The sequence below is a fragment of the Chenopodium album genome, chromosome 13 (assembly GCF_948465745.1).
Source record: "Chenopodium album chromosome 13, dcCheAlbu1.1, whole genome shotgun sequence".
NCBI lineage: Eukaryota > Viridiplantae > Streptophyta > Magnoliopsida > Caryophyllales > Amaranthaceae > Chenopodium > Chenopodium album.
The window spans coordinates 50,448,750-50,592,928 of record NC_137846.1 but is presented as its reverse complement, the minus strand read 5'-3'; the positions used below and the strand labels follow the sequence as shown (position 1 = coordinate 50,592,928).

Here is a 144,179-nt window from a genome sequence, read left to right as displayed (position 1 = left end):
TAAAATAATAGAATGCCAACAGTATATAAGAACGGTGGAAGCTAAGTTTCTAACACAAAACAACTGAATACCAAAAGAAAAAAAAAAAAAAAAAAGAAAAGAAAAGAATGGAGCAAATTATTACAAATTGTTCAAGCAATGGACATCAACAAGATGAAAAACTGAAAACACGTCCACTGGCACACTATCATCCAAAGCTTTGGGGTGACCATTTTATCAATTACACTCCCCCAGACGAGGTAAATTTTACCTCGTAGTATCTTTACATTACTGTCTTTTATATCTTCCTAATAAACGTATAAAATAATACGGGGTAATTTTTTACTTGTACCATACATAGAGTATTATTGTTGTTTATAATACCTATATTCTATTTGGGATATTAAAACAACTACGGAGTAATTTATAATTCAAGTTGGAAAATTCTTATTCAAGAATGTACGTCTCAAAATATTGTTATAGACGACTTGTTATTTTTTATCGTGTCATGTTTCATAATCACTTAGTGTGAGACGATCTGTTGTACAACTTGCTTAACTAATTATGTACTTGGGCTAAAAATGGATGTTGTAGATGACTCAACGGCGAAGAGAGGAAGAAACGAAGAAGCTGAAAGAGGAAGTGAGGAGAAAGCTTTTTGGCGTCGCAGTAGATCCAAAGGAAAGGCTAGTACTAATTGATGTTGTGGAGCAACTTGGGATTGCATACCACTTTGAAGATGAAATTGAAGCCAACTTACAACATTTTAACAAGACTTATTCACAAAATGATGTTTCTTTTGAGGATGACCTTCACTATGTTTCTCTTAGATTTCGTCTCTTAAGGCAACATGGCTTTTATGTTTCTTCTGGTATGTACGATTTTCTACTTTTGCATGAATTATTACAATTACATACATTTTGTTTGATATTCCCATTGTTATTATAATTTATGTTTGTTCCATTAAAATCTTTAATCAGAGTATTGTTCGATGATATAAGAAAGAACATAGTACGAGTTATATAATTATACACAGTACATTAGAAACAAAAAGAAATGGAGTAAACAGTACATACAATATTTTTATGATCAAAACTTATTTATTAATTCTAAATTAAATTTTCTCTTTAAAGTTATTGATTTTTACGGATTAAAACTTACTTTTATTTAACTTATTTTACTAAATCATATTTTAAATAAGTGAAGAAAACATGTATGAATATGTGTTGTCATATTATCATTATTTTGTACGTAGTTACCACTTACAGGTCCAATAATATGTTTAATGATAAAATAGATCTCTTCAACAAGTTCAAGACCGAGGATGGAAACTTCAACGACTCCTTGACAACGGATGTAGCGGGCATACTTAACTTGTATGAAGCCTCATATCTTAGGGTCCATGGAGAAAAGATCCTCGACGAGGCGATTGAATTTACAACAACTAAGCTTAAATCAATGGTTGATCAACTAAGTGATCCCTTAGCAACTCAAGTTACTCAAGCCCTCAAGTTGCCTTTCCACAAAGGCGTCACTAGGCTATTGTCTCGATACTATATATCCACATATGAAGCTGATCCTTTACACGATGAAATTCTACTCAAATTTGCGAAATTAGATTTCAATCTGCTCCAAACGTTACACTTGAAAGAACTACGTGACCTCTCCAGGTACGTAACAAATAGTGATACAGAGTGGGACTCTGTTTTATATTGTTATAAAGCTCGACATGATATGACACAAAACAACTAAATTCAAACCCTTACACAATATTTAATTTCTTTTTCGTTGTAAGTCACCATATACTAATAAGTTTTCTTTCATATACACCTAATTAGGTGGTGGAGAGATCTCAACTTTGGAACAAAATTACCCTTTGCAAGAGATAGAATTGCGGAAGTATACTTTTGGATGTTGGGAACTTTCTATGAACCTCAATATGCAATAGGTAGAGAAATATTTACGAAATTGTATAAGATGACATCGGTTATGGATGATACGTATGATGCTTATGGGTTCTTTGAAGAACTAAAAGTGTACACTGAGGCTGTCCAAAGGTTTGTACATAAGTATAATGCATCTTTTTATTCGTATAATTTTTTCACTTGATTAAAAAATCTTGTATGTTATATCAATAAGAAATTTATACGTACATTATTAGGTGGGACAAAAGCAGCATGGACCAACTTCCTGACTACATGAAGCTTACTTATGAGGCTCTCCTTGATACTTTTAATGGATTTGAACAAGCTTTAGCCGAAGAAGGAAGATCGGAGCTCGTTCCTTATGTTCGAGAATTGGTATGAAAAACATTGCTTTAGTTATGATGCGTACAATCACTTTAGTTACATTTAATCAATTACATGGTTCATATTATACGCTTTTGTTTATCATGGTGATAAAGTAGTAATTTCTCTTTCATATTACTATTTTATAGATGAAAGCTCAATGTCAAGGGTACTTTCAAGAGGCCAAGTGGTGCCATGAAAAATATGTTCCAACATACGACGAATATCTCAATGATGCTGCCATTAGAACGGCTGGCTACACCCTTATGTCTGGGACAACTTTCTTAGGGATGGGAGAATTGGCAACGAAAGCAGCCTTCGAATGGGTAAGCCAAACCCCGAAACCTGTCAAGGCTTCATGTATGATTGGAAGGCTCATAGGTGACATGGCTAGTTATAAGGTAATAAGGTTATGAGTATGTACACTTTCTTGCTTTAATCCAACAGTTATACTACAGTTTTAAGAGAAGACTGTCTTAACTTTGTTTACCTTTCTTCTATAAAAAAATCAACAATTATATGTCCTTGTTGAGCTAACTTATATTCTTTTGGGGGTTTACATCAACAGATTGAGCGAAAAAGAGATCATGTAGCATCCGTTGTAGAATGTTACATGAAGCAATTTAGAGTCACTGAGGAAATCGCCTTGGAAGAGCTTCATAATGTAGTGGAGGATGCATGGAAGGACCTAAATGAAGAGATGCTTAGGCCAACAACATTTCCGAGGCCATTAATGAATCGAATCCTCAACCTCTCAAGAGTCATTGAGGTTTTCTACCGGCTTGGTGAGGATGATTACTCGATTGTAAGCAAAAATATGCAAGAAAAAGTTCAATTGGTTCTCATTGATCCTGTCAATGTTTAATTAAGCTTGTAGTAGCATTGGTTTATGTAAAAGGTCGGGTTATGTATGCCAATATGACCTTTCAAGTTGTTTTCGTTGTTAGCTTCTCTAGAGAAAATGTTGTTTTTATTAGTTTTCATTTGAATGTGTTAATTAAATTTTTGTACTGTAATTTTTAATAAGTCGGTGATGCATATTATTGTTTATATAAGATTTTTAGAACATTTTATCTTTTATTAGGCATTTTTCTCACAATTATTTTTTTATTAGATACTTCGTAGTTTCTTACAAAATTTGAATTTTATTAGGTAGTTAAATCCAAAGATAAATCATAAACACAATTTTTGGCTTATTAGCTAAATTTGAAATGACCTTGCTTTTATACTTGTATTTGGTAATGAATTTAAAGGGAGGCCAATTTATTTCCTTAATAGAGAAATTTATTTGTCAGTAGTTAAAATTGTCATGTTCTTTCATATGTTGTTGGCTAGGGTTATTTATTCAATGGTTACTCGGTTGGTCAGGTATTACTCGATCGGTCAAAAGTTACTCTCACACAAAAAACGCGCTAACCAATTGAGTAACTCTAGAATAAGTAACCCTTGATCAACTGAGTAACCCTTAAATAGATAGCCCTTTAATAAGTATCGTGACCACATGGTGCATTGATGGATCTACATAGTAACATTACAAGGGGTAGCGGGTAGCATGTGCTACCCCTTTAAATTAGTATAAAAATTTTAAAACTGCATAATGATGCTGAAAGACAACCTTTGCTGCAGTGGCAAAGGAGAATTTTAAAAACTTTGCGGCAGCAATCAGGGTTCAAATCCTGCCTTCTCCTTTTTCATTAACTTTTTTCTTTCAAAGTAATTTAACCTGTCCTTGCTGTTTGTTCCAAATCAAATTTCGCATGCACTTTATTTATTTAAGAAAAGCATTAATAAAATTAAGAGTAATTTAAATTTCTCCATTACTCTTAATAATAATTTTTTTTTCTTACAAACTATTTATGGAAAATGGAATATTTTATTAACCGTAATGATGATTTAGATATGAATTGGAGTACAAAATACTAGTATTAATTAAAATAAAATAGTTTGATATTTCATATTATTATGGCAGGTTTTATTTTATTGTAATTATTTTATATACTACGTATTATGTATAATATATCTTAGTATTGTTTTTTGAATAAGTTATCCGTCAAATATATGCATGTCCAAAATCAAACTGTCAATTAATAAGAAACACAACAGTGTACTAAACATTGCATGCATCAAAAAAATCATTTGGTTTGTTATTTTGCTAATCGTTTTTGGGGGAAATTTTTAATATGAATTGAATCCTTAAAATAAAATTGGGTTTTAATTTTAGTTCTAAATATTCTTAAACAACTATGCGCTCTACACTATCCCTGACTGAAAATCCTGGATCCGCCACTGACATGATGTGGTCGATCCGCCACTGACATGATGTGGCCAACCACATACTCTCATCTTCCCTATTTCTACGAAACAAAAAATATCATGAAACCTAAAAAAGAAACCAAAAAAAAAAAAAAAAAGGATCGTTGCAATCTACAAACCTCCATTTCACGCGTTTACCGCGAAACCATTCACCGCCATATAAAGTACGATTATACTACTCCTTCGCGCTGAAAGTTCCGCAAAATTCACTACTTCAACCTTTCTCTCTCTTCTCAATCTTCCCTTAAATTCAACATTTCCGATCGAAACACTAACCTTAACCCTAGATTATCTTTCTTCATTTTAACTCTTAAATTTGTCTCCGATTTCATAATAAATCTTTCATTTTTGGGGAGAATGTTTCCATTTTCTGCAATTTCACTTGTTTTTGCAACTACATAGTGTCAATTACTGTTTTAGATCGGAGTATGCCGGTTTAATCGGAGGTGATTTTGGTAAATTTGTAGATTTTTTGGGGAAAGTTTCAAATTGTCACTTGTTTAGGTAACTAAACAGTATTAATTAGTCTTAAATCAGTGGCAATTTGTCCTTGAGATGGAGTCGATTCCGGTTCATTAACCGGGTTTTATGGCGTTGATGGAGATGATAGAACTAGTACGAGGTAAAAATCCATTTTTTTTTTTTAATTTGATTGTTTTGTTTTTTAATTTGAGATTTAGTGTTTAGATTTATTGCCTTTTTTGTAAATTTTTTCTGTTTGGTTGGTTGATAAAGCTGTTGAGAAATGCAACAGTTATATACAAGTACTTAATTGCTTTTATGATATGAGATTTATGAGTTGTGATTGTCTTGTGTTTTTGGGTGAAAACGAAGAAGATATTGTGGGGGTTATGTAATTGGAATATTTTGAAATAGGAAGGCTAAATTTGTTGGTTCTGTTTTAGTTAGTATTTACTGTAGTACTTGTGGGAGTTAAAAGATGCTGTTGTTACGGGTTATAGTCGAACTCATAGTGTTGTTAAATTGACCTCTTGCATAGTAGTTGCATACAAAGCGGGAGTTGTTATTCTTAGAAAAATTCTGGAGTTTCCACTCTTATAGAGTTAGAAGTGGATTTTGGTGATTTAGATTGCTTCATCGTTTTGATGTTTTTAGATTGCATTGGTATACAAGTGGGAGTTGTTATTCTTAGAAAAAATCTGGAATTTTCCACTCTTATAGAGTTAGAAGTAGATTTTGGTGATTTAGATTGCTTTGTGGTTTTGATATTTTGGATTGCATTGGTTATTTTTGGCTACGAGTTTTTATAGGTTTTGGAAGTGATAGTTGTTGTGCATAGCCTTTGTTATCTTTGGTATGGGCTAGTATGGCTATTTTCAACTTGTGGATTTGGGAATTGCTGTGATATTTTATAAAGTATCTTAGTTTTGAGGTGAGTATGGGATGTCGAGTATTGACTATTTTGGTCGTTGTTGTACATTTGATTTGTGGGTTATGGGTATAATTTGCAAGAGGCAAGAGCTGCTGATTTGAGGATTAGAAATTGTATTAAGTACAAAAGAGACTAAGGGAGTATGATGATACCTCATCTGAATAAAGAAACTCTATTATGGATTATTAGATCCTTGTGTTTGTTCTAGAGAGAGAAAATAAACGTTTTTCCCTATTTTATAGGCTTATGGCAGAAAACAGTTGTGAAATTACCTTCAATTTCAATTTTGATGTTATTGTAAACGTAGTGATTTTTAGCTATTTTTGTAAGAAAATATTTTGAAATGTCCTATTACTACTATAAATAAGCTTTTAAAGTGATAATCCTATAAGGTTTCAGATATGTGAGGTGATGTGTACATTTAAATATGATTGCACCTTTTTTTTTCTTGATATTGGATCTAAATTTTTCAAAACTTTTGTACTATATTTTATTGATGGCCAAATCATTTGAAAATTTTGAATTCTTTCAAATTTGCCTTTGTAAAAAAGGTGACCTGAAACAGCTTTTTTAGAACTAATTCGTCTTTTTTTTTTTTTTTCTTTTTCTTTTCTATTCTTATTAGTTTTTAAATAAGCTCTAAGAATCAGACATGGTGTCTTAAGGTTTTCCTCCTCTCATGTGGATAGAGTTTTTGCATGTAATACTGGAATTCTAGAAAAGGATTAGGAATTGGCTGACTATCGTCTTGCTGGTCATGAAGATTTTTCTCTCTGGAAGAATTTCGAAATGGTCAATTGTTGAAGTCATTTTAGTATCTCTTTTGATGGTATATAATATTCTGGGGACTAACGTTATGCAAAGTGCTATTGTCAAATGTCAAGTGGTAAGGGTCCTTCTAGATGATTTTATTTTGAAGGGGGATGTTGGATGCAACTAAATGGGTTTTTCTCTTTTTGTCGTTGAAAAAAATTATAATTGTTGTGTTTGCGTATTGTTTTAGGATTGATTGACAAGGGGTGTTGTTGTGAAGATAGAAAGTTGTGCAAAGATTTATAGTTTGATTTAGAAGAATGATGAAGCTTCATTCAGTGAGTAGCTTTTTTGGTAAAGATTCTGGTAGACATTATTATGATGAACTTAAGTTTTTAACGAATACTACAAGAAGGGGGAGTTGAATTGTAGTATGACAGATTTGTCAAACTTTTTGCTGAAATAAAAACAAGTAAGCTAAAGGAACTGAAAGTGCAAGAGAGATTTTACGTGGAAAACTCCTTGGCCCTAAACAAGGAGAAAAACCACGACCACTTGGGATTTTAGGAAAAGAATCTTCACTAGAATACAGCAAAAGGACCTATTACAAACTAAAGACTCTAACTTTGAGTCTCAAAGAACCCAAAGCCCCAAGGAACAAGTCACCGAACTTGTTACTCTTCTCTTTCTCTTTTCTTTTTCTCTTTTCTTTCTCACTTCTCTTTTTCTTATAAACAGAAGTTCACTCAAACTTCTCAATTTCCCAAATTACAACTCGAAAGAATAAACTCTAGTATAAAGACATTAAAACACTCTATTTCACTAATGTGGAATTGGACTCTTGGCTCAATTTAAAGAAAACAAAAACTTAAATCTATGAGCACGGGTAAGTTTTTCCAAGTGAAATCATCTGACTATTTATAGACCAAAATTCGTTTTGGAAAAACTTCTCTATGCAGCTTGTCCATGATGCCACTACTCCAACCTACTAACAAGAACACGTCCTAAAATCAAGGGAATGAACTCGTTAATGTGCAAGATCATGATATGGGAAAGATCATGGGGAGTAGGCTGCAAGTTTTGGAAAACTAAAAACCAGATTTTATTTGTCCAACTGATTTTCGATAATGAATAAAATAAAATCCTTTTTATAAAATAAAGAGATAAAATTTTAAACTCTAACAGTTTTCCTAAAACTAAGCATGCACAATTTAATCTTTTTGGACCAATTCCACATAGCTATTTCAAATGCAATATTATCCTTATACTTACATAAATCATAAGATATAAAAATTTATTAGTTTTCATGTTTCTATGATGAAGCTTCTACTCCGAGGCTTTTGTTCCTTGGAAGGAACTTCTTTTCTGTGGTGGAGCTTCAGTTTCATGAGGGGAAACTTCTCTTCTCAAATCTTCATTTCCGAAGCACCAGTTGTGCGAGGGAACTCTTCTCTTTTTGGATTGCTTTGTTCCTGGTTGTGTTGTTCCTCATGGTATCTTCGCAAGACAGTCAATTCTCCTAGTCATTGCAACTGATCACACACTCAAACGATCAAGCTCTTATTAATTTTTAAATAAGTTAGGTTGTGTCATCATCAAAATCATAAAGTCCTACAGGAGCTTGGGATACCGAGTTCTGAGTATTATGATGGTTAACTTTTAAATGTGTATATATGTAGTATATGTTTTGAGGAGGGTATGGGTTGCTGATGTCTGAGTATTTTGATGATTTTTGTGTATTTGGTTTCTAGGTATATTGGCTAAAGGTGAGGGTTGGTGATTTGAGGATGGGAAGTTGTGTTAAGGACAAAGGATTACTAGAGAAATATGACTGTAGCTAATCTAGCAAAAGTAACTCTCTTTTGGTTGGTTTATCAACTCGTGAACCTCAAAGAAAGCGCTTTTTGTAAGATTTTATAGGCTGATAGGGAAAAACAATTGCAAAATTGCTTACATGTTTAAGTCCATTGGAATTGTTACCATAGTAATTTTATGCTTTTTATACCTTTTTTTTCTTTTTTTTTTTAATTTTTTTTTAACTTAAATCATTTACTGAAGTGTTGTACTTACAAGTTATGACTGATTCTGGAACTCGATTTTCCCCATTTTTTGTTCCAAAAATTTCAAAATTTTGATGGGTTTCAAATCTGATATTTGAAGTAATTTTTATTCTTTGTTGTCCTACTTTACCCTTTTCTTCTTCTCATATCATCACATCTGATCTGTCATAAAACTAGCTTGTAATTTAGTATCGGTGATCTTAATTTGGCTCAAGTTTTTTCTATTCTTAAGAGGATGGAGTTTTTGCAAGTAGTATTAGAAGATTAGGAATTATCTGGGTGACGTACTAGCTACTAATTTAACGCTTTGAAGTCCTTTTCCTCCTTTGATTTGGAGTGATGCAATGATTGAAGTCATTTTTAGCATCTGTTTATAAATTGACTAATGTCGTGCAAAGTGCTAGTCGTGTTCAGGTTTGTCCTAAGCAATTTGATTTAAAAGGGAGATTAAAATGCTGTTTACAAAGTTTTTTTTACTATGGACTTAAGTGGTTTTGTTTGTACATTATGTTGGGTTTGAATGCATATGGTTTTGGTTTTTAGAAGGAAAGTTGTGCCGAGAATAAAGGTTTGTTCTAGATATCTGGTAACACTTCATTTGGTGAATAGAATTTCTTAGTAAATTGAGATAGATGAAGTTATGTAAACTAAGGTTTCTAAGGGTTTGGAGATATTGAGTGGTACACTCGGCCATTGTATTTTAATTTGTCTTTTAACATTGTGAGAGGGTTTCGGAGTTATTATATGTTAGTTTGTAGATTTTAAGTTCATATACGCCTTCAATGATGTTGTCGAGGAATTGGAAGTGACAAAAACATTGAGGTACTGGTTATGCATGTTTTTGAAATCATGTTGTAAGGTAAATAAAGTGCTACTTTTTAAAGGTATGTACTCGCAGACTTCATCATTTTTGGAAGAAAACTCAAGGTGTTGACGTATGTGCACTTGGTGGTGGTTGTGTTTGTGAAAATTATGGATGAATCTAATTTTGTGAGGTGTCGGCCCTTTTTATTTGGCTTCTTCTAAATGCAAGATCTGGTTGAAGTAATAGTTTTGAGGAATATTTAGGATGCTGAGCTGAATATTTGATGGTTTTTGTTTATTAATACATTTGGGTATATATGGCCAGAGGCTAGACTTGCTTATTAAAGGATGAGAAATTTTGTTAGCTGCAGCTGAATAATAGGGGAGCATGACAATACCTTTTGAGGTTAAAGAAACTCTTGTTTGGTTTATCAGTTCCCTAATCTTTATATCATTTGTGAAATCTTGTACCAGGTTATAGAGAAAGCAGTTCATAGGCTTACAGCCGAATATGATTGTTATAATACTTGCTTGTTAAAGCCCATGTTTTTTTAAATTGTGTTTTCACATTTATATGCTCTTCTTTTAGGTGGGAAAGTGTTTAAAAGTGTGCTACAGTAATAGGGTGCTAATTGAGTTGAGCAGCTCGCGAGCAACTCGAACTCGATTCGGTCAACAGTCAGTCAAAACTCGACTCGAATTCGAGTCGAGCTAACTCGAGTCGAATTCGACTTGACTCCAGATGTTAACAAGCTAGAATTGAGCAATCTCTAACTCGACTCGATAAGCCCGCGAGCAACTCAATAATATATTTTATTAATATAGAATTTACAAACAAAGTTACCATGTTTTAACAAGTTTGACACTTAATATGTGTTAATTTATATTATCAAAAGAATATATAAAAAAGAAAACAATATAAAGTGAACAAAAATAAATAAAGGCATATAATTATATGTAGCAGGGGCCAAAACATTAACGAGCTGATCGTGAGCTACTCGACTTGGCTTGACTTTTGAAACTTTAACGAGCACAAGTCGAGCAGGTTTTATTAGCTCGAAACTTTAGCAAGTATAAGTTGAGCACATGTAAAAAGTTTTTGTGTCGAGTTGAGTACCCCTCATCTCGTGATCGACTTGCTCGATAAGCATTCCTATGCAGTATAAAGAAAAATCATTTAAAAGTTACACTAGGTTCCATATATTTGTGTTTATATGTATACCATTTTGGATTTTTGTCACTTTATCTATTTTTTTTCAGACGTGATCGGATCTCAAATTTTTAAATTTTTGTATGGTTTCAAATTCTCTTTGTAAAATAAGGTGATCTGTTATTTCTTTTTCTTTCCTGTTGATTTGATATTATCTAATCTATACAATGCAGTGAGATCTAGACGTGAGTAAATTAGGTTAAGGTTCCCCTTTTTACATGGATGATGTTTGGAATTTAGGACTAGGAAATGATTATGAATTGGTTGGATGACTGTTGACTTGTTTATGACATTGAGTTTACTTTTCTCCGGAAAGGTTTTTACCTTTTCTGTGAATGATGTTTTGGGATTTAGGACTTGAAATAAAAGATTATTGAATTGGAGTATATTTCTCTCCCTGAAGGATTTTCTAGTGCTTTAAGTTATTAAAGAATAATCAAGAAGAATAGTGACAAGCTTTTCATAGTAAATATTGGTTAGTGATGTTATTGTTTCACATGAAGTCTACTTATCATAGTAAATATGAAGGGATTTTTTTTTTTAAAATTTAAACTTTTTATTTTAATTTGAAGAGTTTGTTTTTTTTTTTTTTTAAAATTTTTTTTTTATTATTTTTTGTAATAATAATAAAATTAAAACCATTATTATTTAAAAAAATGTAAAAATCTTAACAGGTGACAACTTAACACGTGGCTAATGTTAATTGCTAAACATGTTAATGGTTTTTTGTTCCATTTAGAGTAATGCGTGTCAAAAATCGTTTCATTTTGAAATAATTCAAAGGTTGTTCCATTTCGGAAAGACCGTTAAAAGCCGGTGTTACTCTAGACAAATTATCCTGCGGTATTTTGCTCATGGAAAGATTGTATGTGTTTAAGAGTGAAAATTTTGAAGCTCTTACTGGAGTTAAATAAGTATGATTTGTCACACTCGCCAAGCATTTAATTAATTATTACCTTTATTTTATATTAGGAATAGTACACTCTAATAATTCTAACTATAGGCGATTTACTTTTAATAATTCCAAATAAGGTTTATTATCTAATAATCCTAAGTGTAGGATATGTTTGCGTAGAGTAGTCTCGATTACCGATAACTTGCTAAAAGAGTTTTTTTTTTTAATGGCCACGTGTCAACACATGATTGATACAAAAATTTTTTTAAAAAAAAACAAAACAAAATAAAAAACCCAAACTTTTCTAGGCCAACCTCCCACCACCGCCAAACCCTAACCGCTCCCCCTACCTCGCCGGAAAACGGCAAACGGCAAATGCCCAAAACCCTACCTGACCCACCACCGACCCCCAAAACCACCAACCGGTCTCTCGAAATCAATCGCCCTCTCTTTCCTCCGCCGCAAAAATCGCCCTTCCTCCCTATTTCCACCCTTGAAATCGGTCGTTTCGACGATGGGGGAAGGGAGGAGGGGCGTTTATGGCTGCAGATTCAAGTTGTAGATATGGTTTTGAGGGTTTTGGCGCGGATTCAAGTTGTAGGTTGGTGGTTTTAGGGTCGAAGTGGGTTGTGTTGTGGTTTCAGAGGTCGGAAATGGTTTAATGGGTGGTAGAGTGCTAGAGTGCTGGATGACCGATTTTGATGGTTAATGGGGGTGGCTGGTCGTTTTTCGATGGGGATTAGGGTTTGCTGCAGTGGATGTAACTGTGGCTCTCGCTGTGTAGTGATTTGGGGGGATTTTTTTTTTTTTTTTTTAAATATGGACCAATCACGTGTTGACACGTGTCATGGTCACCTGTTATAACAGGGCATTGACCAGTTGGGACTATTGGAAGCAAACATACCCCATAGTTAGGATTATTAGCTAATAAACCTTAGTTGAGATTATTAAAAGTAAATCACCCATAGTTAGGATTATTGATGTGTATTTTTCCTTTATATTTTTCGTAATAGTTTGACTTTTACATTATATATATGCTTACTTTGGCTGCTTTTTTATACCAAAATATAAAATTAAATAATGTCATGTAAAATGTTTTGGAAAAATTACCACAATTAATCCCAACTTTGCTCCATTCGTTGTTATTTATCCCAACTTCCATTTATTTACCATCACTCCCAACTTTGTACCCTATTAATTTTTATCACCCCTAATCGGTCATCCAACTTGATATTGTAAGTTACTGAACACGTGTAAATAGGTCTAAAAAATAAAAACAAAAAACAAAACAAAAATACCAACCTTAACAATAACAGGTGGCAGGCCTTCTACCTCCGACAAGTGGCAAACAACAAATGGTAGCCCATGTCGTTTTCGGCAGGAGACAACCTTTGTTGTTTGGGCAGGCGGCAACCCTTGCTGTTTCGGTAGGAGAAAGCAAAACACGGAGAAAGCTCTTTCCGAAACGGCAAGGTATCTCCGGCCTTAATTTTCGCATCCTTCCCCAGCCTTCATTTTCGCCCCCTTCCCCCTTCGTTTCTGTCACTTCACCCTTCGTTTCCGCCCCATTCCCCTCCCCGTTGAATTCCAACCCTTCGCTGCCTTTTCCGGTGAATTTCGACCTACCGGTTGCCTTATCAGTTAAATTCCAACCGGCCCCTTGGTGGTTCCGAGGGTGAGGCTAATGGAGGTAGTTGGGGCTAAGGGAAGGGGAGGTGGTGGTGGTGGAAGAGGCTTAGGAGATAGGGATTTTTTTCTCTTTTTTAATCTATCATGTTGCAACACGTGTGCAAATAAGTCAGCTAAGTTTACCTCTTCAACCGGTTTCAAGTCACTTGGGGGTGATAAAAATTAATAAGGTACAAAGTTGGGAGTGATAGAAAATGAATGGAAGTTTAACAGAGGGCGGAGCAAAGTTGGAATTAATGGTGGCAAGTTTTCCAAATGTTTTTGATTAATTTTATGTATATTTCTAGTTTTTTTAACCTTTTATATTTTTAGAGTATACACATTAACAAATAATAATGTTTAAAACTTTAAAGTTGTTTGTTCACATGTGAGTCGGTCAAAATATTAATGCAATTATTCTAAAACTTAAAGAGTATAATAAGACTCACAACCATAGAAAGTCAGATATCTAGGTCTCTCTCTTTCCATCTTTTATGACTCCAATGGCCATGATAACCACCATTACAACTGTGGCCTCTACACCAGGACGATAGTAATAACAATAATAATATTAACAATAACAATAAACATCTTGTTAAATTTGATGTGTTTAGATTTGTTTCATGTATACTTTTCATTTATATTGTAGGCAACTATTATAATTTTTTTTATTAATATGAAATTAAAGACATTTAGCAATTAGTAAACAAGAATTAACAATTATAAACTTATCCAAACTGAATATCATTGGTGTAATAATAATATGGTCTAATTCGATTTTCACAAAACAATTAAAATATAAAAGAACAAATATATATATATATATATATATATATATATATATTCTCAAATATCTTTATATGCGGAAAAGAACAATTCTTGTGTATAGTACTCCTTCTGTCCTTTTATTATATGCATGTATTCCTTTTTTGAGTGATGAAAATTATGTTTGTGTTTCCATTTATAGGTTGTACTTTTTAACAATATTATTCTCTTTTAGAAGTTTGTAAGTAAAAAACTTTTTTTTTACGCAAACTAGAAATATATTATATCAGAGTGAAATTAAATGCTCGAGCAAAAGCAAAGCAGAATGGCGCATGTGTAGCAACCAAATCCTGCCTTGAAACATAAGAACATAATAACTGATAGTAGTGTAAATAAGTTGATATAAGTTTCTACATACATAGACGAAAGACATCCTGCATATTGCATTTTGTGTACAGGGGATTACAAGATAGCAACACTTCGATGAGATTAAGGTGTAGCATGGTGTGTTGGGATTTCATTGGCATAGGCTTCAAAGACTTCAGGGGGATAATAGTAAGTCTTTAGTGAAATAAAGAGAAGAAACGGGGTAGAGTTTCTTCACCTTAGTTCGATCAAGCATTGCAAGTCTATCAACAGCATGGTTGACGGTACGGTTGGCATGGAGAATGGTGACAGTCCAGTCACGTTCCAAAAGGGATGCCACATCTCTGATAACATTCCCAAGATCAGAATCTTTGTAAGTGTCGGGACTCTTGAGCATTTTGGTTAATGCATCAGCATCAGTTTCCAGAATAAGTAGTTGGATCTTCCTCTTCCAAGAAGTGAGGAGCCCTTCTCTGATAACAAGTAATTCAGAAGAGGCAGCATACAAAGCATTGAAGTTTATGGCAAAACCCTCCTGCCATAGCCCTTTAGAGCATCTAATAACTCCTCCCCCACCCGCATTATCAAAACTCATCCATGTTCTATCCGTATTGAGCTTGAAATAACGAGCCTGAGGTGGAGCCCAAATTCTGCTAGTTAGGGCAGTAGAAGAAGGCAAATCCAAATGTCCTTGCTTTAGTTTACGACAGAAAAGATAGTCCACTAGGAATTTGTTAAAAGTTGATTGAATAAATAACATTTCTGCTAAAAAATAGGCATATTCCTAGTTTTCCAAAGGTGCCAAATGGCAACCAAAAAAGTAGTTTTCCAATCAAAATTTCCATTGAGATTAAAAGCTAACCAATCCTGAAGATTTGAATTGTAAAACTTTTGGAGATCAATGGCAAAGGAAGTGAATTTTTCAAAAACCAAGGACCAAAAGGCTGTAGAGTTGGGGCAATCTCTAAAGATGTGTATGTCCTCTAATGGATTTTCACATCGAATGCAAATAGGGTCAAAGCATAAATTGTTTTTTCTTTAGGGTACTACCAGTTGGTAATATATCTCTAACCAAATTCCAAGCAAGCATTTTGTATTTATAGGGGACTTATTTTCCAGAGATTTTTCCAAGAGAAAGTGGAAAGAAAGGTGGTGTTTAAATGGAAGGTAGGAAGAGTAGAGTTATAAGCAATCTTTATAGTGATGTTTATCTAGAGATCATTTTAATCTATCCTTAACCTGAATAAGTTGAGGAAGAGGATCGGCCAAAATAAGGGAACATATATGGGGAGGGATAAGGTGTAAAACATCATTTAAATACCAAGAGTTGTTCCTAATAATGTTAGAAACACGCCAATGTCCTTTAGAGTTAGGAATTTTGATATTAGGGAGAAGATAAAGAGGATAGTCACCAATCTAGTGGTGAAACTAAAGAAATGTGTCCTCTCCATCCCCAATATTAATAATAATTCCAGATTTGAGGATTTCTCTACCAGCAAGAATATCTTTTCAAATAACGGAGTTTTTTTTTCTTTTTTTTTCCAGATTATAGTCTAGAAAATCACTTTATTTAAGATATTTACCGGTTAAAATTTGGATCCATAATTTTGAGGGCTGAGTTAAAATCTCCCATCCTAATTTATCCATAAAAGAAAGGGTCCATCTTTTTAAATCTTTTATGCCTAGACCACCTTTAGCCATTGGGTCACAAACCACATTCAAATTAGTTCTAGAAATATACTTACATCTATTAACCCGAGTCTAAAGAAATTGTTTACAACTCTTTTGAATATCATTGAGGACACTAGTATGCAACATATTAGTTTGCATGGCATAAACGGGGTAAGAACTAAGCACAAACTTAATAAGGGTACATCGACCTGGCATATTTAGAAGTTAAGCTTGTCAAGCCCTAATTCTAGCACAAGTTTTGGACAGAAGAGGAAAATAATCAAGGTGAGACAAATGTTTATGACTAATAATAATACCTAGATATTTTCCAAAGTTAGTAGTATTAAAAATTTGCCAAATATCACAAATAGACTTTCTCACATTATAATTCATTTTTCTAGGAAAAATGGCCGATGACTTCTGAATATTGATGGATAAACCTGATATGCTCTTAAAATGTTGAAGAACTTCCATCATAACATCAATATTAGAGGAAGTAGCTTTCCCAAAAAGGAAGACATTATCAGCATATAATAAGTGAGAAATGTTAATATCTTTAGCAATTTTCATAGGTTTCCAAGAACCATCATTAACCTTGGCTTGAATCATAGAAGAAAGCCGATCTAAACAAAGGACAAAAATATAAGGGGAAAGAGGATCACCTTGACGGATACCTCTCGAGGGAGAGAAGGAATTAGTTATTTCACCATTCCATAAAAGAGATATAGAAGGGGAGCAAATACAACTTAAAATAAGGTTAGCAAGGTTAGGAGGGATGTTAATACCAAGAAGAGTATCCTTGATAAAACTCCATTCCAAACTGTCAAAAGCTTTAGTTAGATTTATTTTGAGAGCTATTAAATTAGTTTTCTTAGAAGCTTTATTAAAGTGGTGAGCAACCTCTTTAATAATTATACTGTTTTCCTTAATAGATCTATTAGGGATAAAACTAGATAAAAAAAGGGCTAATCAAATCATTCATAAAAGGTTTCAATCGGTTAGAAATACACTTGGTAATAATTTTGTAGATAGTATTACATAGACCAATGGGTCTAAAATCTTTCATAGTAGTAAGGCTATCTCATTTAGGGATTAAGGAGATGTAGGAGTCATTGATACTATGAGGAATAACAGCCTTAGAAAAGCAATCAGCAACAAAGGTGGTTATAGAGGTACTAAGGGAATTCCAGTTTCTTTGGAAAAAAATTGGTTGAATTCCATAACTGGATCCATTTGAAAAAGGACATGCTTAATTTCATCTATTGAAGGGGGTAAATCAAGACCAAGGAAAAAAGATTGATCTTCAGCCTTTGGAAAATGATAAATTTTTTGAAGAGATTGATTTATGGGAACACTTTTGAAAACATTAATGAAATAATCCCTTGCAATTTGTCGAAGCAAAACATTATCATTAATCCAAATCCCATCATTATCTTGTAAAGGTAAAACTTTACTTCTTGGTTTTTTAATATTAGCTAAAAGATGGAAATACTTTGTGTTATAATCAGCATTTTTTCGCCAATTCAAACCAGATTTTTGAGCCCATATAATCCTTTCAATTTTATACATATGATTGAGCTCAAAAAGCAAATCTTTTTCTAAGTTAACAAGAAAAGTAGAATAATAATTAGAAAGAGCTATTTGGATTCCATTTATTCTAGCCACCAATCTTTTCCTTTGGTTAGTAATATTGCTAAAAATATCATGATTCTAATGTTTTATATTATTTAAAAATTCATGTCTTCCTTTTAAAAAATTGAATTGATGAACATGCCAATTATTGACAAAAAATCTTTAAAATTAGGATGCTCTAACCAAGCAGTCTTACATCTAAAAGGGGAAGGGACCGCCACTACGTTAATCAAACAAATAGATAATAACAGGACAATGATCGGAATGGGTTTACCTGAGTATTAGGGTAGGTGTTCAGCCAACTTGGATTCCCCAAAGCCCTGTCCAAACGTTCCTGAATAAGGTTTAAGCCATCCCTTGCATTATGCCTCAGCTAGGCGATTGAGATCAGCACATTGTGACTGTCTAAATCGAAGAACACCCTCATGATAATCTATTAATTCAACAAAGCTTTTATACATAAGCCCAATTCCCCCACGAAGGCCATTAGGTTTGACAAACTCAAAGCAATCAAAACCTAGTAAACTAGCAACCTAACTAGCACGAGTACCATCACTTTTGGTTTCAAGGATAATAAAGATGCTAGGCTTATGAGCAGTAATAACTTCCCATGCATGTGGGATGAATTCATTCCTATTAGCCCACCTTACATTCAATAAGACAATATTCATATCAAGATTAGGATAAGAAGGTACACCCATAGAGAATAAAGGATCGAATTTATCCTATTCTTTCCATTGTTCGCCCCGATTCATCAGAACCACATTGCGCATCTGTAGGGGAATTACCATCGAATTCAGCTCCCTTATGGTGTTCGTCGTTTCCTAAAAATCCACCTTGATTTGGAGTCCCACTACCCCTCTTTTGATTTTGAAGATTTTTATAAGGTGATCTGGGCTTTCGAGGTCGTGTTCACTGTTTGTCGACGAGAGATTGATGATTTGGGGGTTTAAAGGTGGAGGGACAAGGCTGTGAGGTTGATAGCTCAGCCATGGGACCTGCTGCTGGTACCACGGCCGTAGGGTTGTCTTGGTTGTAGTGGATGGTAGAGAAGTCGCAGGGGTTGGTGGCGGAAGGTTGTTGGACATGAATTTTGTGATTTGCATCAAAGTATTTTACATCATTGCTATTTTTTCCGGGGTCGGGGGGGTTTTTATCGATGACCATAAAAGTGGTGTCGATATTGGTGCTGGTGTAGGTGGAGTTTGAACTAGAGTTCGAATTTGTGTTGGTGTCATGGTTGGAGTGAGAAGAGTGTTGAAAGGGAAAGGAGGAGGTGGAGGTGGTGGATTCGGGAATGAATTGAAGGGGTGCCTCATTAAGCGTGGCTGAGCAGGGGTTATTCGTGAAATCGGGGTCCCCTGAATCGATCGAGAGTGATTCAGGGATAGGCTGGGTGAAGGTGGTTGTATCGGCGGCGACGGTGCTGCTCGCCGGTAAGTTCTGATCGACCTCCGTGGAGGGCAAATTGGGGTGAGTTTTCCTTTGTTTTTCTCCATTGTTAAGATTTTCCAAGCTTAGGGTTTCTTTGTGTTTAATATTCTGTGAGGTTTGAAGCTGAGAAGGGGAGTTTAAAAGGCAAGAATTGGTGGGAGAAGCTTCATTTGCCATGGTTGAGGCCGAGTCCATGTTTGCCAGGTGGCGAATTGGTTCTGAAGGAAGGGGAAAGGTAGAAGAAGAGGAAGCGTGTGAAGGAATAGAAGAGTGTTTTAGGGGATTTTCTTTTCCATTTTCAATGTAAAGCTCATCATTGTTGTTTAATATTTTAATAGTATTTTTTATTATAGTGGTTTCTTTGATGGGGTCTAGTAATGAGAAAGAGTTGGAAGTAGTAGGAGAGGATGAAGTAATAGAAGCTGAGTTAATTTTGTTAGAAGAAAAAGGTGGGATGGGCTTGGGCTTTGTTTGGAATTTAGACTTTAGGTTGATACTAGTCTTAGGTGAAGGAGTAGAAGTTTGTTTCTTGGAAGAATTAGGTGGACTGTTTTTTCTTTTGTTGGGCACCATTGTCCAAGGACCATAGTTTGAAGTTGGGTGGGGAGCCAAGACCCTTGAATCAAGGGAAGTGGTGGAGTGAGTTGAAAAAACTTGTTGAGTAGTGGGTTCCTTTGACAAAACTTGCTTAACTTTTGATAAAGTTGTAAGAGATTGTAGAAGATCCAATTTGGATCTTCAGCTTTGAGTGAACAATTTTCCTTAGTATGATCAATTTTACCACATGAGAAACATAAACATTGAATATTCTCATATTCAATAATTTGCCAACTATTGCCAACCCAAACCTTGGAGATTAAAGGCATGGTAAGATCAATAACAAGACAAACTCTAGCATATCTAGCACGAGTGAGTTGATCAGTTGCATAGTCTACTCTGAGAGGTTTTTCAGCTAATTTAGCAATATCAAAGAGGGCTTCTTTTTCATAATATTCGACTGGTAATTCAGGAAATCTAATCTAAACTGTCATACTGTCAAAAGGATTTATTGATGGCCTAAAATTAGGTTTCCATTTGGTGATTATTAAATAATAATCAAGAATGAACCATGGACCCCCTAAGAGAGCTATTTCATAGTCATCATGTATAGAAAATCGAAAAAGGTAAATGTCTTTCCCTAAATCAATGATCTCGAGAGATCCTTTTAGCCTCCACATAGCCCTAACTCTCTAAGTGATAAAGGAAGGTCAAACAAATATGCCTAAGCACTTTCCCATCAATGTTAACTTCCAAGGTTGGCTTAACTTTTGTTAGGTATCTTTGCCCAAAAAAAAAAATGGCCTTGGCCGCATCAGGTGGTGTGAAGTCTTCATCATCCCATTTAGTTGATGAAACTACAATTTTCCTTGCTTTTGAAAACCATTGAAAAGAAGAGTTAACCGCTTCCCTAAAAGACTGGGTGAAACAGTAGTAGTAGTAGACACAGTAAGGGGTATCCTTGTAGGAACGATTTCATGACTTAGAGATAGAACTATCTCACTATCCAACATGGAAGTATCCACGAGAAGAGTGGTATCTAAAGGGTTGGAAGTAATCCCTGTATGAACTTGAACTTGTTGAGTTCCATGATCTGAATTGGTCATGTTTATATCAGGAGGTGCATGACTTGCAGTAACAGGTTCAACAGAAGTTGAAGTAACCATTTAGGAGAAAATGAAAAACAAAAGAAAGGGATTAAAGAACAGAAAGAACAGGACAGGACTAAGGGCAAAACACGAAGACTGAAACTTGTAAAAGAAAACAATTTGAGAAGAAATCTATCTAGACCTCTAACAAGTGCTCCCAAGGCCACTTTGCCTAAGCAAAGTGGTAGTTCCTTGATGGCCCTCGAGAGAGAAAAAGAAAGCTAGAGAGAGAAGTCATAGGAGATTTTATCAATAAGTAAAAAAAAACTTTTTAAAAGGATCTTTGTTAAAAAAAAACCACCACGATCACTTTTTTTGTTAGATGAAACCTCTTCTTCCTTTTCCGACACTAACTTAGTATTTCCGACATTGGCCCCTTATTTTCTTTACTTGTAGCCAAGTCTAAGGTAATTTTCCCTCTTTTTTTTGGCTTCCCAATTTTCCCTCTATTTTTTAGGGTATATATACTATATTGAAAAGTGAATTAAGGCAAAACTACCCAACTCATTCAATTGAAAGGTAATTTAGAGTTTCAATTCTCTTTCTTCCACCATTGTAGTCGTCAATTCTCTTTCTTCCACCATTGTAGTCGTCAATTCTCTTTCTTCCACCATTCTACTGGTTAATTCTCTTTCTTTTACCATTGTAGCGGTCTATTATCTTTCTTCATATCTTTAACAATTCCTTATTTTTGTCCAATTTTGTAGAATCAATGGTGAATTGCAGATATGTTAAAAAAAATCCTAATTTTGATACCATTTACAGCTATAATTGTTGCTCAATTAATGTTGTGGTTTGGAGCTTTTATGGAAGCATAAGAGAGAGAGAGAGAAGACATGACATTTACTCATTTACTCTGGAGGGAAAATAAGAGAAAAAATAAAGAGGAGGAAGGAGTGCAAATATTAATTTAATTGGGTGTAAGTAGAGAAAATAAGGGGTCAATGCCAGAAAAGCTAAGTCAATGTCGGAAAAGAGAGGAGAGGTTTCATCTAACAAAAAAAGTGATCATGATGGTATTTTTTTTAATAAAAATCCTTTTATAAGGTTTTTTTTCTTTTCAAAATGAGGCATTCAAAAGGTTTTTCTTATAAGTTCTCTTTTTGATGATTTGTCATCCTTTTCCTTTTTCTTTTTTGTACTTTGACATCAATTTCTAATACTTTCTCTCTCCTAATTCCTAATCACTTTTTCTTCCTCCCTCCCTCTCTCTACATATTTATACTCCCAATTATTAGTTTTAAATAATCTTTAACTTTCTTAATGCCCGTGCAAAATGAGAAATAAGCATATAATAAAAGGACGAAGGGAGTGCTAGATTAAGCAAACGGGTCATTTAGGTGAGTCTGGGTGGTTGGGCAGCTGACATTCGAGTTAAGTACCGGTCGTGTCAGGTCAATTCGAGTATGACTTGGGCAGGTATCGGGTCCAGTTCAAGTTGGTCAATTCCAAGTCGGGTTTGTTCGGGTCATATTGGGTTGGGTCATGTTTGGGTTGTTCCATTTGTAGATCAAGCTCAAATAGATAATTTTATATTATTATTATTATTATAACTATCAATTCAGTTTATGAGCTTGTTTATGGTTGAAGATGAACAATTTGAGTCATTTTAGACACCAGATATATTTACTTTAGTTATAAGATGATATTAGTTTAGAACATTTCGGGTATAGGGTAGGGTTGAGTAAAACCATCCAAAAAATCAAAATCCCAAAAACTCGATCTGTAACTGATTCGAAAATCTAGGTATTTGATCTGATAACCATAACGGTTTGGGTACCTGATCTAATAATTTGTTATTAGGTATTGTTATTGGGTATTATTTTAAAATTAATGGTTACTCGATCCAATATGATAACCATTTTTTTTTTTTTGTATTTAAATATATTTTTCCAAAATCTAAAATTTTAATTTACTTCATAATCACTTTATAATATGAATGATTAGTAATATTATTAATAATTTGGTCAAGAGCATGTAGTATTATTGTTAATTAGTTTTGAATGATATCTAATATAACTATATTATTAAGTTTAATTTTATCATTATTAGATATCATATTGGGTGATCGATAATTAATCCGAGTACCCGAACCTATCGGTTTGATCTCCCTCGTGTTTTTATAAGTGTTACAATTTATTTGACTTTTTTTAACAATTCACATAATGGTTTTTACTTGATTAATTTACTAATATGTAAAAAATAAATGTTATTGTATAATATATCGTTACATTCGTTATAATGTATACTTTAATAATATCAATTTTTCTATAGTTTTATTAATATGTAATTAGATAAATTAATGTTCAAAGTCATGTCTCAGCATGCGTGTTTAGTCAAACCATAACACTTATTAATTAAAACACGAAGGGTGTATCATTTTTAGTGATATTGATTATCGATTACCCAAATCCGTTAGTGCCAACAGTTCGGGTGCCTGACCTATGCTCGTCCCTATCGGGTCTGTTACTTTTGGCCAGGTCAATTTCAGGTATCGGGTTAATTGCGGGTCGAGTACAATTGAGTCGGGTCAATTCGGGTCTCTAGTCAATATTTGGGTTAACTCAATTTTTGAGTTGGATGTGGATGGGTCGATATTTTTTATTCGATTTCGGGTCATGGGTCAAGTTATTCGAAGCGGGTTATTGGATTTAGATTAGGATTGCCAGGTCTATTAATAGTAGTAGTATTCACAAAAAGAAGGTGATAACATGTATATAAATAATTATATTCACCGACAATCAAACACACTAAAAAGAATATTTGGACTCTTATTAGCTTATAAACGAGTCATCACTTTCTAGTAATTAGATACAGGAGACACTTAAAACTTGAATGTGCTTGTAATTATTTCTAGTTAGTTCTGAATCTATATATAATAGACTTATGCTGACTCATAAAAATTTAATACGGAGTAATTTTTAGGGTCCCATGTGTATTTAATTCTAAATACCGTATTTTGTTGTCTTGTTTCCTAAACTAGTTATCCCTAATGGATTGTACCTATTTTTTATGTGGTGTTGATAGGAGGGTAGTTATGAAATAAAGTGAATGGGGTTGTAATAGTACAATGTACGGAGTAACTAATTATCCGGTTCGTCCCTAATAGACTGACATCTGTACCTATTTTTTATGTGGTGTTGATAGGAGGGTAGTTATGAAATAAAGTGAATGCGGGTCGTAATAGTACAATGGAGAAACACTGACAAATTTTAAATATGAATTCTCAATTTAATACTCTCTCCCTTTTTAAATGCTTATTTTACTTTTTTTTCCGTTCGTTTTTAAATACTTGCTCCATTTTTTTATTTGAAAAGCTTTTATAATACTTAATTTATTTCTTTCACCCATGGACCCAAGATAAATCATATTTTATTAACTTCATATTCTCTCTACTCCAAATCTCTCTATTACTTTTGCTTTTTATAATTTTTTATTCTTCCACCTACCCCATTATCTCCATATTTTATTATTTCTTCTAATTTCTCCTAAAACTCCGTTTATGGAGAAATGGAACAGGTATTTAAAAATGGAGGGTGTATATTAGATCTATTTTCTTTGTACGGATTAAGATTATTAGGGCTTGGATACTTCATTTGTATCAAATATTTCTCTAATTGTTGTTAGCAGGTGAGTCACCATTGGTTATTGGTGTAGTGGTGATTAGGATTGCACGGGGTTGAGAGGATTACATATTCGATCCCCCTTAACAATAATTGGAAAGGAAATGAAATCTAACTACCTAAAACTAATTTTCAAATCCGAAATAGTCTAAAGGGTAAATCGGATGGAATACCAAAGCATACACCAAAAATAAAAAGCAAGTAGGTGATTGATAGTAATATAGTAATATTTATTTGTTGTAATTTTCCTCTTACATAGAAGTAATATAGTACTCAGTAGCTTGTCAAATACTCAAATACAAGTATCAATCTAGTTACCTAATTCATAACGAACTTATTGATGACTGTATACTTTTTACTAATATAATAAAAACATATAATGTCATGTAAAGTGTTTTTGGATTAATTTTTATGTATATTGTTATTATACATATAACAACTATCTATAATTCTTATTTATATAAAATTACAATATTAATGTTCAAAATTTTACATTCGCTTATGTGTTAGTCGATCTCTTGCAATTAATGTAAAACAAGAGAGTGACTTAGATAATAAACAAATAAAAGCCCACGTGTTTTTTGCTCCCCCTCTTCCGTCATTTGTGAATTGTGACTCCTAGTCTCCTATGACCATGAGTCTATGACATGTTAATAGGGGTGTCAATTCGAGTAAACGGTTTGATTTTTGAAACTTTAGAGTTATAACGGGTCAGTTTATTACAAGTTGAAAGGATTAGCGGTCAATTGGGTCGGTTTTAAAATTATTAGATAAAGTCCCGTGGCATGCACGGTTTTTACAAAATTTTATAAACAAATTATAATGTTAATTCAAAATCTACCAAAAAATAATCCTCATATTTTTAAATGAAATTGAAAAAGTTTGAATCTTAATTTATATCCAAAATTGAGTTCTGAATCCAAAAGTAAAAAATATAAAATAATATTTTACAAAATAAAAATTATGAAAAATATGTGAATATTTTTTTAGGAAGTGAATATTACAATTATATTATTTGGTGAACATTTTTTTAAGGAAGTGAATCACAATTATATAAAAAGTGAATTTTTTTAAGGAAGTGAATTAAAAGAAAATAAAGAAAAAAAGTTTTGGAGGGAAAATATAGCACCAAGAAGTGACACATCTCATCCTTGGTGTCAGTTTTAGTATTATGTTATTGATTGTGACAATTCAGTTTATTTTTTTATTTTATTTTTTATTTTTTAAATGCGGTCTATTCAGGCTGGGTCCTAATCAATTTGGTTTGAATCGAATCGGTTTAATTTCAAAACAAGTTTAGCCAATTTAAAATTGATTTCGGTTTGGGGGGTCATAATCAGTTTGGGAGCAGCTGATTCAGTTTGAAAACAAGTTTCAGTTCAAAACAAATTTGGTAAAATCAGACCAGGTTGGGCTAATATCAGTTTAGGTCATAATCGATTTGGACTGAATTGGGTCAGTTTGAAAATGGGTTTGCCTAATTTGAAGTGGATTACAGTTCAAATCATATCGTGGTAAAATCGAGTAGGATCGTTATCGAGTCGGGTTGATTAGATAATGGGTAGGAACCTGTCAAGTTATAATTAAGTTAAGTCTTAAATAAGTTAGGTTTATGGAGTAATAAGTTGAAACGGATCTGAACAAAAATATATGGGGTTGTAGGTAGAGCTGTCAATTCAGGTAAACGAGACGGATTTGGGTCGAGTAAGAGTCAACTCGGGTCGGGTCAATTCGGGTTAACGCCGTAACCTATGCGGGTCGGGTTCGGGTTGGGGTTGGGTCATGCTTGAGTCGGGTCACATTGGGTCATACATCTTATCGGGTTTGGGTCGGATTTAGGCCGGGTTAATAACAAGTCGGGTTATATTAAGGTCGGGTGAACAATAGGTCGGGTTTAATTCAGATTTTCACGGGTTAAAACGGGTTAGGGTAATTCTCGGGTTCGAGACGGGTTCGGTTCAAGTCAATAATTTGCGAGTTAGAATCAGGTCGGGTCATTCTCGGGTTTGAGTCGGGTTCGGTTCAAGTTAATAATTTGCGGGTTAAAATCGGGTCGGGTCATTTCCAAGTCGGGTCATTCTCGGGTTGAAGTCGGGTTTGGTTCAAGTCAATAATTTGCGGGTTATAATCAGGTTGGGTCATTTCCAAGTCGGGTTATTCTCGAGTTCAAATCGAGTTATGTTCAAGTCTATAATTTGCGAGTTACAATCAGGTCGAGTCATATTTGCACGGGTTCAACTAAGTATAAATAGATAATTATCATTTTTATCAAGCTAATTATTTCCTTTGACTATAATATATATGACAACATACTAGGGAACTATAGCTTATAATTTAGGAAGATAATTATCTCCTTTGACCATACAACAAATATATACTATATTTAACACTTAAATTTGGGGATGATGCTCCTTTCTTTTGCTGGCCTTGACCAACTTGGTCTCCCTGGACAAAATGCTTTGATCAACAATAATAAGGTAGTCTAAATTGAATTTAAGGTGATTTGAATCGGATTAGGAACAATTTGGGTTGAATTCATGTCGGGTCAATAACAAGTTGTGTTGATTTTGGGTTGGGTTAGTAATAACGGGTTGAATTTTTGGGTCGGGTTAGTAATAAGTCGGGTAAAACTCGAGTCGGATCAATAACAAGTTGGGTTAAATTTGGGTCGGGTTAATAACAAGTCGGGTAGATTTCGAGTCGGGTTTGTAACAGGTCAGGTTGAATTTTGAGTCGGGTTAGGAATAGATCGGGTTGAATTCAGGTCGGGTTAGTAACAAGTCGGGTAAAATTCAGGTTTTGACGGGTTAAAATGGGTTTAGGTCAATTTCGCTTCAAGTCGGGTTCGGTTCAGGTCAATAATTTACGGGTTACAGTCAGGTAAGGTCAATAATTTACGGGTTACAGTCGGGTTACAGTCAGTTAATAATCGGGTTCAGGTCGGTATTTTGGGTTGGGTCAGCTTTTGGCAGCTCTAGTTGTAGGTTGTAAAAGACTCAACTATACTCAATTCATTTTTAAATACTTGCTCCACTTTTCTTTTGCGACCGTTTTTAAATACTTGCTTCATTTCCTTATTTGGAAAACTTTTATAATTTTTAATTCATTTCTCTCAATTAGTGGGACTTAATTTTATTACTTTTTCCAATTTTTCCTGAAACTCCGCGCATGGAGAAATGGAGTAAGTTTTTAAAAACGGAGGGAGTAATAGGTTACGGGTTGTAAATGGTTTAGTCTAAACGGGTTACGGGTTGTAAATGGTTCGATCTCAACGAGTTACGAGTTGAAAATGGTTTGGTCACAACAGGTTATGAGTTATAAAGGGTTCAATCACAACGGGTTATGGGTTGGAACGGTTCAGGTTTATAAAACGATTTTTTGGTTAAAAGTAGGTCGGGTTACTATCGGATTCAGACGAAATCGACTCGGGTTGTTTTTAGTTTCGGGTTGTAACAGTTTGGCGTAATAACAGGTCTGGTCATTAACGGTTTGCACAAATTTGGTTCAGTTTAGTTTCGTGTTGGAAAAATTGGGTCGAGTCGTTTTCAATTTTCAAAAATTGGGTTTTTAACAGTACGGTTCCTTTTTGAATCGATTCGAAACAGTCAGATTTAACAATTCGGGCTAGAAACTGGCAATTCAACAAGTTTACAACCACCATTACACAATTCTATCATGTGGCCTCCTCCTTTATCCATGACATCATCATAAATGACCATTGCTAGCCACTGTACGTACTTTCTCTAATAATTTATAAATTAAAATATATTAAGGATGATTTTACGACGCTCCAAAAGCCTATTATACATCATATAACTAATATATAAAGCTAAACTTTTAGTCAGGCTACGAGATAGTGACACTTAGCATTTCAATTTTTCGCCAAGTATCACACCACGTTGGATAAATTTAGACAGATTTCATAGGATAAAAAAATCTAGAATTCTATTTTCAATGAAATTTGGATAGAATTTTAGGATAAAATTATTAGTTTAGAGTTTTATTTTCGATGAAATACCAATATTTCACATGTACAAATTGAATTATAATTTTATTCAAAACAAATTATAGATTATAATTCTAAAAAATTATCATATAAATTTATTTTTTTATATCATAATATTTTTTTGGAGCGGAGGAAGTAGTTCAAAACGTAAAACATCCAATTTTAATATATACTAATCGGTTAAAATATTATACTTCACAATCTAATATAACTTTATTACTATGTAGACCTCTCAATTAGGGTCAAGTCAGGTCATGAATCATCTCGGATCCGGTTACTTCAACTTACGGGCTAAAAAGTGCTCAACCCTTGCCAAAGTTTTGGGTTCGGGTCAAACCAACGGGCTTTGAACATTTTTTTTATTTAATTTATTTTTTGCTAATTTTTTTTAATGTATTTAATCGAACATTTTCACCAATATTATTATTAGTCATTACATACCTACTAGATAGCAAATCGTCACAAAAGAACATCAATTGCTAACTAATTTTGTATTAATGATATATTTTAAAATTTGACATATAGATAAAAAAAATTTAATAAACAACGTACCTGGGCATCGCACGGGTCACAAAACTAGTCAAACTATATGGCACAATGTGATTTGATGAGATTTTACACGGCTTCATTATTTTTAATTAATTTATTTAATGTCCAAATTAATTAAAAATTAGTTTTTTATAAATAATTTCTTAATTTTTGAAAATGATAATTTGATTAAAATTAAAACTCAAAAACATTTTTTAATTTTAATTTTAATATTTAAATTTTAATCAAATTATAATTTTTGGGAATTAATGATGAAAATAAAAAATAATTTAAAAAAATTCCAATATTTATTTTTCAAAAATATAAAATGCTTGTAAATTACTCCCTCCGTTTTTTTTTTAAATGCATCACTTTGATTTTTGCACTATTCACATACCATGGTTGACTTGATTTTTTCACCTCTATAAAATAAATAAATGTTATTATATAATATATCATTAGATTCGTCATAATATTTAGTTTCATAATATAATTTTGTTATAATTTTTACTAATTAACAATTAAACATATTAATGGTCAAAGTTGCGTCTCGACAAATGTGCCGATCAAACTAATGCAAATAAAAGAAAACAGAGGGAGTACTACGTATGTTATATATATACATATTCTTATGGATATTTGTTGAAATCGTCTTGATGTATTGATTCTTAATATTTAATTGTTTTAATTTAAAGTTATTAAATTAAAAATATTATTTTTTTTGAAAAAAAATTAAAAATATTATTGATTAAAGTTTTGCATAGACATCTGTGTCTCTTCAGCTTAATTCAGTTCAGTTTAGCTCCAATCAGTTCACTTAATTAGTTCAGCTCGGTTCCTAATTTTCTTCTCTTATAAACAATTCAGTTCAGCTCCAATCAGTTCAGTTCAGTTTGGTAAAAGTACATTTGTTCTTATATAAAGATGTACAGCTGAGCTAAATTGTTCACCTTCTTTGATCACTCTAACATCGAAACACAATGCAAATCAATAAAATTTCATTTGATCTTGCAAACACTACAGAGAAACTCGCTTTCCTGGTACCTTTTTCATTAATCTTAATATCAATTTACAAATGGTTGTCGAACAACATTACAAGCCACAGAAATTTGCCACCCTCGCCACCAAAGCTACCTATCATAGGGAACCTCCATCAACTCGGCAAGTTCCCTCACCGCTCTCTACGATCCTTATCCCATAAGCACGGCGAGCTCATGTTGCTCTACTTAGGCAACCGTCCTACCCTTGTCGTGTCCTCAACTGATGCCGCAAAAGAGGTCATGAAAACACATGATGTAATCTTCTCCAATAGGCCTCAACTTCGGTTCATTGAGAGAATTTTCAATAAAGACACTACCGTAACTTTTACTCCTTACGGAGAAAAATGGAGGTACATGAAGAGTGTATGTATGATGCAACTATTGTCGAATAAAAATGTTCAATCTTTTCGACGAATTAGAGAAGAAGAGGTTGAATTGTTGATTGAAGAGATTAAGCCCTACGATGGTTTAGTCTTAAATTTGAGTGAGACTTTTCTTACACTCTTTAAAGGTATTATTTGTAGGACGGCGTTAGGGAGAAAGTATACCGCTGAAGGCGGTATTGGTACCGACTTTCATCAACTATTCAAGGGGCTTATAAGGGTGATAGGAGAACCAAGTATAGGAGATATCATTCCAATATTAGGTTGGATTGATAAATTGAGTGGTTTGGAAAGTCGAGTTGAAATTGTGCGGAAGAAGTTCAATGACTTTAGCGAAGAAGTGATTCAAGAGCATCAAATTCGTCGAAATAATCAACAAAACCTTGATAAGGAAGATGATATCAAAGATTTTGTAGAGGTTTTGCTTGATGTTCAAAGAGAAAACCCAGAGAAACTTTCAAGAGATGACATCAAAGGCCTTATACTAGTAAGTATTATATTAGATATTTGGTACATAAACACTGAACTTTTATAAAATCATAACATTAAGAGAAATGGTATATAGTATGCAACTTTTTTTAAAGTCAAATGGTGCAATCACAAAAATTAGTATATTTCATATAAAGTACATTTGTTATAAGAACACGTTTCTTACCATTTTAGTCAATAGTAATACTATATAAATAAATATATCCTTAAGTAAGACTAAAAATAGATAAAAGAATAGTTATGTAGCCTATAGAAATAAGAAAAAAGAGAAAAGCTTCAACAAATCAAAGACAAGGAAAATTATTCTATCTAAATAATCCTCCTTTATTTATTTATTTATTTATTTATTTATTTATTTTTTTTTTTTTTTTGTGCATTACCAGTAGTCATCTTCATTTGAAATTAAAGGGATTTATTTGATAAAAGGGGTTTGGGCCACACCCGTCACAACCGTCCACTATACAAGTTCAACGAGATTTCACCTCAAAACCATATGGCAATGAGGGGAGTAGCCCCTTAGACTTATAAAGTGGAAATAACTTGTTTATTTCTTCAATGTGGGATACACATTCCAATACAAACTCTCACTTATATACTCAACCAATGTGGGACAATACACCACTCACATGTGGGTTTTCTCATGGGCTCAACATTATTTCTTTTACCAAAAGTAATAATGGTGTTTCAAAAATTTATTGATCCTATAACAAGTAAGATATCATTCACATGCCTTTCGTAAGATCTACTCCGCACAAATAAATGATATTCAAGTCATTACACATATTTTAATTAATGTGATCCAGGATATGTTTGTTGCGGGGACAGAGACAGCTTCTACGACATTAGAGTGGACAATGACAGAGTTGATAAGGCATCCCGAGGTTATGAAAAAACTACAAGAAGAGGTAAAGCACATCACCAAAACAAAAACAAGAGTAAGTGAGGATGACTTAGAAAATATGAAGTACCTAAAGGCCGTGATCAAGGAGACACTTAGGTTACATCCTCCGGTTTCCATAATATTTCGAGAGTCCTCCCAAGATATCGAAATCAATAATTATTACATTTGTGCAAGGACTCAAGTTTTCATCAATGTATGGGCAATTCAACGAGACCCTAAAATTTGGCAAGATCCAGAGGTTTTTTATCCAAAGCGATTCTTAAAAGGTACATCCTCTATCGATTTTAGGGGCCAACATTTGCATCTCATTCCTTTTGGAGCTGGTAGAAGAAGTTTTCCCGGACTACCGTTTGGCATGGTCAATGTGGAACTTGTATTAGCAAGCCTTGTTCGAGAGTTCAATTGGGCGTTACCTAATGGAAGAGAAGGTGATACTTTGGACGTTGCGGAAAGTGTTGGTATCACGGTTGGGCGACAAAACCCTCTTATGCTTATTGCAACGCCAACATGTTGATTAGCAATAAGTACCATGTCAAAGTAGTTACGGTTAGTTCCTGTTTGTTAGTAACAGTAGCTAAGTAGTTGTTTACTAAGTCCAGTGAATAAATTAATTAGCATATTCTAGATACATTTGTTAAGGAATAATGGTGTATCCCACTTCTTGTTAGTGCTCCTAATTTTGTGTTCAGTTTATTTTTTCCCTAAGTCTATTTAAGGACCATAATATCTAAAATTCAGAATTTTAGACCTTAGATACCAATTTTTATCAACATAATGTGCAGTTAAATTGAGATAACCTCGATTAGTGCATGTTGTCCACAAGTCACAAGTGAAGCTAACTCTACCTTCGATTCCAGAAAAAGATTGCAACAACAAGGACTTAAACTTATCATGCTCAGCAATACAATATTTCAAAATAGTGTTTCTACACACATGCTTCACATTAGGATTCAGATTCGTAAAAACTTCCTTAAGGCCATGATGCTCCACAATACTTAAAGGATATGAATGCAAAATTATAGCTCTAGCAAGAAATTGTAAATGACGAGTTTGATTAAACGAAGGATCAACACCTCTTTCAAGATTTGCAGGATGGTGTGGATTTTTACCCATGCATGCCTTAGTATGAGCTTTACAAGTGGAAGTACCAGCCTTACCTGGTGCTTTATATTCATTACCGCAAACATTGCATCGCGCATATCTTATCATAGCAAGACCAACCATCTTATCAAAAAAGGTGTAATGCCTCCAAACATCTGATGTTCGTCCATGCTTACTACCACTAGTGGTAGTGACTTGCTGCTGAGAAGAATCTTGATTCTGAACAGTGTTTTGAGAATCTGAGGTTTCAAAATAATCTTGTCTGTCCTCATCATAATTTTCATACTCTTGATCCATTGCTGAAAAAACAGAAACAAAACAACAGATTTCAGCCTTATAACAAATGTTTTTCCCTGTCAATGCTAACACATTTAGGTACTTTTTACACTCTAGTTAAGAGTCGAAAAGCCATTACATTGAGATGTACACTTAATAGTGAAACCAACAAACAGAATAGAGAGTGAAAAGTCATTAATCCCATATTATTTTTCTATGAACGCTAATTAAACTCATATAATCAAATTTCAGTAGCAACCCATTAATTTTTAACTACTAGAAAATTAAATAAGATGAACCCATATTATTTTTCATTTTATTTTATACTCTTTTTTCAGCAATTTCCGAAACCCCCAAATTGTAAAATCGCTAATCAGAATAAAAACAAACAATAGGAATAGCAAAAGGTTGCAAAAAATCATCACCAACAACAAATTGTGATAAATATGATACACTTAATTCATGATACACTTAATTCACATTAATTCATTTAAATCGTCATCATTAGCAAGTTGAGTAATAAATATTCCAATTAATGATAAATCATCACCACGCTTACTACAACAAAAAGTTGCTCCAATTTATGAGACACTTAATTCATTGAAATTGTGATCATTAGCAAGTTGAGTAATAAATATTCCAATTAATGATAAATTAGTTTTCATATAAGTGATTAATTCATACTCAATGATAAATAAATAGGAAGTTAATAAAAAGCACAACTAAAAATAAAAGAAAAGTGAATGCTTATTAGTCAAGTAATGGACTGGTGTACTTACCGAAGTATCATCCTCATGTTAGTCAGTGACAATTAGAGATACCACTAAGACAATTTTATCCTATAAGAGCTTGCTAATTCGCAATCCCAAAAATCAAGTCAATCCTTTTTAACCACAATGTCCACTAAAGAGCAAATCATGCCCTATGCGGCTATGCCACAACATGTAAATATGTAACAGCTCTATCCAGATTAAATCAAATTCTACAACTTTAATTCTTCTACTTCATAAATCAGATTAAATCAGTCGCAAGAAGTACGAGGAAGATAGAGATCATACCTGGATGAAAAAAGAGAGGTTTAGAGCAGTTAGATTCTGGGCAGCAACAACACCGATGAGAGAGATCTGCAAAGTTCAGTATTCTGGGAAGCTTCAAAGTTCGACCAAAGTTCGGTATTCTGGGCAACTTCAAACAATTGCAAGAATTGAGATGAGAGAGAGGGAGAACGAACGAGGAGGCGCCGTGAATGAATGAGTAAGATCTGAGAATGAGATGAGAGAGAGAAAGAACAAGGAGGCGCCGTGACTACAGAGTACAGACTAGAGAATAGAGAGTGAAAGTGGAATTAGGGTTTCAAAATGGTTGAGATGTAATTCTAACCATTGATTTTTTTAATCTATGGTTAAGAGTGGTGATCCGTGTGTGTTGTGGGAGAAAGAAGTTAACCGTAGATTGTTTTTAATCTATGGTTGAGAGTGGTGATCCGTGTGTGTTGTGGGAGAAAGATGTTAACCGTAGATTGTTTTTTATCTACGGTTGAGACTGAGTAGATGATGTTTTGTGTGTTGTGTGTTCATTTGATCGGGATCAGTCTCCAAAACGCGTATTAAAACATCTATATCTTTATTTTCATACACGTAGAAATTATAAAAACGTTAAATTAATAAAATATATAATGAGAAAAATTTAAAAAGATCACTCATGAGTCATGACTCATGAGTCTCATGACTAAATTAAGTTTTACTGTTTTATAGATTAGTGGTAATTTATGGTCAATGTTTTCAAAGTTTGACCCCAAAAATGACAAAGGGACGGAGGGAGTATTAAAATAATAGTTAGAGATGGTGTAGATCATTATACTTAAACTACACGAACAATGATATTTTCCTAATTTTAAAACTACTGCTCAAATTATTGATCCAATCAAAATAATGTTTACTAATCTATAACTTTGTACTAATACATACGAAATATTTAACTATGAGATGGTTAGATGCTATGTGTTAATGTGTACATACGATCGATTGAACTAATCAATATTACCTTGTTAATTAATCATTAATGTTTTCTTTCATTAAACAAATCAAACTAATTTGTAATATCTTCGTAATTTCATGAAAATATATAATGATAAACGAGTCATAATTATCAGTCTTGTTGACTAATCAAGTATCGAATTACCAAATTGTAAATTTCCATTTCACAAGAACTCATCAAATCATGACTATGGCACTAGTATTTAAATGATTAAATAAGAAGCATATAACAACCTAGTTGTAAAACAATTAAACAATAATACATTAATACACTAACTTTTATAATCTACTTCGTAATAAACTAGTAAGATCAGTATGACTAAACTTGAAACAAAACATGATATATATTTATAAACTCAATGAGAATTTGTTTATAATATGATGTCTAAATATGAAATGATGAAGTCTCGAATTTATATAAAACTTGTTAACCAGCAAAAGGTTAGCAAGTACTATCAAATTTCAAACCAAAACTATTTAACTGCCCAAATCCAAACGACTCGATAAACAATCGATTTTTTGAAACCGAAAACCGACCCTAACCGTAATTTAGTAAACTCGAAATGGAACCGATCCGAATAACGTTAAAACGCAGATGTAACACCCCCAAATCTCCCTCTACGGAAATACCAGTATAATACATATAATTATATCGTAGAGATAGACTTGGGCGTATTACCGCCGCGTGATTACGCAAGGCTACTCAAAACTTACTAAATAAAAACCAATACTTTGCAGCGGAAACTTCAATACTCTTTTATTAATTAAACCATAATAATAACCATTGTCATGAGTACTCAAAATAAAACATAAAGACCAACATTCCTAAACTAGGTGAAACCATTCCCGGGACTCCATATGCTCAATTATTGACTCCACCTGAAATTAGTCAACACTGCTTACCATTACGGTAAACCAAAACAAATAAGAAATACGGATTAGCAAATTATGCTAAGTACGATAAGTGCAAGATAATGTAAACTCAATTTATTTGCAAACATGCTTTAAAAATCAATTTCAATAATTAATCCTATAAATTCCAAATTCATTATTCCAAAACCGATTCCAATGATTCAATATTCAAAATAATAGTTAATAAAACCAATTTCTTTATTAAGAACCAATTTCTTTTAATCCAATTCCTCACTCAAGTGTGCACACCCCCCAAGCTAGTCTCCTTATATCACAAGGCTATTCTTGAGGGAAGACCCGGTCATACAAAGTCCAAGGCCTTATCAATAAACCAAATCTGCATAGTGGGATTACCGACATGCTTATAAAGCATTAATAATAATAAAAATTAATGGTTCAATAAGTCCTTTTAATATCCAATAAATTCCAATATAATTCAAACTCCTTTTTGAATAATTCCACATACTTTCAAAATCAAAACCTTTTAAATAAATACTTGAGAATAAATTCTCATATTAATAACTTTTCAAAATCAATAACCCTTCCTTGAAAAACCTTTTATTTAATTCAACAAACCTTTTAAAATCAAATCCTTTATTTAAACATGATAAGTAATTCAAACCATTCAAAACATGATTTAAAAATCAATCATTTAAAATACTTTTATTAAAATCAATACCTTCAAACATAATTTATTTCAAAATCATAATTCAAATCAATTTAATTCAATCACCAATCAAATCATGTAAAACATGTTACTCAAACCAATCACTTTCAAAGGTATCTAGCCACCTAAACGTACCTTGATTCTTGATAGAAAAACCACACAAAAAGAACCTCAAGAACCTTGATTCCGAATATCAATCAACACTTCACACTTTCAAAGTTCAATCACGAATACACTTTGCAAGTAACATAACCATAAGGTCACAACATAAACTCAAATCTAATGTGCATGGGCTATCATACTCTTTTAAAATAATACTTTAATATAAAATTTGTAGCTTTGAAATAGGTATTTGTATTTGTATTTGTATTATTATTATTAACTAAATGTGTTACAGGTTATGTTATTTAGTGACTTGTGGTGCATGCTTGTTGTATTATATTGGCCTTGTTTTGGAGTTTCCTATGATGGTAATTGTCACGTTGTGGATCACTGGACAGAGATATGAAAGAAACATCGGATGGCTTTTGCGCCAGTGGAATTGGCAAAATTTATTCGAATCTAATTAATGGAAAATTTGTCATGAGATTTTTGTGAGAAAACATCTTTTTCAAACCTGTAAAAAGAGACATAATTCATAATTTTTCTGAGTGTGGCTTTTGAACTCAAATTTTACTAATATTGATTTCAATTCGACCACATATTTTCTTAAGTACTTTATCTTTGCTCCACAAGCGCTATTACCCTTTTCCCAGCCTCTGTTGCTATCAGATCTCTCTCTCTCTCTCTCTCTCTCTCTCTCTCTCTCTCTCTCTAAGTAGGAACGAGGGAGTCTGGGTGTCTATTGAGGTGTTTGGTGATTTCCAAGGTAGCTATGTGATTTTGAGGAGTTTCGGTGGGTTTACAAAGGTGTAAACTCTAAATTTATATTGAAGATATGCATTGTCTTAAATTAGCATTACAAATTAAATAAATTAAAAAAAAATTAAAAAAAAATAAAAAAAATAAACTATTAAGATTCCTAAAAGATAAGAAAACAAATACTCCATGTGTCCCTTAATAAGTTTGTCATTTTTTCACGTGAATGATTAACAACACATTTTTGAAATGATAACTTGGCCTATTTTCCTTGCATAAATAATTGTTCCCCATATTTGAAAAAATGTTCTACATCAAAAAAAAAAAAAAAAAAAAAAAAAAGGAAAATAATGAGCTCTTAGGGTTAGCTAAAAAAGAAATTGAAATATTGAGGATAAATAAACATTAATTACACCAATTTGCGATTGATTTTGTCATGAATTTCCATCTTAATTCCATTTTAATAAGTAGATTTAATGTTTATATACACAAACAATTATGTCAGTCCAGCCTGACCAAACATTTCATCAGTCCAACTATTGTTTGTACGGCAATACAAACTTCGTTCTCACACCCTCATTTCCACTCACCACCACCAATTGTCCTCCCACTCAATCCTACTTCACTTTCTCTCTCCTTCCTCACCTTTAACCCACCACTATTTTCTCTCTCCTCAACTTTCTACTAAATTTCTCCATTTTATTTGTCCATAATTTATGCTTGAAATGAAATAGAGAATGGAGCTGATAGAGAAAATAAAGATTGTTGATAATATTTGTCCATAATTTCTGCTTGAATTGGCTTGATAATTGCTTGAGATTCTCGGATTTTTCGAAAAATGCCCAAAAAAATCAATTTGGGGATTTCTTGTGTGGTGTATAATTGTTGAATTGACTGTTCTATGTTATTGTATGTTAAATTGTGAGCGTTTTGATAACAAATGCACGTATTTTGGTTGAGAAATGAGCATGTTATGTATACCCATGAGCTTAGTACGGGACGTTCAATGGTGGTTCCTCCATTGTTGACCTTTTAATTATTTTTATAAAATAAATTCTATTGTCTAGATTATATCATATATAATAAGCTGGATGATATCATATATAAGTTGGATGATATTCTCTATGAATTAAGGTCGATGATATCATCCATTGTCTAGATGATATCCCGTATTAGTTCCATGATATATATTCTCTATTATTTCAATGATATCCTTTATTATATAGGTTTCATGATAGTATCTACAGGCTAGATGATATATTTCATTGATTCTATGATATCATCTATAAGCTAGATAATGTCATCTACTACCTAGATGCATGATATAGGTTGGATGATATATATCCTCTAATGGTTATATGATATCATTTGTAGGTTGCATGATATCCTCTATTAGTTTGTTGGATTATATCCTCTATAGAAAATATGATGTCATCTATTGTGTTTATGATAATCTTGTATTGATTTTATGATATCCTCTATTAGTTCCATGATATCATCTATCTACTGTGGATGTATATGACATCATCTCACCTATATATGATATCATCTGTTTGTTCAATGATATCCTCTATTGGTTCCATGATATCATGTATATGCTTGATGATATCTTCTATTGATTACATGATATCATTGTTGTAACACATACCCTTCAACAAGTTGTACATATCCTCTATTAAACATTACATATCCTCCATCAAATACTATATATCCTTTAATAAACTGTATGTATCTTCTATCAACTAAAACATATCCTCCACCAAATACTACATCATATCCTCTAACAAGCTGTACGTATCTTCTATCAAAGATAAATTGTACATATCCTCTATCAAATACTACTATCATATAACAAACAATATATATTCCTACTAACAAACTGTACGTATCCTATATCAAATAATACATATCCTCCAACAAGTTGTAAATATCCTCTATCAAATAATACATATCCTATATTAAATATTGCATAACATATATACATGATGCACGAATTGTTTGGTGCGGCTTGCCGCATCCAATACCTTCTCGTTTATATATAGCCCTAAGGGCTAAATATATCATTACAAAAAAAAAAAAAAAAAAAAATCCTCATGAATTATTATTTTTTTTATTTAATGTGAGCATAGTTTTTAGGAAAATTTTGTGACAATAATGTTTTTATACTCCGTATTATTTATCAGGGTATTGTGGGAATAAATATAGCTATAAATAAAAATAGGAAATACATTTTTGGACATTAATAAAGATAATGGGAAAAATAATGAGGGACTAGGAGACTTAACATTCTTGAAATTATTAAACTTTATCCTAAAAACAAATCTTAAAAGTTAAGAGTCTTAATGTGCTTAAAACGTGAAAACCCACTCAAATTGTAAAAAATATAATCCTCTATTTTTATTTGTTTGTCCTATTTACTTTTTGTACAATTTTCAATGTAATATCTTAACTTAAGTATACTACGTATCAATTTACAATTTTACATACTACAAAATATTATAAAGAATACATTTTTGAAAACTAAAAATCAAGATGAATGTAACAAAACTACACATGACTATGTTTTGAAGTATGGAAAAGTAATTAAATCATAAAATTTCATTTCAAGACTCTAAATAGAACAAATAGAGAGTTCAAAAGGGCTAATGATGCCTCCACACCAAGGCCCTGTTCACTTTACCTTAAAAGATAATATTAAGTAAAAATTATTTCAGTTCAGTAAAATTAATTTCAATTCAGTAAAAATAATTTCAGTTTAGTAAAATTCAGTTATCTTAAAGAAGAATTATAATAGAAAATCAGTAAAAATAATTTCATTTCAGCAAAAATAATTTAAGTTCTGTAAAATTAATTTAAGTTCAGTAAAATAATTTAAGTTCAGCAACTATTAATTTTGTTTCATAAAAATAATTTCAGTTCAGCAAAAATAAGGTGAAGTGAACGGGGCCTAAGTCTATAAATGAAAAAAAATTAAAAAAAAAAAACATTGTCAAATTCAATATTTAATTTTTAGATTTGTCTCATCGTGTACTTTCCAAGTATATTTATACTCCATCCGTCCCTTATTGATAGTCCCTTACTTTTCACGTGAATTAATAAGCATAAATAAGTAGTAAAATACATTGGAAAGATAAATTTGCATTGGGTATGCAAAAAATTAGAGAGAAAAAGTAATAAAAGTACATGGAAAAACCAAATTCACATGGAAAAGTTAAATTTGCACAAATATTCACTACAAGAAAACTAATTTTTAACAACGATGATAGTCGTTGCTAGAAACATATTGTCGTTGCGAAAAACATTTTTTGCAAGGAAAATTGTCGTTGCAAGGTCGTTGCGGGTATGGGCGTTACAAAAAATGGGAGCAACGACTTTTGCCGTTACTAAAGATACATTTTTCACAACAATAATTCTCATTACCATAATTTTGTCATTGCCATACACAGTGTTATTGACCATATGGGACATATTTATAGTAACAACAATTGTCGTTGTCTAAGATTTGTTTTGCAACGATATATGTCGTTGCAAAAAAAAATATGTATTTGACTACGATAAAAGTCGTTGCAAAAAAAGTTTAAAAATGGTTGATTTGCTTGCATATTTATTACATTCGAAATAACTATCGTTATTAAGATAGAAATTGTAATAGTCTCAAGTGCTCTTTATATCTATGTCTCCTACATTAGAGCAGTCAGTTGTTATCGAACACAAGTCCTCCTACCACGTGTAGTCCCAATCATCACTACACCAATATCCAATTGGTTAAAATCTTCTATTGTAATTGTATTGCAGAGTTCTCTTGAAGGCCACGAGAAGTAGTGTACTAGTGTGTAGATTTTTTTACATACTATGTAAAATGGTGTAAACCTGCTTGATTGAAAGTGAAGCTTCTAGTATATGTAGTGGTCCACTAAGGCGACTACAGACGACTATCTTCAACTACGCTAAGAGATTAAATCTAAATCGAAATTTACATATCATTTAAGTCATAATCAGTCCACAAAGTGGTGTTTGTTTGCTTACGTTTAGGGGGTAATTTTTTTTTTTCCAAATTAAAATATTATAAACAACCATACAAAAAAATTATAAAATTGATAGCAATATTTTTTAGAGGAAAGCTCATATTAATAGTTTCAACCTTGGTGTACTTCATCTTCAACTTTTAACCTTTATTTTTCATCCAAAACTCATTCTTAAATTACCAATGTATATATGATATCAATAAGTTTAATATATAATCATCATTTTTTTGCGTCAATATTAATTTATGAGATTGAAATCAATATAATTATATGTATACGCAATTTGATTAAAAAGATTGTGTAATATGACTAATATCGTATGATATTGTACTTAATTTTATTTGTCATATATAATTTCGTGTTAAATTTTGATTAGTTATATGATTTTTTGAGTATCCGCCATTGTTAAAGTTTGAATCTGCAATGCCATTGTTTAAGTTGGACGTTTGTTTACGTTTAAGATAAATTTATTATATTTAAATTTTTAAAAAATAAAAAAAATGAATTTAAAGACGATTTTAGCCTTTTTGTTTGAACGTTTGATTTAGAAGGCATTATTTGGGAGAGGGAATATATGAAAAAATCATTTTTCATATTTTAGAGATTATAACCAATCTAAATATTTTAGCTATAAAAATAAAACCATAATTTTTTTTTTGAAAGATATATAGCCATAAATTAGGAAAAAGAAAAAATGTTGATATTTTTAAAAAATTGTTTTAAAAATTAATATGCCTTTGTTAAAAAAAATTGAAAATTTAGTTCTTTACTACATAATTTTTTTAATTAGCCTTCGTTTAAAAAAAAAAATTGAAAATTCAGTTATTTACCATATTATGTTATAAAAAAAAATGAAAATTAGACTCATGCTCCTCCTTGGGTATTGGGTAGAAAAATATGGGTTGAAAATTTTCCACATTATTTTTTCAGTGGTGGAGACATTGCATAATTTTTACAAAAGTGTTAAAAAAGACTTTTTATCTGTGAAAACTACCTATTATAACACTTTTTTTTGCGAGAAAGTACTTATTAAATTACCCAACACTCGGGGGGAGGGGATGAGATTTGAATCTGTGACCTTTATTTCGTGTTGGCTCTTGATATCATGTTAAATGACAAACTCAACCAAAAGTTAAAACTGATGGTTGAAGTCCGGGATCGATTAATAGAATCTATCACAAACAAATTACGTTGATTCATTAGCAAATGAATGATATACATCAATATTCTTTCGTGTAATCCTGCTTTCTTTACTTATTAGTTTAGGTTGTAATTATGCTTTTTATTTTTAGAACTCTTTGTAAAAAAATAAATAAATAAATAAGTAAATGAATAATATACACGCTACACGTGCTTATTATATATGTGGGGTTAAATAAAAGTCAGGAATTACTCGGTACCATTTATATATATTTAAGCAGACGGTGATTACATTTACAGCCATTTAAAACGTGGTTTCTTGTACTCGTACTAGGATACTAATACGTACTACATAAGAATACAAAAACCATCCTCACAAAAAGTTGTCAAATTGCAGATGAATGGGTCCATATAGCTGCTTTCAGCCCATGTCTAACGGCCCCATGAGTACATTGCATGTCTGTCTCATCAACCAAGATATTTTTTTTTTTTTTTTATCAATTGGCTCAAAATTTATCACCTGTCAACATAAACATTTTTTTTAAACACGTTTTTAGTGATTAATATATCAAAGAGAATAAGTCGTTAATTCTTTCTTTGTCTTCAAATTATTGTTAAAGCTTACTACTTGCTTACTTGGCATAAATAATGGTGAATATTACAAACAATATTATTAAAAAATGTGTTACAAACTTACAGTATAGTACTTAGTGATTCGTAGTGCACACTAGTTGCATCCAAATTTTACAACATTGACTTCATTTCGACTACATAGTTTTAGATCATATATATTTGAAGGTTGTTGAAAGATTTGAAAGCTAAAAAATCAAGATGAATACAATAAAATTACAAAATTATAAAGATTACACATTATTTGAAAATTGAAAAATCAAGATGAATACAACAAAATTACACCTGACTTATGTTTTGAAGTATGGAAAAGTAATTAAATCATGAAATTCCGTTTGAAACTTATGAATACAACAAGATTTAAATCTTTTTGTCCTATTGTATATTTAAAAAGTAAATGATGGGACAAATCTGTTTTTAGTGCAAAGAGTAAGGTGTTGGTACGGAGGCCTCATTGGCCTTTTTAAACTTAGTTTAATTAATTATTGTCTAGATCATTGAGCTTACTCTTTGCACCAAAAAAAGATCCAACTTACTCTTTGCACCAAAATTACACATGACTTATATTTTGAAGTATGGAAAAGTAATTAAATCATAAAAATCAAGATGAAGACAACAAGATTTGTCTCATCATTTAGTTTTCAAATATATTTATAATTTTCATAATATTTAAATACGTAATTTTAGATATTTAGCAATAAGTAAACATGAATTAAAAGTTTTGATATGGTCTAATCTTACTTTTTTGATTTTGAAAGAAAAAAAGGTACGGAGTTACAAATATCTTAATTATGTTGAAAATTAATAACAATTTCTAAATGTAGTACTCCTTTCGTTTCGTAATAATCGAAACACTTTCCTTTAATATCCGTTTCATAAAAATTGCAACAATTTCTATTTTAGTAAGTACTCACTACAAGCTATTCAAAAAAAAAAAAAAAAAAAGGTACTCACTACTGTTTTATTATTTCTCTCTCCCACATACCCTACTTGCATAAATATATAATTATTTCTCTCTCTTATAAAACTGACTTATACTCTTTTTTTTTATTATTTATCTTTCCTACTATATTTTCACTAACTATACTTTATATTATAAAATTCACCCTATGATCCCTACCCTATAAATTTCCTAAAACTTTGTGCAAAGCCTACTATTGCGATTAATACGAAACGGCGGGATTACTATTTTTCATAAAGAATGTGACCAACATGTATATAAATAACTGTATACACCTAAAGTCTTAAATTATTGCACATTTGCACCTTTCATGTCATAAAGATTTTCTTGTTTAATTTTATTCACGTAACTTTTTATTGCAAAAATTTTTAATATCACATTAGCAATAAATTATAAAAATTAGATATTAATAATAATATATGGATATACCTTTTGAGACTAATCAAACTAGGGTTTGTATGACTATATTTGATCTTATATGTGGAAAGGAATTTGAATATTTCCGCTCATTTTTAAAACCTAAAGTTTTCAAATGAAAAGATCAATAAAAAAAATAAAGAAACAGATAGCTAGAAGACAAATTTGTTCCCTTATAAATAAGCTTTATTGGACTTCATTAATTCTTCATAAAACCAAACAACACTCTATTTATCCTAAATACTTCAGATTTCAACATTGAATAAACTCTTATTGAGTAAATATGCAGTGCCTGATTGTAGAAACAAATGTTGTTCGTCCGCTTGCAAATTATCAACCAGACCTTTGGGGCGATCGCTTCTTCAACTATACTCCTCCAGATACGGTATGATTTACATTTACTCCTCCAAATTATTGCTCCTAAATATTAAGTTTGGTTAGATCTAACTTGATTATTTATGTAAAAATAAGCAAATTTCTTTGCATCAATTTACATAAGTTGAATTGAACATAGCCTTAAAAGGTGAAAGGATACGGTCTGAAGAAATCGTCCATAAGTTAAAATATGTTGTACCTTTTTCTCTTTGACTATTGGCTTAGGTTACCCAAGGACAAATGGAGCAAGAGGCTGTAGCACTTAAAGAGCTAGTGCGTCAAGAACTTTTGGTCATTGACAAGGACCCAAAAGAAAGGCTTGTATTTATAGATGACATAATTCGACTTGGAGTAGCATATCACTTTGAAGATGAAATTGAAGACATCTTTCAAAAATTCTATGAGAGGTTTTATGCTGATGGTTGCTATGAGGATGATCTTCACTATGTTTCACTACGCTTTCGTCTTTTACGACAACATGGCTTCTATGTTTCATGTGGTATGACACCATCTTCATCACCATTAGATTGTGCTTGCATAGTTTTATGTGTTAAATTTATTTACGTTTGAAGATTATTAATTCATTATTTTTATGTAATAAACCAGATGTATTTGAAAACTTCAAATGTGAGGACAAAAGCTTTAAGGATTGTCTAGCAAGTGATGTTCAAGGCTTATTGAGCTTGTATGAAGCATCATATCTAGAAGTACATGGAGAGAAAACACTCGACGAAGCTCGTGCATTTGCTACTACTCATCTAACCTCATTTGCTACACAATTAGGCTCTCCCATGGCCGAACAAGTAGCCCATGCCTTGAAACTACCCCTCCATCGACGTACTACAAGACTAGAATCACGGAATCAAATCTCATTTCATGAGTCAAAGTATTGCAAAAATGAAACTTTGCTTAAATTTGCAAAGTTAGATTTTAACTTGCTTCAAATATTGCACAACACGGAACTTAGAGAGCTTACCAGGTAATTAATTATTTGAGATAACTTAATTAATTTAGATACATACTTTGAATGTTCTAAACTATGGTTTATGATTAAAACGTACAGATGGTGGAGAAGGCTGGATTTGGAAAAAAAATTACCTTTTGTACGACATCGATTGGTAGAGGTTCACTTCTGGATTTTGGGCGTGTACTACGAACCTAAGTACTCGTATGCGAGGATGTTGTTAACCAAATTGTTCAAGATTATATCTATTGTAGATGACATCTATGACTCTTATGGAACTATTGAAGAGTTAAAACCCTTCACAGAAGCAATTCAAAGGTTCGTTACACATGAATATATGTACTAAATGAACCTAAATATTTTTTAAACCTAATTATTGAACTAATTAGAAATTTTGACTTCCTAAAATATTAGGTGGGACAAAACTTGCATCGACCAATTTCCGAGCTACTTGAGAGTATTTTATCAAGTTATCTTAGACATGTTTGAAGAAATTGAGCAAAATTTAGCTTTGGAGCAACGATCATATGGTGTTTATCATCTCCAAAAACAAGTACATACTAAAGCTTATCTATAATATATACTTTGTTTTGAGAAATTATTATAAGAATATTGATCAATAATGGCTATGTCTACTTGATAGATGGGCTTTACATGTCAAGCTTACTTGAATGAAGCTATGTGGCGTCATCAAAATGTTGTTCCTACGTTAGACGAATACATGAAAAATGCCATTGGAAGTGCCGGCTATTTGTATGTAATAGTTGCCGCTTTTCTAGGCATGGGGGAAATAGCAACTAAGGATGCCTTTGAATGGATCGACCAACCAACAAAGGCTCAAAAAGGTTCATGCATACTCGCCAGGCTCTTGAATGACATTGCTAGCTATGAGGTATGTACGGACCTATGAAGGACTCTAACCTGACATGACACATTCTCCTTACCTAGTGAGGAAAAAAAAAAAAAAGAAGTCATCATGTGACTATATATATATTCTAAATTTCTAATTAAATTTCTAATTAGTGGAGTATATTGTAGTGATTCACCTAAACTTATTATTATCTTGCTTGCCAAAATAAAATTAGTATTATCACCTTTCCTGAGTATAATATGTATTGTTAGAATTTAGAAATATCGATCTTTCCTTCCTAAAAAGAATTATTTACCCTAGAATTATCTTTCCTTTCAATAATCATAGGTGTTATAATAAAATGTTGATGTTTTACAGTTCGAGAAGAAAAGAAACCATGTTGCGTCTTCAATAGATTGCTACATGGATCAATTTGGAACCTCCATCGAGGAAGCTACGAGGGGGCTCCAAGCATACATAGAGGGAGCATGGAAGAACATTAACGATGAAATACTTGGGCCAAAAATCGTGCCAAAGACTTTGCTTTTGCGAGTCACCAACTTATCAAGGGTATTATATGACGTTTATCACAATGATGAAGATGGTTATACTACTAGCGCGTTTACGCAAGAAAAAATTGGCACAATTCTTATTCATCCTATTGCATTATCATAAATTATATATATGAATTTTATGTGCGTCTTTTATTACCTTAGATTTTACTTTTGTGTTGAGAAATTTCCCATTGGTCATGAATAAATGATTTGTATTGAAATAGCATTAATCTATGTATAATATTATTAATTTTTATTTACCTGAGTTGTATGATATTATTATTTACCATCAGTTTTTGCAATGTTTTATTGTATTGCTTCTTAGCTTAAGCTTATCTCAATTTTTGGGGTCTCGATTAAAGATTTCATCTTGTTTATATGAATAAAATATCGAATCCTTTTTTAAAGCAATCACTATTCACAGGTGTATTCTTAAAATCTTCTATTGTGATTGTATCGCAGAGTTCTCTTGAAGGCCACGAGAAGTAGTGTACTAGTGTGTAGACTTTTTTATATACTATGTAAAATGATGGTGTAAACCTGCTTGATTGAAAGTGAAGCTTCTAGTATATATAGTGGTCGACTTACAGACGACTATCTTCGACTACGCTAAGAGATTAATAGTTTCAACCTTGGTGTACTTCATCTTCAACTTTTAACCTTTATTTTTCATTCAAAACTCATTCTTAAATTACCAATGTATATATGACATCAATAAGATTAATATATAATCATCATATTTTTGCATCAATATTAATTTATGATATTGAAATCAATATAATAATATGTATACACAATTTGATTAAAAAGATTACGTAATATGACTAATATCGTATGATATTGTGCTTAATTTTATTTGTCATATATAATTTCGTGTTAAATTTTGATTAGTGATATGATTTTTTGTGTATCGCCATCGTTAAAGTTTAAATCTGCAATGCCATTGTTTAAGTTGGGCGTTTGTTTATGTTGAAGATGAATTTATTTTATTTTATATTTGTAAAAAAAAAAAATGAATTTAAAGACGATTTTAGCCTCTTTGTTTGAACGTTTGATTTAGAAGGCATTATTTAGGAGAGGGAATATATGAAAAAATCTTTTTCATATTTTAGAGATTATAACCAATCTAAATATTTTAGCTATAAAAATATAACCATAATTTTTTTTTTTTTTGAAAGATTTATAACCATAAATTAGGAAAAAGAAAAAAATGATGTTATTTAAAAAAAAATTGTTTTAAAAATTAATATGCATTTGTTAAAAAAAAAAATTGAAAATTCAGTTCTTTACTACATAATTTTTTTTTTTTTTTTGAAAAGAACAGAACTACATAATTTTTTTAGTTAGCCTTCGTTTAAAAAAAAAAAAATTGAAAATTCAGTTATTTACCTTATTATGTTATTAAAAAAAAAAATGAAAATTAGACTCATGCTCCTCCTTGGGTGCTGGGTAGAAAAATATGGGTTGAAAATTTTCCACTTTTTTTTTTTTTTGCAGTACGTGGTGGAGTTCAGAATTTCAAACCAGGGGAAAAATGGACATTGCATAATTTTTACAAAAGTGTTAAAAAAAGACATTTTTTTTTTGTCAAAACTACCTATTATAACACTTTTTTTTTTTTTTTTTTTTTTTTTTTTTTTTTGCGAGAAAGTACTTATTAAATTACCCAACACCCGGGGAGAGGGGATGAGATTTGAATCTGTGACCTTTATTTCGTGTTGGCTGTTGATATCATATTAAATGACAAACTCAATCAAAAGTTAAAACTGATGGTTGAAGTCCGGGATCGATTGATAGAATCTATCACAAACAAATTACGTTGATTCATTAGCAAATGAATGATATACATCAATATTCTTTCGTATAATCTTGCTTTCTTAACTTATTAGTTTAGGTTGTAATTATGCTTTTTAATTTTTAGAACTCTTTGTAAAAAAATAAATAAATAAATAAGTAAATGAATGATATACACGCTACACGTGCTTATTATATATGTGGGGTTAAATAAAAGTCAGGAATTACTCGGTACCATTTATATATATTTAAGCAGACGGTGATTACATTTACAGCCATTTAAAACGTGGTTTCTTGTACTCGTACTAGGATACTAATACGTACTACATAAGAATACAAAAACCATCCTCACAAAAAGTTGTCAAATTGCAGATGAATGGGTCCATATAGCTGCTTTCAGCCCATGTCTAGCGGCCCCATGAGTACATTGCATGTCTGTCTCATCAACCAAGATATTTTTTTTTTTTTTATCAATTGGCTCAAAATTTATCACCTGTCAACATAAATATTTTTTTTTAAACACGTTTTTAGTGATTAATATATCAAAGAGAATAAGTCGTTAATTCTTTCTTTGTCTTCAAATTATGTTAAAGCTTACTACTTGCCTACTTGGCATAAATAATGGTGAATATTACAAACATTATTATTAAAAAATGTGTTACAAACTTACAGTATAGTACTTAGTGATTCGTAGTGCACACTAGTTGCATTGTACTGACCTTTAATTTTGGAGTTTCCTATGATGGTGAGTGTCACGTTGTGGTTCACTGGACGGAGATATGGAACAAAACATCGTACGTGTCTTAGGCCAGTGAAATTGGCAAAGTTCATTCGAATCTAAGCTAATTTGGAAATTTTGTCAGCAGTCACTTTTTTATGAGATTTTATTTATTTATTTATTTATTTTTTTTTTTTTTTTTTTTGTGAGAAAACATATTTTAAAAACTTGTAAAAAGAGAGCTAATTCATAATTTGCCTGATTCTGGCTTTTGCATCCAATTTTACAACATTGACTTCATTTCGACCACATTTTTAGATCATATTTATTTGAAGGTTGTTGAAAGATTTGGAAACTAAAAATCAAGATGAATACAACAAAATTACAAAACTATAAAGATTACACATTATTTGAAAACTAAAAAATCAAGATGAATATAACAAAATTACATCTGGCTTATGTTTTGAAGTATGGAAAAGTAATTAAATCATGAAATTCCATTTGAAACTTATGAATACAACAAGATTTGAATCTTTTTGTCCTCTTTGTATATTTAAAAAGTAAATGATGAGACAAATCTCTTTTTTTAATGCAAAGTGTAAGCCGAATGATGTAGACTAGAATTAATTATAAGTATATTCAAAAAGTAAATGATCTGACAAATCTAAAATGATTCAATTTTGCATTTTTTTTCGGGTGGGTTGGGGGGGGGGGGGGGGCTCATTGGCTCTTTTGAACTTAGCTTAATCAATTATTGTCTTGAGCTTATACTCTTTGCCCCAAAAAAAGATCCAGTGTACTCTTTGCACCAAATTTACACATGACTTATGTTTTGAAGTATGGAAAAGTAATTAAATAATAAAAATCAAGATGAATACAACAAGATTTGTCTCATTATTTACTTTTCAAATATACTTATAATATTTATAATATTTAAATACGCAATTTTAGACATTTAGCAATAAGTAAACATGAATTAAGAGTTTTGATGTTGTCTAGTCCAAATATCTTTTGTCTAATCTGACTAATTTGATTTTGAAAGAAAAAGAGGTACGAAGTAACAAATATCTTAATTATTTGAAAATTAATAACAATTCCTAAATGTAGTACTCCCTCCGTTTAGTAATAATCGTAACACTTTTCTTTTATATCCGTTTCATAAAAGTTGCAACACTTTTTATTTTAGTAAGTACTCACTACTATTTTATTATTTCTTTCTCCCATATACCCTACTTGCATAAATATATAATTATTTCTCTCTCTTATAAACCCGACTTATACTCTTTTTTTATTATTTATCTTTCCTACTATTATCACTAGCTATACTTTATATTATAAAATTCACCATATGATCCCTACCCTGGCCCAGAAATTTCCTAAAACTTTGTGCAAAGCCTACTATTGCAATTAATACGAAACGGCGGGATTACTATTTTTTCATAAAGGGTGTGACCAACATGTATATATATAACTGTATACACCTAAAGTCTTAAATTATTGCACATTTGCACCTTTCATTTCATAAAGATTTTCTTGTTTAATTTTATCGACATAAATTTTTATTGCAAAAATCTTTAATATCACATTAGCAATAAATTATAAAAATTAGATATTAATAATATACGGATATACCTTTTGAGACTAATCAAACTAGGCTTTGTATGACTATATTTGATCTTATATATGGAGAGGAATTTAGGATATTTCCGCTCATTTTTAAAACCTAAAGTTTTCAAATGAAAAGATCAATAAAAAAAACAGATAGCTAGAAGACAAATTTGTTCCCTTATAAATAAGCTTTTTTGGACTTCCATAATTCTTTATAAAACCAAGCAACACTCTATTTATCCTAAATACTTCAGATTTCAATATTGAATAAACTCTTATTGAGTAAATATGCAGTGCCTGATTGTAGAAACAAACGTTGTTCGTCCGCTTGCAAATTATCAACCAGACCTTTGGGGCGATCGCTTCTTCAACTATACTCCTCCAGATACGGTATGATTTACATTTACTCCGTACGTAACATAATTATTGCTCCTAAATATTAAGTTTGGGATGTACTTATTATCGATTGAGAGATTCTACTTTATAAATCCAAAAGAGGCTTCATATTAAAAACATATGACAAATTTGGTAATTAAGGGAGTAATATTTTATTATTTTTTCGGTTTGTTGTCTTTATTTTAGGGTATGTTTAGTTTGGTTTGATAAGATTTTAAGATTTAATTGAATTTTTACTTTCCTCAAAAAAAAAAAAAAAAAAAAAAACTAAAAAATTGAATTTTTACTTTATTTGAATACAAAATTGTAAGGACAAAGATTATTAAAAACTTTCCAAATATAAAAAATTCATATAAAACTCGATCTAATCAAGTTTGGTTAGATCTAACTTGATTATTTATGTAAAAATAAGCAAATACTTTGTATCAACTATTCAGCTTACATTAGTTGAATTGAACATGGCTATATGACGTTTATTACAATGATGAAGATGGCTATACTACTAGCACGTTTACGCAAGAAAAAATTGGCACAATTCTTATTCATCCTATTGCGTTATCATAAATTATGAATTTTATGCGTCTCTTTTACTACCATAGATTTTACTTTTGTGTCGGAAATTTCCCTTTGGTTATTAAAAAATGATTTGTATTGAAATAACATCATAAATCTATGTATAATACTTAATTTATGAGTTAAATTAAAATACGGTCCCTTAACTTTGTCACTATTAGCACATTTGGTCCCTTATCTTTGAAATGAGGCAAAAAAGTCCCTCAACCACCCTAGCCTCATTATTCTTATTTAGCAAAGTTTAGGGATGTCAATATGCCAACTAAACCAAATTTCAGGGACTTCCAGCGATGAGTCAACAAAAGTTTAAGGACTACACTTGTTTTTTTCAAGTAAAAGTTTAGGGACTTGTTAGATCATAAGTCAATTAATTAAATTAAATATAAACAAAAGCTTAGAAATTTATAAAGTGAGTTTTTTTAACCAAATATTTATTAAGTGAGTTGGCAAGAATAAAAATTGCTAATAAAAATTGATAATCATGATATATTTTATATTTTTTTTATCATTCCTTTACTTCCTACCTTTATTTCGTAATCAAATTTTTTACAATATATTCCAACTAAACTCATTAACCACACATCCTCAAATCCTAACTCCTAACCCCTTATAAATTTCACACACCAAAATAAATTTAAATAAAAATAAATAAACCAAAAAATATAATGTGTTTTCAAAGTGAGAGAGCAAGAAAAACCCAAACTTTGTTATATAAAACTAAATAAATTTATGAAACTAGAATAAAAATAATACCACCACACTTTTCTCATTAATTGACAATTTATTTTTTCATGAGTTTATGTTCTAAAAGGTTTTCAATTTTTGGGTTTTTGTGTGTCAATTTCAAGGTTTTTTTCTATGTGTTTTGTGTTCTAAATGATTTTCAATTTTTTTTAGGTTTTATGTGAGACAATTTTAAGGGTTTTCTTTTTTATTCTTCTTTTTTCTTGTGTTAATTTCTAGAAGAAAATAATAATTGCCTTACATTATTAACTAAACGTGTTTAACTGAAGTAAATGGTGGCGACCATAAATTCACACTTAAATTATCTCACCTTGTATATTTTTATAAAGTAAATAATTTTTACTAAAATTAAATTGGTTTAGTTGAAATTTAATAAGTTTAATTGAACTAAATTACACTTATTGGTTAAAAACTTATAATCACTCTTGTGTGGGAGCACCATGTGTCCCTGTAGGTTCCTAAACTTTGGCCTATAATTACATTAGTCACCTCACCCTATAAATCCCTGAACTTTCATTTCTAATTTAATTAGGGGTGTGCTAAACGCAACCTAGGTTTAATTAACGCAACTCTTTTTCCCTTATTTTTACAACCCTAATAGAAATATAAAGTTTATTTTTTTCTCCTCCTCTTTCAACTTGGTAAAATATATCAATAAATTTAAAATTTTCATCACAAGAGTACAAAATTCGATTTAAAATACTAATTAGGATTGCAATGGATGACAATTTTCACCTAGAAGATCTCAGAATTGATGTAAGCTTTTTGTTTTTTTGTTATTATTTTCAAGTAGACTTCTTGCTAAACGAGTGAAACAGACTGGTCTATTTCGGCCAAATTGAACAAAACTAATGCCTATATTTCGCACATATTGAACATAATAGTATACTCTATTTCGTACATATTGAACAACATAGTATATTCTATTTTGTACATATTGAACAGAATAGTATACTCTATTTCGTATATATTGAACAAAATAATATACTAAATTTCATAAATAATGAACAAAGCTTGTTGTACGTGCACTAGTAGGAAGATAGCTACTTGATATGATTATGCATGCTAATAATCAAACTTACATAAATTAATGCACTATGGTGGAAAGGATCATAGGATTATATTCTTTGTAAAACAAGGCATATCCCTTCCAGGGACCCAAGACTTCAGAGCCAAAAGCGAGAATCAAGGTTAGTTATATATATATATATATATATATATATATATATATATATATATATATATATATATATAATCAAGTTGTATGGTTCTTCAAGTTTCATTAATTCAAGCAGTTGATTTACTAGTATATATGTATACAGATTCATGCTAATAATCAAACTTTACAGGGTCCACAGGGGATTGCGGCCTCTCGAGGTCAGCTGCAGGATGGTTGTGGGGCACTCTGCTCCATGACCAAGTGAGCAGCAGCAGGCCACAAGCAGGTTGCGACAACACTCACCTAGTCGCGGGCAGCTTGCGGTGTAGGTTGTTTCCCCCCTCCCCTCCCAAGTGGAGCAACCAATCAACTTCAATTTCATGATGTAAGTGTAGGCTACATGACTTTGTTAGCAAAAGGAACAAGAAGCAGAGGATGCATTAAACAATTTCAGGGGATTCAAAACACCTAAAATTGGGAACTCAATGCAATAGTATAACAATTTCGAATGACCCATATGAACTAACAACACTTGTTTCATATCTACTACAAGAAATAGTGAACAGATTACAACCACGTTATACAAAGCAGCTACTATTATTACATCACATTTATACGAATTAAATTACTCTGTTTTAGCCCAACCATACAAAACAGTCAAATCCATTTCATACCAGTTACACAAAATAGTTGAAATTGTATTACCCAATTCATCTAATACTACCCAATCCCAATAAAGATTAAACACCCACAAATATAAAGAGTATACAAAAACCCCAAAATTCATCATCTTCAAGCGAAAAAAAATCGAAATTAAACACTAAATTAATTTGTAAAATGGAGCAACAAAAATATGAGAGATTGCGAAGATTACTTACAACAACAACAACAAACAATTTATAGGGAAGATCAAGCGACAAATTTCGTTTAAATAATAGTATCACAAGTTATTAAATTGATTTAATTGGGTATTGAATGAATTTTTTGATTGAAAATTTTGGGTTTTTTGGTTGAAAGAGAGGAGAACGAAAGAAATGAGAGTGAGTTTGAGAGTGAGGGTAAATTTGGGTTTTTAGGGGGGTGTGCTAAGTAGATGAAGGTTGTATTTAGCAACCATGAATTAATGCCAACTCATCAGCTGAAAGTCCCTAAACTTTGCATTTAAAATCATTAAATTTGTTGTCACATGTGTGCCAAGGTCCCTAAACTATGCTTAGTCAACTAATTTGTACCTGAAAAGTGAGTCATTGGTGGTTGAGGGACCATTTTGCCTCATTTGAAAGTTGAGGGACTAAAATGCTACAAATACCAAAGTTTAAGGATCGTATTTTAGCTTAACTCCTTAATTTATATTTACCTTTGTGTTGTATAATATATTTACCATCAATTTTTGCAATGTTTTATAATATTGCTTCTTAGGTTTAGCTTGTATCGCAGAGTTCTCTTGAAGGTCACGAGAAGTAGTGTGTAGACTTTTTTACGTACTATGTGAAATGGTGTAAACCTATTTGATTGAAAGCAAAGCTTTTAGTATGGTTGTCCACTATGGGCGACTACGCTAAGAGATTAAATCTAAACCGTTTATTATGTATTATGTTTGTTGTTTAATCTTAGTCTTTGAGTATTACATTTTTAAAAAATTAAAACATCTAATTTACATGTCATTTATGTCATGACCAATTAACGACCAGTTAGCAAAGTGCTCTTTGTTTTCTTAATTTTATAAGGCATTTGGTAAAGTAATTTTTAATGTAGGAAACGGATTCAATTAAGTGTTTTCATTTGTAATTGTTTGATATGGGTTAAAATTAACAAATATCGTTTTCGGAAGGTAATAAAAAAAACCCCTAATTTGTTACCCTTGACAAACTAGTGGAAACAAAATACATTTCCTTAATCACAATCTACTCAAATTGTTTCCATTCCACTAAAATACCAAACATATAGTATAGGTAATATTTATCAATACCCTTTCCCTTACCTATTTAAATCCTGTATGTTTCATTTACTAGGTTTATACCAAACACTCCCTTAAAGGGTAAACTTTTTTTTTTTTTTTTTTTTCCAAATTACAATATTATAAACAACCATTCAAATAAATTATAAAATTGATAGTAATTTTTTTAGAGGAAAACTCATATTAATAGTTTCAACCTTTTTTTAATAGAGTACTTCATCTTCAACTTTTAACCTTTATTTTTCATCCAAAACTCTTTTTTTTTTTTTTTTTTTGAATCCAAAACTCATTCTTAAATTACTAAAGTATGCATATGATATCAATAAGATTAATATATAATCATCATATTTATGCGTCAATATAAAATTAATTTATGAGATTGAAATCAATGTAATTATATGTATATACAATTTGATTAACAAGATCGCGTAATGAAAGGTTCGTTGTTCATCATTGGGTTTGGTTTTAGGGAGAATTTTTTTTGATGTCGACAAAACCCTTACCGTATTTTACAACCTAATTCAATATTGCCCTAAAACTTTTCCAATATAGAATCAAATTAAACCTGAATTTCGAAATTATATGGCCTTAATTGAACTCGATCCAAATGTCTTACATTTAATAGTTACTCCAACTTAAATCCATTATGCTGAACAACTCAACAACTCTATTGTCATTTCTACTCATTGATTATTGTTGTAACAAATCAAGAAATTACATTAATGCACAATTTTAGAGGAGGACATTAGAGGGATTGCGATTCCTCGACTTGTCCCTCCTAACTAGTTGCGGTTTTTACTTGTTTTGTTTTTTGTTTTTTTCGTTGCTGCTTTGTTCCTTTTCTTGTTGGAATTTTCTTCCTCATTTGAAAAAAAAAAAATAAAAATGTACTGGTAGCTCTTTCTCCATGACGTACCGCCTCTTTCCAGTAAAAAGCAAACACGAATATTACATAGATTGGCCAACTTCAAGAGTGGGAAACCTATAATCGAAAATAACATAATGTATGTACTCGATTTTTATCAAGGCTAGCTCCCCTATATATATACATCAGTAGCTTTCACTGTTTTATGTTCACATGTTTTTGTTGTGCCTTTGGTTGATGTATATTTGAAATACTATGTGAAGCGAGATTCGCGAGTCATACCTTAAAATTACGAGTAATTAAATGCTTTCAATTTATGAGTTTTTAAGTTCTTTGCATCCTTTTCTTCCAAAAAAAAAAAATAAAATTAAAAAAAAATAATACTGGTCTGATTCGATCTAAGAATAAATAGGTGATGTGCACTCTTTAATTGCCACAATTTATGTAAAATAGATCAAAGAAGTATATCAAATTATACGTAAACGGGATTTCACCTAACTACATAAGTATTATATATAAACAAGCAAGTTATTCTATTGAAGTATTCATAAACATAACATATAAACAAGCAAGTTAATCTATTGAAGTAATCATTACTATATATATATATATTAACGAGTAACTTCACAATTATAATATTTGACCAGTTAACAATGCAAATCACAAACATGTCATTTCCTCTATTCTTCCTTCCATTCATTGTCTTCTCAATCTTCCTTTACAAATTGCTAGCATTACCAACCAAGTGCAACAAAGAGTTGAATAATGTACCACCCACCCCACCAACGCTGCCAATAATCGGAAACCTCCATCAACTGGGAAAATTACCTCATCGTTCCCTACGATCCCTTTCCATCAAGTATGGTGACCTCATGTTACTCTACTTCGGCAATAGGCCAACCTTCGTTGTGTCCTCTTCGAAGGAAGCCGAGGAGGTCATGAAGACCCGCGAACACCTCTTCCTTGACAGGCCTAATTTACGTTTCATCGACAGGATTTTTTACCATGGAAGCGACGTAGGATTCAGTTCTTACGGAGATAAATGGAGGCATAGGAAGAGCATTTGTGTGAGCCAGCTTCTATCCAACAAAAACGTTCAATCTTTTCGACCGATAAGAGAAGAAGAGGTTGCGCGAATGATCAAAGAGATCAAAAGCTATGGTAGTTCACCTTTGAACTTGAGTGAGATTTCGTCCGCACTCTTTAAATGTCTCATTTGTAGGACGGCACTAGGAAGGAAATTCGACGAACAAAGTGGAAAGAACGTCTATAAGATGTTCAAGGAGCTTGCGGAGGTTATGGGGGCGATAAGTGTAGGAGATTACATTCCGTTTTTAGGTTGGATTGATAAGTTAACGGGTTTGGAAGACAGGGTGGCGAATGTGCATAGAATATTCGACGCGTTCCTTGAAGAAGTTATTCAAGAGCATGAGATTGAGGTCGGACACAATAACGATGAAGGAAATCATGTCAAAGATTTTGTGGAGATTATGCTTGAAATTCAAAGAGAAAAACCCGAAATACTTTCAAGGGATAGCATCAAAGGCACTACACTGGTAAGCCATTCTTATCACATTTTACCAAAATCATGGCATTTCTAGTTAAACATTATTTGTGTTGATGCTAATTGATGTAATTATTGAACATATTGATAAAATGATACATACATTCTAAAAGTTGCACATAAGAAGATGTAAATGTGGAATACAAAATGTTAGCTTTCAAATTGTACTTAATACAGTACATTGATAAAAAGTAAGAGGACTTTTACAAGTAGATTATTTAAGTCTAATAAATATACAGCAGATCAATTGAAAACTCTAACCCTTTTAGCAAAGTTACAAATGTTGAATATTGAATATTTTCATACCTTCTTTCATATTCTTTAAAGAGGAGTCTATGTTTTGTTCGTTTAAGTCATAATGATTCAACCTTATTTACGTACAACATCGTATGGAGTATAAATATTAAGCAAAGGTAAAACTTGTATTAATGTATACTAAACCTAAATAAATCAATTTGAACAAATCCCAAAAGTGGAACTCATTATAGTTAAACATTGTAATTTTTTATTTTTTTATTATTTTTTAATAAAGTTAAACATTGTAATGTTATTAAAGCAACAAAAACTAAAATAAATTTAACAGAGAGGATAAATCGAACATAACTAAATTTTTGAGAGGATCAGAGGAATAGTGACTCACCTCTTAGCAAACAATTAATATTCTCGATATTCGTTAATATAATTACATCTCCAAATTTCTACTTACGTACTTTCAATGATATGTATGAATTTCATGCGCATTAAATACATACGTAGTTTTCAGTTTTAAGAAGACGTGTGCTCTGGTTTTCTTCAGTTTTAAGAAGACGTCTGTCTACCTTGCTCCACTGGTCCGTCTCATACTCTCATAACAGCGGTATATAATGTCGTTCAATTTATACATGTCGATAGTACTCTGTAGGTAGTATTATCATTATTAAGGGTTGACCGATCAAACACAGACTTAGCATAGGAGTAACTGGTAAGGTTTGTACCACACAACCTTAAGGGGACACTTGAGATGCGGATTTGTTATTGTAATCTTCTACCACTCTCAAAGTGTCTTGCCTACGTGTAATTCGAGCTAAGATGTTCCAATCCAAAGACTTTTCCTCATAGCTGGTAATTGATGATATCTTATCCTGTCACTTCTACAGCTTGACGTTGAAGTTTCTACCTCAATAAGCATATGTTTGAGATTGACATTTACCAGCCATTTCTCCACCGCCTATTTATAGCATTATTGTGTTTAAAATTCCTCACCTGAAAATAGAAACAGGCCCACCCGTGAAAGTACGTACTCGCTCACATGTAATGTTGGATTGTTGGCCGGCCAAGCTAAGGGTGTGTCACGCCTAAATACGGTCCATTAATTTATTCTACTACCTCTGTTAACATTTATTTGCAACAAAGGGGGATAGCACGGACTCCTAGATAAAACTTTTAAAGTATGATTATTGAAAAATAAGGGCACTTGGTTAAGTATTAATCCTACTTGAAAAAAAAAACAAATTAAACAAAACCCATAACCACCGACACCTAGAACCACTAAACCCAAAACCACTGACAACCACCAGAACAACCAAACCCACCGACACTTTGAACCCAAAACCACCACCAAAATCCGACCACGAACCTAGCCGAAACCATCGAAACCCGACCACGAACCCAACAAACCACCCATGAACCCAGCCAAAACCATCGAAACCCAACCAAACCCAGCAAACCACCACGAACGCAACAAACCACCACGAACCCAGCCAAAACCTAGAAAACCACCACCAAACCCAGCCAAAACCCAGAAAATCCACCCAGAACCGACGAACCACCACCCACGCCACCCACAAACCACCGAAATCGACCCACAAACCACCGAAATTCACCCATAAACCACCGAAATCCACCCAAGAATCACCGAAACCCACCCACGAACCACAAAAAACAACCCACAAATTAACTACCATCGGATCTACCGAACCCATCCACAAACCACCAACATCCACCCACGAACTGAGATGAGAGATGACAATGAAGAAGAAGATGAGAGATAACGAAGGAAGAAGATGAGAGATAAGAGATGATGATCAGTTCAGAAGGTCGAAGAAGATGAGAGATGATGATGATGAACTAGAGATGAAGATGGAGGAGAGAGATGGTGGGGAGATGAAATTAGGATTAATCTGATTTTTTGGGGAAAAAAGCTTAGACGATTAAGTTAGATTAGGGTTATAATAATTTGTAATTATGTGAAATATTATGGGTTAATAATTTTTAAATGAGGGCATTTTGGTCATTTTACCATAAAAACGTTACTATATTAGGAAAAAAATAGTTTTGTTGCAAATAATAGGTAGCACCCTTTTTTGGTAAATGTTGCAAATAACTGTTAACGGAGGTAGTATATGTTGCATCTATTTCATATTAGTTGCAACGATTAGCCACTTTTTACTTATATTTTTTATCAACTCGTTGCAAATAATGTGAAACGGAGGTAGTATATCTTATAAAAGGGATTTCTTTTATTTTTTATTTTATTTTATTTTTTTTTTTTTTTTTTTTTGAATAGCACATCTTATAAAAGGTGTATAGAGGAGAATGATTTATTACTCTTCTCTTAATTACAACTTTTCAATACTCAAGCTCATTATATAACTTTTTTTTTTCAGGGGGGCAAAATTTTTATTATCTAACTTGTTTGAATTTGGTATAGGATATACTTGGTGCGGGCACAGACACGTCTACTACCCTGTTAGGATGGGCAATGACAGAGTTATTAAGGCATCCGAATATCATGAAAAAACTACAAGAAGAGGTAAGAAACATTGTCAAACCAAATACAAGGGTAACTGAACATGACTTAGAGAACATGAAGTACCTAAAGGCAGTGATCAAGGAGACACTTAGGCTACATCCTCCAGTTCCCTTATCGGGATTTCGAGAATCCTCCGAAAATGTCAAGATAGGTAAATACAACATCTCTGCAAGGGCTCAAGTTATAGTCAATGCGTGGGCAATACAACGCGATCCTAAACTTTGGCAAGACCCGGAGAATTTCCATCCAGAGCGATTCTTAAATGACAACTCGTACGTTGATTTTAGGGGACAACATTTCCAATTAATCCCGTTTGGATCCGGGAGAAGAGGATGCCCCGGAATGTCTTTGGGCATTGTCACTATTGAACTTGCGTTAGCAAGTCTTATTTACGAATTTAATTGGACGTTACCCAATGGAAGAAAAGGAGAAACCTTAGACGTTGCAGAAAGTTGGGGTGTATCTGTTCGACGAAAAACCCCTCTTATAGTCATTGCAACCCACCCTTAGACTTTGGAGAAAGTTGGGCTTCATCATTTTTTTTCTTCTATGATTTTATTAAGGAAATTTTGACTTTTACTACAAAAAAAAAAAATCAAAAAATTATTTTTTACCATCAAAAAAAAATTCTAAAAATTGTTTTTTACCACCTAACGTCAAGAAAACGGTTAAAACCAGTTAAAAAAAAATTTCTTTGAATTTCATGCGCAAAACATGTTCTTCATAGATTTAGGGGGCATTTTGGTCCTATGAGACCAATTTGAGATCAGAATTGACAAAAAATGATCGAAAATGCCTCGTTTTGCGTGTTTCACGCAAATCGATGTATTTTTAAACACTTAAAACGAGAAATTTTCAATCATTTTTTGTCAATTCTAACCTCAAATTGGTTCCATACGACCGTAATGCCCCTAAAACCCCTAAAGAGCATGTGTTTGACACGAAAATCAAAGAATTTAAAAAATTCCGTTAGACTTTTGACGACAGGTGGTAAAAAACAATTTTTATTTTTTTATTTGGTGGTAAAATAAAAGTTTTAGAAATTTCGGTGGTAAAAAACAATTTTTTGATTTTTTTTTTTGTGGTAGAAGTCAAAAAATCTTTTTATTAAACTTGATATGTTGACACACATATTCGAAGGTGACACACATATTCGAAGGTGACACACATATATACTTACTTAGTAGTGTGGCACTGCATAATAGTTGCAGTCATAGATCGATGTTCGAGTAACACAACAATGTCTTGTAAAAACAATGTAAGATCGATACATGATCATGTCGTATTTGTTATGCAAGGATTTTATCAAGGTAAGGTGGTGCTTATATTTGGTATGATTTGACGGCAATTTCTTCATATGTTTCGATAAAAATAAAGACGGTAGATAAATGTAATCAAGAAAACGTTATCGCTAAAAAGTACTTTACTACATTGATTATGTTTGATGATCTTTTTGATTAGCTCAATTCCTTGCCTCGAATTTCTGGTCAATGAGGTAAAACTTGCATGTTAAATTTACTTATGTTGAAAATATGACTAATAACAAATAAAATAATTAAACAGCTATCTGAAAAATGTCGTGACGTGATAATAGACCACTATCCTAAAGTCAAATTTGTCCCGCACAGGTATATACGAACTCATAGCAATCGACCTCCAGGGATACACAACTCCAACTCTTTGGTAAACTAAGGAGAGCTAGATTGGGAACATATTAATCAATGCCCAAAACAAGAGACTATATTTTTGTGTACTCGTAACATTTTTAGAGTCAAGAATAGAAGTAGAGTATATCTTTTTTTGTGTGTCTTCATGAAATGGAGGAGAATCAATTTATAGTGGAGCACTCAAGCCCCCCAAAATCAAGGGGTATCAATAATCCATTACCTCCCTTAAAATGAGTGATCAAATCATCAAATATTATGAACCTAGACTACTCAATAATCACCGAAAACATGCATACCCCAAAGTCAAGGAGTATCAAATTAATTACCTCCCTTTAATTATGCATGTGCCAAGGATCGAAATCCTGTTCTGATACCATGAAAGATTGAATGGTTGCCTCATTGTTTAAGCGTGAATATAAATACACATTTATAAGAGATAAATTAGGAAATTAACTAGCTACAAACTAGGCAAAGATATATACATTTACCAAACTAAATATATATACAAAATTAATAGAATATATTATCATATATTCTAACAGTATCAATTAGCTTCCAACTATGTAGAATATCAATAAGCATATGGTTAGTGAAGAAATGTTCGGTGATAATAAAAGTCAACTAATTGATATGTGATATTAATTAAAGAAATCAACCAAATTTGAGTTTTGATCTTTTGAAGCAACTGGAGTTTAACTATGGGGAATATCTAAAAACTCCAACAACGTATTCCTCGTGTCTTCTCCATTTTGTTGAAATCTAAGCTTCAGCAATCATGGACGAATCAACGATAGATGAAACAACAGGTCTTTCCAAGCTTTAGCAACTTGTCAAATGGTAGGTATGAAAAGTTCATCGGTTAATATGGTATGTTATCTCTGTCTTTGTCCTTCTTCCCTTGTTTCGATTTCAAATTTTCAATTTTTCATACACATAATGAACCGGCCATAAGGCAGACAAACATTAAAGTAAGGCGCGAAGCATTTCCCACACTTAGATATTACTTTGTACGAAGTACAATACAACAATTCATTGTTCAGCTATAATAACAGCATATTGGTACTTCCATGCTAAAATCAAACGGCATATAATTCAATAAGCATTTAAAATAATACTAGTGAATTTTTTTTTAAATGCATGAATAAGATTTTGAGAATAAGGTTTTGTTGTTGTTTTTGTTGTATGAATAAGATGGTATCGAGTTTAGTTTTCATAGTCGTCAATTTTCATAAATTTTTTCACAAGTGTGTAATACGAGTATATACTATTGATCAAGCATGCATAAGATGACACTTTAAAAAAATTGGAGGGAGGGGATTTATTTATTTGTTTTTTTTTAAAAGAAGATACTAATAAAGCTTTATGTGTGTCAAGATGATGATACATTCAGATCAATGTCCAAATTGTAAATTTCATTGTGATTTAACAACTCTGATAAAAACACATCTTATTTCAGACTTTTAAGGTTTTTACTTATTTTTTTTTTAATAGCAAAAATATTTCATTAATTAAAAGTCATACGACATGTACAATATAGATACGACGTTAACAAATACATAAGATATTGAATCAAATAAAAGTTTCCTTCATAAAAACTACGATCGTCGAATAGATCTTGCACTATACAACATCTCCCGCTTATATCGCTGGAAAATACAGTCTTGGTGGAGAGACAATCTAACGATCCTTTGTAGCTGTGAGGATGTTTTTGTTCTGATTCATCTCTCTGCATTCGAAAACTTGATAACTTTTTCACCAACGAAATAATTTCACGACAATCCATTAGATCTAACATCATGGATTCAAAACTAAGAAATTTCTCCCCCGAAATGAGGAGATAAACTTGTCTTTCGAAGGAGGTCGAAAAACTCTTGTTTTTCGAAGGAGATCGGAAACCCTTTCTTTCGAGGGAGAAAAGTTCCTCCCAAAAGGAGTAAGCATTATTATAAAACCTAAAATAAAAAAATAAAAAAATAAAAAATAAAAAATTAAATAAAAAAATTAAAGAAGCTAGGATTGGGGCTTTTCACCGGTTCAAACCGATGAAAGCCCCTTTAAAATTCAATAATGGAGGCTAGGGTTTTGGAGAGAGAGGAAGGAGGAGAGAAGAGAGGTTTATAGGAGTATAGGTTTTACCTTCAATGAGAACAAATACTTACTTTTGATTACAATCATTTTTTTTCTTTTTGTTTTTATGGGGTTTGCAATTACAATATGTTTGTATCTAATTAACAAACGCCAGAACACGGTATTGATTGAGTGCATAGGTCATAGAAAATTCTTACTAAAATAAGCTGCAAAATGTCACTGTATGACCACTTGATCGATTCTGAGTTTCTGACCAAATTAAGCTGTAAGTTAACTTCACATTCAATTCAGTAGATTTTGTCCAATTGATTTGGGTTCATAATAATTTTACTCTCCGTCCCTAAATTACATTCCTACTTCTAGCATTTATTCCTCACATAATAGAGAGAAGTATGAATATAATTTAGGGACAGAGGGAATAACAATAATAGTAACATTAATACCAACAATAATACTAACAATAATACTCTGATAGTAATATTGATACGGAGTAGGAGTAATAATTGTTTCGGATGTAACCCGAAAACTCATATTCAAGATCCTATCGTCCAGTTAAGCACCTACACAGAAATAAGGATTAGCTAACCCCGGGGTGAATTCAGAGATAACCACTCTGATAGTAAAGACATAAAGTATTTAAGAAGAAGAAAAGATATTAAGAGAGAAAATAAGAGAGAGAGAGAGAGAGAGAGAGAGAGAGAGAGAGAGAGAGAGAGAGAGAGAGAGAGAGAGAGAGAGAGAGAGAGAGAGAGAGAGAGAGAGAGAGAGTAATAAATGTTACCTTTTAATGAAGGATTAAGTTGCCTATTTATAGAGAATCCAATTGCCAGATGACTGCATACCATGCAAGTGACATTCATGCCAAGTGTTGGTCGTCTGACGCCATGTGTTGTTCGCATGACGACCATTGTCTATGCCGTTATGGGTGTGTACCGATATGGTCATTATGATCTGTATTAGGATTTCGTGCATTCTGTAAAAGGGTTAATATCGGCACTATTTTACACGTTATTGGTATCTCCCCAAACAACAACAACAACAACAACAACAACAACAACAACAACAACAACAGCCACACCAACAGCAACAACAAAAGCAAAAGCAAAAGCAACAGCAACAACAACAGCAAAAGCAACAACAACAGGAACAACAACAGGAACAGTAACAGTAACAGTAACATTAACAGTATCAATAACAGTAACAATAACAATAATAATCATAATCTTTTCCTCAAAAATTAAAAAAAAAATTAAAAAAAAATAAAATAATAATAATAATAATAATAATAATAATAATAATAATAATAATAATAATAATAAGGAGGTTAACATTAAAGGAGGTTAACGTTGGGTTGACCGGAGGCAACGATGGGGCTCTTCATCGACCTGCAGATGTGTTGCTTTATTCTTGGGATAAAGGCCTTGATGTGTGTGTTGACTTGACGGGGTCTTCTCCTTTAACATAATCAGGGTTGTCCAACTTTGTTCTTGGTCGTGTGGTGTCGTTTGCTGCTCAGCGGAAACGAAGTATAGGGCGCGCTGCTGGACTATTGGTTATGGTTTTCTTCCCTTCTCCTTTTCTTCATTTACCCCAACAAAATAAATGGATAAGATGATTACTGCTTAATTATATTATTTGTTCCCATTAAGTAATGATCATAAGATAATTTAACAACTTTAATTTTGAAATTTGAAAAGTTGTATAATTCTTCAATTTGATTAAAAAAATATTAATAATTTTATTTTTATGTTAAATAGTCCGTAGTTATTGAATATCTTTCAACCATAACATGTAAAATATTGAATATGGTTCTCCTAATAAAATTCCTTTTTCAAAATATGAAATTTTTAAGATAATAATCAACTAAGAAAAAACAGTCGAATATAATTATCAACTAAACAAATATAAACTAGTAGCTCCAGCATTACGCGGGGGGACACACTAAAATATTGGCCAATTTAACAGGTTCCATAATAGGGGACAAACAAGATTGAAGAGATATTCCAACTAACATTATTCGGCCCTTACTATCATCATTGTTCAATTAGTCACTTGCTCACTGTTATATCTTTCTCCATGCCCTGTCTCCTAATTCAAGTTCGACTTTGCACCCACTCAATTTCATCTTAAATTTCGTTGATCTTCCATATGATAAACGTGTATGGGTGGCTTATCACCTAGTTCATTTAATACTACCAAACATTGTAGGTGTAAAAACCCTATTCATGAATCTCAATCATTGGTTTATTTTTTTTTTGTTGATTAATTAATACACTACTTACATGGTATCAAAAGTCACAGAGCTAGGTAACAATATGCACGCACGGTATACACAATATATTTAACTTATTTTAATCATCAAATAAACAAAAAATAAATTTGGTGCATATTTGTAGCCTAAACAAATTATTTTGTTAGATTTGTCACAATTTAATATGTTATGTGATCATAATTTACATTTTCTCAAAAAAAAAATAATCATAATTTACGTATAATAAGAGTTTTAGGCTTTTAGCCCCTCCTATTTAGCCATCTTGTATATATATTATTGTAGACAAGATTTTATCTAATATTTTTAGCACCACTCTTAGACTTCAACCAATTAAACTTATTGTGACATACATATAACTATTATGGGCTTGTTTGAGAATTAGTTGTAAGTTGGTTTGATTAGTTATTTGTTGTTAGCTTGCATTAGCTATTTTAGCTATATAGCTAATTGTAACTATTTGATGCATGGGAGTGATAGCTCAGTGGAGCCACTCCCGATTTTCGTGGCTTAGACCCAAGATTGAGGCACACCCCGAGCATTCTGACCCACGGATTCTCCTGTGATAGGAAGGACTGTGGGAGTGGGACTAGGGATGGCAATGGGGCAGGTCAGGTGCGGATGATGGTACCTCCATACTCATACCCGCCTAAAAATCTTATACCCATTCCCGCCCCACCACCCATGGCGGGTACAATATCCACATCCATACCCGCCCCACCGGGTACAAGATAGGATCTATCCCCGCCCCTTCACCCACTTGGATATTCATACCGCCCCAAAATCGTCCCAAACCCATTGCCATGATGCTCTATTGTATCACATTAATGACAATTATATCAAATTAGGTTAAGAAATTTGGGACTTTCACTATTCAAGGTTATTGGGTTTTAGGGGGTATCAAGTTTCATAAATTCTAAACTCTTCTAAAATAAATATGGTGCGGGTATAAGGTGGGTACGGGACAGGGCGGATATGGGGCGAGTCTAATCTAAAATCCACACTCACCCCATCACTCATGACGGGTACACATTTTATACCCATCCCCGCCCCATCACCCCCCAAACCTCCCTCAATCCCCACCCCACTTGGGCGGGGATGGGGCGGGTCTCCCATTTAACCCGACCCACTGGCATACCTATGTGGGACCCCACTTACCAGTAAAAGAAAAACTATTTGTTTATGTAATTGAAATTGTTTGGTCATAGCTTTTCGATACTGGTTGTTTTAGAGTACTAAACATAAATGCGCTAAAAGTTCTCTCAAAAACTCCTCATATAAGCTTTTTTTTTTTTTTTGTTAATCGTTCTTTTTTGCTGTAAGTAGGCTCTAACCAAACACCCCCTTTATATATAATAATTGTTCAATTGAAGTATACACCCTTATCTCTTAGCATTGTACCTTCTCACAATAATTTGACCAAGGTATCCATGCAAATTACAAACATGTCATTCCCTCTATACTTCCTTCCGTTCATTGCCTTCTTAATCTTCCTTTACAAATGGCTAGCATCACCAACTAAGAGCAACAAAGAGTTGCACTTACCACCCACCCCACCAATGCTTCCAATAATCGGAAACCTCCATCAACTCGGAAGATTACCTCATCGTTCCCTACGATCCCTTTCCATCAAGTACGGCGACCTCATGTTACTCTACTTCGGAAAGAGGCCAACCTTCGTTGTGTCCTCTTCGAAGGCAGCCAAGGAGATCATGAAGACCCACGAACACCTTTTCCTTGACAGGCCTCAACTACGTTTCGTCGACAAAATTTTTTACCATGGAAACGACGTAGGATTCAGTTCTTACGGAGATAGATGGAGGTACATGAAGAGCATTTGTGTGACGCACCTTCTATCCAACAAAATGGTTAAGTCTTTTCAATCGATAAGAGAAGAAGAGGTGGCGCGAGGGATCAAAGAGATCAAAACCTACGGAAGTTCACCTTTGAACTTGAGTGAGGTTTCTTCCGCACTCTTCAATGGTTTCATTTGTAGGATGGCGCTAGGAAGGAAGTACGACGGCGGCTACGATCACGGAAGTGGGAAGAACATCTATCAGATGTTCAAGGAGCTTGCGGAGGTTATGGGGACGATTTGTTGTTAGACTATATAAATATGTAAATATTTATATTGTACATAATTAGCATTGTATATTTGTAAACCCTAATACCCAATGGGTATATATACTGGCGCATAGCAATAATATGCCTCCAAGGAGAATTCTCCCATCTTATATGGTATTAGAGCTAATTATGTACAATATAAATATTTACATATTTATATAGTCTAACATTTGTGTAGGAGATTATGTCCCCTCTCTAAGATGGATTGACAGGTTGTCGGGTTTGCATGACCGGATGGCGAATGTGCATAGACAATATGAACAACGTAATGATAATTGTTGTAATAAAGATGATGAAGGAAAGTATGCCAAAGACTTTGTGGAGCTTTTGCTTGAAAATCAAAGGGAAAACCCTGAGCAACTTTCAAGAGATAGCATCAAAGGCATTATTCTGGTAAGCCTTTCTTTTTACATACTCCCTTCATTTTTCTTTAAATGCATCTCTTTGACTTTTGCATTATTCACATATCATTATGGTTGATTTAATGTTTTCACCTTTATAAAATAAATATATAATTTATCATTAGATTAGTCATTATGTCTAATGTTAAAGGAATAACTCAACCTATTGCTTATTTAAGGGTTCGTTTGACATCGCTGTGGTTTTCTGTTTTTTGATTTTTTTGATTTCAAACACATATGATATATGTCATATAATAAAACAAAAATTAGACAAACTTATTAAAATCATGATAAATTTGAAACTGACAACAGAAAAGTGGAAACACCTTTTTTTTGTTTTCTGTTTTTGGTTTTCAAAAAAACAGAAAACAAAAAACAATGCCAAACAAAGTTGATGGTTAAGGCTATGATCGATTTTACTTTGTTATAATTTTTATTAATAGACAATTAATGATATTAATGGTCAAAGTTGCATCTCGATAAATATCCCAGTCAAACTGATACATTAAAAAAAAAAAAAAAAAAAAAAAAAAAAAAAAAAGGAGTATCACTTTTCATTACATAGGTACTATGCATTTTTAATTCTTTGTTTATTTCTCTTCTTAAGTTAAAATCCGCTCCACCCCCAGTATTGAAATATTATGACAACCGAGGAAATATTACAATGAAGGGGTGGGCTACGAGGAGGGGTGGAGGCTCAGCCCCTACGGCCCCGAAAGTCTCTCCTTTTTTTAAAAAAAATGGGGCCTTTTTTAAGTGTTGGGCTTATCAAAACACTATTCATTGCTAAACCCATGCTGCATCTCGCCTATTTGGGCATAGCTTGTTATGATTAACTCACTTTGTAAAATGATCTACCCAAACACTGCTCTTATTGGCCAAGGCCCCTTATTATTGGCTTTAAGTTGACAACTTCCTCTTTTAATTAATCCTTTAGAAATGTACTTATGGAGTTATGGATTATGATATTCTCTGTATTTTTAACAAGTACTCTCTCGTTTTCTTGTTTTTTTTTTTTTTTTTAAAATACACCACTTTTCTTTTATGGGCATTTTTTTTAAATGCATCACTTCCTTATTTGTTATGTTTATACTATATTTTATCATTTCTCTCTTTTACTCTAAACCTCATTTTAATTATTTTATTATTCTTCTCTCCTCCAGAGTCCACACTTATATAATTAAAATATTTACTCTCCCTCATATTCTTTCTTTTTACGGTCCTTATATGACTTTTAATATAATAAATTATTCACCCACTCACAATATTATATTACTCTCCTAAAACTCCGCGCATCACCAGGTGATGCAAATAAAGAAAATAGAGAGAATATAAATTATAAAATTGAGATTGTTATTGTAACCAAGTCTCTTTTTAACTTAAGTAAGAAAGAAATCGATGTTAGAACCATATACATCTTATGTGAAGTAAATAATTAGAGGTAAATGTTTGTTTTATAACTTTTAACTACTACTTTTCAAATCCTTAATACTCAGATTCTATATTTTTAATTTTTATTATAAGGAATTTATATACAAGTAATAGTAATCAAATTTATCCAAATTCGGTATAGGATATACTTGGTGCGGCCACAGACACATCCACTACGTTACTAGAATGGGCAATGACAGAGTTAATAAGGCATCCTACTATCATGAAAAAATTGCAAGAAGAGGTAAGAGACATTGTCAAACCCAAAACAAAGGTATCTGAGCATGACTTAAAGAACATGAAGTACCTAAAGGCAGTGATCAAAGAGACACTTAGGCTACATCCTCCAGTCCCCTTCTCGGGGTTTCGAGAATCCTCCGGAGATGCCATTATAGGTGAATATAACACTACTGCAAGGGCTCTAATTATAGTAAACGCATGGGCAAACAGCGGGATCCTAAACTTTGGGATGATCCGGAGAATTTCCATCCAGAGCGATTCTTAAACAACTCAAATGTTGATTATAGGGGACAACATTTTCAATTGATCCCATTTGGAGCTGGTAGAAGAGGTTGCCCTGGAGTGTCCTTAGGCATTATCACTATTGAACTTGCATTAGCAAGTCTTATTTACGAATTCAATTGGAAGCTACCTAAAGGAAAAAAAGGAGAGACCTTAGACGTTGAAGAAACTTGGGGTTACTGTTGGATGAAAATATCCTCTTATTGTCATTGCAACACCAAATATTTGAATTATGTCTTTGTGTTCTTGCCTCGATTTGTAATAGATCTTGGCTTTGTTGTTTTTAATTTATTTTACGATTTATGGCTTGATATGATGAGGATCCAAAAGGATGCCATGTTATGGGAAGTACACATTCGAAGTTGACACGATCATGTAACACAGCAATGGCATACATGCTGTAATATTGCATGACATGGTCATGTCGCTTCAGTTATATATGCAAGTATTCTACTACTATTATGGTAAGGTGTTCCGTTGTTATGGTATGATGGGACAATATCTTTGTTATTCGTAATTGCTAACAAATACAAATAAATATAATAATGAAAAACCCGTCAGATTCTTGTTCCTTACCATTAAAAAATAGTAATGAGATGTAATCAGGTAACATTATTACTAGGAAAATTATGTTACTATACATTGATGAGATTCATCCTAGGCTAACTCTAAACCTTAGCTCGAACCTCTAGTTGTTGTGGTGACCAAAGCGTCTCAAACTCAATTCAGATCTGGTGGATCCAAACTAATGAAGAAGGATATCACAGTCATTTCTCAAGAGTATCAAAGCCGTTATTTTACAACAATGATTAGCTAGATCTTTTTGGCCTTTCTTATATTGTCCTGTAATTGCTAGGAAGGTTCCTTACAGCTGTTATTTTGCTTTCAGTGCAAAGATATTCTCCCTCCTTGTTTTTATAGGACCCGAGTAGTACACACAACACCCACAGGGATCAACTCAAAGACTATCAACCAAGATCAACAATCCCAGTTCACCACAAATAATCAAGAAAGTAGTTCACCAAGCAAATAACCACATGAACAGCAAATTGGCAGTAATAAAACATAAATGTAAAGCAAATAACACACATAATTTTTACGTGGAAAACCCCTTCAATGCGAAGAGTAAAAACCACGGGACGTGAGGAGTCCACCCTTTCTTCCTCTCTTATTATGATAAAATTGAGGGAAAAATGAACCCAATTATGTTCACAACAATTACAACCCACCAAAAAACATCATACAATAAGAGATTAACAAGAAGAAGAGCAAAAGTGAGTGATATCACCAAAAACGTAGGTTTCTGTCCAGCAGCAATTCCGGACGAAAGAGCTTCAATCAACGATCCAACCGTTAAAATAGAGGCCCTATGTGTCCTCAACAAGCTGTCAAAATTTCAGAACAATCCAACGGTTGAATCTCTGGCAACGGACAGTTTTCTGGAAGCTGTCCCTGAAAAACCGAACTAAAAGCCCTCTTTGAAACTCTTGTCTCTCCTTTCCTTTTTTCTGATTTTTCTTGTGTATCTTGCTGTACCAGCCACCTCCCTTTAGTTGACTTTAGGATCCCAAAAAAATCTTGTAAAGCTTCCAAAGGAAGCCACTAAATAAAAGTCCAACATGGACTTAACACATGAAACAATATTTTGGGCTTCTCCCAAAATAAAATAGCATTATGCTCAAAAATTGGCTGGACCCCAACAAATCTCCCCCTCTAGCCCATCACAAGGAAGATATGGTCACTTTCATGATCACTTGAACCTTATCCCGGCAGGCTTACTACAAAGCTCAACCTTGCTTCCGGGAACTACCTTTGTTAACATATCTGCACCATTTTTGTCGGTGTGGACTTTCTTTAGTTTCAATTGCTTCTCCTCGATCACATCTCGCAACCAATGATATCTAACATCTATGTGCTTGGTACGAGCATGATACATAGCATTCTTGCTCAAGTCCATAGCACTTTGATTATCACAGAATACTACATACTCACCTTGCTTCAGACCCAACTCTCGAAGGAACCTCTTAAGCCATAGCATTCTTTGCTTGCTTCCACGGCTGCAATATACTCTGCCTCAGTTGTTGACAATGCTACACATTTTTGTAGCTTGGATTGCCATGAGATGGCTCCCCCTGAAAGTGTAAACACATAACCTAAGGTAGATTTTCTATTATCGAGATCACCTGCTATATCCGCATCTGTATAGCCTTCAAGAATAGGTTTACCAACTCCATAACACAAGCAAAGTTTGGAGGTACCACGCAAGTATCTGAAGATCCACTTCACTGCTTCCCAGTGAGCCTTACCCATATTAGATAAGTATCTGCTCACTAAACCAACAGAATGTGCAATATCTGGCCTAGTACACACCCTAGCATATATCAAAGAACCAACAACAGAAGAGTAAGGAATGGATGACATACTTTCTTTCTCCTTCTCTGTTGTAGGGCAAGCTCTCTTACTAAGCTTGAAATGTGTTGCTAGTGGTGTACTAACTGGCTTAGCATGCTTCATATTGAACCTTTCAAGCACCCATTCAATATACTTTTCTTGTGAAAGCCACAACTTTCCAGCCTTCCTGTCGCGAGCAATCTCCATGCCTAAGATTTGCTTTGCAGGACCCAAGTCTTTCATGTCAAATGACTTGGAAAATTCTTTCTTCAAACTTTGAATCATTTCTGCATCTTGTCCAACTATCAGCATATCATCCACATATAAAAGAAGGATGATGAAGTTACCTCCAAGAAACTTTCTAATATACACACAAGGATCTGCCAAAGTTCGTTTATAACCATTGCTTGTCATAAATGAATCAAATTTCTTGTACCACTGCCTTGGTTCCTATTTAAGCCCATAAAGACTCTTCTTCAGTTTGCAAACAAACTTTTCTTTCCCTTTCTCTTCAAATCCGTCAGGTTGCTCCATGTAGATTTCTTCATGCAAGTCACCATGTAGAAAAGCAGTTTTAACATCAAGCTGCTCCAACTCAAGATCAAGACTTGCAGCTAATCGCAGCACAGTTCTGATAGATGTCATTTTGACAACAGGGGAGAAGATCTCATCAAAGTCAATACCCTTTTTCTGGTTGCATCCCTTTACCACCAATCTGGCTTTGCGCTTCACTATCTTCTCACCATCTTTCTTGTTCTTGAAAACCCACCTGTTTTTCAAGACTTTCTTGCCCTTAGGAGGCATCACCAACTCATAAGTTTCATTCTTCTGTAAGGACTCCATTTCTTCCTTCATTGCATCGAGCCACAGATCTTTCTCTTTAAGATACAACACTTCTTGATAGTTTTCTGGCTCTCCATCCTCGGTGAGTAGAATGAACTCTGAGCTTGGATACTTTGTTGAAGGTTTACGCTCTCTAGTTGACCTTCGAACCTGTGTATCCTCAACTCGAGGGGTAGGCTACTCCCCCTGCTCATGAACCTCTTCTTCATGTACTTCTTTCTCATCTGATAAAGACTCATCAAGTTCAACATCATCATCATTATGCACACCATCATCATCATGAATTGGCACATCACCATTAGGTTGTACCTCACCAACATCTTCATGATTCTCCTCAACATTCTCATCTGCTGGCTGATTTACAGGAGGTGTAGGAGAAGAAACATCATCAGTAGTATCAAAAGACAATTCTGAAGTAGAAGTATACCTTGTACTCAGAAGATCTGCACCTTTCTCATGCTCAAAGAATACTACATCTCTTCTTCTCACAACCTTCTTCTTTTCAGGATCATATAGTCTGAAACCATACTCTTCATCACCATAGCCAACAAAAACACATGGGTTAGTCTTGGAATCAAGCTTCGATCTCTGATCTTTTGGCACATGCATGTATGCCTTGCATCCAAAGACTTTCAAGTGTGAATATGAAGGATCACACCCCTTCCATGCTCTATCAGGAATGTCAAAACCAAGAGGAACTGATGGAGAACGGTTGATCAAATACACGGCACACTGAACTGCTTCAGCCTAGAATGTCTTAGGAAGATCAGACATTCTAAGCATACATCTCACTTTCTCCACAATGGTTTTGTTCATCCTTTCTGCAACTCCATTGTGTTGTGGTGTACCGGGCTCTGTCTTCTTATGTCTAATGCTATGCTGTGAGCAATAATACTTAAACTCTTTCGAAGTATACTCACCACCATTATCAGTTCGAAGATGCTTCAACTTTCTTTCTGTCTCTCTTTCTACCATGGCATGAAATTTTTGGAAGACCTCGAACACTTGGCCTTTTGTCTTCAACATATACACCCAACTTCTTCGAGTAGCATCATCAATAAAAGTGACAAAATATCTATTGCCACCAAGAGATTCAACTTCAATGGGACCACAAACATCGGAGTGTACTAACTCTAACTTGGTTTGCTTTCTAGTAGACTTCCTGGAAAAGGAAGCTCTATGCTGCTTTCCTGCCAAACAGTGATCACAAGGGTCAAGAGAAATAGTTTTATCAACAGGAATCAATGCTTTACCTGCTAAAAGTTTCAATCCCTTATCACTCATATGTCCCAATCTTCGATGCCACAAGTTAGGAGAATTCTTTTCTTCAACTGCATTCAGCTCACCAGAACATACATTCAAGTATGTCTTATACAAAGAGCAATACAACTCGCCCCGAGCAACTGTCATAGAACCCTTAGAGAGTTTCCACTTACCATCACCAAAAGTATGCCGGAAGCCCTCCTGATCAAGAACATTAGCAGACAACAAATTAAGGCGTAGATCTGGAATATGGCGCACATTCTTCAATGTAAGCATGCACCCAACACTTGTCTTCACACTAATATCACCTAACCCAACAATACTTGCTGAGCTCTGGTTTCCCATCTTCACACTACTAAAGTCTCCAGCTTAGTAGTTTATGAAATACTCCCTTTTGGAAATACAATGGTATGAAGCCCCTGTATCTACAAGCCACTCTGTGTCTGAACTATCAACATGATGACACTCACCGGTTGCACAAATTAAAGTGACCTCATCATCACTTTTAGAAGCGGTTGCTGCAATATTTCTATCATCTCCCTCCTTTTGTGAGTCTTGCTTCTTGCCTTGTTCTCTCTTCCAACGGTAGCAAAACTTTTTGATGTGGTCTGCCTTGTTGCAGTAATGACATATCCTAGTCTCTTTCCCATCTTTAGACTTGGACCTCCCCTTTGAGTTACCACGACCTTTGGGACCCCTACTCTTGCTTCTTCCTCTGTTCTCAACAACAAGAGCATGTGAATTATCAACTCCCATCTCTTTTTGTCTTATCTCTTCATTAAACATGCTCTCTTTGATCACATTCAAAGATAGCACACCATCTGGAGTAGAGTTACTTATAGTCACAACCAAAGTTTCCCGACTATTTGGCAAAGAACTCAACAAGAATAGAGCCTGCAATTCATCATCAAGAACAATCTTCATAGTAGTCAACTTGTTAATGATATCCTAGAAGTCACTAAGATGCTCAGAAACTGACTTCCCACCTTTCAATTTCAGATTAACAAGTCTCTTGATTAATGAAGCTTTGTTATGAGCGGTCTTTCTTTCATAAAGACCTTCCAATTTCTTCCACAAGTCATATGGGTCGGACTCCTGAGACACATGATTGAAAATGCTAATATCAACCCACTGTCTAATAGTCCCTAAAGTCTTTCTTTTTAACTTTACCCATTCTTTTTCATCCATTTTTTCAGGTTTTGCTGGTCTAGAAATACTACCATCATCAGTCTTTGTGGTTGTTTCAATTGGGTCATATAAGTCTTTGCAATATAACAAGTCTTCCATCATCGGTCGCCAAATGGAATAATTGATTGATGTCAATTTAACCATTGAACTACTACTACTAGTAGACTCCATAACCACGGAAAAATAAAACCCCGCTCTGATACCAACTATAGGGCCCGAGTAGTACACACAACACCCATAGGGATCAACTCAAATACTATCAACCAAGATCAACAATCCCAGTTCACCACAAATAATCAAGAAAGTAGTTCACCAAGAAAATAACCACATGGACAGCAAATTGGCAGCAATAAAACATAAATGTAAAGCAAATAACACACAGAATTTTTACATGGAAAACCCCTTCAATGTGAAGAGTAAAAACCACGGGACGTGAGGAGTCCACCCTTTATTCTTCTCTTATTATGAAAAAATTGAGGGCAAAATGAACCCAATTATGTTCACAACAATTACAACCCACCAAAGAACATCATACAATAAGAGATTAACAAGAAGAAGAGCAAAAGTGAGTGATATCACCAAAAACGTAGGTTTCTGTCCAGCGGCAATTCCGGACGAACCAGAGCTTCAATCAACGATCCAACCGTTTAAAAAGAGGCCCTATGTGTCCTCAACAAGCTGTCAAAATTTCAGAACAATCCAACGGTTGAATCTCTGGCAACGGACAGTTTTCTGGAAGCTGTCCCTGAAAAACCGAACTAAAAGCCCTCTTTGAAACTCTTGTCTCTCCTTTCCTTTTTTCTGATTTTTCTTGTGTATCTTGCTGTACCAGCCACCTCCCTTTAGTTGACTTTAGGATCCCAAAAAAATCTTGTAAAGCTTCCAAAGGAAGCCACTAAATAAAAGTCCAACATGGACTTAACACATGAGACAATATTTTGGGCTTCTCCCAAAATAAACTAGCATTATGCTCAAAAATTGGCTGGACCCCAACAGTTTTTTGGGTGTACATAAGCAGTGTACACTGCTCTTTTGCTGTTAATGAGAAATGGCTGAGTATTCCCTCTGCTGATTTTCTGCTCTTTCATTCTCTGTTGTCCTCTTGCATAATCGATCCTATTTTACTCTTTATGGTATTAGAGCCAAGTTATGCAAAATCGGGACTTGAAACAGCAGATGTGGAATAGCTTTCTCATTTGAATACTCTATATCTCTGCTGAAGTTTTTCATCAAATTTTCTTTCCTGCTTCTCTTTCTTTCTTTCTTTCTCTATAATTAGTTATGGCAGCTGATACAAACAGTCCTCTCTATCTGCATCCAAATGATGGATCTTACCTAATAAGTGTTGATAAACTCAGTGGAGCAGCAGACTACAGATCTTGGAGAAGATCTAAGGAGATAGCACTCACAACAAAGAAGAAGATTGGTTTTGTTCTGGGAACTGTTCTGAGATCTGCTTATGCTCAAGATCCTGTCAAAGCAGATCAATAGGATACCTGTAACTCAATGGTAATCACTAATTGGATCCATGCTTGTTTGTCTGATTCTATTAAAAAATATGTCTTGTATGTTAATAATACTAGAGAAACTTGGGTGCAACTTGAAAAACGTTTTTCTATGTCAAATGGATCTAGAAAGGATAAGTTGAATATAGATCTCTACAATCTAAAGCAAAATAGCAATTCTATAAATGTCTATTACACTAGTATGACCAGTTTGTGGGAGGAAATAAACTCAATGAATGTTTTGCCTGTTGTGTCTGAAACTTCTGCTGAGATTAGAAATTTGTTGAGCATTATCTCGAAATATCAGGAAGAAAATAGGTTGTTTCAATTCTTGAATGGTTTGGATGATGTTTTTGGTTCTATGAGAACTCAACTCCTCATGTTGACACCTCTACCAACTGTTGAAACTGCATGCTCTATGCTGCAACAAGAGGAGAGTCAAAGAGAAGTGTTGAGTCTGTCTGGATTGGAACCCACTTTGTCAGCTATATATAGTCGCAGTGGTGTTGTGGTGGATACTGGTTCTGAAAGCAATAGAGCCAGTCAGATGAACAACACTGATAGAGTGATTAAATGTAGTGCTTATGGAGGAAAGGGTCACTCTCAATATAAATGCTGGACTGTTGTGGGGTATCCAAAGTGGCATCATAAACACAAGACTGGAACTCTGAAGTCTAGACCTAGATTTTAGGATCAAAAATGGAACAGCAGCTCTGCACCAAAGATTGCAACTGCTGCTCAAACTTCAAATAGCAACACAGGAAGTGTCGCTCTCACTCAACAACAATTTGAACAACTTCTTAAAGCGCTGCCAGGAGGTAGTGGTGCTAAAGATAGTGAAACTGATGAGGAGCTGGACAATAGTTTCTCTGGTATGGTGTCTTGTCATGCTGTTGTATCTACCACAAATGAGTGGATAATAGACTCAGGAGCCTCAAACCATATGACTACAAACTTGAAAATGGCAATTGATCCCAGAGTGTGCAAAGAATGTCTCAAGATCAACTTACCAACAACTGATGCAGCAAGAGTATCTCACTTGGGAACAGTTGAGCTTCCTAACTCTCTCTTTCTGAAGAATGTTCTGATAGTACCAAATTTCAAGCATAATCTCCTGTCAGTTCAGAAAATGCTGAAGGACTCTCAATGTGAGGTGACATTTCATAGTCACACTGTGTAATCAGAGATATGGTTACTAAAAAATCAAGGGAATAGGGAAAGCCAGAAATGGTCTCTATTACCTTGATGACAGTAATGTGAATCTGTTGTCAAGTGAATCTGAGACAGGAAAACTCTCTCATCCCACAAGTCTATCTGTAACATCTGAGGCCAAACCAGTGCCATTCTCTGTGTGGCATCACAGATTGGGGCATGCTTCCTTGGGAAAGCTCAAGCACATTGAGTGTGTGAAGAAGACAATCAAGGAAAATGATCAAGTTTGTGTGACCTGTCCCATGGCTAAATTTACAAAATTGCCATATGAATTGAGTGTATCTCAAGCCTCTACTCCTTTTGAGCTAATTCACATGGACATTTGGGGTCCATACAAAGTGTGCACTAGAGGAAAATATAGATATTTTCTTACCATAGTGGATGAATATTCTAGAACCACATGGATTTATCTGTTGCAACAAAAATCTGACTCTTTATCTAAGCTTGAGATTTTTCAGAAGTATGTGCAAAATCAAATTTCTGAGATCTGATAATGCTCTTGAGTTCCATGATCAATACTATCAGGCATTCTTTGACAAGTCGGGAATTGTTCATCAGACCTCTTGTGTTGATAGACCTCAGCAGAATGCTAGAGTCGAGAGAAAATACAGGCACATTCTTGAAATTGCTAGGGCTTTGAGGTTTCATGTTGGTCTCTCCTTGGAGCATTGGGATGATTGTGCTATGACAGTTGTTCATCTCATTAATAGGCTTCCTTCTTCTGTCTTGAACAACAAAACACCATATGAAATGCTGTTCAAAAAATGTCCTGACTACTCTCATCTCAGAGTGTTTGGTTGTTTAGCATTTGCAGCAAACCCAAGCATTGTTGCAGACAAGTTCAAACCTAGAGGAGTGGCATGTGTGTTCCTAGGCTATCCTATAACTTAGAAAGGATACAGATTGATGGAAATAGAAACAAAGAAAATATTTGTTTCCAGGGATGTGAAATTTGAGGAAACAATCTTTCCTTTCCAAAAGAATTCTCTTGATAAATATATGAAGCCTATTCCTGGTGCTTTGAATCAGAAAGAAAACTTAAGAAATCTGTTTGTTGGTGAACAAACTGAGATGGAAGAAAATGGTGAAACTGATACAGATCAAGAATAGATGACAGATTCTCAGCAACATTCTGGAAATGCTGTAAATGCAGAAACTGAAAATGATTCTGAGGAAATTTCTCATGAATCTCATATGAGACAAAGTGCAAGACCATCTAGACCACCTGTCTGGATGAAAGACTATGTTCAGCTTGGAAAAAGATCAAGTCAGCCAATTTCAAATATGGCTGACTCAGTTGTAAAGCCTGAGTTTTATTGTTTCATGTCAACTCTTGAAGAAAACAGTGATCCAGTTCTGTATAGGGATGCAGTTACTCAACAACATTGGGTTGATGCAATGAATCAAGAAATTGACCAATGTGAGAAAAATGGGATCTGGATAGTGACTGCTTTGCCAAAGGGAAAGAAGGTGATTGGTTGTAAATGGATTTACAAAACCAAGTATAAATCCAATGGTGAAATAGAGAAACACAAAGCAAGAGTAGTGATTCTTGGCTGCAGACAGCAATATGTTCTAGATTATGGGGATACTTTTGCCCCAGTGGCAAAAACGACAAGTGTCAGAGTCTACTGGCAGTGGCTGCAATGAATGGGTGGTTCACATCTCAAATGGATGTTACAAATGCATTTTTGCATGGTGACCTTGAAGAAGATGTCTATATGTCCATGCCTGCAGGATATTCTGGAATAGGGAGCAAAATCTCAGTTGATCCCCTTGGAAATAATCCAAGAAAGGACTCAACTTTAGTATGCAAGCTGACAAAATCATTGTATGGGCTCAAGCAAGCTCCTAGACAGTGGTTTATTAAGCTGTCCACCACTCTTGTATCTTTTGGATACACTCAATCAAAAGCTGATTATAGCTTGTTCACCAGAATGCAGGGCAATCGCATAACTGTAGTATTGGTGTATGTTGATGATTTACTAATCACAGGCAACAACAAGGAAGAAATCTCAAGAATTAAGAGAATGTTGGCTTCTCATTTTCACATGAAAGACCTATGGTCTCTCAGGTACTTTCTGGTTTAGAAATAGATCACACTGATCAGGGCATTTTCATCTCCCAGAAGAAGTACACAACTGACTTGCTAAGAGAAGAAGGATTGCTGAATGTCAAACCTCTGAAGCTTCCCATTGAATCTCACTTAAAGCTCTCTGCTGATAAAGGATTACCTCTTCCAGATCCAGCTAGATATCAAAAATTGTTAGGAAAGCTGATTTACTTGACTATAACAAGACCTGATATATCCTTCATTGTATAGCTCCTTAGTCAATTCATGCATTCCCCCACTTCAACTCATATGCAAGCTGTAAAAAGACTGATGAGATATCTAGCTGGAACAGTTTCTCAAGGTGTGTTACTTGCTAGCTCATCTGCAGCAGAATTGGCTGCATATTGTGATAGTGACTGGGCCAGTTGTCCAACCACTAGAAGATCCACAACAGACTGTATTCTGCTGGGAAACTCCCCTATATCTTGGAAAGCAAAGAAACAATCTCTGGTGGCTAGGTCCTCTGCTGAAGCTGAATACATGGTTATGGCTCTTACTGCATGTGAGGTGACTTGGATAAAGTCTTTAGTTAAAGACATGGGTCTAAAATATTTAGGGTCAGTTCTTATGCATTGTGATAATCAAGCAGCATTGGCTATTAGCTGCTAACCCAGTGCTGCATGAAAGAACAAAGCATGTTGGAATTGATTGTCACTATGTGAGGGACATGGTTAACTCAGGGGAATTAATCACTCAACATGTATCTTCTCAGAATCAACTAGCTGATATTCTAACAAAAGACCTGTCAGTCAAGCAACATCAAGCCATATTGCACAAGCTGGGTGCTTTCTCTTCTGGCAGCACACAGCTTGATGGGGGATAATGAAGAAGGATATCATAGTCATTTCTCAAGAGTATCAAAGCCGTTATTTTACAGCAATGATTAGCTAGATCTTTTTTGCCTTTCTTGTACTGTCCTGTAATTGCTAGGAAGGTTCCTTACAGCTAGGGGTGTTCAGAAATGGACCTGGACCGGAAAACTGACCAGGATCGGACCAGAATTGGACCGGACCGGTTGATTCCGGTTCGGTCTTCGGTCCTCACAAATTGGAGATTCCGGGTTTCCGAACCGGAAAGTGTATTTCTGTAATTTTTTGGGTGAAAATTTTAAATTTTATGTTTAAATTTCTATAAAATTTAGGTACAAAACTTGTAATTTATATATTTTAGGTGTAAAATAGGAAAGCACGCAAACAAAAACAAGACGTTAAAAATGTATGTATATATTTAAGATACTGAAATGAAAAAAAAATAAAAAAATAATGTAACCGGTCCATTCCGGTCCAAAACCGGACCGGACCGGAATAAACAAGTATGGACCGGAACTCGGACCGGTTGATTACGGTTCGGTCTCGGTCCCCAAAAAAATTCGATTCCGGGTTCCAGTCCGGTTTTGGACCCGTGCACAGCCCTACTTACAGTTGTTATTTTGTTTTCAGTGCAAAGATATTCTCCCTCCTTGTTTTTTGGGTGTACATAAGCAGTGTACATTGCTCTTTTGCTGTTAATGAGAAATGGCTGAATATTCCCTCTGCTGATTTTCTGCTCTTGCATTCTCTGTTGTCCTCTTGCATAATCAATCCTATTTTACTCTTTACAAACTGGTCTTCGAGTCTCGATATGATGTTTCGAACATGATCGATTCGGTCCTGCAGAATTGATGTCGAAGACATAATACAGTTGCAGTAATGAGAGCACTTCTGCTAAATCTGGATGAGAGTTCAACTTTTTGTACCCAAATTAGCTGCCAGCCTGCTCATTGATCTACTATAAACTAAGAGTAACAAAAAAGTATTATACAGTAGTACACACATTACAGGTCGAATTTGAAAGGTTTAAGGTAAAAGCTCTTGGTTGGACTTCTCAAGTCAATGACGATGTATAAGAAATAAGGATAATATTCCAACATGTAATCCATCAATACAGCATGCAGTTGTGTATGATAATATTCAAATGCTATAAATGGATCCTTTGACCGAATCCGACGGTTTCAGATCTAGAAATAAACCTTTCCAGACGCCAAGAATCTGCAAAGAACAATTGCTTAGCTGCATTACAGCCAATTACAGGCACATTGATCCAATATAGAAGAATGAAATAATGTACAAAAAAATTCAAGCAAATCTATAATAGCTTCTGCTCTACTAGAGAAACACAAAATTACCCTTTAAAATTGACAAAATCACCCTAAATGTCATAGAATGACCGCCTCAGGCAAGATTTTTGCTAAGAGGTTATCCGATCAAGTCAATCAAGCGAAAACTGAGAAGGTTAAGATTTTACACTAGCTGCATTGGACGAATCAAAGAACTATCTTGAGTAAAAGCAATGGCCTAATTTACAATGAGCTGACAAGAACCAATAAAATCCTAAATTTTCTGTAAGCCTGTACCTGAAACCTCTACACCGAAATATAAAATAAAAAATAAGCTAGATTCATGTACTCCCCAGCACCTCCGGAAGCTGTGCATTCATGACATACCAAAAAGAACCGAGAAAGCAAGAAAAAATTAAAGAATCTAGAATGAGTCAGCCATTATAGATCAGTATCCATGCTGCTTATAGAATCTTCTCTCCTGTGTCCACTCTCTGAGCCAGGTAATTCTGCTAGATCGACATCAATAGCCACCTCCTCAGGTGTTGCAGATAAAGATGTCCTCGGAGGCTTCTTACTATGCCGAGATTTTGAAATCCGAGATAATACCTGAACAATGTCTCTCATGGACGGCCGTTTTTTTGGGGCACGGTTCACACATTTGTATGCAAGAGTTGCCACATCATTAAGTTCCAAAGCATCAAAGTTCCCATCAAGACGCGAATCGACAATTTCCTCCCATCCAGTCCCTCCCTCTGTGTTCATTGCAGCCTATGTTTCAGCAGTTCAAAAAAGTGAGTAACTAGCATAACCCATTAGACAATTATGTAATTGTGGAAGAATTCATAATGAAATGGTTTTACCATACCACTGGGTATAATTTACATACAGCTATGGACATAATCATGATGCTAAACATTTCCTCGACCAAAAAGGAAATTATTCTGTTCAGATAAACGTATCCACCAATATTTCTGTAACATCTAATACTCGATGACCAAGTTTGGCATCATAAGACAGTAAAAACATTGAAGACTTTTTAGCCGACAAACTGTAACTGAACTAGAACACCAGATTATAGACAGATGTATCCAAAACATTTTTCAAAAAATTCAACTATAGAAACTAACATCATATCATATGGTTGGGGTCTGAAGGATATCACATTCTTTGGCATATCATTTAAACCAACACCAAATCTGTTGAAGCAAACGATGCCTAAATGTTTCTTGATTGCAAAAAGACTGCCTTTCTATACAAAATATATGAATGTTCCATACACCCCAAATTCCAAAGTATATCTTCAAAGTGGAGCTATGATGCTTGGACTCGAATACAAGTGCTAGACATGAATATGGGTCCAAGAGGTAACCATGAATTATTTTAAAGCTCACAATGTTGAGACACGGTTATGTATGTACAAAATACAGGAAGTAAGAATTCATATAAATTTATAAAAGACAGTTATTTATAACAATCTTGAGACACCATATTGCCTAGTATAATGGGACTAATGGACTATGGGTCATTCATAAATATAAAAAATTTCCAGCAAGAAGAGAGGCATCAAGCATAACAATCTGGGTCCTATATTAACAGGTCTGGCGCATAGTCTTGAGGTATCAAATGCAATAGATATATGAATATATCAACTTACCAGCTCTACATACTCCATGAGACCTTGAAGGGGATTTCTTGCTGCAATGAGTTCGAAAAGCAAGACCCCATAACTGTACACATCACTTTTCTTTGTAAAGGTCCTTGTGGATATATACTCGGGATCAAGATAGCCAAAAGTCCCCTTTAAATTGCAAACTTGCCCGTCAATTACCTCTTCCCTTGAAAGCCCAAAATCAGCCACCTAGATTCAGCATAAAACAATTGCATCAGCAAAAAGACACCACTGCCACCATGGCTTCCTAGCATCTCAGTTACATCGTACAGGAACAAGTGATAACAATGTACATACCCTAGCTTTCATCGACTGATCCAACAAAATGTTGGAAGATTTAATGTCACGATGTATTACAGGAGGAACTGCCTGAAAGCAGGAGTAAGGAAGAAATCAGATTGAAAACAGCAAAAAAAAAAAAAAAAAAAAAAAAAAAAAAAAAATGCTTATCTAAACCCCCACTCAATAGCTTAAATAAATATATTACCCCATCATGAAGATACTCCAAGCCTCTTGCGACATCCAATGCTATATGGACCCTTCGTTCCCAGCTCAATGGTTCCATCTTTTCATCTGGAGAAAGCAAAAGAATATCATGAACCCTGAATATTATGGGTTAGCTTATATAAGAAAGAAAGCGTGGATCTAATCTGCACAGTATTAATCTAATCTAATATATACATTGTGCAACATATGTTTTAAGAAGTTCCATCAGAAAGATCAAGGGAGCATAACATCAAATTCCATACTACATATATTTACAATAGAAGCAAGAGTCAGGTCAATCAGGCAGGTTAAAAATTAATGCACTCAAATTCCTAAAGGAGAACTTGAAAACATAAATTATTCAACAGCCTATTATAAATCAACATGAATGCCTACTTATATGCATTTTTGATGATTTAAAGCCAAAATAAAGGTGATGCCTGTGAAGATTTTTTTTTTCCCCTACTATTGCCAAAAGGAACCAACCATATGGCAGACAAACAGGAATATCAGACCCAAAGCATTCCCCAAAGGCCCAAACTTATTATTACACTACAACGATTCATACATAGAAGTTGCAAAGCAAAGATTTTAGTTCCCCAAATACCTCAAAAAACCACCATGCTAAAATCGAAAGAAAAGGGTCCAAATGAGCATTCGTAGAATCTATTTAAATGAAGTAAAACTCTACAATACAGCACACCTAAAACTGGAATAATCAACCCAAGACTGTAATTCAAGTCCTGTAGTTCTATTTCACAACAAATTTCAACCCAATTCGGATACTACCCTGAATCTCTTCTCGTAATAGCAATAGAGATTACGCTCGAGAAGATCATAAGAAAAGGATAAATCAAAGTTTGATTAATAGATGATAAGGGAAACAAAATCTTATTCAGACAACTATAGATTTTGTTAATGGGACTGGTGTCACAGGTCTGAACAGGAGGATACCAAAACGACAAGAACTTCCTATAGAGCCACTTTTTCACAGAAGAACCTCTTCCTAACTAAGCTTGCATAGTTGCATGCATGGAACAATGGAAGTCCCACTTACAACTATCCTTGCAATAGGAATGGGATCACTTAAGCTGGAAAATGAGGAAACCTGTCAATGTGCAGGCTCCAACGTAAGAAAGGTTTATAAAACTAGGTTTGCAAGATAGTTTGATCATTGATCTTCGTCAGCCAATCTACAGGTGAAAATCAAATATCGTAACATTTCAACATATCTCAATGTATCCATTACATGCACAATAATTAATTCTCCTGGAAGTAAAGTTGGTTAAATTTCATTATTTCATATTTGCAATGACACTTAGAAGGGGCGAAGGGCTAGAACACTCATTTCTACATTAACCTAGGCTCGCATAAATGCTGAAAATATGGTTTGTTGACTTACTGTATAAGTGGGAAGCTAGGCTGCCATTGCTCATATAGGCATATATAAGCATGTTTTTTCCCTTCTCTGTACAATATCCAAGCAAATTCAAGAGGTTTCTGTGATGCAACCTTCCTAACAGCTTAACCTGTGAAACAACAGCAGGCAATAAAAGAAGGTAAGATCAAGAATCAATCAGGACAATAACTACAGCATTAAAAAAGACAGCAACTTGTCTACCACACAGGGCACTTCGGTAATGACATCTAAGGATGAACCTTGGTGTAGATTATATTGCCACTAAGAAGCTGCACTGATTAAAATATGACATTACCTCTGTTTCAAATTCTCGCTCCCCTTGCTTTGAATCAGTTGCCAGCACCTTCACAGCAACTATTTCACCAGTTGACATCTGAGCTTTGTACACAGGACCATATGCACCCTGGCCAACCAATGTTGTGAAATTCTGAGTTGCCTTCTGCAAATCCCTGCAAAAGAAGTAGCCAGCTTATAGTCATCAAGTCAAGTGCAATCAGAGTTCTGTCCATATCAGAAGTTTCGCCATGATTGAATCTACAAGAAATCACTCTCCAACAAGGATAGATTGACAAAGACAGTGGAGAAAGAGAGCACTTGAGATACTGAGAGCAAAAATCACATTAAGATGTAGATTATACTTGAATTATAAATTCTTAGCAAAGCAATGACACCAGCCAAACACAGTAATACGACATTATAAGCTGTAATGAGGTCTGCTACGACAATTATTTATTACCATAAGAAGCAATTAATACCTCCTTTTACGATTCTCATGTGAATTACAAAGAATCAAAACAGCACCATATACGTAATAAAATCTAACACCAAGATTCAAGCATCAAGTCATGAAACATAATTGATTTGTTAGCAACATTTAAAAAATCCATTGATCGATCATCGCATTGATAAGATTTTTCATCTTCACTCCCCAATTTGGTTTTGCCCCTATGATCACAAAAAAGTTACCAAATTCTTATTTATAATGTCTCAACGGAATATTTTTAACATGGTCAATTAGTCAGTAAAAACTTAAGTAAATTTCAGAAAGCAAACCTGTAAGCAAACTCAAGTATACCAGATGCAGAAACAACATTACTCCTCTTAAAGCCGTCAAGCCACAAAGACATCCCGCTGACACTTTTTCTGTATCGTCTTGGAGATTCAGGGCCAAGGGTAGAGTCTGATAACTCTGTACATGTATCAATACCATTTGCACGAATAGGAATTGTCGCCGATCTCCTTGAACTGCTATTATCAATCTGAGCACGCTTTCTTTGGTATCTAACACAATACAGGGCAAGGATTGCCGCAAACACACCAATTACTACTCCAATAGAGATACCAAGTATCAATCCAGACGACTGGTCACTCATTTCGTACAGTGTGTTGTTGAGCTACCTCACACTGATGCAAATCCATTCCATTGAATCACACTGTCAACATCTAATAGCAATTAGGTATTAAAATACAAAGATCAACTATTTATCATACTTTTGTCATACCACATCAATTTTTTCAACTCAAAATCACTATCATACCTAGAAAACACATACCATTCCCCAATAATCCCAACATCTTAAGTTGCTTACCAAATTTTATATACCCATTTCACAAAATACAATAAGAATCATACCAAAAACCCATCCATGAAATCGAAACACCGAAAAGACCATGATGATCCAAAGATGGGTAAGACTTAAAATTCAAAACGTGCAGCCTCCGGCATTGACTAATACTAATCAATTGTTAATTATAACAGATAAAATGTGGATGAACCATGAAGTATGACTAAAAGTGCCGTGAAAACTGTTCATACTTATTATTTTAGCAATCCCGCCCTCAAAATGCGAATAATTCATGTTATCTAATTCAAATACTTCACATGAAAAGTTGAAAAAAGTTTTTTTTTTTTTTTTTTTGTTTTTTTTTTTTTTTGGTAATTTATACTAAGAGCAAAACTTTCCAACATTATAGTCCATCCACCCAGAAAATTAAAATTCTAAAAAATCATAATTCGACTAAAAAACAAATCACCCAAATAATCATAATGCTCCAACAACATAATTAATTCACCAAAAAATAACTGACCCGGATAACTTAGAAAAAAAAAAACCCAGAAACACAAAATGCTCCAACATCATAATTGATCCATAAAATTAAAACAAACATCATAATTCAACCAAAAAATAAAAACCCCACATCAAATTCTAAGATAATGCACCTAAAAATGTACATCAGGAACCAAACTATTTCAACTCTACTTTATGAATATTGCTTTTAAACTAAAAACCCAGAAAAATAACATTGATTTTCTCAGATAATACATCAAAATTAAGCAGTAAAAAAGCAAAATAACAAATGAATAAAACTTAAAAAAGTTGAAGAAAATTGGGTTACCTGTTGAAATCAAAAGAAAAGGTAACTTGATTTGAAGAAAGAATTAAGTGGGTGCTTTAATCTATAGTAAGGAATTTTTGTCAAAAATGAAGAGAGAGAAAGAAGAGAGAGATTCTAGGAGTCGTAAAAGAGAAAAGCGTGGGGACAAATGAGAAAGACGATCTATATACACTGCTGCTGGGGACTGCGCACAACCTGCTAATTTTACACTTTTTTTTTTTTTTTTTTTCTGAATTTCAAATAATCAAATTACAGTCTCATGTTTAGTCATTTTTTTTTTAATTTTTATATTTGCTGAATTAAATGATTACAGTCTCATGTTAGTCTGGCTTTTTTATAAATTTGGAAGGAAATCAGGAAAATATAAGGTTGGAAAAGCTAAAGATCATTAACCTAAGAATATATCATAAAGTAATCACTCTAATTTTAAATAAGGTAAGAAAAATGAAAGTATTTGAAAACTACCTACGAATGAAAAGAGAGGATTGTAATGTTATATTGACGTACAAAGAGTTACTTTAGGTGAAACATAAAGGTTATGGAGTATATGATACTAAAAGAACCATTAAACTCACTAATATAGACAATATCCTGGAAAATTGATTGAATCTTATGTTATTTCTTTGTTTGTATACGCGACGTAAGCAAGTGGATAATTTGAAGTAGCCTTAGTTGTATTCTAAACGGTACAAAATTGTACATTAGAAATGTTTCTAACCCCTTCCAAAAAAAAGTTTTTAAGCCAAATGGCTACCTAATTTAAATATTAATAAAAATGATTAATCAGGACATTCTTACCAAAAAAATAAATAAATAAATAAATAAATAAAATTGTGTTTAATCCACTAGATGTATAAAAAGCACCGGTGTTTGCATAATTGGTGCGAGTTGTTATACAAAAAAAATGGCCTCGAGCAGTGATAGTATTTTTTTTATTTTCTGCCTAATTTGCCATTGATTGCTATTCTGACCATTTTGCCCTTATAGGCTAGTTAATTTGTATTTTGGGTGTGGATTTGACTTTTTGGGTTCATGGTCATGTTTGCAATGTGGAAATACAAGTGCTCGAATTAATTTTATAATACAATTATAGTTTATTTTTGACGAGATATATGTATAGTGTATAATATTAAATTAGTTTGATACTTTGATCATGTTATGTAAAGATTTGCCGGGCTGTATGCCAACATTTCGGTATGTGCAACATGTATACAGAATTTTTTAAATATGAAGTATCTTTTGGAGTATTTTTATACTCGTACAAATTTCTCTACTCTTAATAAGTTAGTGTCACAAATCGATATATTTGTCAATGTGGAAATTCAATGAATGATAATCCGTATCTTTTATTTATAAGGAGTTAATATTTGAATACAATATATGTTAGAATAATTCCAATAAATATCAACCGTGTGATGAATATTATGTAGAGTATTAATATTATAAGTTGTACAAAAGTCAAATTTGACAGCTTAAAAGAATTATATGGAGTTGTATAACTTTTTCATGGATTGAGATTGAGGTACATTGCACAAAATTTAATAATGAAGTATGTAAAGGGGATTACATCGTACGTCTTGTTCAATATTTAACATTGCTTAATACATATGAAGTATATACTTCGTATCAACTAACTAAGGAGTAACAAATTGATAATTTGGTAGGTTTCAAAAAAAAAAAAAAAATTGATAATTTGGTATCCAAGATCCAACTATGCATCCATCTATCCATTCCATATTATGTATATGATTTGTTTACTTAAACTCAGAACATAGTTGTAATTACATTGGTATTTTTTTAATGTTCATTGGCACAATTAATTAATAATGATACATACTAAAGATGCATAAACTAGTTCTATAAATGTCCCATTAACCATTTTATAACAATAAGTCAAGGTTTGACAAGTTTATTATTTTAAGTGTATTGACTTTTGTCAATGCTCGCATATATGCTTAAAGCTTAATTGCTACACAGTACTCCCTTTTAACCCAAATGTATATGTATATATATTTCTAGTATTCTACCCAAAATGTAAAATATTCATTACGGTATCAATTTTTAAAATTATAACAGCTTGGATGGATCAGTGGATCACTATTGGTCAAAATTGTTGAACTCGATCTTAACTCATAAGGGTGATGATTCTGATGAAGCATAAAAAAATTAATGGTAGTTAAGTTGAATTTGCATGATTTTGCATGGGTTCCCAAACGAGCAGTTACATACTTAATTATATATGTCATGTATATGCATGTTTAGGATTTAGAAATTGGAATAATAATAAATTAATAAAATGAGTGGAAAAAAAAAAAGAGTGGAAAAAATGAGTGGGAACAAAAAAATAGAGATATCAATGGGGGGATGAGGATGTTTTCCTTGCATCCCATGATCATACATCATACAACATTGCTACTCTAATTACTGCTAAACCATTTCAATGCACATCTCATTTTAGCACATGATGATTTTTTGTATTAAACTTGAAACCATTATAATATGGTAGGGCATGTATCACTCAAGCTCCTTAGTAAATTCACCAATGATGTTGTACGCTTTGAGTACATACATGCAAACAGAGGGGGACCTACCATCGGGGTCATTCGGGGACTGGGCCCTAGTAAATTATTGTAATTAATTAATTATTGAGCTAAATAGCCTATATTTACTTACAAAGCATTGGAATATAGTGATTAGTTTTAAGCGATAGGTAAAAGAATCAAATCCTTACCCCTTTAATATTTTCAACCAAGATCCGCCACTGCATTAGATGACATAAAATAGAATCACTTTTACTTTATTAATTTAAATTCCTTAAAGATGATGTATTGTATGTCTGTATACCATACACCGATTAGGGTCGTATTGATTTTTTTAATCTACCACCTTAATATACGTTTCTAAATTATATAGGTAGCTTATCCATAGGAGGGGGGAGGGGATAGAGGGACTTTTAAGTAAGGATTTGAAATTTAAAAAAAAAAAAAAAAAAAAAAAAAAGGTGGATTTTAAAAAAGGTGGATGGAATGAAGAAGTTTAGCATAAGTTTTGAATATTAAAAAAAAAAAAAAAAATAGAGTGGTTGTTGATGTTGGCGCCATGGCAGTTATCAGGTGGGAAGAAGACACTCACACAGGTAAAAGAGCAATTCAACTGTCAACCAATAACACTACCTAATCTCACTACCTCCCAACTTTCCTTGTCAAACCAGGAATTCCTTTGACAAAGACTATGATATCTCCATATATATTACAAGTACTAGTTATGATGAATTTGGTCCACTTCCATTTTACAAATTTAATTTCTTGTTAATTGGGACCTATCAAAAAAAGAACCCGAAATTTTACTAATAATAGAGACCATCAAAAACACTAGCTAAAACATACTGACCAACAATACTCACATTAAAACATACTTATTTCACATTGATATATATAAGTCAAAACCCGAAAAAATTTAAGTAATTGAAATTTACACTATTTACACAAACTATTTTTATGGTCTTTTTGATTTATAACCAAGCAATTACTTGAAAATTCTTTAAAACATTGCAATATTCCTTAGTTATTATGCCAAATTTTATCAATAATCCCACGGTATTGTTGTCCATGTCAACAATTGAAAATAGCTTGTATTTTTGTTTTACCGATTCACAACAAATTTAAACTGGCTGCTGATTGAATTATCAATTTTACCCTTAAAAAAACCGTAATTAATTTCCCCCTAACCTAAAATATTGTTTTTGGTATACTTGTTTTGCGTAAACTGCTAATTCAATTAGGGGTTTATTAACTTATAACAACAATTTATTTTCAATAATTAACCCTAATTTATTTTTTATCTTTTGCTGATGTAGTCGATACCGTGGGAACATTGATAACAATCATAACATGGTGTAATAAGCAATTTTACATGGATTGAATATTTTCCACAAATATTGCTCAATTTTAAAAAGAAACGTGATACAAAATACGAATACTTTTTTAAGAACAAGTTTACTTTAAACCCTTATAAGACCCGTTCTATCCTATAATTAGACGATTGTATAAAGACTTGTCCCATTATTTATTATAGACGGATCTAACCCATATATAACCGTGGTGGGTCATGGCTTTTAAAAGGGCTCCAAGGCCTCCAACACTTGAAGCGCAGTTCATGTTCTCCATTGAAGCGCAGTTGACGTTCTCCCTTGAATCTAATACTTGTATCCCCCATTGAAGCAGCTTCTGAGGTAAGTTGTTTGTTTTTGTTATCATCATATAAATTTCACAATCTAGGGTTTATCTTTGATCATATTTGATTTAATTGTTTGTGCATTAAGTGTAGGGTTCGAAAATCTGAACGATCGGTTCGAAATTCTAAGATTATGATACCATTGTAACCAAAAGAAAAGAAAATTAAGAGCCTAATTTGATTATTGATCAAATATCCCTAAAATTATATGAATTTTCGATCAAATTTGGTTGCAATTGTATTGCCCAACCCTTTAATGTTTAGGATTGAATTATGAAATTAGACCTCATTTCCCTCGTGCCCTGCCTCTGCATTTGAGACGAATTTGGTCGTTTTAAGGTTGTTGCTAAAAAAAAATAAAATTATGTTGGCCAAACAATATGTTTAAGCTAATTTGCTTAAGGAAAAACTTGAAAAAAGTGGTCTTGATATATTAATAAAATTTAATTCAAAAAGCTACTATTAAGAAATTAAGGCTCATATTAATCACAAGCTAGTAGCTAATCGTGGGAACACAAACTAGCTACAAATCTTATGTGGCATAACAACAAGCTCATTAACTTACCATTGGAGTTGCTCTTATAGCAAAATATACGAGGTCTTAAATGTAATTTATTTTCCTAATTAATAGTCTGTCGTATCATTTTGGGACCTAGGTTTTGTTGTTGTAATAATCTGTCATCCATTTACAGATATGGATATGGATAAGAAAACAGATAGGGATGTTTTACGGAGGATACTCGATCTACATGAAGTGGGGGCTAATATTGGTTCCAAGACTATGCCTCTGCTCGAGGTGTTCTCTGTCAGTGTAAATACCAGCCTCCCTGGCATGTTTTTTGATGATTGTGATTGTTGTGAAATATATGGCACTATTATAGCCACTAATGGATTAGGTCATGTATTTGATCTCTACAAACGGAAACGCAACAACCCTGAGTTTATTGAGCCGAATAGGGATGGCTACACTCGTTATTTGTCACTAACTGGACTTAAGGATGGTCGTGTCATTATACCCTATGATTATGTCGTTATTGAGGTGGATCTAAGGGATAGGGCTCGAAGTGATGTTGTCATTGCTAAGGGAAAGTTGAGCTTCAACTACAAAGAAACCTTTTACACAGAACATGGAGCTGAAATTGTTCTGGGTGAGGCCGGATTTGTGACTCTGCATTATGCCACTTTTCCTTATGCAGTGACAGGTTCTGTGGATGTGTTTTTCTTCAGCAAAGACGATGATTATGATGTATTAGACTATGATGTTGATGTTGATGTTGATGTTGATTATACTGATTATGATACTTCTGCATATGGAAAGGACGATGGTGCTGATGTTTATGGAACTGTTGTTGCACACACCAAGTTTCCTGGGAGTGTCTCCTACGGAGACAATACGACTATTTCAAGTATACTTTTAAAATTGTCACGTGATGAATGTGTACGGGTCAAGTCTAGATCATCTATTGAGCTATCAAGGTCCATGGTTGCTATGCCAGTTAATTCAAATTCCCCCCTTGAAATATATGTGGATTTTAAGTATAAGGATGGAAGCAGACTAGCTAATGGGGTCTTAGAGTTTCCATCTAATGACTGCAGCCAGTTTAAGATGGATGTAGTGGGTGAAAATGGGCGTATTAGAGTGCGAGTGAAATGGGGTAATGCATATGAGTTGCGTTACAAAGGAAGTGATTTGAAACGCTGTTTGAATGAAGAGAGCGAGCTTGATGAACTGGTTAAAAGGCAGCGGGTAATTTTTTTTATTTGGTTGTTGTGTTGTATCTTTTCATGTGATATTTCCTTTCTTTTCCTATGTAATTTTTAATGGGAAACTGGTTTATTGTCTCATCTATATTTGATGTTTGTTATATCTGCAGTATTTTGCTGATCCACAACCCTCAGCATCCTTCTCGTGTGATGATTGGTAGGCTGCTATCTCTTATTTGACACTCTTGTGCCACTAGTGTATTTTTATAGATTAGTCATATGGAGAGTGGGAGATAGCTCAATTGGTTAGAGCATCCTCCCGATTTTAGGAGATTTTAGAATCGATTTTCATCACTCGCCCTTATGGCTCTTTAAACACCAAGAATAAAATAGATTAGTCATTAATTTTTTAGTCACTTACCCATTGTAGTTTGGTGGCAAAATGAAGAGGAGTAAGAGTTTGGAGGAGATGGTGATTGAGAGAGGATAGGAGGAGGAATGGGTAATGGATTCATATTCTTCAAATAATAAATCCTATTATAATTATTCAGAAATTACTACCTTTTATTTTATACTCCATTACCTTTAATTTTATTTCTCTATTTCCAAGCATGCTCTAGATGTGTTTTGAACTAGAAAAGGCATGCTTGCCTTCCTTTAGGTTTTGTATTTCTTAGTGAAGTTGTTTTAATCTGTATGCGGTATTGAATTCTGATTATCAGGTCTCCACTGGTTTTGCCGACATCACATGTGACGAGAGTCAAGAAACCCGTGCAACTACTAGAAGTGTTTTCAGTTGGTATCGGTAGCAATGATTTGAAGCGTCCCTTTAAGCTCTATGGGAGGATCAATGTTCAAGGTATGCAATATGTTCATCTGTTCAATAGAGATGAGAATTCTCCTCAGATATGTTTTGATAAAATTGAGGTCAAATACTGTGGTCGTGTTGGCTTATCGGCTATGAACGATTTTGGCATTTATGTTGACCTCAAGGATGCCAAGGGTAATGTTTTCGTTGAAGGATTTGTTTCGTGGGGTTTCCGCTTTTTTGACAAATGGTATAACAAACGGATATGTTCTATTATTCGAGGGGATCATGGATATGTAGCACTGCATTACATAATAATTGATGATGGAGCACACGCTAAAGTGAATGTCTTGGTAAAAAACAATGATAGTGCTTTGAGCTTGTTGCCCGTAAAGTTTTATGGGAGCATTGTTGCTCGGTATAGCAACCACGAGTATTCTACCTCGTATGATGAGAAGTACTATCAAAGTGTTCTTTTTGAGAGAGGTTTAGATGATCCTATAAATGACCTTAAAAACGATGGTTCCTTGCCGTTGTCAAAATCTCTTGTTTCTTTGCCAAAAAAGTCCTCTCTAATTATAAAAGCAGATTTAATAGTTGATGGCAGCTTAACTTCTCAATCAAGTGTTGATGTTGATTATTTACAAGGTAGTGCAGAGTTTAATAGTGATGGACAATCTTCGGTGGAGATACAGGGAAAGAACTACTCTATTGATATATTGGTTACATGGCCTCAGTTCAGGTAGTTTGTTTGTAACATATTACCTATAAATTTAGGGTTTTTTTTTTTTTTTTTTTTTTTTTTTTTTTTTTTTTTAATTTCTTTTTATTTATTTATTGTTTTATATTAAGAATTGTACTATTGGCTGGATCTTAGTTAGCAACAACCTCACTATTAACCATAAACAAGATTATGAGGAATTTCCTACAATGTCGATTTCGTCTCTTGAAAAAAAAAAGATATTTATTTCGTGAGTATGTTATTTTGAGACGTTTATAGTTTATGATACACAATGTCTAGTTCAAGTATGATACGGAATAAACAGTAATATAAGGCAGTTGAATCCAATTCAAACTAACAATCAAAGTCATGCAGTTTTGAGAGGGGTTAATATTTTAACCAAAGTATCGAGCAGATTCATGTTTAACGTGTCTGCTTGTATTACTTGTACCATATCCAAAAGATCATTACTTCCAGTACACTTGATCATACTCAGACTATATGCCGCCGTCTGTTTTACTTTGGTCCATAGACCTTGGCCAAGCTCGATCCCTCCTACTTCCACAACAATTGACCCATCCCGGAGTATGCTGACTTCACTAGGGGTTGGTCACAGTAAAACACCATGCACAGCAGGTTAAACTGGAAATTCCCTTTTTACTCCAGATATTAGTCTTGTTAAATTGCCGCACCATCTCTTTTCTATGGTTAACCTGGGAATTCCCTTTTTATGCCATATATTAGTCTTGTTAAACCACTGCAAGCACAAGTGCACAACCAGGACAAGAAACAGGGCAGGTATATTAGCTTGCCTCGACTCAAAGCATATCCCCTTTCAGCATACTCATAGCCAACTATACTTCCCAACTGGGTAACTAATGTTCATTTTCATCATATGTGACTTCAGTAGGTGTTTTAAAGGAACATATTTCCTTCATCCCACTACAATTGCCCCATTTGACCATTATTCGGGCCAATTGGGGTAATTCTAGTGGGACGGTGGGTGTTTCAATGATTTCCATGTTTAGAAGGAATAGATTGTTGGAAATCAATTTGAATTGACCGTCTAATCAGATTATACATCGACAAAAATGGTGCTTATTATACCAGGCCTTGAATATTCTCGTATAATCGTTTTGAATCTTTGCAACATGATTTGCTCAGAGTACGATGATATATTGGAGTTAAAATTTGTTTGTGACATGATTGTTCAATGTCAATAACTGCAGGTGGTTGTGGGGCTTGTATCCATATATTATATATACACGATAAGGTGGAAGATATACGGTTAATTCATGCCTTACACTTCTTTGCAGTATTGCTATCATCACTATGCTAATCAAAGCATCTCCTTGCTTCATCGAATCTTATTTGAAGGAAGGCACCAATATCAATTGGCATTTCAGCTTGTCTATTGAAAACATAACCATTCCTCCAATGCCAAATCCACCATAATGTAGTCCCAAAATAAGTCGGCCAACTCTCAGGGCTTTAAGGGGATTTGTCCTTGATATTCTTTGTAATCCAATCTCTCAAGGACCCTGTGAGAAATTGCTGCAGCGTTGCTTGATCAAGGAGTTTGCGCCACACCATCCTAGCAGCAGCACAGTCACGCAAGATATGGAGTGTGCTTTCCTCCTCGGCTCCACCTAAAAAACACCTTGGACTGTCAGTCATGTTACGCTTGAACCTATTAAGGTTCCCTAACAATCTGTCATGGCAAGCTAACCAAAGAAAGGCACGAACACGTTGTTGAACATGGGATTTCCAAATCGCATTCCAGCATTCATCATCCAAGGAATCAGTATCGTTCCTAATAATATTCAAAGCTGATTTGATGGTGAACTTACCCCTCGAATTATCTTTCCAATAAACATGGTCATTAATAAGTCGGGTCTGCCCTTATTTCATGATTTTGAATTAGCTTCAACACATTTTCTGGTAGATATTGGCTAAAAATATCCCACCAGGCAGAGGATTAATAACAAGATTGCTTAAAGGTTGATCTGTCACCCAAGAGTGATCCTAGAATAAAGTCGATTGCCCATTACCTATGGCAGACTTGATACCTGCTCCTAACACCCTTGAATTTGCTATTATGCCGCTCCACACATTGGACATTCCTGCCTTGGGTTCAAACATGTCCACATCACACCTGCCTTTGCAATACTTGGCACGAAGCACCCTTGACCATAAAGCATGAGGTTCGGTTAACATACGCCACCCCAACTTTGTGAGAAATGCAGAATTTGATTGCTTTGCCGAATGAATTCCTAAGGCTCCATACTCCTTTGGTTTTTAAATTACTTCCCAAGAGAGTAGATGGACTTTTTTTTCTTGTCTTCATCTCCACCCCAAATAAACCTTCGCGTTCTTTTATCATTATCATCACAAATCGTACGCGGGATTTTGGCCGTTTGCATCGAATACAAAGCCATGGTTGAAATGGTAGATTTTGCAAGAGTAATACGCCCCGCAAGTGAAAGATATTTAGACTTCCAACCCGAAAGCCTTCTATCAATTTTCTCACAAATATGGCTATATGTGTCTTTAGTGACTCTGCTAGTTAGAGTGGGCATACCAAGATACATACCCAAGTCTTGTGTCACCTCCATTCCTAGTGCCGAGCTAATCAGGCCCTGATTTTCAATATCGACATTATTGGAGAAATAAATTCGAGATTTTGCAAGGATGACTTTCTCACCTGATGCAACACGGAAGCGATTCAAGCACTCACTAATCAATTCAGCTTGTTGCACAGTAGCTTTGGCAAAGAGTACTATGTCGTTGGCAAAGAAAAGGTTCGACAGTAATGGACCATCTCTACTTGCCTTAATTGGTTTCCAATGACCACCAACAATTGCTTCTTCAATAATTTGATAGAACCTCTCCATACACATTACAAATAAATATAGAGACAAGGGATCACCTTGACGTATTCCCCTACTTGGAGCAAAAATTTGAGTAGGTTCACCGTTCCATAAAACTTGAAGAGATGCCGTTGATATGCACTCCATAATCACATCAATCATAGAAAGAGGAAGATTCATTTGGAGGAGTGTGTCTCGAATGAAAGACCAATGAAGCCTATCGTACGCCTTCTCAAAGTCAATTTTAATGGCCATAAGACCCTTCACACCCTGCTTTCGTCGCATCGTATGAATAACCTCTTGCATTATGACGATATTATCTGTTATTTGGCGGCCTGGAACAAAGCTAGCTTAGGTGTTTGAAATTAAACTCGGCAGAATAGGATTAATTCGATTGATGATGACTTTGGTTAGGATTTTGTAAGCCACGTTACATAATCCTATTGAGCGGAATTGGGATGCTAACTCCGGTTTGTCAAGCTTTGGCAATAGAGCAATAAAAGTTTTATTAAAGGATTCTGGAAATCCTTTACCTTCAAGGATTGGCAGTATCGTTCCATACACAGAGTTGGCCACGATATCCCAATTTTTCTTGTAAAATAAAGCTTGAAATCCGTCGGGGCCAGGAGCTTTAAGGGCAACCATATCCTTCACAACTGCATCAATCTCCATCTTTGAATACGACTTAACAAGAGCCCTCCAATCGTGCATTGCAATGGTTGGAAAGACACCACTTGGTACATCAAACTGATCAGGTTCACCTTCCTCCTTGAATAAGGTGGAAAAATAATCTACCAAATGATGCTTGATTTCATCTTTGTCTTGTATCCAATCACCCTCCTTACCCTTTAAAGCTACAATTTTATTTTTCCACCTGCGCATAATTGTACTTAGGTGAAAAAACGAGGTATTTCGATCCCCATTTTTCAACCAGTCCACACGTGATTTTTGATACCACATGGCCTCTTCCCGATCAAGAACTTCATCCAGCTCTCTTCTCAACTTTGCTTCAAGTTTTATCAAGCCACGATCCACACGAGTAGGAAGGATTTTTGAACTCCTCCAATTCGAGCCAAGAGGAGTCGTTTTTGCTGGAAGATGTAACCAAAGGTGTCACGGTTCCAAGCTTGTAAATCATTAGATAATTTCGACAAAGCCGACATAAGAGTGGTACTAGTATCTGATAAGTGGTTTATTTGACCACTTATAGTGTTGATTTAAACCCGATTTTGCAATCCTTTCCCCTCTTTCGAACCCGTTTTTGAATAAAAATGTTGTATCTCGGCTTCGCCCCTTCTTTGCTTGTGTTTGTCCATGTTTTGCAGGTACTATATCTCAATTTGACAAGCACTCAAAGCATGGAGTGACGTTCAAGGCTTGAAGACAAAGAAGGGAGAGCCCACTCTTGCTTGGAGGCGTGCACCTCTCCTAGAGCGGGCGCTCCACTGAAGTGAAGCTTTTCTGCCATGAACCTCCTCCTGTGAGGAGCGGGCGTGCGGCCAAGATGGAGCGGGCGCTCCTAGCTCCTCCAAACATTCTGCCCTTAGTCCCGACCTGTGAGGAGCGGGCGCTCCTCCTTGACACTTTCAAATCTGACTTTCACTGAAACAATCTGGAGAGGGCGTGCAGCATCCAGGAGCGGGCGCTCCTCATTGTGGAGCGGGCGCTCCTATCTGGGAATCCGTTTTATTTTGACGGATTTTCCTATGTGTTTCGGGGAGTATAAATACTTCCCCTTTAGCTCATTTGTAAATAGAGAATAGTAGCCTAGTTTTCAGAAACCTCTCTTAGTTTGAAACATTCCTTTTAGTTAATTTAGCTTAGTTTTCATCAAATCAAATCATTGTATTAGTGAAATTCAAGAATTATTCTCAAGGTTTGGCACTTTGTATTCAACATTTGAAGCTTCAATTAGTAATTTCTTCAACCTTCTTCTACTTAATTTCAGAATTTATTTGGTATTTGCATGTTACTTGAATCCTTTTAGTTCTTGATAATTTGTTGTTGGATGATAGTGAATTCGATTGTTATCCACTTTTCCCCAATTATTGAAGTAGTTAGAACCCTAATACTTGTTTGCATGTTGATAAATATGAGTTGTGAGTAGTCTTCTTGCTAAGGGTTAGTTGAAGCTCAACCTTTTAGGTTAATTATGCAAATGTGGGAGTAGCATTGATGTTTGTATTGCAATTAAATTGATTATATGAGATTGCTTGTTAGTTCTTCATGATAGGATTAGCTACCCTTGATTTAGGAGCTTGATAGCATGATATGCTTAGTTTGACATGGAAATGTGAATGAAGCATGGCATTACTTATTGCAATTTGATTATGTATCTTCTATTCCTAAATTAATGAGGAATCTAAGTTTAGTAGTGTGAGTTGTTTCCTAATTGCATGAGGTTGATCTTACATATAGTCCTTGCTATATCTTGTCTATTTTACTCCCCGTTTGCCTAATTGCCTTGATTGAGTGAATCCCATTCCCTAGTATCTTTAATACATCGTTTTAGAACCATAATTTGTTTGTCTACTTGACGAACCCCAAATTCACCCAAGACTTTGAATTATCTTAAGTGTTAAAATCTTTAGCAACCATATCCCGTTCCTTGTGGACCGAACTCTTACTTGTCATTATGCTTGGTTTGTAAGATGTTTGTTATAAGTGAGTTTGATTGAGTGTGGAATGTGCGACCGTTCTAACGCCCATCAGTATCCCATTTTTCCTCTACAAATTCTCAAAAAATTTCATGAGATAACCAAGAAGATTGAAAGCAAAAAGGTCAGTGTAAAGATTGCAATGGCACAAAACCATTCGGGGAGAAATAGGACAATGGTTCGAGTGAGTAGCTGTCAGGTGTTTCATAGAAGCTTTTTTGAAATGCACAACCCAAGCATCATTACACAAGGCTCGATCCAGTTTACCACTTTGTCGAGTTTCAGGAGTCAAGCCTCTAGCCCACGTGTGTGCTGCTCCAGAGAACTCAACCTCAAGTAAATTCATCTCCTCAACCCAACCATTGAACGCTGTAGACCTTTGATTTGTCTCCCTACAAGAAGTGTTTCGCTCCGAAGCAAAACGAGTGTCATTGAAATCCCCTGCTATCATCCGAGGTTTGTTGTGAGTTGTTGCAAATTGTGTCAACTCATCCCACAATTCACGTCTTTTCATTAGGTCAGGACTAGCATAGACCGTCGTAAAATACCAAGGTGTAGCACCCACCCTAGTGATATCCATTGTAATATGTTGATTGTGCTGTATAATTGGATTAACAGTTACAATCTCCGGTTTCCAATAAACCCAAATTCCTCCACTAAAGCCCATTGCATCCACCCTCGTATGGCCATTATATCCAAGAATAGACGCAATTCTCACAACTTGCTCGCCACCCATATGTGTTTCAACAAGAGCTAAAACATTCAGTTGATTAGCCCGCACTACATCTCTAAGTGAAGAAATAAAGTTACGGCTACCTGCACCTTGGACATTCCACACCATGCAAGTTATAGGTAAAGAGTTCGGAGCCAAATTAGGTAAGGTGTCTTCCATAGAAACAGGTATGTTTCGTAAAGAAGAAATATAAGCTTGACTGATCAACCTCAATAAACGTTGAAGTTCATTGGGAAATTTCAGAGTCATCACCAACTCGGAAGGAGTTGAGATTGGTGGCAGATAAGAGTTTATTCGAACCTCCAATACATGAGTCATGGGGTTCGCGATCACCAGATATGGATCCTCCATCGAATACCCCACAAAAATGGTCTTCTCCGGGGGTACCTTTAGGAGAATTGGGGAGTGAATTTAAGACATGAGATAACGAAGGCTGCTGCTCAGAGTTGGCTACAGATTGCTTGTCAAGGTCTATTGGTGTCACAATGTCTGCTTGTGTATTAGCTTCCTGGCTGGCTTCAAGAGGGAATATGGAGTTTTCTTGGCTTGGATTCTGAATAATTGGCTTCTTAAATTGCACAAATTTGGGGATATTCGAAATTTCCTTAAGTGGCTCAAGGTTCGAATTTTTAACTACTTTCCTCTTATCCTGTGATTGCTTAAAGGAAGATTTTTTCTGCTTTGATTGGAAAAGATTAGCAGAGATATTTTTTTCCTTATCAAAAGATAAAGTAGCAATATTTGGCATAAATCTTTGAGAATTATCTCCCAAATTAATCGTACCAAAATTATTTCCCTCAAGATTTTGCAATTGTCACTCGTAACCAATCTTTCATTATTCTATTCCATATTATCCTCCAAATTATCTTCTCCTTGATTCCCAGCAAGAATAGAAAATCTAGACCCTGCCCCTTGATTTGCGCTTCCAGTTGTAACTTTCGAAAACTTGCCATTCTATTCTCGTGGCTGAGCTGTCGCGTTCACCACCTTATCGAAATTATCCTCCAACTTGAGCATTTTTCTTTTCCACTCTAGGATTTCTCTTACAAACAGGCTTCTTGACTAACATCCAAGAACCGAAATCCTCTGTTTCCTCTGGCTTATTCGTTTGATCGTGCAAGGGATTCTCATGAATGATCATGTCAAACTCACCAGCTATATGTTCGACAGGGTTACGAAAGCCTTCATATTGAATGCGCCATATTCTTCCTTTCAACCAGAACTTAGATAATAACGGCTTAGATAAATCAATTTCCACACGTAAGCGAGTAAATTGACCCCTTTCTGCTTGTGCTGTGGTTTTGTCCACTCTAAGGACTTTCCCAATTTTTGATCCTATTTTGTTCAGAAAATTTATGTCAAAGTACTCGACTAGTAGATTAGGAAATCGGACTCAGGCTGTGAGCACTTTGATTGGAGCTTCATTAGGAACGAAGTTTGGAATCCATTAACGAATTGTTAAGTAATTCTCATCCAGCAACCAGGGGCCTTGAGTGAGTACATAGTTGTAATCTGCTTAGTTCGTAAACCTAGAGATGTAGTAGTTTCAACCAATGTCAATGAGTGATAATTCACCTCTGATATTCCATTTCTTCTTCAACCTTCTCATGAGGCTCATGTACCCTAATTTTCCACTGAAAAACTTGATAATTAAGGACAGTTTCCATGGTTGCCTAAGTCGCTTCTTCTCTTCCTTAGAAAGTTGAATTACCGGGCAGCGTTCGTCATTCAACACCTCCTCTAGGATAAGCTCATCATCAGAAACATCCTCTTCATCATCACAATCCAAAATCTCCACATGAGTAGATGAATTTCCCATCTGTTGACCTCTAAGCATATCACTAAAGGAGGTATTCACAATTAAAGTTGCAGCATTCGTAGAGGAAGGATTCTTAGGGTTAACCTGGTTACCCCCTCTGGCACCCTTTTCTACATCTGCCATCTCCTCATCAGCATTTGGAGAATTATGTTCATCTTGATTAAAAATAAATTGAGTAATTTTTCTCTTGGTTTCTTGTTAGATCTAGCTAATTGATCAATTTCTCTTAGGTTTCTCTTAGGTTTCAGTAATTCTTCTACTAAATGAGAATTTTCACCTAGGGTTTTCGTGTTTTCCATAGAGAGCTTTTTTTTTTGGTACACTTCTTTGCAGTATTGCTACCATCACTATGCTCATCATAGCATCTCCTTGCTTCATCGAATCAATGTTGCTTGGCATGCTGTAGATGTTGGCTGGTATACTTTAAACTGTGATGGGGCTGCAAAGGGAAGTCCAGGTGCGGTAGGGGGAGGTGGTATAATTTGTGACCATCTAGGACACTTTGTGACAGCGTTCCACGCAAATTTTGGGCACTGTAATGCATTTAGAGCTGAGATGTTGGCACTTACCCGTGGCATTAAGTTAGCTTGTAGCCTACAGATTGATCAGTTGGAGATTCAATTAGATAGTCTTGCGTGTAACCAAATTTTACAGAAGGGTGAAGCAGGAAGGGGTGAATGTGCTCATGAGATTAATTTTTGTCTTAACAAGATCAGAGAAGATAGCTGGAAGATCAAGGTTGCACACATCTACAGGGAAGGTAACCGCACGGCGGATTGGTTAGCCAACCGCGGAGTCATTCATGACACAAAATTTGTTTTTATTCGTTCGGTTCCCGTAGAGCTTAGTAGATTATAGCAGAGGATGCTAGTGGAGTGGCCTTACCATGCCTAGTTCCTCCTTAGTTTTTTGTTTAGTTTGTTTTGTTTTGGTTTGGTGTTTTGTTTGTTTTATTTCGTTTGTTCTTCTTTTTATTGGAATACATTTCCTCATTTGGATAAAAAAATAAATTCTTTGCAGTATATATGGTTGTTCCATTACTAATACTTAAGGCCTTGGAAGTCAAAATGAAGGTTTTCATTCTATACACCAAAGATTTGCAGGATTCCATGTCTCTCGGTGTGGCTATTGTACACCTGGAATGTACGTTTCTCTTTTCTTGGCTCTTGTCCATGATGAGAAGAATGATAGGGAAGAATCCTCACCCGGGTTTTCAAAGCTTAAGGTTATCGAGGTAGAGAAATCCATGGATGGAAACCTATGTAGGTGTACTGGTTACCAGCCTATTACTGATGCTTGCAAAAGCTTTGCAGGAGATGTGGACATTGAGGATATAGGATTCAGCACTTGTTAGTATGGAGAGTATTCTGGATGAATTGTTTTCGTTGATTTAAATTTATGAGTTAATTCGAAATGAAGGACATGCAATAAAATAAGGATAGTCTTGAATTGAACATGGTGCTCAGCTTCAATAAAGCATGTTCTCTCTGTCACTCTTCAATGATAATAAAATATAATGCTATGTTACTCAAACCAGAACGTGTTGTGCTATTTTCTTTTACATTTTGAGTTACTTTTTGCAGGCTAGGCAACATATGTTGATGATAATCCTCCTCTAAAAGACTGTCTTCATGGAGCATTTGTTTATAGCACAAAGCCATTGGCAAGGGTCAACTATGTAAGATACGAGTCTGAATCACATCCAGACGGAGATGTTTTCGTTGTTTCCTACAAAGATATTCCACATGGTGGGAAGGATGTAGGAGCCCAAATAATATCTGTAAAGATTTATTATTTGGGTCTGATGATCTCACAAGATATGCTGGTGAATGTATTGCACTAGTTGTAAGTCGATTTCCCTCAAAGCTTTTTTTAGGTGTCATTTTTCTCACAGCCTTTGGTTATCCTAAATTTGAAATATCAAGGCATACTCAGTTCTGAAATCAATAACGCAGAGGCATGCAGACATTGCAGCTACTAAAGTAGTCGTTGAGTATGACTTGGAAAATATAGAGCCACCAATTCTGACAGTTAAAGAAGCAGTTGAGAGGAGTAGCTTTTTTGACATCCCACCTTTTTTGTGCCCTAAATCAGTGGGTAACTTTGAACAGGGAATGTCTGAAGCTGATCAGAAATTTCTTTGAGATGAGGTACTGCACGTGCATTCTATTTCTACTCTTAACTGTATTTAGGTGAATAAATTTCTGATTCGGTAGTTTAGAGCAATGGTCTATTGACTTCAACATATCTAATTCTTATTACTTGACTCTTGTGGTATCTGTAGGTTAGATTAGACTCCCATCACAGTACTATTTCTATATGGAGACTCAAACTACATGGTGGTTTATAGCTAACTCTGCTCAAGTTCCAAAATTTACACATTATGTGATTGCAAGTTGTCTTGGAGTACCTAAAAACAACACCCGTGTCCTCACAAAGCAGGTTGGAGGCGGTTTTGGAGGAAAGGTAATAAAAGCTATGCCTGTGAGTATTTTGGTCTTAAGATTCCTAATTACATTAAATTTCCTTTCTGTTTCATTTTAGCATTTGTGCTCTAATTCTCCGAATCTATGTTTCAAGTAAGTTTTCTGATACATTTTTTTATGGCCGGTCAGAATATACTAACCTAAACTTGCTCATTGCATGACTGTACATATATATAATATACGACTGAATGAGAAATAGGAAAATTCATAAATATGATGTATTGAATTAGCAGTAGCTGGAGAGAGTGAGATATTATATGCTGAAAATCACTTTAAAGGCTCGGTTGTTATCAATTCAATTGTGAAAGGAAGAAAGCCTGGCCTTTCAATTAAGAAATTATCTTTAGATTAGTTCTAGTTTTCCATCTCTACACCTTTTTATTAAATTAATAACACAATGTTGAACATCTTATAGGTTGCATCAGCTTGTGCATTAGCAGCATACAAGCTTCTATGTCCTGTGAAGATGTATCTCAATCGTAAGACTGATATGATAATGACTGCAGGAAGACATCCTATGAAAATCACTTATAGTGTGGGATTCAAATTAAATGGGAAGATCACAACTTTACATCTTGAGATTTTGTAAGTGTGATTGGGGTGCTTTATCACTTAATATAAAATTCTGGAAGACAAATCATACAAGTAAATTAGCAATGCAAGCTCCTGACAATGAACATTTATTGTTGAAGCCGTGATTAAACTGCTATGAACTCAGCTTACTCCTGCCAATGAAACATTACTCACAAGCACACAAAGTGATATAAGAGGAAAGCTTAAGGATATTTGATTAATAAGGGAAAATGACTACAAGGATTACTACTACTGCTATTACACTAAAGGTAGAGTCTTGGAATTAAGGCTACTGCTACTACTAGTCTAGTGATTACATCAAAATCGGCATACCCTTATAAAACCCTGCTTTTCCCCTTAAATACTCAGTCACCTCATTCTTAGAGTTACCCTAGAATTCATAGCACCCTGTCACACTCTGCTATGTGGTTGTACACCCACAATTCGAGAAAAATTCTCTTTTGTCCTCTACTACTCCTGCTCTTTTGTTGTTTTGTGCTTTTTCCTTGCATAAACTTGAATCGGTTTGGATGGCTTAGCTCGGTCTATTGCAATACTCCCCCCGGGGAAAGTCACCTTGTCCTCAAGTTGGAGGTGAGGAAAACGCTAGTCTAAGGCTTCAAACTTTTCCCAAGTTGCTTCAAATGTAGGAAGCCCTTTCCATCTAACCAGCACCTCGACCCTAGGATCCACCCCATCTCTTTTTTGCCTCACTTCCAAAATCTCTTCAGGTTCCACCATAAGTTCCAAGTCAGCAGTCAGTTGGCTGGGTAAGGTAGGCAGAACTGGGGAGCTTCCTATAGCCTGCTTCAATTGGGAAACATGGAAGACATGATGCACTTTGCTCTCCTTGGGCAGATTCAAATGATAAGCCACTTTACCGATGCGCTTTAATATCTCAAATGGCCCGTAGAAGCGAGCTGCAAGCTTTTCAAAGGGCGTTTGGCCAGAGACCTCTGTCTGTAAGGTTGCAGCTTCAGGAACACCATATCTCCAACTTCAAATTGCACATCTTTTCTCTTATAGTCAGCTGTCTCCTTCATGAGTTGTTGGGCACGGTTCAAATTCATCTTGAGCTCATCTAAAATCAAGTCGCGCTCCCTCAGACCTTCTTCTAGGTTGCCCACGACTGTGGCTTGCCCTTTTACCTTCCACAACCTCAGGGGGTCCCTCCCATATACCACCTTGAAAGGTGTCATCTTCGTGGTTGTATGCGGTGAAGTATTGTATGAAACCTTAGCCCATGGAAACCATTGTGCCCAAGACTTAGGCTAGTTAGTGGTGAAGCAACGAAGGTAGGTCTCCAAACACTTGTTCACCACCACCGTCTGGCCATCCGTTTGGGGATGGTATGAAGTACTACGCTTGAGGAGTGTTCCTTATAGCCTAAACAACTCCTTCTAGAAATTACTCATGAAGACCTTATCTCTGTCGGAGACGATTGAAAGTGGGAAACCATGCAGCCTGACAACCTCTCTTATGAACATCTCAGCCACCTTCAAGGCTGTAAAAAGGTGCTTAAGGCCGATAAAGTGACTATATTTGGACAGACGGACAACCAAAACTAAAATTGAATCCACCTCTTTCGAAGGTGGGAGCCCTTCAATAAAATCCATCGATAACTCTTCCTAAATCGCCTCCGGTACAGGGAGAGGCTGAAGTAACCCTGCTGCCCCTTGTTGTGAGGTTTTACTCCTTTGGCATATCTCACATTGTTGCACATGCTCTCCCAAACGCTTCCTCATTCTCGGCCAAAACCATTCCGAGGCAAGTTTCAAGTAAGTCTTCACCTCTCCCACATATCCCCCTGTTGGAGTGTCGTGGTACTCAGCCAAGAGAGAGCATCGGCCACTTTGTTGGATGGCCCGAGCTTGTATTGTATCTCAAAATCCATGCCCATCAATTTTCTCATCCACTTTTGATACTCGCCTCCTACTTCACGTTGTTGTGTGAGGAACCTCAAGCTTTGTTGATCGGTCCGGATGACAAAGTGTCTCCCTAACAAGTAATGCCGCCACTTCATAACCGACAAGCTAATGGCCATCAACTCCTTCTCATAGATGGATTTGGCCTGAATTCTCACCGCAAGAAGCTTACTAAAATATGCTATAGGCTGCCCTAATTACATCAATACGGCACCAAGTCCATACCCCGAAGCATCCGTCTCCACAACAAACTTCAAATTGAAATCGGGCATCCTCAAAACAGGGGCTGTGGCCGTTTTGAGGGCTGTGAACACATCAGCTGCCTCACTAGACCACTCGAAATTGTCCTTCTTCAATTGTGAAGTGAGAGGTCCCGCAATTTGAGCATAGCGAAACACAAACTTCCGGTAATACCCCGTAAGACCGAGAAAACCTCTCAACTCTCTAAGGCTCTTCGGTTCTTGCCACTCCATAATCGCCTTCACCTTCTCCATATCCATAGCTACTCCCTTCTTGGATATCACATGGCCTAGATAAGACACTTCCTCCTTCCCAAACTCGCACTTCTTCCAATTTGCGTACAACTCGTGTTTCTTCAATAACTCCAACACCACTCTCACATGTTCCTTATGTTCCTCCTCATCTTTGCTGTATACAAGTATGTCATCAAAGAACACCAAAACAAACTTCCTCAAGTACGGTTTGAAAACCTCGTTCATAAGGGGTTGAAATGTTGCCGGATCTTTCGTCAATCTAAAGGGCATCACAAGAAATTCATAGTGGCCTTCGTGTGTACGAAACGTCGTTTTATGAACATCTTCTGGCTTCAATATAATTTGATGGTAACCGGATTTCAAATCTAATTTTGAGAACCATCAACCCCCATGCAATTCATCAAGTAACTCATCAATGACCGGAATTAGAAATTTGTCCGGCACCGTCTCCTTGTTCAAAGCTCTATAATCCACACAAAATCGCCAACTCCCATCCTTCTTTTTCACAAGAATCACCGGGCTAGAAAAAAGGATCGTCAAAGGTCTAATGATGCCGGCTTGTAACATTTCAAGAATTAACTTCTCGATTTCATCTTTCTGAATTTGGGGGTACCGGTACGGCCGGACACTTATGGGGTCACTCCCGGTCTTGAGTACAATGGAGTGCTCGTGGTCTCTGTGAGGAGGAAGACCCACTGGCATTTCAAACACTCCCTGGAAACTTCGCAACAATTCTGCCAGGAATGGGGGTGGTGGCTGCTCGGCTGTCCCTCCTCCATCTTCTCTGTTCAGCTCACTTAACTCAACTAGCAGCCCTTCCTTCTCCTTCACAAAATTTTTGATCATGGCTTTTAAGGTGATCTATGCCTTTTTGAGGGAAGGATCCCCCGTAAGAGTAACTGGCATTCCCCCCATCCGGAACTTCATAACACGAGTCTTCCAATTTGTAGTCACCGCCCCTAATTTCTCCAACCACTATACTCTAAGTATAACGTCGACACTCCCTAGTTCCAAGGGTAAAAACTCCTCCACTACGGCAATTCCACCATCAAGCTGCAATTTCACCCCTTTGCACACCCCACACCCTTTAATCACCTCACCGTTACCTAGAGCTACACTAAATTCCCCTCCCTTCAAAATCGGTATGGCCAGTTCAGCCACCAATTTGGCCGAAATAAAGTTGTGGGTTGCCTCGGGATCCACCATGACAACCATGGGTTTTCCGGCCACTTTCCCCCGTAATTTCATTGTCTTGGGGTTGGAAATTCCGATGACGGAGCAAAGCGACACCTCTACTGCTTCTTCGCTCTCCTCCGCGTCCTCCTCTTGCGGTGGTTCTTCTTCTCCGGCCACCAGGAGTACGCTGAACTCCTTCCTTTTACACCGATGTCCCACATACCCGGCTTCATCACACCGGAAACACAAATTCTTCGCTCGCTTTTCCTGTACCTCGGCATCAGTCAGTCTTCTCGTAAAACTCGAGCTCCTCCCTTGAGATATTCCCGTTGGAGTGGCCTTATTCACAGAAGCGTGAGATTCAGTGGATTGGAGCCAACTCTTAACTAGGTTGGAGTGATTAGGTAGCCCGTATGTTTGTACCAGGCCTGACCCACCACTTCTACTGGATGGAAAGGCTGTTCCTACATGTTAAGCCGGCCCACTTGGTATTCCAGCCTTTAAAAAATTTGGGCTCAACCTCTTGGACTAGTATACCCTGTTTTTCTCCTCTATCCTCCCATCCAATTCCATAGCCCCTTCTAGGTTAAACGGGTTCAACAAACGCAACTCCGTTTTCACCTCACTCTTCAACCCGTTTATAAGTTGACCCAACATCAGAGATTCGGGTACTCCATCCAAAGGGGCTGCCATCTCTATGTATTTCCACCTGTACTCCTCCACCGTTCCCGTTTGCTCCACCGCCAACCATTGCTCGTACAAGGAGTTGGTGTAAGATGGCCGGAAATCGTACAACAACCGCTGCTTCAGGCCAACCCATCCCCCAATCAGACGTCGTTTCTTCTCCCATTGAAGCCACTTAAGAGTCGCACCATCCATGGCCAACACAGAAGCTTCAAGCTTCTCCCCTTCGGTTAGCTGATAGAACTCAAAGAACATCTCAGCCCTTAACACCCAATTATCCGGGTTAGTGCCCTAAAAAAGCAGCATCTTCAGCTTCCTATGTTTCTAGTGGCCGCTGTTGCCGCTGCCGCCACCAGGCCCGTTGCGGTTATCATACGGCTCCTCCTCACCCATTCCTTCGCCTCACCAACCCCGATTGTTTCTCACTAGGGTATTGCGCATCTCATTCTCCCCCTGAGCCTGACTGTTCTCGCCATCAAGGTGGAGAACTGGTTGAAAAATGGGCTGCGGTTGTATGGGTGGCTTGGGTCCCGGGCCTCTAGTCGCCGTCTTCTTCAGTTCCTCGCGAAATTTTTTATTATTCTCCCTCTCAATCAAGGCCAACCTATCGTACTCTATTCGAAATCGATCGATTCTTTCTTCTAGCCGGTGGGTAGTCCGCGCTAGTGTTTCCTCTGACCGCTTCCTCTTTGCCTCCAGCATGCCAGCAACCGCTGCCAGAACCGCCCTTTCAATAGCGGCCTCCTCTATTCCCAGTTTCTCAACAATACTCTCAAGGTGCGCCTCTTGAAGGTCGAACTTCCCCTCCATGTTCTGTAACCTGCCCTCAACTTCTCCAAGTTTCTCATCCGTTACGTTGGCTTGTTGGGATAGTGTCGGGGTCACCATGATCGAGTGCTCTGATACCAATTGCTATGAACTCAGCTCACCTCTGCCAATGAAACAGTATTCACAAGCACACATAGTGATATAAGAGGAAAGCTTAAGGATATTTGATTAATAATGGAGGATGGCTACAAGGATTACTACTACTACTATTACACTAAAGGTGGAGTCTTGGAATTAAGGCTACTACTACTACTAGTCTAGTGATTACATCAAAATCAGCATACCCTTATAAAACCCTACTTTTCCCCTTAAATACTCAGTCACCTCATCCCCAGAGTTACCCTAGAATTCAGAGCACCCTGTCACACTCTGCCATGTGGCTGTACACCCACAATTCAGAGAAAAATTCTCTTTTGTCCTCTACTGCTCCTGCTCTTTTGTTGTTTTGTGCTTTTTCCTTGCATAAACTTGAATCGGTTTGGATGGTTTAGCTCGATCTATTGCATAAACATTTAGCTTCTACCCTTTCGATAGATGTTGATGTTGTTAAAGACCAAAACTTCCACACCTTCGATGGTTTAACTTTGTTCTGTTAGGCTGCTGGTGGAGAGCCAGGTGAATATACTTTACCCTCAAATTGGGATAATAAGATAGCTTCATCTCCATGGTTTAACCATAGAAAAGAGATGGTAAAGCAGTTTAACAAGACTAATATTTGGCATAAAAAGGGAATTTCTAGGTTACCCGTTATTGAGACCAACCCCTGGTAAAGTCAGCATACTCCGAGATGGCCGGATGGGTCAATTGCTGTAGAAGTAGGAAGGATCGAGCTTGGTCAAGGTGTATGGAACAAAGTAAAATAGATGACAGCGTTTGGTCTGAGTATGATCAAGTGTACGGGAGGTGATGATATTTTGGATAAGGTACGAGTAATACAAGCAGCACGGTACAAGGAGGGTTTACTGCAGGAAGTACTGCTTTTGAGTCTAGCTGTGAAGCTGTAAGAACCTACTGCAATACTTTGGTTGAAAGATTAAACCCTCTCAAGGAGAGTCTACAGAAAAAATGGGCTCTATTAAACTGGGAGACACTTATTTTCCAGGTAAGTACTTGTTCACAATCCGATCCCCAATAACATCCTCAGACGCACAAAATACTTTTTTTATTTTGGATGACTATTAGGGATTTTCATTACTTTAAGGCCATTTGATTTTCCATCAAAGCGTGTTATTCTCTCTGCTTGTTACTTTGTTGTATATTGTCAGAGCAAAATATAATTGAAATTTCATTGATGAACTGCAATCATTATTACTTAACTAATTACTAAGGTGTAAGTAAGTATTTCACACTATCAGATATTGAGAAACATGGAATCATCAACCAAGCATAAAATGTGAAGTTTTATATATCTGATGTAGAAAATGTTGAATACAACCTCACAATGTTTTAATTGCACACAAGCTTATAAGCAGTGAATTTGTCAAAAATTGCCTCGTTTAAGTCTCCTCTATATTGAAAGCATTTTTTTGTATTAATTGAGTAATTGTTATACAATGGCCCTTCTCAAGTAAGCACCATGATATTTAAAAAGAAGAGATAAGAAAATAAGTCAAGAAATACCTGATCCTTTTTCTGAGGACTATCTCCTCATGGGAGAAACTACTATTTTTACGGTCAGACATCATATATGATTGTGGAAAGAGCTTAAATCCTGCTGTTGATTTGGGACAGGTTGATTTTATTAGCATCCTTGCAGTATTACATACTTCATATGATATATTGCTTAAAACAAAATAAAAAAATACTTAAGATACATTTTAAGTCATGTGTAACATTTAGCCTTTCCTTCATTTTACAGTTTTGCTTAAATAAAATGCTTATGAGCTTATTTATTCTAAAACATACTTTCTTAAGGTGAGAAGAATAAACCTTATCCTTACATATTGATACCTTTTTTTTTTCTTTTCCCGGGGTGACTACTATTATATTTTGGATTGGTTGTGATCTTACTCAACTCCCCTTCTCTTGTTGATAGGTAAAGCATCCAATTTGTGGTGATTTTAATAGATAGAAGGTGTATGCGGAGATATGGAGAATGGGCTGACAGAGCATAAAAGGCCGACATCTTATCCGGGTACGGATCCACAGCAACTACCGAACATATCGGCATCCACACATAAGGCAGATATGTCGGCTTATCAGTGATCGGCATGTGGCAACAACACTTTGACACATGGCACAAGGTACTTTGCATGCCATGCAGCCACCTGTCATCTGGAAAGGTTATAAATAGTCAAAGTTAATCCCATAATCAAGGTAGCATTTATTACTCTCTCTCTTACTTTCTCTCTCTTCTTATCTTCTTAAACACTTTCTGACTTTGTCATCGGAGTGGTTACCCCCGGATCCACCCCGGGGTTAGCTAATCTGTGCTCCTTGTGTAAGTTCTCGTCTGGACAATAAGAGCTTAACGAGTTTCAGGCTCGGGCTTTGGATCTCGGAATTGGGTTGTCGGATCCTGGCAGGAACAATTTGGCGCTAGAAGGAGGGGAGCTAAGTAATTGCTTCTATCGCCCAAGAACCTCACATTCTCTAAAAAAAAAGGCTGAAAATCAAAACACTCCAGTAACCGGTGAAGTTGTAAATCAAAGGATAACGGTATGGTCTGGGGTACCGGAATCGGAAGTTGTGATTGAGGATGAGACCCATACTCTGGAGGGTAATCGGTTTAACATGCCGTTAACCCCAGAAGGACAGACAGGCGGGGTCCCTAACCCTATGACTGAATTCACCCCGGAGGATCTGGAGATGGCAGCAAGGGTGATGAGCGCAATGAGTAAGAAAAGGAAAGAAGCTGAGGCAGCCCAAGACGGAGGAGGGGTGCCGATTGCAAATCTTGGCAACCAGTTCAACCAAGCTGTTAGTTCGCAGAGACGCCGGTAGGAGGAATCGCCGGTAAGAACACAAGTAACTCCATGGGAGTCTGAGATTCAGTCCTTAAGTCATGTTGCCAGTACAAGAGTTCATTGGTAGGAAGGTTCGCAGATTGTAGGGCAGGATATGGTGCGGACAGTGGTCCAGTTAAGGGCATCACCGTTTGCGCAGAGTATCTTGGATCAGCCTATGGAGAAGATCAAAATGCCGACATGTCGATATGATAGAAGGGGAGATCCTAGTAGATACATAACCTCATACGAGGGGCATATGATCCTGTACACCAACTCGGATGTCATTTGGTGCAAGGTTTTTCCTACCACTCTGACTGGGGCTGCGGCAGATTGGTTTAATAATCTAGGGAATGGAACGGTTGATAGCTTTGAGAAGCTAACCGAGATGTTCGTAGGGCAGTATATCAACAATAGTGTACGACAGAGAACTTCGGAAGAGCTAATGGCAATCGGGCAGAAAGCAGATGAATCTCTGAGGGACTACATCAGGAGGTTTAACAATGAGGCAAATACAATCCCAAAATTACAGTAAGAGATAGCGGTTATGGCATTGATGAATGGCCTAAATGACTCAAAGTTTAAGAGGTACTTGACCAGAAAGAATTTTCCGACACTGGCTGCAGCTTTTAACAAAGCTCATGACTACATAAAGAGTGAAGAGTTGATGAAAACAAGCAGTCGAGTTGGTTTAGCCGATAGGGCTCAGCCTATATCGGAAGGGGGATCTTTAGGAGGTGGAAGGCCGAGGAATCCGGCCCCAATGAGGGGAGGAGGAAGTCGGCAGGAGGCTAGAAGTGCCAAGGCACCAATACAGTACAGTTCATACACCCCGCTGAACACGCCAAGGGCTGTAATATTTTCTGTTAATCAGAATCGAAAAGGATGGGTGAGACCCATACCTATGAGGGCAAAAGGAAGGGATGCTAAGAAGTATTGTATGTTCCACCGAGATGTTGGGCACGATATTGAAGAGTGCACACAGCTGAAGGATAATATTGAAGAGTTGATAAGAAAGGGTCATTTGGCTCAATACCGACTGCATCCGGGGGGAAGTCAGCCACCACCGTATCGGCAGCTGGAGCGTCAACAAATAGAAGGAAGGCCAGAAAGGAAAGGGCGGGTAAATCGGGAAGGGGATGGTGGGCAGCCACCCTTGTCAATTGGAAAGAAAGTTTATGTGATAACTGGTGGACCAGTGCACGGAGGGACGATAAGTGGGGCACGAAAGCATCTGTCAAAACACCGACATATAGTGAATGCCCTAGATGTTGATAATCACCCCTGGCCGGCTGAAATACCCGATGTGGTGTTCACAAAGGAAGATGCGAGGGGAATAGTTTTCCCGCATGATGACCCCTTGGTGCTGATAACAACAATAAATGGGGCTGATGTTAAAAGAGTCCCGGTGGATGGGGGTAGCTCAGCTAATGTCTTGTTTATGCAAGCGTTTAATGAACTGATGATAGGAAGGCAGTATTTAACGTCGGTATCTTATCCTGTGATGGGGTTTAACGGTTTAACAGTGAGGCCAAAGTGAAGTATAGTTCTTCTGGTTAGATTTGGAGATGGAGTGGCCGTAAGAGTTGTCATGGCCGTATTTCTAGTGGTGGATGTGTCGTCAGCGTATATTGGTATCATTGGAAGACCAATAATTCATGACATACATGCAGTGGTATCAACCTACCATTTGACCATTGCCTATGTGTCAAATTCGGGAAAAGTAGAAAAGGTGCATGGTGGGCAGGTGATGGCGAAGTCATGTTATGTGACGGCTCTGAAAAATCCAGTACAGAAGGGCCAGATACTAAGCAATCCAAAAAGGGAAAGAGAACATACGGGTGCAAGACTTGTCTATGGAGAATTTTGATGTAAGGCCGGAAACTGCACCAAGGCCTTCACCAGGAGGAGAAATGGTGCAGGTCGAACTTCAACCAGGTGATCCGAGTCGGACAGTAAAGGTTGGGGCCGACATGGATGTCGACATGAGATGTCACCTGATCAGCCTGTTGCAAGAAAATGCAAATGTGTTTTCTTTCTCGGCAGATGAGATGCCTGGAATACATCCCAAGGTGATGGAGCATAAGCTAAATGTAGATCGGAATTTCAGACCGATAAGGCAAAAGAAGCGCAATTTCTCAACAGAGAAAATTAAGGCAATATAAGCAGAAGTTAATAAGCTCTTAACAACGGGGTTCATAGAGCCGTGTACTTACCCGGAATGGTTGGCTAATGTAGTTATGGTGAGAAAGCCGACTGGAAATTGGCGAATGTGTGTGGATTTCACGGATCTTAACAAGGCCTGCCTAAAGGATTGTTACCCGTTGCCTCGGATAGACAGATTGGTGGATTCAACCTCCGGCCACGAAATGCTTAGTTTCTTGGATGCGTTTTCAGGATATCATCAGGTCAGCCTTCATGAATCTAACAGGCCCAAAACGACATTTATAACAGATGCTGGAGTATATTGCTACAAGGCTATGCCATTTGGGCTAAAGAACGCTGGGGCAACTTATCAGAAATTGGTTGATAAGATCTTTGAAAAGCAGAAGGGGCACAATGTAGAAGTATATGTAGATGATACCATAGTGAAGAGTAAGCTGAAAAAGCATCACATAACTGACTTAAAGGAAACCTTTGCCACTTTGCAGCAGTATTAGATGAAGTTGAATCCCGAAAAGTGTGTCTTTGGGGTCAGATCGGGGAAGTTTTTGGGCTTTATGGTGAATGAATGAGGTATCAATGCAAATCCTGATAAGGTGAATGCAATACTTGAAATGAAATAGCCGAAAACAATTCGAGATATACAGAGGCTTACGGGCAGGATGGCAGGGTTGACTCGCTTCATTAGTAAATCAGCTGATAAAGCACTTTCGTTCTTTGTAGTTTTGCGGCAAAATAAAACTTTCGAATGGGGAAAGGATTAAGCGGATGCTTTGGAGGTTGTGAAGAATCATTTGAGATCTCTTCTGACAGTGGCCAAGCCAGAACAAGGAGAACAGTTGCAACTGTACATCTCGGCGTCGCCAAAGACTGTCGCTGCAGTATTGCCGGTTGAGAGGAAAAAGCAACAAATGCCGATTTATTTTGTCAGCCATGTGATAGAAAAGATGGTGCTAGCTGCAGTAATTGCTGCCAGAAAGCCCAGGGTATCGATTAAGGCAAAGGCCTTGTTAGATTTCATTGTGAAAACTTCGTATAATGATAAGGAAGAGGAATTGGGGACATGGCAGGTGTTAGTGGACGGGTCGGAAACGTCAACTGGATCTGGGGCAGGCATTGTGATAACAGCCCCAGATGGCGGAACTTTTGAGTATGCCTTGAAGTTTAAATTCAAAGCTACTAATAATGAAGCCGAATATGAAGCGGCGATAGCTGGTATCCAGTTGTCAATAGCGGCGGACGCTAAACGGTTGGTCCTCAAAACTGATTCACAGTTGGTATCTAGTCAATTCAGTGGAGAGTATGAGGCACGAGAATCAACGATGATAAAATATTTAGAAAAAATAAACCAGTTAACGACCCAGTTGCAACATTTCAAAGTTCAATTAGTGCCGAGAGCACAAAATACGTAAGCTGACGCTTTGGCAAGGTTAGCCAGCTCGAGCTTTAATGATCTAGAGAGGACTGTCATGGTGGAGGTTTTGAAGCACAGAATTATAGATGAGGCCTCGGAGCAGATTCTCTGCGTTGATACCAGCAGTCAGTGGTACGACAAGATTCTGGCATATCTCCTAACGGGGGCATTACCGGTTGATAAGGGGGAATCCCGAAAGCTATGGAAAGACAGTGTCTGGTTTATCATGTATCAGGGGCAGTTATATAAAAGAGCGTTTTCGTTACCATTGCAGAGATGTTTAACTGACCACGAATCCGCAAGACTTATCGAAGAAATACATGAGGGAACTTGTGGGAATCATCTTGGCGCACGAGCTCTATCAATAGAAGCAATGAGAAGAGGATATTATTGGCCGACAATGAATAAAGATGCTTCTCGGTATGTAAAGAAGTGTGTGAAATGTCAAAAGTTTGCGCCTGCACTGAACCGGCCGTCGACTGACTTGATGCCGATACTTAATCCAGCTCCTTTTGCACAATGGGGAATGGATATAGTAGGGTCGTTTCCGTTAGCAACAGGAGGAAGGAAATTTCTCCTGGTTGGTATAGATTACTTTACCAAATGGATAGAATTTGAGCCAGTAGCGAAGATATCAATGTCGGAAGTGAAGAAGTTCGTTTGGAAAAATATCTTCACGAGGTTTGGATTGCTAATGGCAATGGTTTTCGACCATGGATCTCAATTCTACTGTAAGCCGGTTAAGGATCTCTGAGCATTGTACAAGGTTAAATTTGCATATGCTGCGGTTTGTCATCCGCAATCCAATGGCCAGGTAGAAGCGGCAAATAAGCAAGTAAGAATGGCGATAAAGAAGAAGATAGAAGACGCAAAATGCTTGTGGGCCGAATTGATACCTGAAATATTATGGGCAAACAGAACAATAGTCAGAGAAGCCACAGGCGAATCACCCTTCAACTTGGTCTTTGGGACAGAAGCAGTGATACCAGCAGAGGTGGGATTGCCGACATTCAGGATTCAGCATTACTGTGAAGAGCAAAATGACTTGTTACTGAGACAACAGCTAGATTTTCTACCAAAATTGCCGGAGAAAGCGGCAGTTAGATCGACCGCCTACAAAGACAGAATGTCAAGGGCATATAACAAAAGGGTAAACCAGCGGCCTCTGAATACGGGGGATTTGGTGCTACGCAGAATGGCGGCAACCGAAAAAGGAAATGAAGATGGAAAGTTGACAGCAAATTGGGAAGGACCATACCGGATTAGAGATATGGTAATGCAGGGGTCATTCTACTTGGAAACAATAGACGGAAAACCGTTAAAGAATGTCTGGAACACCGCAGTGCTTAAAAAGTAATGTACTATATTTTTGTAAAGTAATGTAATATATTTTTGTATTATGATTAAAAAAGTAATGTAATATATTTTTGTAAAGTATATAACTGAATTGATGTCCAAGCGATATTAGTTATAAATAAGAGGAAAGTTATCTAACATTGTGTATGGCACAGGCATCCTCCACTTAACAAATCATCGTTAAGTGGGATGGACAGCTTAAAATCGCTCCGTGAAGATAATGTAAATATAACATGATCAGTTATATTCATTAACTCACGAGGTTGCTGGTTCAAAATATAATACCGGCCAAATCAATTCATAGTATATGTCGGCATGAGGCATAGCTTTGTTTATGATCGCCGAGAAGGGTACTTAACTGACTATGAAAATAGTGCAGTAAGTGACCAGCGTTATACTCTGAAACAGCAACTACATGAGTAGTAGAATACATAACGGAAAAAGAGAAAGGGGGAAATAAAGTGCACGTATCTGTATCGCAGATACTTGCACTACGGGGGAAACAGATAGCAGTGCTTAAAAATACATGTTGCTCGCCTAATAATAAAACCAATACGTGTTGGTTATTCATGATTGCTAATAACAAAGACGATAACTTGACTGCTAAATAGTTGTTAGCTGTTGATAGTGGTTATATACATAACCGGCATAGTAGCATTCTGATAGATAGCAAATCCAAACAATGAATCCGATGTAGTAAATTTTCAGTGATTGTTTGTCAAAGACGTTGTCAAATGGCAAATTAATATACGGAAATAGTTGTAAATATAAATAGCAAATATAAGATAAGTGTATAGCAACAAGAATGATAATCGACAGACATCACCACAAAAAGGGGTATATGCCGCTAGAACAACATTGTCAAAAAACAACAGAACACATCCAAAAAAAATATTAAATGTTTCAAAGTTTAAGATCATGGCCGATAAGGCCCTATCACACAAGATTCACACGATGATGTCGGTGATGACTGCCCGCCCCTTCAAGCTTGTGGATTTTCAGGTTCAGGAGAGTTTAGAATACTAGGGTTTGAGGGGCCATCATCAGCAGCTGGCACAATGTTGAGAAGATTTTCCTTGGAAAATTCCTGCTGTTCAAAACCGGAAGGAATCTTGTGAGCTCCCTCGTTGAAGGCATTCTCAACTTTAGCCCAATCGTCCTTCTTCCAACCGGCAACTTGAGCAATACACCTCTAGGCAGCAGTCCACCCTCCATCAAAGCGGTCTTGGAGCTTGGTGGCGAATTCCGCAGAGGTCAGGTAACGGCTTACAGCTCTTTGCCGAATGCCAGGCTTGTCGGCATCCATTTTCTTGACCTTGTCCTCCAAGCTTTAGATGAAAACCTTGGCATCAGAAAGTTCCTTCTCTAGAGAAGGAATGCGCGAGTGCGTGATGAAATCGAACTCGACTCCATGGTTTGGTGGATTCACAAACATTACACGTACCCAAATCTGAACTTTGCACATGATAGTGGAATATTCCATTGGGCAGGTGAAGCAGGAACCCCCAGAGGGTTATTTCCATATGTAGAACACATATGGGTTCAGAAAAGTGAGAAAAAGACTCAATCAATAAGCAAAATCGAGCCAACAATGCTAGAAATGGTCAAAGCAAGAAGGCAGACCCCTGGCTCGGTATTGGAAGAACTTGGCGCCAGACTACAGGGACTGTCGCCGCAAAAAAGCTCCTGTCGCCAAGCGACAGAACTGTCGCCAGGCGATAGAAACTTTTTACGGGCGACAAGCCCTGTTTTCTAGACGCTAGTTCCTACATGCCTTGGCAAGTTTCTGTGTTCTTCGAATTTTCCAGATTTCGCATCATTTTTTCGATTCTAGTCATGAAAGATATTTCTCAAATTTCCTACGTGTAAAATTCCTATCGATTGACTCATGGGGTGCTCCCATGAGGACCTTTTAATGCATATGACAATAATGTTAATCAAATCACGCACATGAAATACTTAGAATTTTTCGAGTCTCATCCGCTCATTCTAAATAATTGCCAAAATTAAATAAATTTCAGGAATATAAATAGAAATCCTCCCCAGTGGAGTCGCCAAAAACTGTAGGGAATATTTCAAGCATTACGATAACCCCAAACTTGAACCCCACTGTGATCATACACTAAAGTACGGTGGCGTTCCAAAGGGAAAGAAAAAGAGCAAAAAGAGTCGCCAACAAGTTTTAGGAACTTGTAAACCCAAAAGACAATCCAAAAGGACCATCAATTACTCCATAAGGTCTTGAACCAAATAGGGTCCGGGGATGAGGGTACGAATCCAATCTACAAAAGAAAGGACCCGCCCTATAAAATAGGCCTCTACTTTGTTCTGCTCGTATTCATGTGCGTTTTTCGAATAACATACAAACATTATATTAAACCTACCCTGTTTAATCTATGTTGGTTGAAATTAATGCACAAATAAAATCTATTATTGGCGATCACTTGAATTAAAATCACATTAGCCTAAACCAAATTATTAATTATCTTATTAAGCGTGATTTCAAATACAAATTCCCTTTAACAATCATAAAAGGTGTGATCAAGCAATAACAATAAAATAAAAATCAAGCAACATAATAATAAACAATAATGATGATAACATGATAAGGCATAATAAAGCTTAATAATAATAGCAAGATCCTAGGCATGATACTAACAAGATTAATAACATCTCCCTAGCATGTCACTAAGCAATAAAGATCAAAGCTTCAAACCTAACATGGCACTAACATGATAACATGATATAATAAAGGCACCCTAAACATGATACTAGAAAGCATAAAATAACATCCTAACATGATACTAGGAATATTAAACAATAATAAACATGCTTTCTATATTGAAAGAGAGTAATAAGATTACATACTTTGAAGCCTCGTACCTCTTTCTAATAACAAAATACACAAGTTAGTAGACTTCAATGAAAATAATAAAGAACAATTAAAGAATTAAATTGAAATCAAATTAAATAAAGTTTAGACTAGTTTTGGACCAAACCCTCAGAAAATATCAACCTTGCACGTCTAGGGCGAAGGCAACTTCGAACTTGGCTAAGTGATTCTAAGTCTTGTGAATGCGGAATATTGTTTGTAAAAAGGTTGGTTAGAAAGAGAGAAAGAAAGAATATATTGCTCAAGAGAGAAAAGAAAGAATTAATAGTGAGAATTGAATGTGAATTGATTTTTGAAAACAGGGATTCGGACGCTATTCATAATGAAAATAATCCGGAAAATCATAGAATTTGATAAGGAATAAAACTCCACGCTGTCGCCAGGAATTAACTCTGTCGCGACGCGACAATGTTTGTCGCGAGGCGACAGGGTCTATCGCGCGGCGACAGAGTCTGTCGCGTGGCGACAGACTTGTCGTTTGGCGACAGCCTGTATTAGCGCGTTTTTTCTTCACGCGGTATCCGATCTTTAATCAACTTGATCTACGGAATCCGTACAGAAGATAAAATATATTTTTAAAATAACAAAACGATATTTTATTCCAAATAAAAATCTATTAAAGATAATTAATTATTAAATTTAATAATATTAGAATTAAAAAGAACTTTCTAGAAACTTCTAGAAAACTATAATTAATCCTAATAATTTTAGGAATAATAATTAACATTGGGCCCTCCTCTAGATCATTGGGCCGTATTTAAAATAATTAACCAGGCCCAGTTTAGTATTTTGGCCATAACTTCCTCAATATTCATCGGAATTGATCTTATAATATATCGTTGGAAAGGTCTCTTCGAGCCCCATCCATCAACACTATTATTGGACCTCAATTATGGACCAAACTAAACTGGTTCGGCTATTTTCAAATAAATAAAGTCATTTTCAAAAACAGAGAGAAGAGAATTTAATTAAAACTAAACCGCAACACTTGACTTTCAAACCACTTTCACCTCATTCGATAATAACACAACGTGAAAGGCATTCATCACTGGGTTTGGTTTTGGGGAGACACAATTTGGTGTCTACAGAAGCCCCCACTTTGACTGAGTTTGGAGAAACTTATGTTTCGAAAACGAAAGTCAAAGTATCGATAGGGACGGAGAATGATTCAAAACCTTCTGCGATTCCAAATCATTCTTATAACGCCGATACCTGCAAACTAATCATTAGTTAAACAGATAAAAGAGTTAAGAAACGCGTATCTTGCACCGTCGAGCACACGTCTCTGGGAGTAACCATTTTGCTGTTGCTTCATACGTTGTTTGTGACAACCCCCACAGTGCCTCGTGAACGCCATCGTTGAAGATAACCATATGTCGTCGTCTTCAATACTCTTGGTGACAATCCTCCACAGTATTTCGGGAACATCGTCGAAAATAACTGTATGTCGTCATCTTCTAGGTGTGGCCGTACATCGCCACGGCAGTGCGTCGCCTCTATAGACAATCTCTTCTTTACCTTGAGGGACCGTCGAAGGTGACCTTGCTTTGCCATCTTCAAAATTTGTGACAACTCTCCACATCCTAGGGAACGCTGTCTATCATTGCCGCTACATCTCGAGCTTTTCCTTGAATCATGGTGACAACTTTCACAATCTTAGCGAATTTCGTCGAAGACCGCCTCATCACGAACCGCTCTTCTCAAATCTAGGTGACAACTTCCACAATCTTAGTGAATGTCATCGAAGACCGCCTCATCACGAACCGCTCTTCTCAAATCTAGGTGACAACTTCCACAATCTTAGTGAATGTTGTCGAAGATTGCTCATCTCGTGCTATCTTCTCAAATCTTGATGACAACTTCCACAATCTTAGCGAATGTTGTCGAAGATTGCTCATCTCGTGCTATCTTCTCAAATCAAGTGATAACCTTCACAATCTTAGCGAAAGCTATCAAAGACCGCTTCATCTTGAATCGTTCTTCTCAAATCTAATAATAACCTCCCCAATCATAGTGAAAGCTATTGAAGGTCGCTTCATCTCAAACCGCCCTTCTCAAATCCAAGCAATAGACTCTTTTTAATCTTAAAGCCCCCTGTTGAAGGCTTCGTCATCTCGAATCTTCAAATCTTCTTCCATCCTAGGAAATCGTTGTGAACCGTTACTTTGGTGCTTGCGATGAGCCAATACTTAGGCGCTTTAAGCTAAGTGAGACGATCTTTTGTCAGGTTGAACACTCATGTGATTGTAATCGAGCCGATTACTAAATCATGTCAAATTGCTTAGAGGGGCTACTGGCGTACCAAGGAACCCGAAATTTCTGTAAAAGGTCCATATGACCACATCATGACCACGTGACCTGTCGCCGCACCAGCGCAAGCCAAAACCTTCTGTCGCCGCAATATCGTTCTGTCGCCAGGCGACAAACCTTGTCGTTTGGCGACATATTTCTTTTTTCATTTTTACCGCTGCTGCTGCTGTTCATTGCTCGGTTTCGCTCCGAACTTTCAATTTGGTCGTTTCCTTACAACCAAATCTGCTCAAATCTTCTGCAAATTAAGGCTCTTCATCTCCATATAATTTTGCTCAAACTTCTCTCATCTTGGAAAAGTTTCATACATCTATATTCGCGGTTTTTCGAAAAAATCCGGGAATATTCTTGCTCGCTGGAATGTACCTGCATCTATATTTTGGACTATAGGACTTTGCTCATCTTTTATTATCTTAGGGTTGACCTAAGGCCTAGTGTTGCTTGACTCATTGATTTGACATGACTTAACTCAAATCGTTTGACACATGTGTTAGACTTGACTCGATGTGATATGACACAACATGACTCAATGTACATGACTCGTGTGTGAACTTGACTCGATGTGTACATGACTCAAAAACAAAAATTTTCCGTCATTTTTGTGGAGGGTACCGACTTTCTCCCGAAAAAGAAAGACGCGAAAAAGAATCGAAGTGTTTAATGGTGCATGTTGAATGAGCTTAATCAAGTATATGCATTTGATACTATCCCTCAAGGTGCAAGGATTAATTCCTCCTAAACTATCTTAGTTGACTTGATTATGAAAGTATTTAAGGTAACTTAGGCGCGGAGGCTAAGCACTTCATATTTTGATGCAATGATGATTAAGAGTGATGAGTGATGTTGATATGACAAAGCATGCTTCAACGTTATGTTAAGATTTCATGACAAAAGGTTCCTAAGGGAAGTATCTATTTAGTCATGTATCTGTGCAGTGTGTGAAAGTGACACTAAGGTTAGGCTGAAAAGGCTAAGTGTATGGAGAAGTATTATTTGATAAGAGTCAAATAATGATGGCTCTTAGGCTAGGTAGGCTAATGATGTAAGGATCAAGCCCCCAAGTCTAGCTCTAAGTAAATAGGGATGAGCATTGGAGATCCCTTGACATGATCATGGTGTAAGTGTGTGAATGTGAAAATGAATGCATTTTTATTATGGCCGCACCTCAATATGAGGTTGCCTACGTATCCGTTAGGAATCAGGCCAAACGTAGCTCTAGCCGAACCTCGCACAAGTGTGTGTATACCTCAAAAAGGTCTTTTAAGGGTTGTAACGTGGTTAGGCTAAAGGTTAGAGAAGAAGGGGATAAAGGCTCAAGACCCTAGATAAGCCCCAAGGTGTGCAACCTTGCTTTTGAATCTTTGTATTTTTTATGCTTGAGTTTTCTCATTTTTGAGCTTTTTTTCTTTTTTTTTGTTTTTGCTCTTCTTTTTTTGCTTTTGCATTATTCGCATTTTTTTTATAAGTGTGGACAATCTCGATCATGCGGTCTATCACTCACTTGGCATTCATGTTTCTCAGGCACGGTACCGAGCACTCGATAAGAAACGCAATCTGAGACATGTTCTTATCAAAGATATTTTTATATCATAGACATTGGAAAACTTGCCCTTTTGTACACTTTTATTTATTTATTTATTTTTATTTTATTTTTTTGAGATCACTCAAGCTTTCATATTTGGAACTTGCATAAGTTACACACCATCCCATCCCAAGGTTAGGTAGATATGGGTTGAAAAATGAAAGGTCTATCGTTAGACGAGGCTCAAAGTGGTTTATCAAGAAAAGGATTATATATTTAAAGGGTGAAGATATGATATGGCTACAAGAGGTGCCTCTAATCATGGGTATACCTTGTGCTTAATTCGGCGATTTTTTTTTTTTTGAATAATGAAATGCAATGATCATATGCAAGAAATTAAATGCTCATTTTATTAAAAGGGAAAAAAAAGTAAATAAATAAAAAAAACTATGTAATAAATCTAAGGTAGACAAAGGGTGCCTATGCTAGACTTATTGGGGAAAAGAATAAAAAAGAAATAGAAAAAAGATGTCACGAAATCCTGTCGTTGAAGCTCGCCTCTTGTCTTGTGCTTTATCATCACTTGGTATTCTTGCCGACTGGAGGTATAGGAAGCTTGTTATTGTCGATCAAATATTGGATGGCCTCCTTTAGCTTCCAACAGCTCTCAGTAGTATGACCCCTACCTTGATGGTATTTACAATGTGCATCTGGATTCCAACTAGGCAATCTCTTTTCAGGTGCGAGATCTTGAATAGGTCCAATGGGAGTAATGAGCCCCTTAGTATGGAGTCGATCGAAGGCAACATCATAGCTCATCCCAATAGGAGTGAATTCTTTCCTTAATTCTTTCTTAGATTCTTGGTTATTCATGGCTAAGACTTCATTGAGGTCAAAGGTACTAACATTGTTACTAGAGTGGGTGTTTTCAGAAGAAGAAGGATTGCCGTTCTTCTTTCCTTTCCAGCCACTTTGGTTACTATTGTTAGTAGCTTTTTGTTTTGCAAGGTCATCTTCAATCTCAATGCCTATGTCATAGACTGCCTTGAAAGTGTTCAAGTTGTGTTGATATCTCAAATGCTTCGAATACTTCTCTTGTAAATTCTTGATAAATAACCTCACAGCCTCTTTCTCAGTAGGGACTTCAATCATTTTTGCAGTAGTTTCCCTCCATTTATTAAAGAAGGAGGTGAAACTTTCATTTTCTTTTTGTCTTAGCATCTCAAGCTGTCTATGGTCGGTTTCAATTTGTATATTGCATTTATACCTTTCAATGAAAGCACTTACAATAGATCCCCAACTAGAGGTCTTTTCTTTATCAAGTGAAAAGTACCACTGTTGACATACAGCTTCTAAGGATAATGAAAATACAGAATGAAATGCTTTTCTATCTATCCCCTTAATACTCATTACAGTTTCAAAAGCTCTTAAATGAAAATAAGGATTATCCATAGCCTTGAACTTAGGGATGTCATTGGGATTGAACTTTTGTGGGAGAAGGTCCTTATCCACCGAGACCCCTTGGGAGCTAATCTCTTGAAATCTAAAGTCGTTGGACAGTTTGCCCAAGCTTTCCTGGATTAGGTCCATTTGTTTTTGTTTTTCAGGATTACTTATTTGCAGTGATAAGTTTTGTAACATCTCAGCCAAGTTGGCTACCTGTCCCTTGACCTCATTAAGTTCTTCTTGACTAGCCATTGCCTTCTTAGCTTTCCTTTTCCTACCGATTGGTTTGTCAAAAAGTAAAACTTGAACAAAGGTGTTGTCCTTGATTAAACGCTCTTCTTTCCTTGACCAAGTACTGTAGAAAGGGAAATTAAGGATAAGTTTTATACCAATTATTTTGACTCAAGCTTTATTCAACATGCAATAGATGGGAAAAGATTATGGAAGAGTGAGAGGTATGATATGCATGGGGAAAGAATAATGGAGATGGAGAAATATGGAAGAATTAAGAATAGAATGGACCCCCAACTCAAATGACGGAAGAACGACTCATGCATGGACCTAAGACACGGTCACGGTGACATATACAAAGTGTGTGCTAAGACTAGTGAGTTTAGGTGACATGTTAAGACTTGTGTCATGACCATGTGGCTAGACTATGTGACTAGACTTAAGCAAAGACTAAATTAAGACTTCACGTATGTGCATTAAACTGGACAGGCTGTGGTATTTTAGTCATAACTTTTAATCTGTGACTCTGATTGGGACGAAACCAACGCCTAATTAAAGATAAAACTCGGGGCTACAGATCCATAGGTTGTACAACTCGTAGTTCTTCCTAGAACTCCGGCTATGACCAAAACAAGTTGACGCATGTGCAGTATACGGGAATAAAAATCCGGGTTGACTTAAAGGAACTATGACTCGACTTTAGGCTTTTTTTTTAGTTTAAATTAATTAATTAATTAATTAAACTAAGTCTTTGACTCTTAGTGTATGACCATTGGACTTTAAGTGCCTAAACTCAATTAAAGACTTAAACATGGTTTGAACCATTAATAAATTGATAAACTGATTAGTAGACTGTGAATTAGACTCGTCGTGATGACTCGAGCAAGAGAACTGGACTGTCGCTAAAACAACAGGACTGTCGCCACGGTTTAGAGCCTGTCGCCAGACGACAAAATTGTCGCCAGGCGACAGACACTAAACTGCAGCGCCACAGTCCAAATTCCTGCGCCATTGCTGGAACATTAATCTGGACTGTTTCCAGTAATTTTACTCTAAATGGACATACCTAAAGTCGTACTAAGTCGAATTGATTAATTTATTAACCTTTAATTAATTCAAAATTAATTAATTAATTAGACAAAGTCCTTTTAGTCATTAGTCAATTTATTTAGTCTTTAACACAAGTCAAACAAACGGTTAACACATATATAATAAGTACAAGCAAGGGTGCACAAGTAGTTCACATAGTCACAAGATGAGTTTGCAACCTAACCATGGCTCTAGTTCTCTAAAGTTCGAGGATATGGGTTAAGTCAAAAAGGTCCATGGTTAAGAATCCATATGCATTGCACACAAGCCTACCGGGAGGGTTGGAGCGAATGGACAGGATTCCGCGAGTGCGTGATGAAATCGAACTCGACTCCATGGTTTGGTGGATTCACAAACATTACACGTACCCAAATCTGAACTTTGCACATGATAGTGGAATATTCCATTGGGCAGGTGAAGCAGGAACCCCCAGAGGGTTATTTCCATATGTAGAACACATATGGGTTCAGAAAAGTGAGAAAAGGACTCAATCAATAAGCAAAATCGAGCCAACAATGCTAGAAATGGTCAAAGCAAGAAGGCAGACCCCTGGCTCGGTATTGGAAGAACTTGGCGCCAGACTACAGGGACTGTCGCCGCAAAAAAGCTCCTGTCGCCAAGCGACAGAACTGTCGCCAGGCGATAGAAACTTTTTACGGGCGACAAGCCCTGTTTTCTAGACGCTAGTTCCTACATGCCTTGGCAAGTTTCTGTGTTCTTCGAATTTTCCAGATTTCGCATCATTTTTTCGATTCTAGTCATGAAAGATATTTCTCAAATTTCCTACGTGTAAAATTCCTATCGATTGACTCATGGGGTGCTCCCATGAGGACCTTTTAATGCATATGACAATAATGTTAATCAAATCACGCACATGAAATACTTAGAATTTTTCGAGTCTCATCCGCTCATTCTAAATAATTGCCAAAATTAAATAAATTTCAGGAATATAAATAGAAATCCTCCCCAGTGGAGTCGCCAAAAACTGTAGGGAATATTTCAAGCATTACGATAACCCCAAACTTGAACCCCACTGTGATCATACACTAAAGTACGGTGGCGTTCCAAAGGGAAAGAAAAAGAGCAAAAAGAGTCGCCAACAAGTTTTAGGAACTTGTAAACCCAAAAGACAATCCAAAAGGACCATCAATTACTCCATAAGGTCTTGAACCAAATAGGGTCCGGGGATGAGGGTACGAATCCAATCTACAAAAGAAAGGACCCGCCCTATAAAATAAGCCTCTACTTTGTTCTGCTCGTATTCATGTGCGTTTTTCGAATAACATACAAACATTATATTAAACCTACCCTGTTTAATCTATGTTGGTTGAAATTAATGCACAAATAAAATCTATTATTGGCGATCACTTGAATTAAAATCACATTAGCCTAAACCAAATTATTAATTATCTTATTAAGCGTGATTTCAAGTACAAATTCCCTTTAACAATCATAAAAGGTGTGATCAAGCAATAACAATAAAATAAAAATCAAGCAACATAATAATAAACAATAATGATAATAACATGATAAGGCATAATAAAGCTTAATAATAATAGCAAGATCCTAGGCATGATACTAACAAGATTAATAACATCTCCCTAGCATGTCACTAAGCAATAAAGATCAAAGCTTCAAACCTAACATGGCACTAACATGATAACATGATATAATAAAGGCACCCTAAACATGATACTAGAAAGCATAAAATAACATCCTAACATGATACTAGGAATATTAAACAATAATAAACATGCTTTCTATATTGAAAGAGAGTAATAAGATTACATACTTTGAAGCCTCGTACCTCTTTCTAATAACAAAATACACAAGTTAGTAGACTTCAATGAAAATAATAAAGAACAATTAAAGAATTAAATTGAAATCAAATTAAATAAAGTTTAGACTAGTTTTGGACCAAACCCTCAGAAAATATCAACCTTGCACGTCTAGGGCGAAGGCAACTTCGAACTTGGCTAAGTGATTCTAAGTCTTGTGAATGCGGAATATTGTTTGTAAAAAGCTTGGTTAGAAAGAGAGAAAGAAAGAATATATTGCTCAAGAGAGAAAAGAAAGAATTAATAGTGAGAATTGAATGTGAATTGATTTTTGAAAACAGGGATTCGGACGCTATTTATAATGAAAATAATCCGGAAAATCATAGAATTTGATAAGGAATAAAACTCCACGCTGTCGCCAGGAATTAACTCTGTCGCGCGGCGACAGAGTCTGTCGCGTGGCGACAGACTTGTCGTTTGGCGACAGCCTGTATTAGCGCGTTTTTTCTTCACGCGGAATCCGATCTTTAATCAACTTGATCTACGGAATCCGTACAGAAGATAAAATATATTTTTAAAATAACAAAACAATATTTTATTCCAAATAAAAATCTATTAAAGATAATTAATTATTAAATCTAATAATATTAGAATTAAAAAGAACTTTCTAGAAACTTCTAGAAAACTATAATTAATCCTAATAATTTTAGGAATAATAATTAACATTGGGCCCTCCTCTAGATCATTGGGCCGTATTTAAAATAATTAACCAGGCCCAGTTTAGTATTTTGGCCATAACTTCCTCAATATTCATCGGAATTGATCTTATAATATATCGTTGGAAAGGTCTCTTCGAGCCCCATCCATCAACACTATTATTGGACCTCAATTATGGACCAAACTAAACTGGTTCGGCTATTTTCAAATAAATAAAGTCATTTTCAAAAACAGAGAGAAGAGAATTTAATTAAAACTAAACCGCAACACTTGACTTTCAAACCACTTTCACCTCATTCGATAATAACACAACGTGAAAGGCATTCATCACTGGGTTTGGTTTTGGGGAGACACAATTTGGTGTCTACAGTACCAAAACAATTAAATGTTGAACAGCGGACATCATCAGAAGTGTGTTCTATCATCTAAAGGTATAATAATACAACAGTGTGCCTTATGTGTAATACATAGTTTGAAGATAAGAGGCATTAAAATTATTGGAAAGGATAGAAATCAAGCTATCCCAAACAAAAATAGAGAAAGGAAATTAATAAAGGTGTAATCTGTAGTTTGATCATGTAAGAAAATTTGTTATTTTACTTCTGTATGGTTTGCTTGCAGCATCTGGAGAGCCACCATTGCTACTAGCAGCATTAGTTCACTGTGCAACAAGAGCAGCCATAAAAGAAGCAAGAAAGCAGCTTGCTTCTTAGAGTGGCCGTGCTGATGACTCCTTGTTCCAATCACCTGTCCCTGCCATTATGCCTGTGGTCAAGGAACTCCGCGGCCTTGACATTGTTGAGAGGTACCTTTTTTTTGACAAGTTGTTGAGAGGTACCTAATGAGTAGTTCGCCAGCTAACAAAGTGACTGATAAGCAATAGCCTTTGTGCTGGTTTGCACCTCGTACCTTCAGCTATGAAATGTCTGTGACTGTAACATAAAGTCGTGTACAAAAACTACAACCATTACGATCAGTTTGATCATAAATTGATATGCAAATAAGCGATAGCCTTTGTCCTGGTGTCTATGGTGGTGTATTTGTTTTACCTTTCTTTGTTTCACATGACAGCATAGTTTACTTCTCAGTCTTCTCAATACATGTAAGCAATTGGTGATACTTTAGGCGAGTTTTTTTTTAGCATTCACATCCTCTTCTTTACACATTTTTTTTTTTAAATGAAAAAGTGGGAAAACCCAAGAAACAAAGCAAAAAAAACAGAAATTTTGCTGCAAAGCCTTGCATAAACTTACCAGGAGAGTCTCGTAGTATCCCTCCTCCACCAACTAGACCTGGTGCTCCCTTAGCTGCACCGTCAGTGTTGAGTGCGAACCATTTGGAGGGGGGTGCTATCCAACGAACAAAAATCTCATGCTTCGGTTTTCTCCCTAGATTATTTCCTTGAATGGGATTAGTATTAAGAGCATTCCAGGTTTCTTCAACACGAGCTCTAATGAAAGCTCATGTATCTAGAGAAATAGAATCACCTCTTCCAAATGCAAGATTGTTTCTCCATCTCCAAATCCACCAAAGTGTGGTTGTAAGGCAAGTTGGCCACTTGTCTGAATGAATTTCTTCCATGGCCCCTTTAGTTAGTTTTAATGTGAAAGTAACTCTTAAATTTAGTTATTTTTACAAGAAGACTTTTCAATAGGTACAATAAAAATATAAAGGTATAAACGTGGAAGTAATTCATTTGGACAAGTGGCCATTGAAAAGTCTTCTTGTAAAAATAACTAAATTTAAGAGTTAGTTTCATATTAACTTCTCACTCTTTTCACCTGCGCGAACGATGGATTCAAATAATGTGTTGTACGGGTGACAAAATGGATGCGGATGTAGAAAATTGAATGGTGAAATGATTCAGATGAAGTTCCACCCAATCCGAATCCTATCCATTGCTAATAAATGTCTTTACAAATGATCATCCAAATGTGAAAATATTGAGTTGAATATATTCCCTCAGTCACTTTTTTTTTATGGTTATGTACTTATTTACAAATTAGATTAGCTACTCTTTACTCATGATTTGTTGCTGAGTTCTTCTAGCTAGTGGCTCGGATATTGTGGAAAATCGATAATACAAAATTCGTATGCAGCAATCACAACATGGATTCATTTTCAATTCACCCAATTGTTTATATTCCCGCAAATAATATGAAAGAAGTATTTGTGTTACTATTCTACTTGTATGATAAAAAAAAGAAAAATAAATAAATAAATGTACTCCATTTGTCAAACAAAATAAAAATAAAATAAATAATGTACTCTGCATATCACACTTGATACACATACACGTGATGGATGGAATTAACCCAGCACAACAATCACCTAAAAATTAAAAAAAAAAATTGATATATCTATAATATAAATATTTTTGTAGCTATAAAAAAATTTCTTAACATATTTTGCTCTTTTTCTACATCATTTTATATCTAACATGTCTTTCATAATCCTTTATTTTGCTTAAAATTTGTCAACTATTTTTAGAATATTTTTTGTTTATATAGACTAATTATAATAATAGTTTAATAATGGTTATTAAAAATTATCGTCTTTGACACGAGAACTTACCTAGTATGACATAAATAGTCAATCAACATTTATCTACAATATAGTACATTAGTACGGGGTATGGAGTACTCCATATTTGTTAATTTATTTAGTATATTCTTGAATATTTTACGTTGCAATATTTTATAATATCGTTGCAAGATTGTATATTGCAAAAAATTTGAGCTCAAAAATTGAAAAGTAAGGCCCAAGCACGACCCAAAATTAGTACTCCATCTATTTTTAAATACTTGCTTCACTTTTCATTTTTGATCGTTTATAAATATTTTCTATATTTCCTTATTTGAAAATTTTTTACAATATTTTATTCATTTCTCTCAATTAGTGGACCCAACATAAATCTCCATATTCTCTCTCCTTCAATTCTATGGAATATTTAATTATTTTTGCTTTTTATAATTTTTGTATTCTTTCACCAACCCTTATTCTAGCTCATATCTTTGGTGCTCTGCTTACCTTTCATGTTAAACTACTCGAATAATATGTTGTTTATATACTTTTCATCTTTAGTGTATTTGGTATTTTTAATTCTATCTCACTGTTGATTTTGTCGCTAATTTTCATGTAAATTCCTTGAATTATTTTTTTTTACCCAAATTGATTTTACTAATAATCCAATGTGAATTGAATTTGAAGTTAAACTGTAAATTGATTAACCCTAACAATATTAACCCAAATTGATAATGATTCAGTCTAAGCATTTACTTATTCGAGGAAGAATTGATATAAATTTGAATTAAGTAAGTGATCAAATTCGACTTGAAACTCCAAAATGACCTAAAACTTAACCTGACCTAGTATTGACCTATCTAAAAATGACGTAATATAATGAGCATGGCCGACTTCCAAGATTAAAATAAATAAATAAATAAGAACATAAGAAAATGTACCTTGCCAAATCAAAACTCACACCATTCCTTTTTCTTCTTTTTTTTTTTTTTTTTTTTTTTTTTTTTTTTTTTTTTGTGACAACAGCAACTCACACCATTCATAAATAAAAAAAGCCATAACATGCATGTGAAGTACAAATACATATTGGCATATTGCCGAATATTTGTACTCCCATGAAAGAAATTTTTTTTTTTAGTGTCCACCCGATTTAACCTTTGGGCTAATCCAGCCCATAAAAGAAAATGTAAGTGAGCGAGAATGTATTTTTTTTATTATTTAAGTGAGGACTGTAAAAGAAAGAGATTTAATAAATTAATAAAAACGGAGTTTAAGGTAATTACGTTCTCGAATTCCTATACACCGTTGGATTAGATTTTCTATCACAAGAGTGCATTGGTTGATGGCTCCATGCTTCCCACCATTTGACATCACCCTTTATAATGATTACACGAGTTTAGCTTTTCCTACCTGATTTATATTTGTACTTTGTTGCTGATTTAACAATTGATTGAACTTGACATAACATTTGGGACTTATATAGAAGTATTATGGATAGTTGGATACTCGTATTATTTTATTTATTGGTAGCACAACATTATGAAAATATAATCTATGGTTTCGTCTCTTCTCCACATAAGAATAATATATCCCGTATACTCTATTAAATTAAAGATAGACCAAACTTCAACCATGACAACTTAACATGTAAGATGTAACTATGTAACTATGTACTTAAGTAGAGATTTATAAATAAATTATACATGTATAAATTAAAACTAATCGAGGCAAAAAATAAAGTAAAAGGAGGTGTGATTATAGCATGATTTTTCTTTCCTGATAATTTTTTTGTTTGAAAAAATTAACAAAAGGAGCACACAATTCTTAACAAAACTTGAGAGAAAAGGGGAAAATGACAAAACATAAACTCTATTGCATTGTTATAGACTTTTGCATAAAGCCTCTTCCATCAAATTATATTATACATATATAAACAAATTACCTTTTTTTAAAATTCATTTATTGACTTAGAACTTGATTACACTTGATAGAACTCTTTTGTATATACTCGTATGTAAACTTTGAACATACGTAAAATTTAAACCACAATCTCAAATTAAAACCCGCCGAACATAAAATAATCTCTATATAAAAAATGAAAGCCAATTACTAAATTTAAACGTGCATACATAAAATAAAAACTGCAACCTCAAATCAAAACCCATAAAACATAAAAGTAATAAGCGCTAGAAATTCCTAATTCTCCTACCACAGTAGCACTGCCACAAAACAAAGAGATTTGCATGAAAAAGGACAACTCTGTCTCTGCTATCCCGTATGACCATCACTGCAAAACCTTCATTCTTGTTTCGGTTAAGATCCAACAACCAACACCCAAGATCCAAAAGCCTTGAATTTGAGATCCGTGAAGCTCTTATCATCCAAATGAGAACATACACAAGGAAAAGAGATCAGCTAACCCCGGGGTGATTCCGAGGCCAGTTGTATGGGGAGATATGGAAAACGGACCGGCATCATAGGCAATGCCGATATCTTAATAAAAACGGGTATGGATCCTCAACACCTGTCAAACATATCGGTAATCATGCAAAAAGTAGACATATCGGCTTGTCGGCGATCGGCACGTGGCAGCAACAACTTGACACTTGGCGTGAGATAGTTTGCATGTCATGTGGCCACCTGTCATTTGGAAGTGCTATAAATATCAGGTTTAATCCCATAATTAGGGGTAGCATTTATTACATTCTCTCTAATTTCTCTCTCTTCATATCTTCTTCTTAAACACCTTTCTGACTTTGTCATTGGAGTGGTTTTCCCCGGAATCACCTCGGGGTTAGCTGATCTCTTTTCCTTGTGTAGGTTCTCATTTGGACGATAGGAGCTTCACGGATCTCGGATTCAAGGCTTTAGAATCTCGGGTGTTGGTTGTCTGATCTTAACCGAAACAATTCTAACTCTCCTTAGTAACCAATACAGCTGTGCCATCTCACAGAGCGATCATCTACACAACTCCGGGTTAATTTGGGAAATTCCATGAATTTAAGATTATCATTTTAACTAAGCTACTACATTATTATTAGTATGAATAATGATCTAAATTTTCATTTCAAATCTTTGTCCAAATTAAAATGCTCATTTACATTGCCCCTTGTTGCCTGTTCTAGTCAACTTTTCTTTTAACTCTCTTATTTTCCTGCATTTTCTCTCACTTCTTCCAAGACTTTAGTTCATTTTTTTAAAATCCATTTTCCATCTGATTTCCATTACAAAAATTTTACCAAAAAAAAAACATTCATACTATTATTTCTCGTCAAATCACTTAGTAAGTTTAAAAAAATCTCAACTTTTAATCATTTTGTTAAATGGGTTTTGTTGGGGTTTTAGTGTAACCTATTATTTCATAATTTCTGGGCTTTTAATTTGTTGTGTTTGCTTTATATTGTAGTTTAAAGACCGTCGGAACTGTTTTTTTTTTTTTTTTTTTTTGGAGGTTAAAAGGTGGCTTAATTAAATTTTAAAATGTTTACAAAAGGGTGCCACCCCCCTGGGTAGGGCACAAAATTACATCCTGAGGGTTTGCCTCCCCTGAGCTGTTAGAACTGTCTTTTTCTATATAATTAATACAAATGTCTAGGGGTACAATTTTGATACATAATTGATTACACACATTTAGAGATCCCCTTGCATCTTTTGCCGGGATGTCAGCCACCTTGTTCTTCCCTCTTTCTCCAAAGAAGAGCTCGACCTCAGTGAGTCCTTGCAGCTGCAGCCTGCATTCATGAGTTTTAGGAGTTAGAGTAGATGGAGAGTTTTTGGTAAGATCATCAACAAGTAATTTGCAATCCGTCTCTATGTAACAAGGTTTCCATTCTCTGTCTGTAATCCAGTCAAGGGTAAGTCTTATGGCCATTAATTCTGCTTCTCTAGCATCTGCACAATACTCTTTCCATTGGAAACCCTCTATCCATGTGCCCAAGTAATTTCAAACAAACACCTTCACAACCAGTTAGCTTAGAGTGTGGGTGGAAGGAAGCATCAACATTTATTTTGAAGAAAGAGTGAGGAGGGGGATCCCAGACTGTGATTTTAGGCTCTGATCTAGTGGGATGGTTTGTGGAGAAGAACCACTCACTAGCAGCCCAAATGCACTGAGATGCAAATTTTTTTACTAGGGTGTTGATTTTTGAGAAGAGCCAATGGTTCCTTCTTTTCCAGATATGCCACAGGGCAAAGCTGAATATGATGTTCCACGGGATTGTATTGTGGTGTGGTTGTTTGTTTTTTAGGTTTCGAAGAATCCATTGTTGAGCAGTTTCAATAGGGGTTTTTGGACATGAAGTTGGTGAGCTAACTCATCCCATAACTCATTAGCTCTAGGGCAGGAAGAGAAGAGGTGTTCAAGGTTTTCTATGTGAAAAGGGCAAAAAATACATTTGTTGGAATTTCTTATTTTTCTTTTATGGAGGTTTTGGGTAGTTGGAAGCCTATCCCATATTAATTGCCACAAGAAAAGTCTGATTTTTGGGTAAGTTGATGACTCCCATATGACTGGCCAGTCCCAGTTCTTACAAGCAATCCCTTCCAAGGAGGAGATCCTATTATTCACCAACCATTCTCTGGCCTTACTGCTATCAAACTTCCCCTTTTTTGTCGAGCTAGTGAAGTTGTAATTTGTAGAATTGTTCAAAACAGTGCTGGCTATTCTGTTGAACAAGTCATCGTTGACTTGAAAGCCAATGCTCTGTTCCAAAACAGTCCTGGACTGAAAGTGAGCATCCATTAAGCAGTTGTTAACAGAATGTTCTGGGATGGGGCCTACCAGCTAGGACCTTGCTGAGTCAGCTTGTAGCCATCTATCCCACCAGAAGCTTATAGTTTCCCCATTACCTGGTTCCCATTGAAGGTTGTGTTTGAATAAGTCCCAGCCCCTTCCTACAGCAGCCCATATATGAGAGCCTTTGTTAAAAGGGGTTGGTCTACTTTTGGATTGAATATACTTTTCAAAAAGGATCTTACCAGCTCAATTTGATTTTGTATCCACCATCCAACATAATTTAGCTAGACCAATCAAGTTCATCTCATTTTGGCTTAGAAACCCCAACCCCCCTTTCTCTTTTTCTTGACAAACATGTTGCCAAGCAATCCAAGTGATCTTCTTTTGGGTTGAGTTCCCTCCCCACAAGAAGTTTGAGCATATGGAATCCAGTTTCCCAAGGATGAATTTTGGAAGTTTGATGCAGGACATCATGTACCTAGGGATAGATAACATGGTGGGTTGCAGGAGAACCAATTTCCCCCCTAGAGAGAGTGTTGGATTTCTAGGCAGTGAGCTTTTTACCCATTTTTTCAATCAGAGCGGACAGATGTCTTCTACTAGGTTTTTTCTCTGATAAAGGGTAACTTAGGTAAGTCCCCAGGTCTTTAGAGGAGCTAACATTCAGGTTTTGCTCAAAATCATCAATCATACTTATTTTGGTGTTCTTTGAGATAAAGATTTTGCTCTTCTCTTCATTGATTTTCTGACCAGACAGATCACAAAAGCTTCTCAATGTTTCAGTGAAGGACCAAAGGGTTTTTTTGTCAGCTACACCAAAAAGTAGAACATCATCTGCAAATAGTAGGTGGGATATTTCAATGATGCCTCCTCTAAACCTAAAGGGTTTCCACCTCTTTTGGTTACACTGTTGATGGATCTTTCTTGAGATGAATTCTAGGCAAAGAATGAAGATATATGGGGAAAGTAGGTCACCTTGTCTAATTCCTCTAGTAGGATAGAAAGGGGAAGATAGCTTTCCGTTTATAAGGATCTGAGAAGGGACAGAAGAGATATAAGACATTATAAAAGAGATTATGGGAGGGTTGAAATTGAAGAATTTGAGGCAGTGGTAAATGAAGGGCCATTCAAGCCTGTTATAGGCTTTTTTAAGGTCCAGCTTGAGAGCAAACAGGCCTCTAGAACCTTTCCTTTTTTTTCATGGAATTAGAATCTCAGAAGCTATGATGTAATTAACCTCTGTACCTCTTCCTTTCAGGAAGCTATTTTGATTTGGTAAGATGATATTATACAGATGAGGTCTAATTCTACCGACAAGAATTTTTTAGATTAGCTTGTAGGAGGTGTTAACAAGGCTAATGGGTCTAAAGCTGGTAATCTGGTGGGGGATAAGACCTTTGGAACAAGACAGATGGCAGTCTTATTGGCAGACTCAGACACTTTTTTCGTTTTCTATGACTTGGTTTACAAAAGAGAGGCAATCTGATTTAATAAGGTCCTAGGAAGCCTGAAAAAAGGAGGCATGGTACCCATCAATTCCTGGTGCTTTCAGGGCACCAATTGAAAAAAGGGCTTGTTTGAGTTCTGATATGTGGGTAGGTTGTGAACATTCAATGTTTGGGTTGTTATGGATAGATGGCAGAGGTGAGCCGGGTTTAGAAGTGAAAAGGTTTTTGAAATGGGTCAGGATGTGAGATTGGATTTGGTTGGGGTCATCAATCCATTCACCAACATTTTTTTAAGGGAGAGTATTTTATTCCTTTTCCCCATAATGATTGCAGAGCAGTGAAAGAATTTTGTGTTCTTATCTTTTTGTAACAACCAGTCTTTCCTAGCTCTAGTAGCCCAAAATAACTCTTCTTGGTCTAGAATTTGGTTGAGTTGAGATTGTAGGTCCTGTTTTAGCTCAAAGAGTCTGGTGTTAGTTGGGTTGTTCTGAAAAGCAAGTTGAGCTCCATTTATTCTGGCAATGAGTCTTTTTTTATTTTTTGATTGGTTATAGGATAAGTTCTGAGCCCAAGCCTTGAGATCAGGGGTGAGTTGATCCAGTTTGTGGTGAAGCTGTGAGGAGTAGGGTCTGTTAGCCACATGGGCTCAAATCTAAAGGGTTTTTCTCCAGGAAAGTGTTGTTTGTGATCAAGCAGAAAGAGGAGGGGGTTGTGGTCAGATGTTAGTCTAGCTAGGTGTTTTACAACATTGTGTGGAAAAGTTTGAATCCAATCCTCTGTGGGTAGAAATCTATCCAATCTTTCCAGAATTGGTCTTTTTTTCTGTTTGTGAACCAGGTGTACTTATGACCAGTAAATCCTAAGTCAACTAGATTACAAGCTTCTATGGAGTCATTAAAGGCCCTCATCTGGTGTAGGGGGTGGGGATTCCCCCCCCCCCCATTTCTAATGGTCATTGCAGATTTCATTAAAGTCTCCACATACTAACCA

At 35.2% G+C, this 144,179-nt stretch overlaps 6 protein-coding genes and 4 pseudogenes across 7 annotated transcripts; 8 read left to right on the top strand and 2 right to left on the bottom strand.

Annotated features, from left to right (window-relative positions):
- Positions 1-107: 107 nt before the first annotated feature.
- On the top strand, positions 108-3,140 carry LOC145575665 (putative sesquiterpene synthase). The gene is made up of 7 exons (XM_081633488.1): positions 108-239; positions 574-850; positions 1,277-1,649; positions 1,818-2,036; positions 2,141-2,279; positions 2,417-2,668; positions 2,836-3,140. Exons 1-7 carry the CDS (start codon positions 108-110, stop codon positions 3,130-3,132), a joined length of 1,689 nt encoding a protein of 562 aa, XP_081489614.1. The 3' UTR covers positions 3,133-3,140.
- A 26,913-nt stretch (positions 3,141-30,053) lies between these two features.
- On the top strand, positions 30,054-32,400 carry LOC145575664 (cytochrome P450 71A14 pseudogene; annotated as a pseudogene).
- Positions 32,401-45,141: 12,741 nt separating this feature from the next.
- On the top strand, positions 45,142-47,941 carry LOC145576831 (sesquiterpene synthase 2-like). Its single transcript, XM_081634537.1, has 7 exons — positions 45,142-45,294; positions 45,510-45,783; positions 45,891-46,263; positions 46,348-46,566; positions 46,663-46,801; positions 46,892-47,140; positions 47,477-47,941. The coding sequence occupies exons 1-7, from the start codon at positions 45,193-45,195 to the stop codon at positions 47,771-47,773; spliced, it is 1,653 nt and encodes a 550-aa protein (XP_081490663.1). The 5' UTR covers positions 45,142-45,192; the 3' UTR covers positions 47,774-47,941.
- A 10,178-nt stretch (positions 47,942-58,119) lies between these two features.
- LOC145575663 (cytochrome P450 736A117 pseudogene) lies at positions 58,120-62,331 on the top strand (annotated as a pseudogene).
- Positions 62,332-69,290: 6,959 nt separating this feature from the next.
- LOC145575662 (cytochrome P450 736A117 pseudogene) lies at positions 69,291-72,552 on the top strand (annotated as a pseudogene).
- A 12,445-nt stretch (positions 72,553-84,997) lies between these two features.
- Positions 84,998-91,137, bottom strand: LOC145576829 (calcium/calmodulin-regulated receptor-like kinase 1). Of its 2 annotated transcripts, none has more exons than XM_081634536.1 (8): positions 90,909-91,137; positions 89,565-89,954; positions 88,807-88,960; positions 88,494-88,620; positions 87,093-87,178; positions 86,903-86,974; positions 86,591-86,794; positions 84,998-85,704 (listed from the first exon to the last, which is right to left on the bottom strand). In XM_081634536.1, exons 2-8 carry the CDS (start codon positions 89,882-89,884, stop codon positions 85,375-85,377), a joined length of 1,293 nt encoding a protein of 430 aa, XP_081490662.1. In that variant the 5' UTR covers positions 89,885-89,954; positions 90,909-91,137; the 3' UTR covers positions 84,998-85,374. The 2 variants fall into 2 exon arrangements, with proteins under 2 accessions (XP_081490662.1, XP_081490661.1); XM_081634535.1 differs by having other exon boundaries at positions 89,565-89,944.
- A 10,458-nt stretch (positions 91,138-101,595) lies between these two features.
- Positions 101,596-104,793, bottom strand: LOC145575661 (uncharacterized). The gene is made up of 2 exons (XM_081633487.1): positions 104,169-104,793; positions 101,596-102,335 (listed from the first exon to the last, which is right to left on the bottom strand). The coding sequence occupies exons 1-2, from the start codon at positions 104,791-104,793 to the stop codon at positions 101,596-101,598; spliced, it is 1,365 nt and encodes a 454-aa protein (XP_081489613.1).
- A 2,215-nt stretch (positions 104,794-107,008) lies between these two features.
- On the top strand, positions 107,009-118,099 carry LOC145575660 (aldehyde oxidase 4-like; annotated as a pseudogene).
- A 12-nt stretch (positions 118,100-118,111) lies between these two features.
- Positions 118,112-119,104, top strand: LOC145575659 (uncharacterized). Its single transcript, XM_081633486.1, has one exon. It carries the CDS (start codon positions 118,112-118,114, stop codon positions 119,102-119,104), a length of 993 nt encoding a protein of 330 aa, XP_081489612.1.
- A 2,878-nt stretch (positions 119,105-121,982) lies between these two features.
- Positions 121,983-122,498, top strand: LOC145575658 (uncharacterized). The gene has a single exon (XM_081633485.1). It carries the CDS (start codon positions 121,983-121,985, stop codon positions 122,496-122,498), a length of 516 nt encoding a protein of 171 aa, XP_081489611.1.
- Positions 122,499-144,179: the final 21,681 nt, after the last annotated feature.

Excerpts from the sequence above, each read along its gene's own strand:
- LOC145575665 (XM_081633488.1), top strand. The coding sequence starts at position 108 with ATGGAGCAAATTATTACAAATTGTTCAAGCAATGGACATCAACAAGAT. Across the intron at positions 240-573 it reads ATTACACTCCCCCAGACGAG|ATGACTCAACGGCGAAGAGA; the intron begins GTAAATTTTACC and ends TGGATGTTGTAG. Across the intron at positions 2,669-2,835 it reads GTGACATGGCTAGTTATAAG|ATTGAGCGAAAAAGAGATCA; the intron begins GTAATAAGGTTA and ends TTACATCAACAG.
- LOC145576831 (XM_081634537.1), top strand. The coding sequence starts at position 45,193 with ATGCAGTGCCTGATTGTAGAAACAAATGTTGTTCGTCCGCTTGCAAAT. Across the intron at positions 45,784-45,890 it reads TGGCTTCTATGTTTCATGTG|ATGTATTTGAAAACTTCAAA; the intron begins GTATGACACCAT and ends GTAATAAACCAG. Across the intron at positions 47,141-47,476 it reads ATGACATTGCTAGCTATGAG|TTCGAGAAGAAAAGAAACCA; the intron begins GTATGTACGGAC and ends GATGTTTTACAG.
- LOC145576829 (XM_081634536.1), bottom strand. The coding sequence starts at position 89,884 with ATGAGTGACCAGTCGTCTGGATTGATACTTGGTATCTCTATTGGAGTA. Across the intron at positions 88,961-89,564 it reads ATACTTGAGTTTGCTTACAG|GGATTTGCAGAAGGCAACTC; the intron begins GTTTGCTTTCTG and ends CTTCTTTTGCAG. Across the intron at positions 86,795-86,902 it reads ATCAGTCGATGAAAGCTAGG|GTGGCTGATTTTGGGCTTTC; the intron begins GTATGTACATTG and ends TGCTGAATCTAG.
- LOC145575661 (XM_081633487.1), bottom strand. The coding sequence starts at position 104,793 with ATGGAAGACACCTTACCTAATTTGGCTCCGAACTCTTTACCTATAACT. Across the intron at positions 102,336-104,168 it reads TCCTGAAACTCGACAAAGTG|CAAAAACGACTCCTCTTGGC; the intron begins GTAAACTGGATC and ends TACATCTTCCAG.
- LOC145575659 (XM_081633486.1), top strand. The coding sequence starts at position 118,112 with ATGGCATTGATGAATGGCCTAAATGACTCAAAGTTTAAGAGGTACTTG.
- LOC145575658 (XM_081633485.1), top strand. The coding sequence starts at position 121,983 with ATGGCGATAAAGAAGAAGATAGAAGACGCAAAATGCTTGTGGGCCGAA.